At 44.5% G+C, this 133,020-nt stretch overlaps 1 protein-coding gene, 3 long non-coding RNA genes, 1 other non-coding gene and 1 pseudogene across 7 annotated transcripts in view; 3 read left to right on the top strand and 3 right to left on the bottom strand.

Moving 5' to 3' along the window:
- Positions 1-3,309: 3,309 nt before the first annotated feature.
- Positions 3,310-11,362, top strand: LOC118006595. The gene is made up of 2 exons (XR_004678130.1): positions 3,310-4,348; positions 10,928-11,362. It is a non-coding gene; the product is annotated as an uncharacterized LOC118006595 (long non-coding RNA).
- Positions 11,363-32,828: 21,466 nt separating this feature from the next.
- Positions 32,829-83,688, bottom strand: LOC118006593 (SH3 domain and tetratricopeptide repeat-containing protein 2-like). The gene is made up of 17 exons (XM_034999307.1): positions 83,547-83,688; positions 73,985-74,083; positions 70,442-70,569; positions 67,007-67,112; positions 65,213-65,356; positions 63,944-64,145; positions 62,852-62,925; positions 60,331-60,526; positions 53,198-53,331; positions 50,646-50,687; positions 48,824-50,521; positions 48,537-48,717; positions 41,021-41,171; positions 38,822-38,944; positions 37,502-37,652; positions 35,491-35,687; positions 32,829-33,654 (listed from the first exon to the last, which is right to left on the bottom strand). The coding sequence occupies exons 1-17, from the start codon at positions 83,596-83,598 to the stop codon at positions 33,463-33,465; spliced, it is 3,870 nt and encodes a 1,289-aa protein (XP_034855198.1). The 5' UTR covers positions 83,599-83,688; the 3' UTR covers positions 32,829-33,462.
- Positions 83,689-84,264: 576 nt separating this feature from the next.
- LOC118006594 lies at positions 84,265-114,110 on the top strand. The gene is made up of 4 exons (XR_004678129.1): positions 84,265-84,289; positions 84,525-84,630; positions 111,120-111,360; positions 113,480-114,110. It is a non-coding gene; the product is annotated as an uncharacterized LOC118006594 (long non-coding RNA).
- Positions 86,584-86,685, top strand: LOC118006704. Its single transcript, XR_004678162.1, has one exon. It is a non-coding gene; the product is annotated as a U6 spliceosomal RNA (small nuclear RNA).
- Positions 114,111-125,373: 11,263 nt separating the features above from the next.
- On the bottom strand, positions 125,374-126,527 carry LOC118006699 (annotated as a pseudogene). Its single transcript, XR_004678159.1, has one exon. The product of XR_004678159.1 is annotated as an RING-box protein 2-like (transcript).
- Positions 126,528-128,301: 1,774 nt separating this feature from the next.
- Positions 128,302-133,020, bottom strand: part of LOC118006628 — a 6,911-nt gene continuing 2,192 nt past the window's right edge. Inside the window, exons 2-3 of one of the 2 annotated variants that reach the window (XR_004678141.1) lie at positions 131,605-132,818; positions 128,302-130,526 (exon numbers count right to left, since the gene is read on the bottom strand). This is a non-coding gene — a long non-coding RNA (uncharacterized LOC118006628). Of the gene's footprint in view, positions 130,527-131,144; positions 132,819-133,020 lie in introns of those variants that run through there. The other variant, XR_004678140.1, reaches the window with a different exon arrangement.

Here is a 133,020-nt window from a genome sequence, read left to right on the forward strand (position 1 = left end):
TGAAAACAAAGAAAACTGAAAAGAAAAGGTAAATGCATGTAGTTATTTGTTTATTCATTCATTACTTAAACCTTGCCTTTTTCCGGAGAGGATCTAAAATGTCAAGAGACAAATTATATATATTTTTAACAGTATTACATGTGTTCTATAAATTTCAATGATATCACAAAAATTCAACTTGGGTTGACATTCAAAACGTAACGTGTTCTTGCACGTGCGTGCACGCATGCCCACCTGTGCCTGTCACTGCTCCACAGGATGTGAAATGCACGCGTTTCCTTCTCTTTTGTTCCCAAACATATTGAGATGTCACAACCCCGTATTTTGCACCTGAATCATGCATTCAGTCTTCAAAGTCACTTGTTGAAATCCAACCGTGTGCCACCTGCTGAACCAGGTGTTTCAGATACAGTGGCCAAAAAGCAGCATATGGTCTCTGCACACACAAAGCTTACATTTAAGGCAGCTGGAGCCCAACAGTGTGTGCTCCGTGCGGAAACTGGGGCGTTCACATCCACGGACCCTCAGAGCTGGAAAGGTTCCGGGAGGTCATCTCGACCAGAATTTTCCAAAGGGCAGCCTTTCATCCACCAACCACATGGGTTTTGCCATTATGCCAATACCACCTTGATATATTTCTCTAAATGTTCTCATCTACAAAAACCCTTTTATTTTAAGGGAAAACTCTACATCACTGCCGTAAATGGAAAACCAGGATCACTTGTCATTAACAAAAATAAATAAATAAATAAAAAGGTAACCCTAAAAATAAATAAAATGAAAACAAAGCAGTATGATTAAACTCTCATCCAGATAGTTACGTGCAGTCCAAGGAAGACTCTGAGCCCAAAGTCTGCTCTCACTTTGTAAAAAAGGAAAATCAGGAGGTGTTGAAAGGTGTTAAAGATACATGAACACTCCTGAGAGTTCTCCTTTCCCTAATCAGGAGGATTAAAGGAAGATTAAATTATGCACAGGTCTCTACTATGTGACTTAATGGTTTATAATGTTGTGATAATTAGTCACAGTGTTTAGGGAATCATGATCTAATTCAGGCTTCTCATTTTCCAAAGGAAGGTGGGTCCCAGAGACGGGTGGCAACTTGACCAAGGGCAAACAGCAACTGAGTGGTAGAGTGAATACCAAACCCCAAGTCCCTGTCTTCTGCCCAGACCAGTATGTTCCGCTATAGTGGGCCGCAGACCACCAAACTAACATCTAAACAAATTCCTATATTTGTAATTCACCATGATTGAAGACCAGGCTTGATCCACCTTACTTTTGGACTGGAAGAAACCAAAATTCATCTCAAACTGGCAGCCATGTTGATCCCTCTCATTAGCAAAAATGGAAAGTTTTCTTTTTTTCTTTTTTTCTGTTTTGCGAATCCACTCATTTTCCATGTGTTCTGGAGGTCCTTGTAGTAGAAATATCCACTAAGATCCCAAGTAAAACCTAGAAAGTGTGTAGAGAATTCTGAACCTCCCAGTGCTCAAACAGGGTGTTTAACCTGCTTTGAAAAAGAACTCAGTGGGGAGAGAATAGCCAGCCCCACCCCCTACGGACTCTTTGTCCTAAACAGCCCTCCGTGTGCACCTCCTGTACTCAGGCCCTCACCACGTATTGATTATAACATTTTAAATCAGGCATAGGAGATAAAAGGAGAAAAACTGCTCTCTGCCCCACTAAGAAGGTCACCTGCAAGTTGCCTGCCCTCAGTCCACCTCAAAGAGCAGCTTTCAGCAACAGTCCCTGGGAAATAATTGGATATCAAAGTACACAGAAGCCATCAGCCTATCAAGGAGGGGGCATTCCAGCATCCTTGCTCACGCTGCTTCTCTGGGAAGATGAAGCCAGGGTTTCAAAGCTCCTCTTGCAGGACAGGAGGGATGGAAAGGGAGACATGACGGTTCATGAAATCTGGCCACTTTTTCCTCTTTCCTTTGAAGCTGGTGCGGGAACACGTTAAGGCTCCTTGGGTGGGCTGAAATCCATGTTTTATGGTGACAACTCTTAAGTTCAGCTTTTCCCTGCCTTCCCTGAGGGAAGGATTCCTGCTTCACCCCCCAGTATAGACTGGACCTATCTATAGTGTTTGAGCAGCATAACCCTGTGGCCTCAGGGCTGGTGCCATGAGAGCTCCCAAAAGCGAAGAGAAGCGACTCTTGTTCCTAATGTGGAAAGAGCAGGACTTCCTATCATGCAGCTGGTGTTTCCTGAAATAGAACAGGATTTGAGCAAACGGTTTTCACTAGGCAGGCAGGAAAAGCTGAGTGTGGCTCCGTGTTTCATTAGCGATGACTCAGACTCTCACTCCTGGGCACTCACTCATCCTGCTTGGGCCTGACTTTTTTCCAGTTATCATGCTCAGCCGTTGGATTCCCTCTTTGCCAATGCTCAATGTCCTGCCAGCATATTTGATTTCCTGGGGAGGCCACGCCTCTGTCCTTACTCTTATGTCATTTACACTCCGTTCTAGTTTCTATTTTGAAATTGATTAGGTCTTGATCAGCCACCTGTGTTCATTTCCAGAACAGCAAAGACGGCCTCAGACTTGCTGCACCATCCAGAATCCATACCAGACACTCCGTCCCTGTCTCCAATTGCACCTCATTCGGTCAACGTGGAAGGGCCTGGTCCCCAGGGCCACATGATCCGTCACCCCCCGCCTCTCCAGCTCGGATCACAGTGCTCTTGTCCTCGCTCTGCATTGGCCTCCCTGTCCTTCCTTGCATGGCCTCTGTTGTCCTTCTCTTCCCTTGCCTGGAATGATCTTTCTCCAGCTCTTCACTTGGCCAGCTCCTTATCATCAATCAGCCTCGATTATACATCCTCCTCAAAGACCTATCCCATTACCTTTTACCCCGGATGCATTTTTCACTCTCTGACATTACCTTGTTTATTGATCTGTATATTGCCTATTGTCTGTTTCCCCCCGAATAAAATGCAACCTCCACCAGAGCAAGAACTTTGAATCTTGTGTTCATCACTATCATCCTCAATGTTTAGAACAGACTTGGCACAGATTAGATATGCCAACAATAAATGTTTGATCATTGAATGAATGAGTATTCTATGTGGAGAAATCAGGAAAGACTTCGGGACGATGTGACTCTGGGAGGTTGCCAGGTGAAGAGTTACGCAGGTGAGCAGTTCCCAAACCAAGACATGAAGCATGAGGAGAATGATGGGCAGACAGTGACATACTCGGGGAGGGATCCAAATGGAGGCTGAAGCAGGGGCCCTGTGGTGATCATCTTTGGATGCCAACCTCAGGAGTTTTTACTTTTTTTTTCTCTAGGGCGGTAATGAGGTCATGCTTCAGCTGCATCTGAAGGAGGCAGCCACTCCTATTTCACAGGAGGTCTCCCACCTGGACAAGTCAGAGAATCAGGGTTCACTCTATGAGCTCACTCAGGCTGTCTGCCAGCACCATTAAAACTATGGCTGCCACTTCTAAAGACTCGCTGTGTGCTAGGCCCCGAGTTAGGGCTTACAGCCGCCATCTTGTTCACTCCTCACAGCACCCTGAGGAGAGACCTTATCTTCCCCACTTGAAGAAATGGAGAACAAAAGAGAAGTGACCGACCCAGCACCTGCTAGGTGGCAGAGCTGGCATTTAAACCCAGGAATCTGCCACGCCCATGCCTGACTGCCTTCCACTCCCTGACTTTCCATGAAAGGATGGGCGAGACAGGGTGTTCCGGAGTCTTTGCTTTCCCCATTTTTGAGCATAGGCTCTGGAGCCGGAATATCATCCACTTTGCTGCCTGTTGACTTTTGCCACCTACATGCTGAGGCCTTCTCTGAGGATGCCGTGCATGGCCGTGGCCTTGACCGAGTCACCCTGCTCAAATGTAATCCCACTGGGTCTCATGCCACTGAAGACCGGCTCTCTATCTTCAGAGATGTCTCAGGGAAGCAGGAGAACACACCAAGGTTGAAAAAGGTGCGGTAAGATTGGTGCTAAGGAGATTCTATGAAAAACTCACGCCTGACCTATCACTCCTCCTCAGCCCCTCCGTGCCTGCACAACACTGTGGGGATAAAGTCAAAGGTCCTTGTCAGGGCCCTGTCTGGTCATCTTCAAACATCAGCTCCGTGGCCACATCAGCCTTCAGTTTTACGTCAGCTCTCCTCTGTTGGGTGCTCACAGGGACATGTGTCTCTCCTTCATAGCGCTCACCACAGTGGCGGTTTTCCTCGCTAGAATGTGAGCTCCAGGAGGACAAGGACCTGTCTCTTTTTCTCCATATCGAAATCTCATGTTCCAGCGCAGGACCTGCTTGCACTGGGACTGCTCAGCAAATATATTGGCCGAACTAATGAACTCCGCATCGGAAGGCAGGTACTGAACGAGTGGGAGTGGGTGAATCATTTCGCCTCTTTCATTTTCTTACTCGCAGAATGGATTATATCAGTTCTATGCCCTTTTCAAAGCAGTGAAATAACACTAAGCGCTTTATAAGTCATTGAGGGCTCTATAGATTATTTTTATTAAGGAACTACTGACAGAGTATATCCCCAGGATCTGGAGCACTTCCAGAAATGTCAATATCTAAAGCTGAAGCCGAGCCGCTTGTGAATGGAGCCGTGACCTGGTCTCAGAGGTGGCCTCCTTGTGGAAATGGAGGTGGCCACGGAGACGTGCTCGAAGCCAGCTAGGAATCAGGGCCTCTCTTCTAGATGCCATGCATCTAGAAATGTACCCGACCAACTCCATCCATCTTTATTCTTGCTAAATATTTTCAGCCTTAACTTCATCTTCTAGCTGAGCCAAACCCTGGTTTCTACTAACGTGGTGGCAAGAACCCCAGTTTTAGAGTCAGAAAACCTGGACTCAAGGGAAACAAGAAAGCTGCCAAATACTGAACTCTTGCTGTGTCCAAGCACTCTGCTAAACGCATGCCATGCTTTGCTTCATTTACTCTTGCAAGAGACCCTCTAAAGCACTAGTACCATCAGCCTCACTTTACAGATGAGGAAAGCAAGCCCAGCCCCCCGCCCAAGGTCACACAGCTTCGTCTAAGCTCTGTAAGTGTGTTTCCTGATCCACATCATGCGAACAAACATCTCACAACGGGGTGGTCTTGAAAATCAAGTGGGCTCACGCAGGGGTCATGCAAGACTCCGTGCTCCTTGGGCCAGGAGCAGCAACATCCCCTTCAAGCTGGTTGGAAATGCAGAAGTTGGGGTCCCCTTCCAAACCTATGGAGCTAGAATCTGCATCTTAACAAGATTCCCAGGTGATGTGCACATAGCTTAGAGTTTTGAGAAGCGCTAATATACGCGGTCACTAGCCACCGCCCCAAAGTGTTGAGCTGCTAGAAGACTCATTACTGTCCTCCCAGTGTGGTTAGTGAGAGTCTATTCCTCCATGCTGTGATGACTTCTAGGCCAGTCCTTCTCACACTTTAGTACTGAATACAAAACAAATGGGGATATAGATTCTGATTCCATCCGTCTGGGATGGGGCCCCAGAGTCTGCATTTCTCACATGCTCTCAGGTAATGCAGCAGGGCTCATGGACCACACTCCCAATAACAAGGAACCTGACAAATCAAACATCTGAATCAGCAAAGTAGAAAACCATACTTTGCTGGGATGATGCTATTTAGGGGAAGCATCCACTCCACACACATACCCAGAGAGCTGGCGGCATCTCTGCCTTCCTTGTGTGGCCAGCACCTTGTTCCATATCTGTCTCAAAGGAGGCATGTGTCATTACTGAATGAATGAATGGATACCAGTCAGTTCTCACCTGTCCCCTACTTAATCCTGTCCTGTGGTATCCCAGATTTACAAAATCCCATGAGACTCACCGTGGCCCACAAGGTCTGACCAGACCTGGATCCTCTCCACCTCTCTGAACCCTTCTTCCTTCTCCCCAACTCATTTCCACAATGTTAGCCTTTTCTTGTTTCTCAAACACACCAAACTTTTTCCTGCCTCAGGGTCTTGGCACCTGCTCCCCCCTTTACCTGGAATGCCCTTCCTCCAGCTCTTTCCATAGCTGGCTGCTTCTCATCATTCATACCTCACCTCAGATTTCACCTCCTCCACAAGGCCATCCCTGACTGACCTGTCTAACCTGGTATAAACTCCACCCCAAAACTGTCTATCATAATTTTTTTTCTTAGCCCTTATCAACCTGAAAATATTTTCTTTTTTTTCCTGATTCTCCTATCAAAAAGGAAACTTTATGAAAGCTGGGACATTGTTGACAACGCCCAGCCGATAGTAGGTACTCAATAAATAGCTCTGGAATGAAGAGATGGATGATCTAACACACCCCGAGGAACCCATAATTTGCCCCTGTGGCTGCAACAGGAAAAGGAGAGATTGAGCACTGTGTGAGGCCAGAAGAGGAACAATCCTTTCCTCCTGGATGAGGAAGTGCATGTAGTAATCAGGGCAGCCTTCCTGAAGGAGGTGGTGTTTAAATTTCACCTCGAAGAATGGGAAGAACTTTTTTGGGTGATGAGAAGAGGAGCGGCCACCCCAGGCAGAAAGAACAGCTTGGGCAGAGGCTGACCGAGTGGGAGGGCTTAGGGAACACAACATACAGCTGCTGGGTGGAGACTCAGTACCTGCCCTGTCCCTGCCCAGCCCGGGGCTTCAGGCAGAGGCAGCCCTCGCTGTAGGTGTGACAGCATCTGGCAGGGCTCCTGCAGCTGAATAGTTGAGGTCACTGCCTTCCCCCAAGCAGGCTTTGCCACACCCTTAGCCAAGATGACGCAGCCCAGCTCTCTGAAGCAAGACAAGGCATTAGTGGGGGACGGGTGGGCTTGAGGGTCTGACCCCCCCCCTTCCTCACCCAGCGGGCACCCAGCGGCCTGCCTGGCTCCTGTCCTCCCATCTGTCAAGAGTCAGAGAGTTGTGATTATTGCTCAAACCTCCGTGGTAATATTTCAGGTCCAAGTTCCAGTTTATCCCTAAGCTCAGTACAAGAAGGAGCCATGGTTCTATTGGTCAGCCTTGTCCATGGTTCTATTCCCAGAGCTAAGGGCGGGAAGCCTGGCACATGAAAGCTCTTCAACGAGACTCGTTCTTCGTTCACCATGATTGATCAAGCCCCTACAAGGTGCCAAGTGTTGCACCACACATGAAGCCCGCAGCCGTGACACATGGCAACGAAGGTCTCTACCCTCCCAGAGGCAGGATTTTATTTGAAAGTAACATATTCTAGAGACTGGATTTGGCCAGTCTCTCTGTGTGACCTGAGCAAGCCCCCTAAATTTCTCTGCTTCCTATAAAGTAGAAAGGAATAGACTAGGTCACCTAGTTCAGAGTTTCAAACTAAATTTTGAGGGTCCTAGGGGTCTGTGGTGACTCTTGGCTCAGCAAACCATGATGTGTTTCTCTTAAGGAAGATTTAATTAGCCCAAGTAACGTTTGTTGTTTTGTTTTGTTTTGTTTTTCCTTTTTTACTGTTTTCTGTTTGGGGTTCCATTTAAAAGCTTATGTGTAAAAGAAAAAGATGGTTGGAAGACGCTGCCCTTGGCCACGGTATGGGCCAGAATGGAAGAAAGTAGAAACTAGACATGCCTCTGAGTTGGGGACAGAAGAAGCAGGCCAGCTGTAGGTGGTGATAGGCCCCTCTGAGAAAGAGAAACAATGTCTGAGGAAGGGCAGTCATGGGGTGCTAGCCAGAGAGAGAGGGCAGCCTAATGGAGATCCAGCAAAATGGGGTAGAGACAGGCCCTCCCCGTGTCCTGGGCACACGGAACTGTCTGCCTGGGAGCTGGCGGTGGCCAGCGAATTTTCCAGCAGTTCTGAGAGACAAAACTTAGACTAGAACTGAAGTCCAAGGTGGAGATCCGGTTGGTTTCTGAAAAGAGAACCATGACCCACGCAAAAGCCAGAGTCACAACTGCAGCAAGCTGACTTCATCAAGCTACATGTCCAGCAGTCTTCGAGTCTCCCTCTGAGGCTTGTCCGCCGTCATGTGGGTAGCAAGGGCGGCATCAGAAACACAGCTCCCTTTACCAGATCTTCTGCCCATGCTCTTAGTACAACCTGATCCGTGGGCAGCCAACTGAATGAGATTCCAAATCCAGACAGGATTTTCTAAACCTGCAAGAGACAATGTATTGTTTCTTGAGTACTTGGTGAAAGGGAGGAAATAATTTTTTTCTTAACTGGTTTCTCCCTTGTGATCTCCGGAATTAGCACCAGCCCACTTGGGGGGACCGGAATGGCTTTTTCTGTCACTAGCTCAGCGCCCCCGGGCCGTCTTAATGGCAATCTGAAAGTTCTGTTTACATAACACCAAAGCAACAGGTCAGTTCAGGCCAAAACTAATAAATGAAATTACTATTATTAGCAGTAGGTTTGTGAGCGCTTTTTGCTCACTTTACATACTAACCTTTTCGCTCCTAATGATATGGGGGGTGGGCAGCTGGTTCTGCCCCCACCTCCGCTCCCTCTACCACATCACCCGGTGTTCTTCAGGGCACTTGACTTTCTCCAGAATGATAGTCTCGTTGTTCATCCATCTTGTAAGGTCTTCACTGCTAGAGTATAAGCTCCACAAGACGGGGAATGTGTATCTTGTTTGGAGCTTTATCTCCAGGGTCTAAAACCCAATGCATGCTCAGGAAACAGCTATCGTATGAATGAATGAGGCAGATCTGTATGTTCTGAATAATGACAATGATGTATTTTGAGAGAAAAAAAAAGCTGCAAGTACTCCTGGGACCCTTAACATCAGAGTGATAATAGAAATTTATCCTGGAAATGGGATTCAGAAGAAATGAGGAAGGGACATTCAGTGACTGTTTATTTTTCTATAGTTTGAATTGAAAAGCAGTGAGATAACATCTCACTACGATCAAATATACAAAGATATAAAATTTGGTAACAAGCTGTTACCTGAAGAAAGGGGCCACCTCAAATGTTAGAGGAGCCCACACTGACTGGACTATCATGGAGGGCAAGTTCAAAAACATCCATGAAAACAACAAATGCACATACCCTTAGGATTTTGCTCTTTCATTTTGGGAGACATTATGTTGCACGTACAACCACAGACACGTGAAATGATGTGTTTATCAAGTTATTTGTGGCAGCATTGTGGAGAATAGCAAAACATTGAATGTCATCAAAACTGCCACCATTACAGGACCAGCTACATAAACTATGACCCCATCTCACGACGGAAAACTAGGCAGCTGTAAAATTGATGAGGATGGTCTTTATATACTCATAGGGAAAGTTGTCCAAGATAAGCACCTGAGTGAAAAAAGCAAAATACAAAGCAGAGCATATAGTATGCTATAATGCATTTTTTTAAAATGGGGAGTATATCACTGAATGGTTTGTATATGCGCAAAGATACCTGGAAGATACACAAGAAATTAATAAAATGTGTTGCCCATGGGTAAGGGAAATGGAGGCAGGGAGGGAGAGAAGCTTTATATGCCTACCATTCCCTATTTAATTTTTGATTTGGGAACCATGAGAATGCATTATCTGTTCATAGATATTGCTAAAAGAGTATTGTTTAAATAAAAATGAGCTCTTTCCACATGGGTGGACGCTACAGAAGATCATTTCAGGTTGGAACAACAGAAGCACTGTGTCTGAAAACAGAACTGGGGCACATACTGAAAAGATGTTGGTCCTAGGTCAACTCTAACATGGACATTGACACCAACATTGATGCTGATGTGAACTTTGGAGAAATCACTCCCGTCCCCAGCCTCAGTGCCCCCATTTGTAGGATAATGAGGGTGGACTAGGGGACTTTTTTTTTTTTTAATTTAAAAAAATTTTTTTAAAGATTTTATTTATCCATTTGAGAGAGAGAGTGTGCGGGAGAGAGCACGAGTTGAGGGGGTTCTGGGGAGGGGCAGAGGGAGCCTATGTCCCAGGACCCTGAGATCATGACCTGAGCCGAAGGCAGATGCTTAACCAACTGAGCCCCCCAGGTACCCCTACTAGGGGACTTTTTTAAAGGTCCCTTACTGTTCTGACATTCTGGGATCTAATCTATGACTACACTTTACTTAATTTGAATTAAACCACATGTTCTGTAAAATAGGTCCTGAAAAGGCATCACGAACTCTGCATTTTGTTTTACTCTGCTTCATTTGTTTCCTTTATTAAAAATTGCCACTTACCTATTTAGTAAGGGTGTCTTTTGAGAAACACTCACCTTGTCTCTGCTGAAGGTTACCTAGGCCACGAAGGTTACTATGGCCCAGGCTGTGATGGAGAAGACAGGCCAGATCCCGAGTATAAGATGACCCGAAAAGAGACAGAGAGCAAAGAGCACCAAGAACCAAATTCACTAGGATGGAAGCAGCCTCTCAGATGCATGCTAAACGCCTGGCCTCAGTTTTCCTAGCCGGATGATCCAAGAAACCAAATGCAGCTCCCTTCTTCCTGCTTCCGCATACCTGGGAGCTGAGCCGCTCTGAGTAATCAAATTTGAGATGAGGTCAGACACATGGGTTTCATCTCACCGAAGTGAATGTTTCCACTTCCAGTAACAGCATTCTAGTCTTCTATGGGGGAGGTTTCTTGCCCACTCCCACTGTCCCCAGGCCATGTGTTCCACCCTTGGATCCGGGTGTCCCAGGCCGGCCCAACTCTGGAATCCTCCCTCCCTGCCACAACCAGCATCAGACCTGGAGCTTTTGTGCAAAGCATTGGGAACAAGATGCTCTCTTTGCTGTTACAACCAAACCTGGGGGAGGGGATGTGCAAAGTGGAGCTGCCGGTCACCACACTTACACGGCATGAAGCTAGGGAATGGAGGGAAGCAGAGACAAGAGATGGTGACACCATGGGTACCATTAACCCATTCCTGGAACTGGCTTGGTTTTTAAGTCACATGAACCAGCTCCTTCCTTCCTTCCTTCCTTTCTTCCGTCCTTCCTTCCTTCCTTCGTAATTAGGTTTCACCTAACATTTCTTGCAGTCAGAAGGACCAGCTCCAGCAGTCTGAGAGTGACGGCATGAGAACAAGATCGAGAAGAACCGGGAGGCCCTCTCAAGGCTCACAACTCATGCGGAAGGTATGCCAGGAGACAGAAAAGGAAAAGATATAAGGTGGTGCATCCCTTTGACTAAGATGAAACCCCTGACTCAGTCCTCTGCCTTACTCTGGACTGGGCAGTGTTTCATATTTTTCCAAGGCGTGGTCTTTCAGGTGGGGATACGGGAAGGAATTTGGCAGTATGTGTCTCGGAGTGATGTACATCCACGTTTGCTTCGAGGTTTAGCGGACATTCTTGCCCTCAAAGAACTGTGCTTGGTGCCATAAGCAAATTAGCGTCTAGTAGCTGTCCTCAAAGAACTTATACTATGAAGGGAAAAATCTACTTCTGCTGAATGCTTTGTGTTCCACTCACTTCCCTGACCTCAAAAATTTGCCAATTCTATATGGTTAGAATGAGTGAGGATGCTCAAAACATAATGGATTACAGAAGTCACATTTTACAAGTTTACAAAACAGAGGATAGGATGTGAGTCCTAGGGACCAAAGCAGTAAAGATTCCTGGCTGATTATTTCCAACCTGGTTTTCGTGGTTCCCCCAACTTAGGCAACCTGATCTGGTTAACCAAGATTCTTCCTGACAGGCCTTTCATTAGTTCTGACCCCATCTGACATCCTCAGAAAATGGACACTGCAAAAAAAAATGGGGTGCTTTGCTAACATTAACTATTGACTATTAACTCAAAACATTTAAAAATCAAAACACACACAAGTATATATTATTACTTTTTTATACTCACACGCTCTCTCTCTCCTTCTAAAAGGGAAAAAAATTAAAATTAAAAAAAAAAAAAAACAGTCCCATCACTTCAAACGATTCCCTGGGTCCCCTGATCATCAACCCGTCCCCCAACTCCCAATGCCTGGCAGCCACACATCATTTTCTAAACTGCCACATCAGTGGAATCATACATTATGTAGCCTTTTGCATCTGACTTCCTCCAATTAGCATAATGCACTGGAGATTCATCCAAGTTACTGCATGTGTTGGCAATCCATCCCTTTTCATTACTGAGCAGTATCCCATAGCCATGGGCACACCACACTTTGTTCATCCGTGCACTTGTTGAAGGACGTCAGGTGCTCCTGTTTGGGACAACTATGAATAAAGTCACTATAAACATTTGCGTACAGGTTTTTGTGGACACAAGTTTTCATTTCTTTCATATAAATGCCTAGGAGTGGAACTGCTGGGTCATTTGCTAAGTGTATGTTTATTTATAAGAAACTGGCAAAGCCGGGCGATGGGCATTAAGGAGGGCACATGATGTGGTGTTATATGCAACTAACAAATCCTTGAACACTATATCAAAAACTAACAATGTAATATATGTTGGCTAATTGAATTTAAATTAAAAAAAAAAAAAGAAATTGGCAAAGCATTTTCCAAAGCGACTATTCCATTTTACCTTCCCAGCAGCAATGTGCCCACCTTCATGTTTCAATGGGTGAATGTCATTTTATGTTTTGCTACATTGTTATGTCGCCTTCAAGGCTTAAGGAACTTCCTGTCTGTGGTAGGGGCAAAGTAGCCTATAGATATCACGCAATCACTCAATCATGTCTGTGGCATTCTAGCTCCAGAGTGGGGTTTTTGTTTTTTTTTTAAGGACACAAATGTAGAACTTTGATGTTGGAAGGATATCAAAGGTCACTGTTTCAACATCTTTGAGTAGACCTGAGTTGGGGAGGGCTCGTTTTTTTTCCCCTGCTTTATTGAGGTATAATTGACAAATTACAATTGTATATATTTAAGGTGTACAAGGTGATGTTTTGACATATGTATGCATTGTGAAATGTTTACCACAATCAAGCTAATTAACATACCATCACCTCTCATAATTAGCTTTTTTTTTTTTTTTGGTAACCACAATTAAAATCCACTCCTTAGCACATTTCAAATTACACAATACAGTACTGTCAACTGTAGTCACCAAGCTGTACATTAGCTCTCCTGAACTTACTCATCCTGAAAATCTGGAACTTTGTGCCGTTTGGCCAACATTTGCCCATTCCCCACACCCTCAGCCCTGCTAACCACCATTCTCTCTGCTCCTTAGAGTTCAAGTTCTTTTAGCTTCCACATGTAAGTTGCATCATGCAGTATTTGCTTTATTGTGTTTGGCTTATTTCATGTAGCATGATGTCTTCCAGGTTCATGCACACTGTCACAAATGGCAGGTTTCTTTATGTTCACTGCAGCGTTATTCACATCGGCTAAGGTATGGAAACAGCCTGAGTGTCTGCCAACACATGAGTGGATAAAGAAAATGTGACATATATATAATTGGATACACATATGTATTCAGCCTTAAAAAAAAGAAGGAAGTATTGTGATTGGAGTAGGGCTGTTTTGATCTGATAGTAATCAACTGTCACTCAGTAAGACTCTGCTCCACAGACCCTCTGTTTACTGCCCATGTGAAACTGGGTATGTTACTTAGCTGATTTAAACCTCAGGTTCTTCATCTCCACAGTGTTTTTGTGAGGATCAAGAGAAAAATGTATGGGAAAGAGGTCTGGAATCAGAAAGCAATTAAACATCAAGTGTTAGAAAAAGAGGCCTTGCTAGTGAGTCTAGCTCTCTCTGGGCAACCTTACCAAGCCCAAATGTTCTTAAAACCTAAAGTACAGATGACGTGATTTTTAAATGTTAGAACTAAAAGAACGTTTGAGATTGTCCACCAAGTGGTACCTCTTAATGGCAGCCTTAGTGAAGAAGCAGAGGCTGTGCAAGGCCAAAGTCACAGTTGCCAAGCTAAGGAGAGAATTTAAAACTTCTGATCCTATGCCCACTGTTCTCATTATTCTGCACGACCTTCTTCCAAAGGTTGGTTTAACCAGCAATCACTCACAAGAGTGAGGCCAGTCCCCACCAGGATGAATTTACCACCCAACTTAAAATAACGCCCCGCCATTCCCTGTCCCAGATCCCTGTCCAACTGCATAGCACTGATTCCCACCTTCACTCATTTGTTTCACTGTCTCTGACCCGCTGGATGGGAAGTTAAATCAGTTACACCCAAAAGGATTGAGATTATTTAACAATGCAGTAACAGGAGGTCATATCAAGGTCATATCTGCTAGGGTAGGCACCTCTAGCAGCTATGTTGCCTGGTGCATAATAGGTCCTCAGTAAACGTGTCTTGAATGATGATTAGGAATATCGACTTTAATCAAATTATTCATTTGATTAAATAAGTTTGGCTAAATAACACATATCTTCTTTGACAATCTTGAAGCCATTTGTTTGGGTGCCTGTGGGTGTCACTGACCAAATCAAAGCGTACGAACGGCTCAGACAACCAGATGCGAGAGGCCCAAATCCCATTCCCAGGCTGTAATCACCCAGTCCTGCTCCGTCTTGCTCCTTTGAGGAACACGTTGTCTAAACAGCATCAAGTGTTAACTTGTTAAATCAGTTACACCCAAAAGGATTGAGATTATTTAACAATGCAATAAGATGAGGTCATATCAAGAATTCTGAGGAGAGGCAGAGTTTTCAAAGACTCCCGTTCCATGCCAGGGAGCTATTGTTTAGGAAATGATTTTTGGAAAACGAAGAATTAACTCATTCAACTAATCTCTTTCATGGGAATTCATTGTTCTTAATTCTCTAACTTGAAATTCTTTATTTTAAATCCATTCCATAATCATTTTATAGTCTCACTTTTTTTTTTTTTTTTAAGTAGGCTCCAAGCTGGGCCTGGAGGGCCCAAACTCAACGACGCTGAGATCAAGATCTGAGCCAAGATCAAGAGTCAGGCACTTAACCGACTGAGCCACATAGGTGCTCCAGTCTCACTTTTCAGGAAAAAAAAAAAAAAGAAATGTATATATATATACATATATATATATGAAGGAGATGCTTCTATATTTAATTTAAACTTTAGCCATTGTAACCCATCTGTGTGGAGAAGAAACCCCAAATTGCCAACCATCTTTGTTCTGAACAAAGGTTGGTACCGTTTGCCATCACTGAGTCTATGTTCCAGGAGGTCAGGGGCTTGATAGACTTTGTTTACAGGTCTATTTCCCAGAGCCTGGGGCAGCGGTAGGCTCATGGGAGAAAGCTGTAACTATTGGCTGAGTGCATAAATAAAGTTGGGGTTATTTACTCACGTTGAAACCCTCGCATGGCTTCTTCAGGTAGAGATTAGACTGGGCCTCCAGATCCCAGGCCTGTCCCAGAGGAGACCTGTGTGGCCTTTCCATCAATGATCTCAGGCATATTCCATGTGAATGCCGTGTTTAGCTGGGGTTTCCACTCAAGCTAACTTATGGTCCTTTTCTGAAAGCCTCACTACATACAAGTCCTGAAATAACTAGGTGCCAGGAACCACTACAGAAATAAAGGGAGACCTTATAAGGAGGGAGGTAGAGTGACTAGGTGAGGATCATCAGGTTAAGACTCATAAGAACACAGGTCTGGTCACTCCCACGTCACTTAACTAGTGTCTGAAGCTTGCCAAGTCATGTACTCACTTGAGACCTCATTCAAAAGCTGAGGGGGTTCTTTAGATCTTAAATTTTTTCATCCAAAAATCTCCACTCTGTGGCCTAGAGTGAGTTTATATACCCTGCACCCAAAGCTGAATCCATCTACACTTCTGCTACTCCTTCAGAGATGCCCATAAGAAAGGTCTGAGAATGCTCTTGTACCTGCCCTTGGCTGGGGAGAGAGTCATGCTTGCCCTCTTGGGCACAGAGAAGGTGACTGGCCTAATATACCTCCTGCAGCTCTTAAGGACAAGGCTGGTTTCTTTTGGCCTCGCTAGGTAATAAAAACTTGTGCAAGTATGCTAGGAGTTGCATGATGGAAGGTTCAAGATAACCAGCTGAATTTTATGAAAAACAGGCAGCGAAGCATCTTTACTCCTTTTCCATGGAAACAAAAATAATTTTCAAAATTATTACCTAGCTAACAGTGCTATCTGATCTAAAAAAGCCCTTTGATATCTAGTCTTCAAAGGTGACCCCAAGGAAACATACCTCTCAGTTTTCATGCCCTCCCACATCAAATTGAGGCCACACCTATATAACCAACAGAATGCAGCAGGAGTGACACTGTATGACTTCTGAACCTAGATCATAAGAAGTCTTGCAGCTCCCCTTTTAGTCTCTTAGAATGTCAGTTCTTGGAATGCTCAGTCTTGGATCCCAGTCACATGCTGCAAGAAGCTCAAGCTCTGTGGAGAAGCCATGTCTCAGCACTCCAGTTGACCATGGGCCCAGTTGGGCTCCCAGCTAACAGCCAGCTTTGACCACCAGCCCTACAAGGGAGCCATCTTGGAGGTCTGGCACTTTCAAGTCTTTGGATTACTCAGCCCCGGCCACCCTCTGACTGCAACCACAATTCTGCATCCAATCTGCATCTTGCAAGCTGTCTCTCACACCAAAGAATTGTACAGAAATTCTAGGTCAGGTCAAGTATTTCCTTTTACAGTTCAAAGAACATAATCCCTATAACTCCAATTTCTCAGGGTTGTCACTTTGCTTTCTTCTTTGGATTTGGGATGCTGATTTATCTGGACTGGTTGGGCCCTACTGAGCCCAAGGAGGAGGGAAATAGAAACAACTCCCAATCACACATTCAAATAAACACACAAAACGTACATAAAACAATGTCTTGGGTCATGGAAGACCTTGGGAGTCAAGGTTGTTTTGTAACTTATTTTCTTTATGTTTCTCTGGGTTCCTTTTGGAGTTGTTGAATTCCCTTTACGAGTCGTTTTTTCTTCCCAGATAAATATATAGGCTTAAACAGAGTCATAAGGTCATATCTCCTATATTCCAGGCACCATGCTAAGTGCTTTAGATACATTTATTATCCCACTTACAGTTGGAAGAATCATGGCTGGGGACAGTGACATCATTTGTTAACACTTCACAGATAACTAGGTAGCCTGAGCTGGGATCTGAACTTAGGTCCACCTCTCAAGCAGAATGAAACGTATCTGAAATCCCACACATCCAGAAATCACCCCTGAGTTATGGAATCCCTGGGCAGGAGCCACAACTTGGCCAATAGAACTGTGTATCCTTGGGGATCACCCTGAGGGAAGCACTTAAATCTGAGTTTGGGAGATTGCAAAGTGTTGACATTTTCCGACTGCTTACTTGTATTAGAAGCGCAGTTGCCACAATTCTCTATTGTCCAGATTGTCCTGGTGGTTTCTCTGCCCAGTAAGAGTTTGTGTCATCTTTCAAGTGCACAGATGCTGGGGATTATTTGTTCAGGGGGCTTTGGACAGGGGCACGATAATCACAGAGACCCACAAGATTCAACACTCTGGAACTCAAAAGCAGTGGGAATGGGCTACAGCAGAAAAGCTAAGTAGCAACCAGAATATTCAGAACTGTCACAAGGAAGTGATCCATGGCCACTGGGGAAAGACCAGGTACAAAACAGAACAGAATTGGTTCTTGGAGTGGGTGTGTAGGTACACATGTGTGTACGTGTGTGTGTGTGTGTGTGTGTGTTGGATGGGGTGGGGGTTGCTTTCTTCCCTGAGTCATTGCAAGCTGTTTCCCCCTTAAGCCAGTTTGCTCTGCATTCTCTCATAGACAGACCATCCTGGGGAAACTGAGACAACCGGAGAGCCTTGAAATGAGACTTTATGCTAGAACTGAGGGTGGGGTGGGTTGCTCTGTTTGTTCTTTTTTTCCGACTTATTCCTGTGTCTAGTCACACCTGCAGTCCTTCTTTCCCTCTGGAACATTGGCCGTTTAAAATATACTTACATTAAGATGATCAACAGTTCTTTGGAAATGCAAGCATGTGACTCTCTGAGCCTCAGTTTCCTCGTCTGTAAATGTTCATACATCTTCTCACAAGTGGGGTGGCCTTTGTTAATGCACGCACACACACACACACACACACACACATGTCATTCTACTGGTTCTATAATCCACAGTTCCCTCAAAAGCAAAGTTAACCCCGTCTTTATGGGATCATCCTGTATGTCCCAGTGCCTGGTTGAATTCAGAAATTTCTCAAGCAAGTTTCTACCTTGGCTTTTGCCTGAGTCAGATAATAAGGTGATTATGTCAGAAGGGTTTCCCCCAGAGACTCTGGTCCTTCCAAGAGTGGTAACATTAAACAGCCCCTGATATTGCAGTTGGGTAGTTGAAATGCCTGCTCTGGGAGGGGCCGCCAGTCATGGAAGCCAAGGTCATAGAAGCCTTGTAATTAGACTTAGTGTGACTAATTTCCGATGGAATTAGAGGCTCCTACAAATTGCTTTTGTAGAAGTCATACCATGGGTGTTCAACCTGCCCTGAATCATTCTGTGCTCACATGCAGAAACAGCTGGTATTGGAAAACTCTACAAATACAGCAAATAATTACATGGGACTTGGTCTGAGGGCATAGGCCTCCTCTTGCGCTGAAAAATGGGATGCCGATGACATCATGTTAGTTGCCAAATTTTTCCACTGTCTAAGGGGAGTGTCAGAGAGCAACCCTGAATCGACATGGGTGAGTAGGGTGACCTCAGGTGAGGCTCCTCCCTTTACTGATTCTTCCTAAAATGAGAGGTGAATTCGATGGTCTCCAAAGCCCACCAGCTGAAATAGTTAACCACTTGTATGACATAAAATTCTCTGAGCATTTGTTTATATAAGAGGTGATAGGAGGTGACTTAATCAAATATCTAGCTGGTTCATACACGAGCCCTTTGAAGTTGATACTATAATATTCCTATTTTACAGATGCAGAAATTAAGGTCCAGAATGGTTAAGTGTCTTGCCTGAGATCATGCACAGAATGGGGATTTTAACCCGAACGATATAATCCCAAGGTCTAAGCTCTTCACCATTTATAGTATTAATGAAAATACTAATGAACCAGCCATGCATACAAAGGATTCCAGATCCTTCTTTTCTGGATTTCTCCATTTTTATCTATAAACAATGTGTGTGTCAGCTCTCAGGAATCAGCTGGCAGATGTATATATATCACCTACCTCAGTCCTGGCATGTCAACCCTGGACAGGTCCTAGCAGATCACCCAGGCTGGGTGTTCCTAACTCATCATCCTGGGGCATGCGTTAAAGGGTTCAGGGACTCTCTGAAGATGTGTACAAAATGTGAGTGTGTGTGCATATTTCCAAGGGCAGATCTCAAAGATTTCCTTAGATTTTCAAAAGGGCCTATGAACTTTTAGGACTAATTCATCCTTTGACAGTTGGTAAAACTGAGACCTAGAGAGGAAAATGGACTTGAGGACCACAGCAAGGAGTAACCAAAATGCCTGAGGACCACAGCAAGGAGTAACAGAGCTGGGTTCAGACCCCAGAGCACCTAACCTGGAGCCCAAGGCTATCAGCTGCATCACACTGACCTTACTCTGTTCCCTCTGAACACCCAAACCCTGACAGATTCAAGGTGCCTTAGTGAAGATCCCATGCGCAGCCCACGGGTGTTGGCGTATCATTTAGAAACATTGTGCTTCATGTGTATCTTTGAGTTTAGTCTTGGGCCTCTGCATCTCACTGTTTCTCTTAAGTTCTTATTGTTGATATTTACTCACTGATCCACCTGTCTGCTCTAGATGAGAACTTAGGTGATGGCACTTCACTCAGACCTGATCAGTTGGCCTGTACCTAGCCCCATTTCTCCATAGATGCTGAAGGTGGTTGGGCACTTGTGTCTCAGTGTTTTGCTTGAAATAAGAAGTCCAAAATAAAACTGGCAACAGCTAAACCACACAAAGCAAAATGTGTTAAAGACTAAACACTGGTGAAAGAATCAAATTGTTCTGACAAAGTTCAGATCAATCAAATGTGAACTGGGGAAACTGGACTTACTAGAAATAAAGCCACAATGCAAAATTCACTTGGGCAGAAGCCAAAATGTGATACAATTAAATTTGATACAGATAAATCACACTCAGTAAGTTAAGACTTTCTTATAAAAACTCACACACAGTAGAATTAATCTCTATAAAATTATTTTGATCAAATAAAAAGGAAAATGGCAAAAAGTAGAAATAGTTTCACTGCACTGTATTGAACATGGATCTTGAAATTAAAATGGTTTAATGAGAGTTAATTAAGAAAATTCTTGACAAAAATTCAGCCGTGTTTGTCCTTTAAATATCAGTAGTTACAAGCATGGAATCAAAGCATCCTCAGTGCCAAATCACAGAGGCTAGAATGTCTGCCACATTAGGGGCATGTGGGTGGTTCAGTCGGTTAAGCGTCCAAATCTTGATTTCAGCTCAAGACATGATCTCAGTGTTGTGAGATGGAGATCCGTGTCAGGCTCTGTAACCGGTGTGGAGCCTGCTTAAGATTCTCTCTCTCCCTCTGCCCCCACTCTTGTTCTCTCTCCCTCTCTAAAAAAGAAAAAAAAATTTTTTTTAATGTCTGCCACATTAAACAAAAGGCTCAGAAGAAAGCTCCTCCATAAGGAGGACAAAAGTTCTCGTAGCTGTGTTTGGTGAGTAAGGAGGCAGTCATTTGCGGGCGATGCTCTGATGAGGCAGGCAAACTGAACTAATCACTGCCTTTGCAAAGCTCGCTTGAAGAGCCAAGCATCTAGCATGGACTACATTCTTCTTATGCATGCTTTAACCCTACAAGGTCAATGATTAAGTGAAACACCAAAGAATATATGCTGTGAGTGAGTGAGTGAGTGAGTGAGTGAAGAACTTTCCAAGCCTGTTGGAGGGTTCCTGGGGAATTTCCTTTACTTCCTGAACAAGAGGAATCTCTTCCTTCTTCACCTTCCATTCCGGGTAACCCCATCAGTTTACTTGTCCCATGTCATCTTCAGTACTAGGTACTGGCTCATCCACTAGACCTCTGGCCCACTCACTCTTATGCCTTCATCTTCTTTGATGGAGCTGGGGTCAGTGGTGGGCTAGAGTTGGCTTGAACCTAGTTGTTAAATTTCAGGAATTTTGTAAGCTGGTTGTTAAACATAACCACTATTAACAGTTAAATTATACAAAGAATATAAACTCATGATTTCAGATATCCCATTAAAAAGAGGTCATAAATACTCAATATTCATCATTTCCTAGTTAGCTTAGTAGTCTTCACTGTTAGATGTGCTCTGGAGTTTGTTCACACTCATCATCTCCGTGTGGTACAAATACTATATGGTTATGTGCAAATCTTCCCCAGCCTATACTCAGCGACATCGCGTTAATAGCTTGAAATCAGCCAAGGTGGGAGTATTTATATCACAGAAATTTGCAAACGTTATGAATCAGGACTTAATTGGTGGCTTCACTGATTGTCTAGCTTTAGGAAAGTGATGCTAACAATGCAGATTATACTTAAAATTGTCAAGTCCGTGGCCATTCCATTTGATGAGCACAAAAAAATTAAGGTAATATCCTTTTGAATTCAAATGCAAAAAAGTCGCTCATGCTATTGACAAACAAGTGATTTCAAACCTCCTTTATCTTACTTGTAAATATCAATCAACATTCATATCAAAACTATGCTTGTCATCTAATTGCAACCATAGTTGACTCTAGATACAAGAGGTCCACATAAATCAGTGAATGCACTGTCTGAGAATCAATTGGCTATATGAAAATTTACAACGAAGGTATTCATATTTATTGCTTTTGTAAATTGTTGCTGTACATCCTTTACAAAAGGAAAATTTACAATTAACTTGATCAACTTGAGTGTGCATATACACACACACATTTTCAGAGAACCAGTTGTTAGACACTTACCTCTGATTTCCCTCATAAGCCCCTCCACTCTTCCTACAAGTCCACCAGAATGTGCTGCAGCCACCAGGCCGTTAGGCCAAGTGAGGTCATGGTGGGCCCAGGGAAGTACCTGGAAGCTTCAGGCCAAAGAAAAGGAAGGCCAATGTTTACAGTGAGGCCTGGCTTCAGAATGGCCTTTGTCTGCCCAGGGACTTTATTTATTTTCCAACCAGCCTAACGCCTTTGACCCCAGCTTAAAGTCAAAGGACAGGAAGAAAGGTCCTTTTCTTTCATGGGGATTGGCCACAGGGCTTGGCCGGGGGAGAAATTCGGGATGCTGTGAAGGCCTGGCCCAGGACCTCCCAGAGCCCCGGAATGACAGCTCATGTTAGAACTGGAAAGAGAATGACCTCGCTTCTTCCTGGAGGCCCCAAATCCTACAGAGTCTCTGCAGGAAGCCCATACTTATTCACTCACGTACCTCTCTAATTCAGGTCTGCTGATGTCCCACCGAGGGCATACGTCTTCATTTCATCATGTTATACTGTGAGTAATGTCTACAGTCCATTCATTTATTCGTTCATTCATTTGTCCAGTCAATCAATATTGAGAAGCTTCGATGGGTCAGGCGCTGTTCTTGTACTGCGGGTGCATCAGGGACCCAGATAATCTCTGACCTCAGGCATATGAGGCCAGGTGGACAATATGGACATTAAGCTGGTTTCACATCTGGTCAGATGCAAACTGTAAGTTCCAAGTTGAATTCCTGGTCTTCAACCAAACGAATACTTTTCTGAAACGTCTATCAGTAGGACAACAGTCATCATAGCCACCATGACCATGACATGGGCCCAGCACTGGTCCAAGCACTTCACATATATTAACTCATTTAACCCTCCCAAGAACCCCCTGAGATAAGTACTATTATCACCCTCACTTTACCAATGATGACAGTGAGGCAATAAGAGCTAAAAACTTGTCTGAGGTCACACATTTGATAAGCTGTGTGGAGTTGTTCATTGGTCCCACCATTCATCCTGGGCAGAATGTATAGGTGAACAAGATCAATCTGGCTGAAGTCCCATGAAATTTAGCAAAAGTCTAGCTCCAGTTCTGGTAATAGCAATATGGACAAGGCTTAGATTCCTTTGCTGACTTTGCCACTTTCTACCTTTAGGACTTTGAGGAAGAGTTCCTCTCTTACTTAACCTCTCTGAACTTGTTTCCTTTCATGTACTGTATGAACAACTATCACATGCAATTACTTCTTGGGTGGGGAGAGACTGTTAGGGGGAGTCAATGATATAATGGGAGCACACATTTAGCACAGTGTCTGGAGTGAGCGTTCACATCTCAGCTGTGAAGGCAAGAATGTTGGAGAAGTTCATAAGAGGACCTTGGTCACCCAGGAGCCATAGGTTCCATGGGGTCATGGACTGTGATTACCTTGCTTACTGGAGTATAAGCCTAGTACATGAGAGGTGCTGAACATTGGCTGGTTGGTTGGGTGGGTGGGTGGCTGGTTGGAGGAAGGGAGGGGGGGAAGGAGGGAGGGAGGGAAGGAGTAAAGCATGGTTCGCTGCTTCCTCTGTCCCACAGGAGCTATCCCCTGAATCTCCCTCCTAAAACTTTTCACATGTGTATCCAGTCTCCTCCAAGTCGACTAACAGATATTCAGAATCAGGGACTGGGTTTTTTGTCATGTATCTCACCACATCCCCAATTTCTAAGTTCCCAAGGAAGGAGCCTGGGGGTTCTGAAACAATACTCTGCGCACTTAGGCCAGAAAATACCCTAAAGGTGTCACCTGTCACTGGGTGTTCTTTATTCCATAGACCTTCAGCACTGAAGCACCTATGATGTTTGATGGCACGATGCTTATATAAACCAAAGGTCCTGCCCCCGGTTTCCTGGTCACTGCTCCTCCTTAAGGCAAAGGGGAACCAGCACATGCTCATAAGAGAAATACTTCTCTTGAAGATCCTAAGTTCTAAACAAGAAAATGTGAAGCCAAAATTACATAGTTATTAAAAGCGCTGATTTTCAGGTTCAGAAAATGTTGCGAGTGTCTTAATGACTTTGAGCCTTGATTCCTTCACCTAGAAAGTGGAGAGAATAACACCTTCTCTGTGGAGCCATTTGGGGGATGAGGTCATATACTGTGTGTGAATTACTTAGCACAGTGCCTACTACAGGGCAGGTGCTCAGTAACAAACCATGATTATCCCTGGTCATAACTGCTACCTCCTTCAAAATTAGGAAGACACCACCAAGACATATACTGCAACTCATCCTAAACAAATGAAAATTATGCTCATTATTCTCAATAAACTCTAACTAAGCATTTGCTCTGAGTGTAAACAGCCCTCCCACCCAAGTCCCGAGTCACTCATGAGCAATAAGCAGGTAGGTTATGGTTTTAATAATTTCTCCCTCTCATAAGTGATAAGAGGGGGTCACAATCTGAACCCAAAGTCTCAGTCATTCATTTTTTCATTAACCCATTCACCAAACCTTTATTGAGATGCTACAATGTGTCGGCACTGGGCACAACTCTGAAAACACAGAGCTGAATGACCCAGGCAAGGTCCCTGCTCTCATGGAGCTTCCAATCGAGGTGGGATTATTTGTTTAAAAGCCACACAGAGAGCATAATGATAAACTGTGATAAGTTCCCTGAAGGAAAAGTACAGGGATCCTTGAGGGCATGCAAAAGCGTGAACTTAATTTAAGGATACTAGAAGAAAGAAAGAGACACAGACTTTACCTAACTGGAAAGAAGAGAAAGGAATGTCACAGGACTTGAAAGAGCGGCAGAAGATCCATTTGTATAATCCCTTAAGACTTCAAAACCATCCAAAGTGCAAATTCTGCAGGCCATCTGTCCGTTTGGCCCTCTCTCCCTCAGCCCACCAGAGTCCCAAAGCTACGTGTTCTAGGGCAGACAAAAGTCCATTTTGTTTGTTTCATGAATAAGTAGCTGTGTGGTCACCAGAATGACCAGGCCACTGTTACTTAGCCTGTCCCACAGCAGGTCCCCAGGGAGGAAAGCAGATGTAGTGGGTGTCACTGCAATCTGGTACGTTGTGCAGAGAAGTCAGGGGCATTCCTGTGAGCATCTCTACGAAGCAAATGTCCAACCTATCTCCAGATGAACAAACAGCAAAAGCCCTCGATTTACAAGATAGTTCAAAAACAAAGAGTTCACCTTCACACACAAAAGTTGGCCCATGCAGGAATGGTAAAATAGTTGAGAGTCACAGGCATCATGTTTAATATCATACTCTAGATCTGAAAGGTTAGCATCAAAGGCAGAAGAGATCACCTATTTTAAAAATTCTTTCCATAGATAAATAATTCATAATCGATAAAATCTTGTAATCCTAAATAAAATAGAAGGTTAAGAGAATAGATAAGCATTTCTAAATACTGTGAGTCCATGAAAAACTGTTTCTAGCACTCTTTATCCATAAGAATTAAAGCATCTCCACACGAGCATGGCTTTCCCCAGCCTATCTGTTTCACAAGATGGGTCTGGAAGTTGATTCCCACCAGCTCTTTCATGATATCAAAAGTAGGTGATTCTCCATGGAACTAGAGGGTATCATGCTAAGTTAAATAAGCCAGTCAGAGAAAGAGAAATACCATATGGCTTCACTCATCTGTGGAATTTAGGAAACAGAACAGATGAACATAGGAGAAAGGAAGGAAAAATAAAATAAGATAAAAACAGAGAGGGAAACAAGCCGTAAGAGACTCTTAACTATAGGAAACAAATTGAGGGTTGCTGGAGGGGAGGTCGGTGGGGAAATGGGGTAATTGGGTGATGGCTATTAAGGAGGGCACTTGATGGAATGAGCACTGGGCGTCATATGCAACTGATGAATCACTAAATTCTACCCTTGAAACTAGTAATACACCATATGAACTAAATTGAAGTGAAATTAAAAAAAATTTTTTTCAAACTACAGTCTATGATCTCCTTTCTGCCATTCAAGCCACTGGCAGCATGATGAGCGAGACCCTCAAGGCTCCACCTGGCTCCTCCCTTGCTCAGGTGTCCATACATTTCCACTGTTGGCTCTGAGCTATCCTGCAAATTCCCTTCACTCACCCCACTCCTCACCTGGAATCTTCAAAATCTAATTTGTAATTTGTTTTGACCTATCACCACTATGCCATTGTACTGTTCCTTCTTTCATTTTCCTTTTGGGAAAGGTGGTTTATCCTCTCTTCTAGGCTGCTACTTGACTGGTCAATGATAACCTTCATATTTTTCTTAAGACCTCCTAGAAAATCAGTTCTCTCCAATCCTGTTCTGGAGCAAGTCATTTTTTGACCCACCAGACTCACCGTGTTGATTTCAGCCCAATATTCCAGGCTGATGAAACAAGTCTTAATCTTGTTCCTATTGGTGATCACATTAGTGATGGTGTCTGTCCCAGACATGTGTCACCTGACATGGACCCATAATATAATGTAAGAAGTTAATGCTCTTGTTTCAGTATCAGGGAGACATGAGTTCAAATCTCACCTCCACCACTTACTAACTATAGACTTAAGCCACTTCCACTCTTTCAATCTCGTTGGAGAATAAAAGCAATTGTATCTTCCTCCAAGTGTTGTTGGATTAAGTTTTAGATAGACCCTAGTGCATAATACTCACTCAAAAATATCAACCGCTATTTTTATTTTGATAAGTGCACATTCTCTGGTCTCAATAAAATTGTCCATCAAATGATATATAAGAAAAACAAAGGTCAGCCGTCTCTTGCGCTCTTTGTGATTTCCCCCCAGGTCAGTGCTTTTCAAACTGCAAGTTAGTGAGTCTGTGAGAAACCAGTTTAGCAGGTCATAAGCTAGATATTTTTAAATTAGAATAGAAGAGTTTTAAAGGGCTTAGAATAGGTCAGTGCTTCTCATGTTGTAAGGACTAAATAGTGTATCAAATGTGTATTATATGCATGTTTGTGCATATGCATACTGAGATCCAAAGTAAAATGCATTTCTCACTGTGTGTCGCAGTAAAAAAAAAAAAAAAAAAAAAAGTCTGAAAGCCACTGCTGGAGGCTAATCCAGAGCCATTATATACATTCTTTGGTAACGCTATACTATTTAAGAAGACATTACTGCCCCCTACTGGAACTCTTGATTTCTCACAAAGAGGGACAACCACTGATTAGCAAAAGCCTTGCTTCTCTTTGCCCATGTGACCTCGGTCATCCTCCCTGTACCCTGTCTGGAAGCTCACCCAGAGGGAACTCTTCCCTGGATCTATCCCGATGCCCTGAGCAATGAGTCAAAGGCAGCCCCAGAAGTGGGAGCTGGAGTTCTCACCTCTAAAATAGTTTGGAAAGCAGTGTCCTTCCCTCCCACCCACTTTCCCCCGTCTCTCTTGGAAAGCGAAGCTGAGCAGCCCCATGACTGAGTCTCAGCCCAGCCGCCCAAGTTCTCCTTGGCCCCGCCCCTACCCCATCACATCTCAGGGCTGCGCGGAGCCTCCCCAGCCCCTGAGCAGCCACCTGTCTCTGCTTCCCAGGGGGAGACTTCTAGGCTTACATCAAGAAACACAGGATTGAATTGCAAAGTGGCAAATAAGACCTATTAGGAAAGAAAGTTTAAATCTTGGCTTTAAAATAAAACTGATGGATGGGGTCAGGCATTTTTTTATAACGTAAGCCATTTGTATTAACCCCCTTTAAAAATAGCCTCGTTTGCTTTGAGTCTTGCATCAAACTTCTTTCTTCCTTGGGTAAAGGCCTGCCCCCAAAGACAGATGTGCTTCAGCCATTTCCTTGTCTATGAGGTAGAGAAGGTCAACAAATCTGTCAGGTCATCCAGCATTTATACCATGTGCTGGGCACTGTGTGCTCAGGACTTTTGTGTGTCATTTCATCTCATTCTGGCGTCGCTGGGCTCGGAGACCTTAATTAACGTGCTAAAGGTGGCAGAGTTAGTGAGAGCCATCTTCTGACTCAGTCTGCCTGCCGCCCTCGCCCCCTTGGGTCCTGCCTGGGTGAGGGCCAGTCCGCTCCCTGGGATTTCTCCTTCCTCTCCTCCCCTCTCCCATCTCAATGGGAGCAGTTATCAAAAAGGAAGGAGGTCACAATGGCCAGCCAAGGTCATGAAAAACACAAAAAGACAGAAACTGTCGAAGACCAGAGATGACTAGGGGAACATGACAGCAAAATGGAGCTTGGTACCCTGGGATTCTGGATCACAAAAAAAGGACTTTAGTGGGGGAAACGGATGAAATCCAAGTAAAAGCTGGAGTGTGGTGTTGTCATAGCTAGGTCCTAGTGGGCTTCCCAGCTGCCTTCCCAAGGCCCTGTCAGCCATCCCATACGGCTTCCAGAATCATCTTTGTAATGCACAAATCTGACCATCTCTCTCTCCTGCCTATAACCTTTCCATGGCTCCCCCTCACCCTCAGCTCCCTCTCTAGCAGCTTCTCCCACTTCCCCTTCCCTACCTCCCTGACTCTGCTCCACCTTTACTAAACTCACTGCTGTTTTCAGAAAACACCAAGTCCCCTCCACCTTCTGGAATTTTGCTTGACACATGCCCTGCCAATTCCATACCCAGCTTGCAATCAGAATTAAGTAGATCTCTCCCGCTCTCTCTCTCTCTCCCCCTGACACAGGTTAGATGTCACTTCTTCCAGGGAGTCCTCCCTGATGCCCTGGGTCCCATGCTGGGGTAAATGCCCTCCCCGGAGTTCCCATAACACCCTGTAATTAGCTCCTACCACAGAGCTTCCCATCCTGGATTACATTCATATTTTCCCCTTCTATCTTACGACACTGAGCACCCCCTTCCCTGAAGTGGGAAGTCCGGGTCAGGCATGGCACTGAATAGCACTGACTGTCATTGTGAGGATTTCAGTCCTTTGCACTGCTTTCTCCATTTCTTTGATTGCTCCAAGAGAACCGTGTTAGTCTGTCTGCAACGCTCCCGGCCACTTGTTCATTTTTTTATCATCAAATAATGCCAGATCAAGCCGAGGCCAGGCATCTGCCATGGACAACAGGACCTAGTTTGAATGTGGTGCATTGTTTTGTTTTCACTGTATTTGTTTTCATTTATGAAATTCTATTTCTGGAAAGCAAAACTTGTGTTTTCCTTCTACACAGACCAGTCATCCTTTATAAATTAATTTATATGAGTAAAGAAAACAACTCAATTTAGAAAACGTTTGAGAAATGGTTGCTCGGATGGCACATACAGTGAAAACTGCCTAAGTGCCGACACACATGCACACACGCACATGCGTGCTCACACATGCACACACGTGCATACACACATGCACGCACACATGCAAACACATGTGTACACATGTGCATACACGCATGCACACACATGCACGCACTCACATGCATATACACACATGCATCCCTGCAGGAAGGTCGCCCTGAGCGAGAGAAGCACTGTAGTACTGTGAAGTCCTTGGGTCGTGAGACCCTGAGTACTGCTGTCTTTGCCACTAACATCCTCTAACAGGGAAAAAATTACTTTTCTATTTCTGTTTATTCACCTATAAAAGAAGAGAATAAAATGGGGTCATAAAAATATATATCTCCTAGGTAAAAATCTCTTTTCCTGCTCTCATATGGTATGGAACAACACTGCTGAGAAGGAACCCAGAGGTGATTATCCTTTTTATATCACAGATCAGAGATCTGACAGGTATAGAGACTCAATGACTTGCCCAAGGTCACAGTGCAATTTAATGTCAAATTCAAGACCAAAATACAGGTCTCACCTAACCTGGTGATCTGTTTCTCCCCCTAATTCTCACACTTTCCACCCCTACATACTCCCTTCCCCCGGTGTTACTTACAAAGCACAAGCAAACACACACACACACACACGTATGCACACATGCACACAGAGACACAATTTGAAGACATCTTAAAATAACCAAGAAGCAGGGTGCCTGGGTGGCTCAGTTGGTTAAGCGACTGCCTTCGGCTCAGGTCATGATCCTGGAGTCCCAGGATCGAGTCCCACGTCGGGCTCCCTGCTCAGCAGGGAGTCTGCCTCTCTCTCTGACCCTCCCCCATCTCATTCTCTCTCTCAAATAAATAAATAAAATCTTAAAAAATAAATAAATAAATAAATAACCAAGAAGCAAATAAGCAAAGGATCACAGCAGTACTGGATTTCAGAGTGGTAACACTGTTGGGTAGGATAGAGATGCACCTGAAAGTTGAGAAAACACGTGACAGGGGTTTCCACAATGTGTAACCCCCTCCTTGTTCTTTATTCAGGTTAGATACAAGCGGCCGGGAGCTGGGTGGCTCTCACAACTTTTAGGGGAGGACAAGGATAAAAAGAGTAACTAAATCATTCACCTTTGGCTACGATATATATACAACAGAACCTGCTTAAATACAGACCAGATCCAATCACCACTCCACGCTCTGTAGATTGCGGGGGGAGGGGAACATCAACATGATTTCAAGGGGAATAGTTAACCATATTTTTTTAAAGACTTTTTTCATTTATTTATTTGAGAGAGAGAGAGAAAGAGAAATAGCATGAGAGGGGAGAGGGTCAGAGGGAGAAGTAGACTCCCTGCCAAGCTGGGAGCCCGATGTGGGACTCAGTCCCATGACTCCGGGATCATGACTTGAGCCAAAGGCAGTCGCCTAACCAACAGAGCCACCCAGGTGCCCCAGTTAACCATATTTTTTAAATGGGATTCTTAAACACTTTCATTTTTTTTCCCTAAGATTTTATTTATTTATTTGAGAGAGAGAGCACGAGCAGAGGGAGGAGCAAAGGAAGAAGGACAAGCAGACTTCCCACTGAGCAGGGAGCCTGATGCAGGGTTCAATCCCCTGAGATCACGACCTGAGCCGAAGGCAGACGCTTAACCGACTGAGCCACCCAGGAGTCCCTCTGAAACACTTTTAAAGACTATTAGCAGAGCAATTTCATATAGGCTGTAGTAATTGCAATGATACAGTGCAATGTTTTTCTCATTTAAAAATGAATCCTACCTTCGTCTTTGGAAACATGCTGAACATTTTTATAAATGATCTGGGTAGAGGCAAAGGTACCAGGTTAACAGATGAACCAAAGTGTATAGAATCAGAAAATTTTAGCTAAAATTCCCAATGAAATGTAAAATGGGTAGATATAATACCCTTCACTTAAAAATAAATAAATACATATAGGATATATGTATGTGTGTGTGTATATATATATATATATATATATTTTTTTTTTACATATATAGATTTGTAGCAGTTAAGAAAGATCTAGAGAAACAGAAGCTCACGTGGGAGGAGGTTTCAATTGATCATAAGCTAAATGTGAGCCAGAGGTAAGATGTGACTGCTGGAGAGAAGAAAAATCTTAATGCAATGGTAAACTACAACACTAAATTACATTAAGTACAGTAACCTCTCTCTGTACTCTCCCCACAAGCCAGTCCCGAAGCTGGTGCATTATGGGAAGCACACTTTCAGAGCTGAAACTAGCATCTGGCCAGAGGAGAGTAATAGGTCAGTGGGAAAAGGGAAAGGGGCTGCAACCTGAGACAGATGGGGAATGGTTCATGGCATGGGTTCCAGGGCCAAACAAGCTCTCTTCAAAATAAGATGCATAACTGTTCTGGAACGCATATGCCCTTGTCTGTCTCCCAGGAATGTTGTTGAAAGGACGCTGCCTGGGAGGTTAGACCCATCCACAACATCCCTCCCTGCTCAGGGATTTTACAGTTTGTGGTGGGAACAGAATCACATCTATTTTACATGGTTGTGGATTAGGTCACTTCGTTTCCTTCCTGGAGAAGAATATTCTAGAACAGAGACCGTTTTGGCAACCAACCAAGCTCCTAAAAGAAAATAAGATGTACTGATGTGTAGACAATCTTGATGACTAGAAGATGCCATGTTGACTCAGTTTAACACCCCAATCCCAACTCACCGCACTACCAACCATCTGGTGGGCCCAAGAAGCTAGAAATTAAGGGCAGAGGGTCCGATAAAATCTAAGCTGCTGGGCATCGGTGGCCAGCCCTATGGCTAGATCATCTTGTATGTTCCCACATTTCAGAACAAAGGTGAACCCCCTGCATCAGGATCACCTGAGTCACTCATTTAAAAATGCCTGTACCTGGGGCATCTCCCAGACCTACTGAATCAGAATTACTGGAGTAGGAATCAGAAAGTTCATTTTCAGCAAGTTCGGCAGGCGATTCTTTTGCACATTATCTGAGAACCTTGGCTCCAAAGCAGTGTTTCTAATGCTTTAGTCAATCATCTGGAGAGCAAGGCAAACGCGAGGGCTCCAGAGATTCTGATTCAGAGGTCTTAGGTGGGCCCCAGAATTTGCATTTCAAACAATCTCACAAGTGAGGCTGATGCTGCTGGTCCAGTCAGAGGACCATACTTGGGATTCACTGCCTTAGGGAATTCCTGATTCCATTATCAAAGTACTCAGATACTGAGGTAGGCAGCTTCTGAAAAGGCCCCCAGTGATTCCCTGCCTTCTGGTACTTACCTCTCCCTCTTCCTGTGGGCTGGACCTAGCGACTCCCTTATAATGAATAGAATAGGCAAAACTAATTGGATGTCACTTCTGAGATGAGGTTAAGCCGAGACTATTCTCTCACTCGGCTCTCTCTCACTTGCTCTCTGACGAAGCCGGCTGCCATGTTGTGAGCTGCCCTGTGGAGAGGCCCACATGGCGGGGATCTGGGGGCAGCCTCTGGCCAACAGCAAGCAAGGAACTGACTCCTGCCAACAGCCATGGGTGTGAATTTAGAAGCAGAGCCTTCCCCTAGCTAAGCTTGAGGAGACCGAAGCTGACAAGCCTTGACCGTAGCCTTGTGAGCTGCCCTGAGCCAGATGACCAGCTGAGCCATGCTTGGGTTCCTGCCTTCCTACAGAAATCATGAGATGAAGGGTGTTCCAAGCCACCCCATGTGCTATGCAGTGACAGATAACTGATAGAGATGCTTTGTTGAGGAGCCGCCCTGAAATCCATATGGCACCTCGGTGTTTAAACCAACCTTCAAGCCTCCCCCATCTCATCTCTCCCCATTATAAAGGAGACAAATGTGCATAAAAGTAGAAGAGCAATATTTAATAATATATACTATTTACATGTAATTTATGTCATAATTTTCTTAGTGTTCAATGTTTCAGCCTTGGCCCTTGAGGAGCCTCCCGGAGTTTCTGGAAGGTTATGGAGGAGCAGAGCCTCAGGCAGGATGGAGAAGGGAATCCGCATGAGACCCCAGGCCGTGTGTGCTGAGCTGGCCATTCTGAGGCCGTCTTTTGAGCTAAGAGCATGGTGAATTCCCACCCACCAGTCCCCATGAGCAGGAGGAGGAGCACCTCCTTTGGCTGAAGAAAGAGAAGCAAGAAACTACCAGTTTCTCTGCTGGCAAGGGGAGGGGGGCTTTCCCTGAGAGAAGTCAGTGTGCCTCCTTTCCTCACTGTGGGCAGGAGAGAGGCTCCCCCTAGGGGCAAGCTTTCCCATTTTCTCTAGGAGAGCGGCGTATTGACAGAGGCTGTACGTGTGGACTTGAGTCCACTGGAAACGCTCTGGACACGAAACCAGGACTTCCAATCCCTGCTCTATCATCCACTCCTTGTGCGGCCCACCTGGAATGAGGCCCTCTCCCTCTGGGCTGTGCTCGTCCCCTGGGAAGATGAGGGACTGGGCCGGGTGATGACACAGACCCTCCAGGTCGGGGTGGAGGAGCCCTGGGCGGGGAGGCAGCTCTGGCCATGGCCACCGGTCAGATCGGGGACAGCTGTCCTCAGAGGGCCAGCCCCCCACCGCTCAGCCACCGTGCCCTCTCTGAGGCGCGCCCAGAGGGGCTGCTGTACCACAGGGGGCTCTGGCAGATGTTGTCCAGCCTGCTTCTGATGGCGTCCTGCAGCTCCTCGTCACCCAGCAGGACCGCTGCTGCCAGGGCCAGCCGGAAGTACTCGGCGGCATCATGGGCATCCTAACCGCACGGCAACGGGGCAGAGAAGAGACAGCAGTAAGCAAACACTTCAGCAGGGCCGGGGACTCAGAACTCGAGCTGTTGTCTGCCCCACACACTTTCCCACCCCCTCCTCCTGGTTCCTAGGGGACCTCCTGCCCCCCTCTACGTGGACCAGACAGGTGACATTGCTCCCTCAGTGGCCCTCCATCCTCAGGCCCAGGGGTGGCACCTCACCCAGGCTCAGCTAATCATGAAGCGACATCGTCCTGGGCCCAGGGCCTCAGGGATTCCTAAATGACTCAGGCCGACCCAGCCCAGTCATTCCCTGGGACCTCGCAGCGTGACCTCACAGAGCAAACGGTCCCTCACCCTCTTAGCCATGGGCTTGAGGCTGCCAATAGCTGGACGCAAAGGACACCAAGAAACAGAAGTAGAAACATACAGAGGGAAGAGAAACAGGAAAAGGTGAGGAAATCTGTGATGACATTTGAGTGCCAGCATCCAGAACTACCTAAAACTCCTAAATTTATACTTGAACTTCCCAGTTACTTGAGCCAATAAATTGCCTTTTTTGTTTAAACTAACTTGAGTTGAATTCCTCTGCCTGGCCCCTAGATCCCCTGGTTGAGTCAATCCGGTCATACACTCCTTGTCCCTGAACCACTTCTGGGGAGCTATGGGATAGAGGTAAGATGGCTGGGGAGTCCTTCACTACCCCGTCGTCCCTCCCCACATGGTAGGAATGAGGCTTATTTGGGTGAGATTCAAAAAGGGTTGTCTGTTTCCCATTAACCCTCATAAGTCAATAGTTAATTCAGGCCAGAAACAATGTCTGGTAAATAAGAAAAGGACAGCAGAGTTGCCCTGAGGTTCCCCTGGGGGCCAAACACAGGCGTGACTCAGAAGGATATTAAGAGATTAAGGGCTGGGGGCGCCTGGGTGGCTCAGTCGTTAAGCGTCTGCCTTCGGCTCAGGTCGTGATCCCAGGGTCCTGGGATCGAGCCCCACATCAGGCTCCCTGCTCCGCGGGGAAGCCTGCTTCTCCCTTCCTTCTCCCCCTGCTTGTGTTCCCTCTCTCGCTATGTCTCTCTCTGTCAAATAAATAAATAAAATCTTTAAAAAAAAAAAAGAGAGAGAGAGATTAAGGGCTGTGCTGGTGCAGACAGGGGCCTCTGGTCAGGGGAAGCCAATACCGGGGAAAAAGTTCGAGGGCCAGAATTGTAACAGAGACTTTCAGACCACCAACACAGTTCTAGAAGTGCCTGGAAAAAGAAGCTCTGAATTCAACTCCTACTGAGCAAGCAGGAGAGTCAGGGCTAAGGCCTCATTAGGACAGAGACATGTCTGCCTTCCTAGACCCCACCTCACTATCTCAAACATGTTAGCATGTACCCAGGTTTCTCCTAGAGTCTTATATAACTTTATAAGAAATATGTCACGACTGACTAGTTAACCTATAATATTTTGAAGATGCACAATTAAGTATTAATTTTTATTTCAATGTTGGAGCTTATAGTTCCTTTGTTTTGCATCTCACATATTTCTATAGGCCCTCGAGGAACCCACAGGGACCGGGCAATGTCCCCATAGTACCTGACAGATAAAGTGGCTACGGAAGTCATAGCAGGGTAAGGAGAAAGAGGAGCTAGGATCCCTCTCCTCAGCAGACAGGAGCATCTTTGAGGTCTCCACTGGGGCTGAAAAGAACCATCATGTCCCCAGAGGAGTCACTCCCCACCCTATGAGATGTGATTCCCCATCTTGGGCCACTCGACTGTACCCTGAAGGCGAAGGGTCAGGGAAGAATAGGGTGGGACTGCAGCTCTCACACAGCCTCGTTAGCCCGGCTCTTACCTTCAGCTGGTAGAATGTGAGTCGGCCCAGGCGATAATACACCTTCGCGTAGTATAGGGCCTCCTTGGGACTCTGCAGCCAGGGTGGACAGAGGGACAGAGTCTTCAGGTAGCAGTCCTCAGCCATCTCATACATGCGCAGGGAATAGTAGACTGTAGCCAGACGGTGAAAGGCCACCAGCTCCTGCTTCTGATCTCCTAGGAATTGGAAGACTAAGGGAAAGATCTCGCAGCCAACACTTCACGGGCATCCGATCACTCACCCCGTTCTGTGCTATTTTTTGAAGGTCTTCTAGGGATCGGGGACTGTACTTGGGATACACGGAATAAAGCAGAAGAGGTCCCTGTCCTCGTGTGAGGTTCACTGTCTCCTAGGACACAGATGTTCCTTGAATAATCTCACACACGAAGGCAAAATTACACCTGTGGTAAGTGATGCAAAAGAAAACACTAGGCTCTGGGAGTGACAGCTTAGAGCACGTGTGCTCGTCAAGATTTTCTAGGACGATTTCCTGAAAAAAATTTTCTCTTTTTAATAGATGTTTCTGTAACTCAAGATTCTGGGAAATGATTATTCCCAAGTCCCTGTAATGAAACATGGTGACAAAACTAGCTTGATGGGGTAGCTAAGGATTCTTTGTAACAAATAACTCTGTAGTACAAACGTCTTCTCCACATGAAAGCCTCCCCCTTCAGAGAGCTCCCTGGGGCTGCCCCCAGGAGCAGTCACCCTCTGGCTCCTTCACCAGCTCGAAGTCTCAGATGACTACAGAGAACGCCCCCCACCACCCACTTCTAACTCATGCTTTAGAACCTTGGTTTCTAATGGGTCTATGATTTGTTGTTCTGGGTTTTGGTGGGTCTGTTGTTTTAATAACCAACTCCTTTAATACAAAGTGGCCTTTTAAAGAGAACAAAGGCTTCCCACTGTGGTTTTGGAATATTTGCAAGGTGGCTGTTTGATGCAATCTGAAAAACATCACTTTTAAGCTTCAAAGAGACAAAAGCCAAAAATAAAAGAAAAAAATCCAGGGGAGAGAAAATTCTCTGATATGGAAAAATCCGGTCACGGGGAAGTGCACAAAAGGGTGATACAGCCTCCTTTCAGCTTCTGTCCAGGGAAGGATAAAGGAGTGCTCAGAGCGGGAGCTGCCTGGGGCTCCCACCGCCTTTCCTGAGATAGCACACTGTCCCTCAGATAAGATTTTCTGCAGTAAAGAAAAAGGTAGGAAAAGGAGAGAGAGAGCTCTGAAGTGCAATTAGACACAATAAAGTCCAGTGCCATCCACATCTCAGGCCCTTGAGAATGCCCAGAAGTCCCTTCTAGAATCCTCCCAGAAGACTCCATTTGCCCCTCCATCAAATCAAGCCTTCTCTAATCAAACCTGCTTTTCCTCAAGACCAACATTCAAGAGGAGGGGTTTTTTTTTTTTCATCTTTTTTTTTTCCCCCTGCCTTTTTCCTGTTTCCCACTAGCTTCTGGGGTCATTGCAAGCGTTTTCAGCTACACAGTGAGTTAAGTTCATGGGAATTTGATCTTCATTTACTTTTCAATTCCGTGTGGAAAATGTGCTTTTGACTAACAATCAACCCATTAAAAATCTAGAGCAGAGGCCTCTGGTAACAGGGGCATTACCTGTGCACAGGATAAAATACCACCTACCCTGCCCTGGGGAACAATGCCGACGGTGGAATGGTAATCAGTATGGCGCAGGTAACACTCAGCAAGGACCTAGGGATCAAGCTCTGTGCTGCGGGTTTTACGCGGATAATCACTGGTCTTCATAACAACTGCATGAGGTGGGGGCTGTTTTTAATCCCCATTTGCCAATGACACACTTGTGGTGTATAGACATTAAGCAGCTTGCTTGCAACTAAGATCTCAGTTGGCACCTGGGATTTGAAGCCACACAGTCCGACTCCAGAGCCTCTGCTGTTATACTCCGTTATCCCCCCACTGGATAAGCGGGTAGCCCTCCCATTCAATATGGCCGACCATCAGGACCACCTACCTATGACCGTGCTGAGTCTGGCCGCCAAGGTGGCAAACTCCAAAGCCTTCTCATAGCCTTCCAGGCTGATCTGCAGCTCTGTCAGCTTGTTGAAAACCCGGAGCTCTGTTCTCAGGGCCTTCATCCTCCTCGCTAAAGGAACGGCCCCGGCCTGAGAACAGAAGCACGTGGAAACGTAGTCCAGCTAAGAATCCTTGGTACAGACCATACTCTAGGAGGCTTACATTTTGCTGGTAGGGGTTGGGGGGATGGCCATGGCTTTTCACAGCTCGCTCTCCTGGCCCTTGCTCTGGGTTGCTCTGCCCAGATTTTAGAGGTAGGAGAACTAAAGGTCATCAGACCTCCTAAGACCAGAAAAACGGAGATGAGGAAAAGGAAGGTGACATTTCTTGAGGTCACATGGGAACGTAGTCACCTCCCAGCCCCATGATCCATTAGCGACCACAGCACCATCTGTGGAGTATGCACATGGCGTCCGAGAGGGCCCAACAAATAGTCATTTCTATTACTTTCATTATGATAGAACTGTAGGCAGGTCACTTCATCCCTCTAGACTTAATTTTCTCATCTATAAAGTGCATAGGACAACGCGTAGCTCAATAGTCAGCGACATGCTTCTTGTTCTCCCCTCCCCTAGCTCAGTCCCTGGCACACTGATAAATGTTTGATGACTGAATAAAGAGCTGAATGAGCAAATGAATGAATAAATGAAATTTTAGGGTCAAATAAGATAATGAGGTTTCCGACTTTCAGTCAGTGATGAACAATTATGATTTTGACATATCTGCTTAACATCTGCACAATTATTTAATTACTATTATTTTTAAATCAATGCTCTTTTATTACTTTGCCTCATCCTTTGCAATAATATCTGTGAAGTCATGGGTTTGATGTGCTGGTGTTACACATTTTTAATTTTTAAAATATATTTGAATGTGCACACTTGATAAAAACATAGTAAAACGAAAGTGTTCATCCGGGGACCCATCATCTCCTACCATGCCGCCAGTGGTACACAGGAACCTTCTGGTAAACACAGAAGTATGCTAGAAATGGTAAAGTACCATGCACCCAAGAGGTGTAATTATTTTGGTGTGTTTTCCCAGAAAGGATAATTTATCAAGCCCAGGAATGACAGAGTTTATCAACCCCTTCTTTGAGAGCCCGTTGATTGAAAAAAGGGAGAGCAGGTGGGCACTGGATGAGGAAGGAAAGAAAAAGGAATCCCAACAGGAGAGGGGAAGGGGACCCTAGGCCACGTAGCCCTGCCCACGTTTGTGCCAGGGCCCAGCTTGGTGCACGACGCAGCCCGGGGCTCACTCGGTAATACTCCACCGCACGGTGCCTGTGGCGGGTCCCATTGAAGAACACGTCACCTGCTTCTTCATAGAGTTTGAGAGCCAGAGAGGGCTCCTCAGACTTCAGGGCTTTCTGGATGGCTGCCTGGATGGGACAGAGACAGGTGTCAAAGGCAGAGAGGCCTTCCAAATATCCACAGGAGCGACAGGAATGAGATCCTGGCCACCTGGGTTAACCCTCTGCTCACATCCTCCGAACCTGAACTGTCCTCCGCACTCACAGGGCCGGTAGGAAGCCTTTGCGACTCCCAAGTCTGACATTTCCCCACCACGGTATGAGAGACTACTGTGGTAGCCCGAGAGATGATTTTGAGCAGTACGTAGACAAACATCTTATGTTTTAATAGCTCAGTATTTATTTTAATGTGTTTTAGAGAAAAGATTAATAATACATCCACACCTGTGGTTTCAGATAGTGTTATTTAGTGTAAAAAACTAAGTTGATTTGAAGTTGAGTCAAAGAAAATAGTAATGGGACAGAAAATACATGAACATGGCAAAACCATGAACTTCACCCATAAATGGCTGCAGTTTGGAAAACAGTGATCTCATCCAACACCTGTACTTCGCAGATGGAAAACTGAGGCTCAGAAAGGAGACGGGAACTCTGTGTTTACATAGTAGTGAGTGGCAAAGAAATGCTAGTGCCTTCCAGCCCCCTACCCTTCTCCTGGCACCCAGGACCTCTTTAGCTCTCGCTTCCATACTGCATCTAAACAGAAGGCGGAGAGGAAGCCCAAGTGGCAGATGGACCCCACAGCATCTGCAGCACCACTAGGGGGCCTCAGAGAGCCTGAGGTTGAGAATGGCCCTGCAGAACAGCGGGAACCAGTCTGGGGTTGTGCGGGCCTGGGACCAGGCCTGGCCGTGGAGTCTCTGGCGCAAGACCCCGCCATACAGAGGAACAGGCAAGGAGATGGGATCCTGCCATCCGGAGGCTCTGCCGCCAGGCGATGCACAACCCCACGGCTCAGCTCCCTCTGGGCCTCACCTCCTGGAGAGCCAAAGGCAAGACCTAATTGTCTGCTCTCCGAAAGCCCTCCGAGCTCTAACATCCCACGGCAGAATAGCGTAGAGGCTGAGAGTGAAGGCGTTATGTCACACTGTCGGTGTGCAGTTTTCACCACTTACCAGCCGGGTCACCTTGAGTAGGTTACTCGGGCTCATTGAGCCACATCCGTAAAATGGGAGCTTGAGTAGAAACTCCTGCTGCATTTGGAATGAGGGTTCAACTACAGCAGGTATGTGACGTGCTTGCAAAATCTCCTGTGCATAGTGAGTGCGCGCTCAATGCTACACAGTCATAATTAAGCCTCAGTGGAAGTGGGTTTGTGTGCGTTTAAGTAATAAGGGGAATAATAGGGAGAAAATAAGAAATGGGAAGGAAGAAAAGATAACTGGCATATTTTCAATGGAACAAATAATATATGCCATCATAATGTCAGCCTTGTGCAGATAACAGAAATGATGATTACAAAGAAAAAAATCCAAGGGATTTTTAATAATAATAATAATAAAATACCATTCATTAAGGATTTACTAAGTCCCAAGCATTTAGTAAATGCTTGCTTTGCATATGTATTTACTATGCAAGTGACACACCTAACCCTTACCCTAAGAGATTGGGTTTACCCATGAGGACACTGAGGCCCCATGACATAGAAGTAGCTAATGTAGCAAGCCCAAGGTCACACAGTCCGTAATTGATGGCCCTGTGATTGGATTCCAGCCCTGTCTCTCTCCAAGGCTTTTAATCACTGCACTCTACCATAGCTCAGGTATTAAAGGGACACAAGAAAAAAGACTGGAAGAGGACAATAATGTTAACGCCCTGCACACAACCTTGCCTCACATTGCAGTGAAACCCCAAAGTAAAGGTGTGTGTTGAGCTTAGCAAAAATAGATCTACTTGACGTGACAGATGAGTGAGCCTCCTAGCACGTTCTTTGAGAGCTCATACATGTATCTGGGACTCAGGGATTGTTGGTCACCAGCCCTCCCTTGGTTCCATCTTGTGCCCAGGGAGCATCCCAGGGTCAACCCTCCCTCCAAGGGCTCAGCATGGATATCACCACTCTCTAGCTACAGCTGGTCACTTTGGAGGGTACAGCTGTCTCCTCTAATGGCCCAAGTGGGCAGATGAGCTCTGCGGGAGACCTACCTGCAGGTACAGCTCCACCAGCTCATCTTCCTGCATGAGGTAGTGGAGTCGCCCAGCCCCGAGCCAGGCCTCAGCAGCCTTGTCTTTCTCCCCTAGGTCGATGAAGATACGCAGGCTCTCTTTGATGCAGGTGAGAGACTTCCTGAGAGACCTGGGCAGACAGACACAGACCCATTAGGTGTGAGTCAAGGGACCCCTCCAAGGGGCCTTGGAGTCACTCAGCACCAGAGGAAACTGAGGCTCTGGGAGGGAGTGAGATTGACCCTGATCATACAGACAGGTTGGGGCCTGATTGGAATCTTGGCTCTGCTTCAAACATCTGTGCGACCTTGAGAACGTATAAAACCTTTCTGTGCCTTAGTTTCCCCATCTGTAGAGTGGGGCTATCATTGTACCTGCCTCAGAGGATTGTTGGAAGAATGAAATGAGATGGAGAAACTGCAGTGCCCAGAACAGTACCCCCCACAGAGTAAGTAACAGTGATGAATGCTCACGTTAGTTGTCACTTTCATTAGTATGGCCCATGGTCCATCCATCTTTCGACTGCACTATGACATTTTTTCCCATAAGCACCTATAACACACAGGGGATGCCAAATGCATATTTACTGAATAAACGCATGAATGAATGACCGTGGTGGTGACTTTAAATCATCAAAAAGATGTTGATGTTTTGTTTAAGAAGAAAAATCAAAGAAGGGCGAAAGTTTTAAGAGGTTGGTGCTTAATGGAGGACTCTAATTATCTGGAAAATTGTCTTACGTAGAAAACTCTTCCCCCCCGACAGGGATTAATGAAGAAATGAGGCATAGGTAATGTAGTGTGCACAGATTCAGAATTCTAGAACCAGAAGGAACACCGGGTATCATCTAGTAGTTCTCCGTTCCAGCAGCAATTAGAATCACCCAGAAGCTTTTTAAACATATATACACAGGCAAAGTGACCCCAATGCGTGGACACGCCATGGTAGACTGGGAGACTCTGGGAGCATTTTGTCAAAGCTCAGTAGCAACTTGACTGTGAACGTGGGTTGAGACTTGCAGATCCAACACAGCCCCTTACGTTATAGAGGAAACAGGTCCAAGGGTGGGAAGTAATTTGCACAAGGTTGCACAACACATCAGGGGAAGATCCGGGGCCACAACTCCCTTTTCCTGAGTCCCAGCCTGGAACGCATCCCACAGTGCCTACCTTCCTCTGAGACTCATGGTGCTCCTGCAGCAGCATTATCTGGGAGTTTATTAAAAACACAGACTCCTAGAGTTATCTCAGACTCACTAAGTCCAAATAATTACAGATGCAAGCCCTGAATCTGGATTTCTAATGCACCAAGGTTATTTTTCACACACACCAAAGTCTGAGAACCACTACTCCAAACCATACAGATCCTTCTAGAAACACTGATCATCATCAACCGAGTGTATGAACAGTTAGGAGGTCCTCATCAAACCTCATTATGGGCAACTCAGCCCCAAACCCTTGTGCACAGTGATGGAAACAAGCATCGCCTTCGACTAATGAGGCCCTGACTTATCTTGGCGATGAGGCAGCTATTGGCCTTCTAGAGAAAGTGCCAGGTGTTTGGCCCTTGGGAGTTTTGAGAAGAAAGAACTTAGGTTTTCCCCACTGCCCAGCTCCTGACATGACATCCAGGATGGTCACAGGCCACCCTCTCTCAAGTATTAGAATATCAGACTTGCTGCTGAGACCATGCTGTGAGCTGAGAAGCTGCACAGGATGCCGAGCTGGTCACCAGTCTCCCTGGTTGAGCTAGGATAAAAACTCTTTTATCACAGAAGCCCTGTCCTTCTCTCTCCTGCTTCATACCGCCCCCCTCCCAGACCTCCAGCACAGTTTCCAAGCACTGCTCTCCCCACTCCCACTGGAACAGTTGATGAAGACAGGACTCATACATCTCATCCTCCTATTTCCTGCTCTGTTTTTCTTTATCACCATTTGCTGTCCTGGGAGACCCTTAGGCTATGGTTGCTTTGTCCAGACCCCCAGGGAGCAAGATTTGGGTTATTACAAAGAAGCCAATTACAGAGGAGGAGAGGAACTTTGCTTCTTAGACCTTTTCTCTCCGAGCTCACCGTGACTGCGGATGAGAGATCAGTATTTCCAAGAAACACCCCATTGCAGGAGGCAGGACTTACAGAAGCCTAGCTACTCACACAGCACCATCAAGACTCCTTGTGCATGCAAGGTTTTCCAGAGACCACTGCCTCCCACCAGCATGTACACCTGAGCCATGATATCCAGTAAAAACACATGCATTAAGGTCTGAACTTGGGAGGTGGTTTCCAGCCTCCTTGGTCTTGTCATGTCAGCAATCACCACCCCATTCGTTCACATATGACAATGGCAGTGCTTTATCACCCACCGGATGAGCCACCGGCTTGGCCTGGAATGGCTCAACATCCCAGTTCCTTCAGCCTCACCAGCAGCAGGCTCTAGGTGTGGTTTGGCTCCCAAATCAAAAGAAGTAAGGAGCCTGCTGGGGGGGACAGCCTTCATCCCAAGTGTCATGCACTCCTGGGCCATGTATGCCCACGCCCTGTCAGGGTATCTCTCCTCTTCTTCAACCCTGAGTCCTCTGTTTCCCATTTTTCCTGCCCCAAAGGTTTGGTCTTTACAGCTGAGTCCTTATTTCTTCCTTCCCACCTGGCCCTCAGCCATGAACTTGTGGCCAAGGGACTCTGATGCACCTGCATTCCCAGACTTCCTCTTTCCCTCCCTTACCGGGGCTTTCCAGATCCCTGCCCAAATGAGCGTCTGACCTCTCACTCATTGGACCTGCCCCATTGCCATAATAAGAACTGCTACTCACCAAGGGCTGACCCCATGCCAGGTGTTGGGATATGAATTTTCATGATACGTTCTCCCATTTAAACCTCAGAAACACTAAGCCGCGAGGGATCTTAGCCCATTATACAAATAAAGAAACCCAATGGGGACCTTTTTATCTTGTCCAAGTTTGCACTGTTCATTTCTAAAACTTTATGTTGAGCCCTCTGCGGTTTTGTCTTGTGATACGTGACAGTAATGGTTCCCTGATATTTATTGAGCATTTGGCATGCATTATCCCATGTAATCATCATAACAGCACCAAGCGAGCAGTAACATTATTACATCCATTCTACGAATGGGAAAAATAAGGCTCAGAAAGGGTAAGTGACAGGGACCAGGTAATAAATGCTGGTTAAACCAGAGTGTAACCCTGAGAATCTGACTCCAGAACCCCACACACTCCCTCAAGCAGTGCTCAATCTCGGGCTCAGAAACCAGCATATGGGAAGGTTTCTGCTGCTTTTACCCCTCTAACAGCCTAGAAGTTTTGAAGAACATAAGCTACTTTTCAACCTTGAACAAAGTTTCCTCACCTGCAAAAGTGGGGTGGTGAAGTACATCTAGCCTAGCGATCAAATGACGACATGTCAGTTGAAAACAGTTCTTTCCTTGCTCGGGATTACAGAAATGTTAGTTATTGGTCACATTCGTTACATTGAAAACCAAATGTTGAGGCATTTCTTTTTTTGTTCCACAGGAATAAGAAGCATAAAAATAAGAATAAAAGCCAGGAGTAATGACTTCTAGGCTACTATTATATTCATACGTAAAGAACTGTTATTTTGTGAAGACCTATTGCATGCAAGGCATTTCTTCTTTCTAAAGATAATATGCACACCCTTCGTGGCACCTACCACAGTTTATAGTATACCTTTGGCGAATATGTATATAAATATTGTCAATTTCTTGAACTAGTCTATAAGCATTGTGAGCTCAGGGACCATATCTCTCTGTCAGGTGTTTGGGCTGTAGTAAATGCTCAGTAAATATTTGTTGCGTGGGTTCAATAGAGCCTCAAAATCCATGGATCCCACCTGGTTCAGCTTTAGAACAAGGTACAGTCTGTATTGTGTCATCTGAAGACAGAAAGCAAGATCCCCAAGGACTGTGCATTGAGAGATTGAAAACACCCAGTTGTTTTCCTATAGTTGTCACCCTGGAGGCAGAGAGAGCAAGACTTTAAAGGTCCTGGACAAAGGGACAGCGAAGTGTTCCAAGGCAAAACCCCAAAGGCTGGGCCACAGCTTTCATCATCTTCTTGCCCTCCCCTACCATCCTCCACCTCTAAACCCTAGAGAAAATCTTTCAAGGAGGAGGAATTAACATGAGCAGCAAGGTGGCACGGAGAAGTGAAGCCATCTTAAATGGAGGAGGCAGGGATCTGGGATGCTCCCAGTGTGACTAAGTGGGTCAGCAGTCTGGATGCTCTGGAGCAGTCAGGGGTCAGACCAGATGCAAAATGAGGCCCTTCTCATCCATACACCTCCCCGAGGTTTCACACTATCACCATCCACACTTGTGGTTTATTGAGGGTGAAAAGTATTGGCTGAACAGGCAGAAGACCTACAGAGTAGTTAAGAATATGGACTCTAGACCAGGGGTTGGCGAACTATGGTGAACTATGGCCCATGAACCATGCAGCCTTCCTCCTGCTTCTGTAAACAAAGTCTCAGCCGCACACAGCCACACGCATTCATCTATGTCATCGACGGCTGGCTGCACGCTGCACCTGCAGTGTACTTGAGACAGAGACCACATGGCCCCAGAGCCTAAAACATTGACTATCTGACCTTTTACCAAAGTTGGCTGACTCCTGTGCTAGACTTAGCCTGGCTATCGATCCCCACTGTGCAGCTTCACGCAAATTACTTGGCTTCTTTCGTTCTGTTTCTACAGCTCTTTGTGCCCCCACGCAGTTATCCTGAGATTACACATTGCTTGGGAAACGCCGCGTGCTCACTGAACGCCGTCAGTCACCATTACGACCACCATTTTCACTATGGCTGCTCGCTGTGCCAGTCCAGAGGCCCACTGCTCCCCACCCCGGCCCACCCCCACACCCCCTCCTAGGGCACGGGCTGGAGGCCTCTCTCTCCTCTACTACCCACATCCACTTGAACACCCACCTTCCTCAAACCTACAGAATGCCTTCCAAATGTGTCCTCACCTTTCCACAGCTACTTCCAGTCCCTCAGCCCAAAATGCTTGTTCTCTTATCCTCCTCCACTTTCCAAAATCTTACCCATCCCTCATAACCCTCCTCAAATGCTACTGCCTTCATGAAGCCTTCTGTGATAGTTCCCCAACCCTCAGCCGAAAGTGTCCTCTTCTTTCCCTCCACACTCGCCCCTGCAGCTGCCTGCCATCTTGCCCAGGAGTGTTTGCTGCTTTTGAGCTTCATGAGGATGGAAATTTCGTGGGGAGAGTTTAGTTGAAGAAATCTGTCTGTACATTAAGACCACTTAATAAATACCTCCTAGAAATCAGTGCCAGAAAAGCATTTGCTCCCACAGGTACATTTGTTTATGTTGTGTTTTGTTTTGTTTTTTTTATCACACAGTGAGAACCTCTTGTGGCTTTCCCCTTTTTACCTCAGCTACCAGGAAGCTTAGAGCGAAATTACAGTAACCACCTCCAGGTGCGTGCAAATACCTGTTTACCCGTGTCTGTCGGGCACTCTGTAGGAGGAGGTGATTTATACATGCTAAATAAATGTGGCATTATAGCACATTCTCCTTGTTGAACCAAGCATTCTGCAAAGGGACAATGCCCTTATGTTTGCATGGTTTCCTCTGACACCTGAGGCACTTCTCGATCGACTTCCTCGTATCACTCACATTGGTGGTATAGCAGGAGCAGGGGAGGTTTAAGTCCTCCCCCAGTTATGCAAGACAGAATCTCAGAGATTAGACTTATAGAAGATTAGGGTTAAAAGATCCCCATCTGGATCAACTTCCAGAACGATGGAATAAGGACCGCCAAAAACCCACTACCCCATAAAAGGACATTCGAAGGCTGTCCTAGAATGAAAGCAGTGTCGCTCTGGGGCCACAAGTCCTGTCCCCTCCCACGCTGCAAGGATCTGAAACTCCCTTCCTAGAATGGAAGGCAGAGATAGTGGGAGGTCTGGAGGACCCCTGATTCTTCCAAGAGAGGGAAAGGGTGAGGGAGAGGGAGACAGAGTAAGGGGGACAGAGAGAGAGAGAGAGAGAATTTGTTATCTGATTATTAGTGATCTGGTTGTCAGGGGGCCCAAGGTTGCCAGGTTGCCTAGAAAAGCAACACTTGGGGGTGCCTGGGTGGCTCAGTCATTAAGCGTCTGCCTTTGGCTCAGGTCATGATTCCGGAGTCCTGGGATCGAGCCCCGCATCGAGCCCCGCATCGAGCCCCGCATCGGGCTCCCTGCTCAGCAGGAAGCATGCTTCTCCCTCTCCCACTCCCCCTGCTTGTGTTCCCTCTCTCGCTGTGTCTCTCTCTGTCAAAAAATAAATAAAAAATCTTTAAAAAAAAAAAAAAGAAAAGCAACACTTGTCATTCAATTAGCTTCTCCTCAACTACCACTCTCTGCTCAACTATAGCAATGATCCCGGCTCTATTTTAGATGTCATTCATAATTATGAATACAATGCCATGATGCTAATCTGTTGCAAAATGTAATCGGACATCTTGCAAACCATGCAGAATGTAATGGAATCAGTTAAAGGCCCGTAGAGAAGCAGAACTGAATGAGGGGTAAGCAGATTCCACCCAGCAAGGAGATGAGAGAAGAGAAAGGCAGCAGGACATGGGGGGATACTTCACGCGGGAATCATTTAAAGATCAAGAGGTTAAAAGAAGCTTTGGGGTAAAACAGTTGCATTTTGGTGTATTTTTGCAAAAAGGAGCCTTTAGAAGAGAGGGCTGAAAAGTCGATCACAACATAAAGGATATTTCATGGTGCTCTTATGCAATTCTGTCGACACAATTAAGCTAAAAGTCAACACTTCTTTAGCGGTTGATCCTATGACTTATCGCAAGGCTGCAATTCTCACCTAAGTCTCTTCATTAAACTGTGGAAATAAACTCAGTTCTGTCATTTCCAGTTTCATTTTAAAGGGAAGGTTCCAAATCAAACTTCCTTACGATGAAATTTTACCTGCCTGCCAGTGGATCGATTCACTTTGTGCCATTTCTCTAATACCCCCCCACCCCCCCGACCCCCGCCCTGTCCTCAGGTAACCAAGGCCTCCTAAGGGGGCCAGCCTGGGTATAACTGCCACCTCTCTGAATTAGCTACCCGCAGCCAGGATCACGTGATGCTTATTACAGACATAAGGGAGTAACTGCAACCCAGCCAACATCACCGAGCCCCCTCCACGGATCGGGCACTGTTCCAAGAGTTCCATGGGTGTCGACTCATTTATTCCCCACATGAATACTATAGTGTAGATGCTACCATTATTGTCTTCGATGAGGAAGCTGAGGTAGGGTGAAATTAAGTAGCTTGCTCAAAGTCATGCAGCTAATAAGTGAGAGAGGACACTGTGGTGGCTGTAGGTCCCACGCTCTTTTCCATGATGCCATAAACACACCATGGGCCTGGGAACTTTACTTCCGGAGGAAAAGAACGCTGTTTCTCTTGAAGGAAAATAAGCTGTTTCTAGACCCGTCCCCAAGCCCCGACTCACCTGGCCGTGTTCAGGTTCCGATAGAGCTGCCCGAGGGACTCCAGCAGCCTCCCCTCCATCTCTCGGTCCCTGAGTTGCTGAGCCAGGGTCAGCCAGTGCTCGTGGTAGGTGATGCATGCCTTGGGGTCTGGGGATACAGAGCTGTAGAAATGGCAGAGGGATTTGGTGACCTGAAGCTGACCTGAACATAAAGCGGGGACATGAATGAGATCGCTTGAGATAGGACGAGGGCAAAATGTGTTCTCACACTTTTCTCTAAAGCTTCCAGTAGCGCAGGACATACTCACTCTTTAGGTGTCGATGCCTTAAGCCAAACAGCAATGCCATTTCATAACAAAGGCGGCCACTGGCTGGCTGGCGCCCATGCACCAGGACTTGGGCCAACCAGAGAAGGACCTGTACTAATTCCATGTCTGTCTCCATGCTGGTATGGAGTTCAGAATAGAGTCGGATGGCCTGCAGGAGATAGTCCTTGGCTGGCTGCTGAGCCCAGGACATAAGGGTCAGGTGGCCAAGATTGGCCAAAGTCACCGCCTGGTTACGCACATTCCCCATTTCCTGAGCTCTGTTCAAGGCCCGGAGATAGCTCTTGGCTGCCCTGTTCAGCCGGCCTTCACCTTGAAGTGCAAGTCCCAGGAGGTTATGGACCACCCCCTTTCGGGTGATACTCTCAGTCTCCTTCTGGGAGTATAGGAGTGGCTCGAGGATGTCCAAAGCCTTCTTGGCCTGGCTGGCTAAGAGATATGCCCACGCCAGGCAGAGGGAAGACTCAAAGGCTTCCTGCTCACTCAGCAGCTGCCCTAGCACCAAGGCCTGGCTCAGGTAGTGAATGGCACCATCGGGACACCTGTGTTGGAGGTACACTTTGGACAGGATGAGACACAGGGCCCTCTGGGTGCTCCGATTGGCCTGCTCCTCACAGGCAGCCAGTGCGTGGCTGAGTGCTGGGCAGGCCAGAGCAGAAACTTCACCCCAGCTTGAAGAGGGAACTCTAAGGAGTTTGGTGGTGTTCTGGAGAACCAGGTAGACCTGCCAAATTGGAAAGGACATCCCTTGGCCACTCTGGGTACCACGTTCCTGGACAGAGGCCACTGCGAGGTGTGGGAGATATTTCTTATCATACAGAAAACTCAAGATGGTTGCTGTAACTTCCAAGTCAGGAGGGTGTCCAGAGAGGAGCTGCAGGCGCTCGGCGAAGGGCAGGACCTCCTCATGCCGGCCTAGGCTTAGGAGCAGTCGGATGGCCAGGAAGCAGGCCCTGGCCTCCAAGGGACAACTGCCTGCTACAATGCCCTGGCGTAGTATGTAGGCCACCACGTCGAGCTCGTTCTTGGTACTAGACTCACGGTCCGGCAGGCAGGCCAGCAGGGCCCCTGCTTTTTCCAGCAGAGCCGAGCCTTTATGCCTTAGCCTCTGCCTCAGATAGATGGCGGCCAGATTGATATACAGAGCAGCCACCAAGGATAGATCTTTAAATGTCCCATCAAGGATGTACATAGCCTCCTCAAAGTAGACCCTGGCCTGGGAGAGTTTGACCTTCCTGACACTCAGCCGGCCCAGGAGGAAGCAGAGCCGGGCGTGGGCCCAGGTCCTGTGGCTCCACTTAGCCCACTTCCTTGAGGCCTCCAGGTAGGCCACAAGTTCGTCCTCCTCAGAGAAGCTGTAAAAGGAAGACGTGAGGAAAGAGAAGGAGAAATCATAGAGGCCCTTAAAGTGGTCAGCGTAACCCTCGTGATCCAGAAAAGCCAATATGGGGGTGAAGTTCTCAGCCTCCTCCTCTTCCTGACTAGCGTTCAGGTCCACGAGCAGTTCCGGGTCGTCGAGATCATCGGGCTCTGGCAAGTGATAGCTGTCCGAGGCTGCTGAGAGGAGCTCCTCCTCCAGGCTGGAGTCCTCAGAGCTGCTGGACTGTCTGGAGCCCACGGCCTGATGCTCCTCCCAGGCTCTGCCAGGCCGGGCCTCCTTGAAGCCTTCAGGCTGGGACACTGTAAGGGACAGGCAGAGTTGAGCGACCATGAGCACCTGCCACTGTGGTGGCCAGCTCCTGGCAAGAGGACAGGATGCTGTTCTGAAGGACTGGAGGTCAGGTTCAGCATGATCTCTACTCACCACTTAGATCGTTTGGAAGATTCTGGATGGATTCAAACCCACCTGGATAGAGAGGAAGGACAGACCCGGTGTTAGGTCAGAATGGGCCACCAAGCCTATGCCTGCAGGTGCACCCCAGACCCGTGGTCCCTGAGGACACTTTGTGTTTAAACTCCTCTGAGAACCTGGGTAGAATTCTCTCCTTCATCATCAGTTTAAGAGCTGCAGGGACCTGCAGAGTATCTTGGTTAAGCCACTCACTTTAGAGTTGGGAACTGAGGTAGAACTAAGACCCAGAGCCAAAAAGAAAAGCAGAGAAGCTAGAAACACAAGTCCTTTTCCAGGAGGTGTGGTTATGGAGAGGATGACGGAATCTAAAGGACCAAATCCCCCAGCTAGATGACAGCAGAGCCATGAACAAAACATGTGGCATCACCTCCCATTTCCATGTGTACATCCTTCCTTCTTCCTTCCCCCATTCACACAACATCCATCCTCTCAACTGTCATTGACTTAACTGTACAATGCGCCATAGGACTAGGTGACCAAAGGTGACTAATGAAGAAAAGAGAGTGAAGAGGCATCTGAGGTCTTAGTTTTGTTCCCTGAAGTGACTTCATGGGATGAGGTGGAAGAAGGAACAGTCTGGAGCAGAGCTTCAGACATTCTGCATCTGACGTACATACTCACAGGAGCTCTAGGCTGAGAAGGAAGTAGATCTGTAGCCAAAGAAAAAAAGTTGAGACTTGCAAATACAGATTTAGGACCCCCAGCGGGTCACAAGGAATGGGTCCAAGTCCTAGGAGAAGCATTCAGACAAGAAGGCAAAGCAGCTGGGGAAGGGAAGTTTGTGAAGGAGCCAAAGAAACGTCAGCATTTCCCAGCAGGTAGGAGGGAGCAAAGGGGACTGGAAAGGCACAGTCCGAGAGAAAAGAAGAGACACGGAGACCAAGGTACCTCTGGGACAGCCACCTAACGTCACAAAAGTGGAAGAAGGCTAGGTGAGAACCAAGAAGACACCTTGGGTTTGGCAGCAAAGAACGGAACCCTCTTGGGTCTAACTGTGGAGGTAAAGTGTAACTGTGGAGGTGAAGGCCAGATTCACTGCCCCCCAGGACAGGGGCTGCTGGAAATAAGATTCTACCTCCTCCCAGCAAAGAGGCACCAACTGCCTGTGCCCTCACCCTGGGCTCTCTGGTGGACATTGAGGACAGCGGGCCCCACACCAAGTCAAGCCGCTGCCTACGACTCTCTGTGAGAGTCGCTGTAGCTACATGAGATCTGTAACCTGCAATGGCAGAAGGCCCCACGCCTAACGTGGCAGAGCTAGGGAGCTGCCCTTGTGCCCTGGCCCTCGCTGACATTGGGAGCACATGCCATCCTCACTCCTGGCCAGGGCCGCCGAGAACGCAAATGGTGCATGAGTTACGAAACGATGCTCCCTCTGGGAAGAAGAATCACAGAGGGGACTGCTTCCCCATGTCAGAGGCCTTGGGGAACTGGAATTTACCAATAGGACGCCCCTCTGCTGGCCGCCGTGGTGTTGGGTAATGCCTGCATCATCATGAGGCTCTGGCCTGCATCCAGCAGAGCTGCACTCCTGGGCTTTACATAGGAGGCAGTGGGCTGCCTGGGACCTGCTCCTAGATCTCTCCCTACCATTGGATCCACCTGGGACCTGCTCCTAGATCTCTTCCTACCATTGGATCCCTTAGATCCAAGCCTGTGGCCCACCCCTGTCCAAGGCACACCTGAAGTCGTCCTGGATTTTCAGACCTCAGGTCCCCCCACCAGGTGGTGCCCATAGCTTCAGCTTCCTGGTTCACCCTGGTGGGTGGTGTGGGCTGTTTGTGGCAAGAAAGTTCGTGGCCAGGTGCTCCTCTCAAATGCCTCTTGTGCACGGTGAGAGACTCTGATGCCCACCTCTGCTCCGGGGAGCAGGCCTGAAGGCTCCTTCTGCAGAATTTCTCTTCTGTGCCCATGAAGTGTGCCCCATCCAATCTGGCCACACAGGGGTGGACACAATACCACCATCGCTGAAGAGATGGGGGAAACACGAATCCTTCCTCAAACCACTACCACAAGGTGAATGTACTTCCTGACACAGAGCAGTGGGTGCTTCCAAAGTAGGAGAAAGGCGTGGCATTCATTCGCTCCGTCATTCAGACACTGATGAGAACTGGCAGCATGGAGGCCCCTCTCCCATCCAAAGCCAACACTGCGCCCCCCGCCCCGCCGCTGCCGGGGCAGTCCAGCGTCAGTTTGTGTTGGGGGCAGTGTGGTGGAGTAGGGAATGTCCTGACTAGAAAATGGGGAAGGCACTAATTCACCAGGGCCTCAGTTTCCCAAGCTGTAAAATGGGAGGAGAAATCACCTCTTAGAAGCTGTAATATTCTATGGTCCTGCCTTTATCATCGGGGACCTAGACCTCCTTCAGCCCTAAAAGAAGCGACCTCAGCCACAAGTCAGGAGTTTTTCTTCTCCAAGATTTGAATGGAAGGCTCAGTAGGGCTGGGCCCCTCATGCTATCGCCGAGCTGAGCTTTCAAAGGGGTCCGAGGAGCAAACACTCACTAAGCCGGTAGACAGATGCTATGTCAGTATGAGCAAGCGTGTGGAGGAAGCTGGCACACTCAGCTTTCCTGTCACTTCCCAGGACCCACAGAGAGCATCTTTCCTCATCACTGAAAAAGGCGGAGCTCTTGTTCCTGCATTGAGACAAAAGACATGGACGCAGATCAGTGCAAGGCTCCAGACACAACCGTTCTCTCTCCATCCCAGGACACAGTGAAGGACAGAGAGAAGCCTCCAACGTGCTTGCCGCAGCCGCAACCAGACTCCTCATCCCACTGTTGTACAATCTATTTATCTCTGCTGCCCAGGGGGAAGAGCTCTGAGCACCCGTTCATGAAGAAACGAGCTACATGGCTGCTGAACGGGTCACAGTGGGGATGAAAACACCCCTCCTGTTAAAACTCTATCTCCCGAGAAAAACAAAGCCCCTCCTAACTTGACCCCTACCCTTTCTTTGAGACCACCTGGTGCCCATTTTTAATAGAGAAATACAAATTGGCTGCCCCAAAGGTTAAGGTTTGAAAAGGGACCATGAAAAGATGTTTCTTTGTCGGGTTATTTCAAGAAAACAGGAGGGACAGGTGACACAATCTAGAGAAGCAATGAAAAGAGTTTGACTATGGTCAGAAGAAACCTTCACAACTATTGACATCTGATTCCATGGCACAGAACAAGAGCATTATGTGGCATTCAGAGAGGGGAGGGGAAGTGGGCAGAAGGAAGTCAGGGGCTGGAAGAAATGACTGCAAATAATAGAGATCCTTATACTCACTGTACTGTATAAACTCATTGTTAAAACTAATTTGCTTACTATCAATTTGTCATATAATCAAAGAATGTGAAAACTAGAAGTGCCTCAGAAAACATTCAATCCAAAATCTACCTGAACAATTTTTAAGATCTCTCTCTTTCAGGTCTAAATAAAGTTGGGGGGTGGAGAGTAACCTCAGAAACCAATCTTTTAACAAAAATAATTTGGAAGCCCAAGAGGTTATAACAGCTAATACTTGGGGTGGGGGAATGTGTTATGAATCAGACACCCTTATCTCCTTAATCTACACAATTACCCAATGAGGCAGGTACTATTCTTACTCCTTTTTACAGAGAATGAAACTGAGGCACAGAAAAATAAAGTTGGTAACCAGGAAGTGGTTAAAAAAAAAAAAAAAGCTTCTCTAGTTCAAGCAGAATTAAGGGGGGGGGGGGGGCGGGGATGGGAGTCCCATGGTCTGCCACCTACATTTTGTCCTCATAACTCAGGTAAAGCCAGTGATGAGGAAACCAGGAACTAATATGAACTACTCAAGGTCACACCACTAATTAGTGACAGACCGGCACAAGAGCTATGTCCTGACATCTGGCCCAGGACTCTTTCCAGGACAGTTATTGAGCCCACATGTCTCTGGCCTGACTTCCAGATTCTCTCAGCACCAGCCATCCTCAAAAGAGCATCTAGTTGAAATCTACAACTAAGCTCATCTGAGAGAAGAAATCATTATAGTCATCATATGATTATATAAAATCATTATATGATTTCAAATTTCCGGAGAACGCTTAAACTGTACAAAGCATTCCTGAATTTACTATTTCATTTAGTGACATGCTCAGAATGACACAGCCAGCAAGTGGTAAAGCTGAGACAGAAACTGATCTTCCACCTCTGTAGCCCATTTCCTCACAGCTGATCTGCTATTGTCCTGAGTCCCAGGTATTTAGAAAGAATCCAAGAAGCTTGACAAATTACAATAGGGTGTTCCTAGCATGGAAATGGGGTTAGAATGGTAAGACTTCTAGAAATATGGCAGGCTGAGATGCTCCACAGGAGCCACAAAGACAGACAAATCCTAGATAAAATGTGACAAGGATAAATATTTTAATACATTCTTTGACTTGAAAGAAAGAAAGGGAAACGCCTGAGAGCCAGAAACAAAAGGAGAAACCAAAGCCGAGTTGATAAACAACAGCAGATGGCTGGGGGGGGGGGTTGCTGTTCTCAGCTGGGACCCTGGCCCTCAGAGCTGGGGCTCACCCTGTAATGCCACCCAGGGACAGGACATGGGACTTTGGGTCTATGTGAAGCAGGGAAGCTGAACTGAGCTCCCTACAGCCTGACGTCAGCAAGAACTGCAGCTTCTGTGAAGAGGAGATCGAAAACTCACCTACCAATGACACATTTTCTATCTGTCTGCGTCCCCGGAAAAAAAAATCAAACACCTGGACTTACACCATTAGAAGGTGTGAGCTCTAAATTACACTGTACAGTATAAGTACAATCAAAGAACTTTACATTAAAAAACCAGCCCTGGACCACTAAGTTCCTAAATTTCCAGGGAAAACAAAGGCCAGAACTGCTCTACTGGGATGTTTTCTTCAGTCGAGGCTTCATGCAAATACTGTCTTTGAAAGTTAGGGCAGGGCGTCTTTGTTGAAAATTCGGGGCAGCCAGGTGGCTCAGTCGGTTAAGCATCCAACTCATGATTTCGGGTAGGTCATGATCTCATGGGTCATGGAATTGAGCCCTGAATCAGGCTCACGCCCAGTGGGGAATCTGCTTGAGTTTCTCTCCCTCTGCCCCTCCTCACACGTGCACACACACACTTGCACATACGCACACTCTCTCTCTCAATAAATAAATCTTCAAAAATTTAAATAAGAAAAAGTAAAATGTTGAAAATTCGTTCACATAACCAAAACTACAAACACAAGAAAGGCAACCACTGACAATGAATACCAGCAGGTGCACAAATAGGTAAATCAACACTACAAGAACTAGAAATAACAACAATCTAAAGATTAACTTATAATAATCATGGTTAAAATGATGACATGAAAGACTAACTAGAAGCCACAGGGAAAATATGGAACCTGGTGAGCAAAAATAAGTATATGTGGAAAATAGCAAAATAGAAATTCTAGAAATGAAGATAAAGGCATGGACACTTAGAACTACATGAGTGAGTTCAGCAGCAGGTTGAGTCACAGCAGAGGAGAGAATTAGTGAAACTCAGACTGTTTGGAGGAAATCACCCAGAATGCACCTAGAGGGACAAAAAGATGAAAAATATAAAAGAACTGATTAGGCAAGACTGAAGCTAGAATGGCAAGTCCAACATACCTCTATTAGGAATTCCAGAAGAGAGACTAAAAAGAATGAGAGAGAGGCAAATATTCAAAGGGAGAATGACTGAGAATTTTCCAGAACTGAAGAAAGACATGAGTCTTCAAACTGAAGAAGTACACCACATCCTAAGCAAAATAAATAAAAATAATATCATTTTCAACATGACTTCCATTTCTTTAGGCTTATCCTTCTCTTTGTGTTTTCTATTTCTCCTGATCCTTCTTTTGGGGTTCAATAATCTATCACTTGATAGTTCAATTTACAGGATGAAAGAGTTAAACAGAAAGGATAAGGGCATAACTCAACAAAATAAAAACAAAGTAGAAGAAAATAATAAAGATAAATATGAAATTAGTGAAATAGAAAACAATGAAACAATAAAGATGGTCAACATAAGAAAAATTGTTTTTCTCTAAGGATTAATGAAATGGACAAAATTCTGGCAAAACAGATTTGAAATTTTATACTAATAGTTATTTTCCCCTCCACTTTGAAGGTTATTCTACACTTAGCTAAATTATCATTCACAAGTATCTTTTAAGTACATTTAAGACAAACAAGGAGTAAAGACTGAGAGTAGTTAAAACTCACAGATCTCCACTAAAATAACTACTAAAAGATACACAGTGGACACCTTGAAATAAATATGTAACAGAATATATCACATCTAGATATATCATCAGTAAGAAAAACTTAAAAAAAAATGAGAAAAAAAGCTGCCTACCTGCAAAGAAATGTCTATGAGACTAACAGCAAACTTCTTATCAGCAAAAATAGATGCCACAAGAAATGGAATTATCAAGAGGACAGAGATAAACAACATGAAGAATAAAAAAAGGGATATAGGAAACAGAATTTTTCAAATTTCTAATACTAAGAAATGCTGGCTTATCTCCGGTGTTCTTTTTCCTGGTATTGAGTGCATTAATTTTTCAACCTTGCTTATTTTTTAATTTACACATTTAAATATATAAATTTCCTTTAAATAACACTTTACTAAAATGAACCATATCTAACACAATGTGAATAAATCCTAAATTTACCATATCAACTGAAAAAAAGGGGCCAGTTACAGAAAAAAAAAATGTATATACATTTTTAAATACGTAAAACTCTTGTGTGTTTTTTCACAAATACCCATTTCTAAAATGTATCAATCAGAATGATGACTGGGAAGATACATATCAGCTTCAACTAGAGTCTGCCCCTGGAGTAAGAATCAGGATCACAGGATCAAAGAAGGAAGGAGTAATGGGGGTCTTCAGTTATATCTAAAGACATTTTTCCCCTCAACACACACACAAATACACACATATCAAATACTTTTTAAAAGCATAAAACCCAAGGAAAGGAAAGGTGTGGCATTCTGTCACCATCAGCAACTCTTAAATCTCTAAAGGCACTCTGGCCAAAACAAATACCATGTCTATCAGACAGAATGCCTGCCCCAAGTTTTAGCTGGTGTTGAAATATGAGCTGTAAATAAAAGGAAACCCACAACTTTGCTGCCATGGAAAAACGGGATCCCTTTCCCATGTGTCAGAGGCACAGACTAAATCTGACTCACAAAACAACTTCTGAGAAATTTCACTCTCAATATACTGCCGATTTGGTTAAATAAATACAGATGGATGGATGGATAGATAGATGGATGGATGGATGGATGAGTAAATGAATGAATGATTAGTGAATGAATCAATCAATCAATGAATACACTTTAAGGAGAAATATACTAACTAGCACATGGAAGGAGCCTGTGGGAAGAGGATGGAGACCAGCAAATGCAGGACCTTCTTCAGAAGCCTTATACCAAGTGAACACGGACTAAGAGTGACACCCAGTGGCCAGACCGCCTGCATAGCACACAGGATGATTCCCAGGACTCCACACCCTGGCTATGCTTGTGGCCAGGTGGCTTGTGGGCTTTTTCTCTCATTGCTGTATTTGGGGAGGTCCGTGATCTAGAGAGTGCTGGGTGGAGGCAATGAGCCAGTTCCTCTCTCCCCTCCTTCTTCCACCTCTCCCCGTCTCCTGGCTCACTCTCCCCTTCCCTATGCAATGTGCAGTCTCTGGTGATGGGGTCCCACAGAAGACACTGTAGAAATAAGGAGAAGTTCTCATGCCCCCACTTCAATACAAGGGGTGGTGTTCTTCATGGCGAGAGTGTATCCCCTACAACTAAGCCGGCTAAAATATGATAATCAAATTAATTTAGCGGTATAAGTTGTTGAGATTTGGGGCACGGTATGAGGTACAGAAGTCCGAATATAGTTTATGAAATCTGACACCTGCACCCGATGTCCAATTAAAACTGCCTCACAAAGATTACCACCCACGGCAGGAACAGCCATAGGAAGAGTTAATGCAAATTGATCATACACACACACATGGTGCCAGACACCATTCTGAGTGCTTTACATGTGTTAGCTCATGTCAACTCCTGACAATCCTATGGGCAAATACTAATACCGTATGCATTTTACAGATGAGAAACCTGAGGCATAGAGAGACCAGTTAACATGCCCAAAATCGTTAAGCTGGTCAGCTAATGGAGACACACAACGTGCTTCCATGGCCGTAAATGCCTTTCAGGCAGTCTGACTCTGGAAGTCTGATTACTAATCTACTCTGCCTCCTGATGACCAGGTACCTCCCAATTGCCACTGACCTCTCACTGACCAGTGACCTCCCAGTGGCCAATCCCAAAGGCCTTTCAGCAGGCAGCCCTGCTTTACCTCTCTGCAGTCTGCAACAGTGTTAACTGTCCCCCCCCCCAACTCCTTTCCTTCCTCTCATGCAGCTCCTTTGTTCCTTTATCTCCTTTGCTACATTCTTTCTTCCTCTGCTCTGTAAATTGCTCTTCCTCACCAAATCTCTGTCTCTTTATTCTTTCCCCCTCTTACCAGACATCAGCAGCAGAACTGTATGGCGGAAAAAGAACCCTAGATTTAACGTCAGGATTCTGGAGTTCCAGATCCAAGGCCTTGGGTTCAGCCCTTTCACTCCTGGGATCCTCACTTGCCCCTGCGGTAAATGAGGGGGTGCTTTGAGCAGTGGTTCCCACCTTGGCTGCCCATTAGCCCCACCTGGGGAGCTTTCTTAACCATGGCCGCCAGGCCCCACCCACACCAATGAGATAGAACCTCTGGAGGCAGAACATGGGCATCCATATTTGTGAAGCTCCTGGAATCTCTAAATTCCTGTTGATTGGTCCTCAGCTGTGTCCTCTTCTCCCCATTCCCCCACCCCTTCCCAAGTGTCAGCCTTGGTCTTCTCACTGGTCTCCTGCCTCCAGGTTCTCCCCTGTCCTTGCATGCCTCACTTAAAGCCAGGGTTCCAGTCTCATCGTTCGTCACTCTTGCTCAGAGATACTCAGTGGCTGAGTTGGCATTCTCTGCCACGTCACGGTCCCACTGACCTTTGCCGCACCAATGCCTTCCTGGTAACCTGCCTCTCAACCAACACTAGTTATTCCTCACACAGCCCCTCACTTTCCTACCTGTGATCGCTTTTCCCCATTTCCATCTGTTGAAATATCTTGCATCCTACAAAGTTGAACTCAAATATTGCCTATTTCATGAAAGTTCTCCTGACATCATTTTCCTGCTTATAAACTCCCGTTCACTTCATAATCTTCTAGGGGCTCGGCGATCGCTCTTCCTCCTTTAGAGTCACTTGAGTTCCCACATTTCTGTGTAGGGAAAATGACCTTCTGTCTCTTCCGCCTACAAAGGGCAGGGCTTAAAGGGAGCTTCTGACCGTGATCCACTCTCCTCGGTGGCTCTTTTGCACAAGGGTAGACATTCTAGTCTGCATGTGCAGGGCCTTGGACAATCGTGGGGCCACATTTTCCCAGTGTCTCTGTGCTAGCAGCCAACTCTGTGTTCCCTCTGGTACTTTCTGGGCCCAGGGTTCATCCTGTTTCCTATCCCCATGCAGGATGCCTACCCCAGAGAGATGGGGAAGGTGGCCCACTCCAGGACATCCCAGAGGGCCCTTCTGCCATACTCACATTGGGGAATACGACTCAGGATCTATGCTCCTGGTGGGAACAAAGCCCACTTCTCCTGAGCGCGTTGACTTCCCAATGAACCACTGAAGCCCAGGTATGACAAAGCCGATGATCTCGATGCTTTCTCCCCGGTGAAAATTCAGCTCATCCTTTTCTTCTCTCTCATATTCCTTCCAGGCCTTACATTTTCCTCGACCTGTGGAGAAATAACATCCACGTCAACCAAATAAGGTAGAAACTGCTCTTGGTGTAATACGAAATGAAGGGTCCCCAGAATTTAGAATTTCGAGGACCAATAACATCATCCCCCCCCCCCAAAAAAGAAATTGGCAGGAATGACACAGGGTAACTGACTTTTAATTTTGCCAAACTAGGACATTCAAAGAAAGGAACTACCATCCACTTTCACCATCACTTTACAAAAGAAAGGATGTTTTAACAAATGGAGGAAAGATCATCTCAGAATACCTAAAACTGAATAAAGTTCACTCATGGAAAACTGGAAAGCTTACTATATTGCCTTACTGTGTCTGATTTGCCATTATCATGTAAATACTTCATCATGGTTAGCACAAATCCACAGACCCAGGTGAGAAACATTGTGGGATCTCTCCATTTCCTTCCAGATCCTTTGGCTATGACCCTCAGTCTCCCCAACTGTAAAATGGGAATAGTAAGAATACTTGTCTCATAGATATTAGGAAAAGTCAAAGAGATTAAGTGCACCATGCCTCGTACCTAATCAACCTTCAGAAAATGTTAGCCTCCCATTACTGGCAAACAGAAAACTTCTCCGGCCTCAGAGGGATTTGGAAGACTCCCCTTCTGACTATGGTCATTGCTCAGCTTGATGAGTCACCCAGCTAAAATCTAGTAATGACATATTTATGAGCTCTGTGCTGTCCAGTTTACAAAGTCCATGTAAGCCTGTTTTCTCAGATCTTTCCAAGAGTCCTAAGGTAAGGTAGAGCAACCAATAGACTCCCCTTTTTATAGGTTAAAAGGTGGAAGTACAGAGAAGGTCTGTGATTTGTCCAAGGAGCTCGGTTAACCAACTGCTGGTTAACCCTTCTTTCCACTAATGCTGCTTTGCTAGAGAGAGCGGCTTTTATGTGTCTTGGTTTCCATGTTTGCTTTAGCTTCTCTGCTACAGCTACTGGCTTGCTTTTTCCCCCTGACGTTTTCGATCAAGTTTCTATTGATTGTGTCCTCAAGAGCAGAAATTCCCACCACTTTGTAGGCTAATAAGATCTTTAGTGTGTTAAATACTTGCAGTGTGAAAAAACTGTATTGAGTGATTTTCAGACATCATTTAATTGATTTTTCATGGCATCCGAAGTCAGTTTTACGGTAACATTTTACTCATGAGAAACTTGTAGCATAGTGAGAGCTCATGAATTGGCCGAGGGCACATTGGTTTTAAGGTGTGGAGCCAGTATTTGAACCGAGAACTTCACAGCCCTGTGTTCATAATTCCAAGGAATGCTTATACTGCCTCAGATAGCCAAAAATCTTGTTTATGGTCAGTTAACTGATTAGCTTTAATGTCTGCATTCCATAATTCCCTCCATTTCTTTTTTTTTTAATTAATCTATTTATTTTAGAGAGATAAAGAGTGAGTGAGCAGGGGGAGGGACAGAGGGAGAGAGAGGATCTCAGGCAGGCTCCCAGCTGAGCACAGAGCCCAACACAGGCCTCAGTCTCAGGACCCTGAGATCATGACCAGAGCCAAAACTAAGAGTCGGACGCTCAACAGACTGAGCCACCCAGGGGCCCCTACGTCTATTTCTTTTTTAAAAAGTGTTATTTGGGCTCACAGCTTACAAAATTGCACTTGGGCTAGGCTTGTTGGTGGTGGGAGGGGCTCTAAGGATGAAGATGAAAGGAATATATGTTCTAGATACTAGAAAACATTAAAGTTCATTTCCAGTAGATACATGTGTATATGTATGTATGTGCACGGGTACACACAAACATACACATTCACACAGAGATTCCCTAAAATATATGCATGTTTACATAGTACATACTATTATATACATATTTCATTTATTTATTCCACAAATATTTACTGAGTATTTCCATCATGTGCCAGGCATTCTTACTCTTCCTAAATTCAAGAACAATTTCACAGAAGTTTAAGGGAAATTGAAAACGTTTTGACCTGAGATTGAAAACAGGCAAACTGCAGGCCCCATGTGGCCCACACTGGGCTTTTTAGTCACCTGATATATCATTAAATCCCCATGGTCCCCACCATTCGTTAACCTCTTCCCCCCAGGCTCTCGTGAATCTGTGTGTTCTGTCTGCCACAGTGAGCATTTGTACCAACAGCCCTGGATTGAGACCTCTCCTCTCAAAGGAAGAAACCCATGTTATAGACAGCAACTGGCTTCCCCACGTCCAGCCAGCCGCAGAGGCTAAGCAGGAATTCATATCAACTGACTCCAAACTTGCAGATAAAATTAGGAGGCAGGGCAGTATTATCTTCCTGACAACACTGTCTTCAACTCAGCCATACCAATCTGATAGGAGCCTGTCCAATCCCTCTTCCTGGAAAGGCCACAGCTTCCTGGATAATTCTTTAGGAACCATCTGCCAATGGAAACATGGGGTTTGCAAACACGATTTCAAAAAATGACAGCAGCGAGCAGAATAGTTCATTAAAATAACAACAATGGCAATGATCATAAGTATCATGGTTAGTACTCCTATTATAACAATGGCAAACATTTATTGAGAACTTACTTTGTATCAGGCGCTGTGAAAAGGAGAGGAGTTCAGCAGGCCTAGGATGTTTTCTGGCTCTGAATTAGTTTGCCGGTTAAATAACTAACAAAGGCTCTCTTTCCAATTCTCACTGTCAGATTCTCTGCCAGAGCCAACCACAGGGTCCACAGCATGGGATCATGTGTATTAGCACTCTGGATGTTTGAGTTTACAAAACCTTCAGGCCCAGATTCTCAAACTTAAGTATGGAATACATCCCCTTATATTCAAGGGGAGCTTATATAAAATGCAAATTCCTGAATCTAATCCCAAAAGAGTCTGAGGATGGCCAGGCGAGCTGAACTTGCAATAAATCCCAGGTGATTCTGATACAAATGGTCCCCAGTCCCCATATTGAGAAACACTGCATTTGAAGACCAGGCAGTAGGTTTCCTCTTAGGTACAATGTCCATCTGAAATTTTGAGGTGTCTCCGATTTCACCACATTGTGCAAATTTTGACTGTTAAAAAAATAAATAAATAGGGGCACCTGGGTGGCTCAGTCGTTAAGCATCTGCCTTCGGCTCAGGTCATGATCCCAGTGTCCTGGGATCGAGCCCCACATCGGGCTCCCTGCTCCGCAGGAAGCCTGCTTCTCCCTCTCCCACCCCCCCTGCTTGTGTTCCCTCTCTCGCTGTGTCTCTCTCTGTCAAAAAAATGGATGAAATCTTTTAAAATAAATAAATAAATAACAAAAGACAAAACACACACACACACGCACACACCCAGATTTTGTTCCCTCCCTAGCACTGTAGATGTCCATATTTGCAAGCCTATCTACTCTGTTCTGTTCAGACCTCAGTCTGCTCTGGGACCCACGCCCAAGACGCAGTTGGCTACTCACTGGTGGAAAGGGAGCGGCAGAGGTTCCAGAGCTGACAGGGGCACCAGTCCCCGCTGACCCGTCACCAAGGACACGCCCTCCCACTCGGATTCGCCTTCAACTATCTTCACGGAGATTAACTCCTTCTTGCAAAGCGTCAAATACTCCCCTTCCTTCTCAGCTGGCTGAGCCACGGAGCTCATGGCTCTGCAGAAGAAGTGGCCTGTAGATAATAAGAAAAGCCCCTCCAAGGAGTAGCAGTAGGTGGAAAGGGATTATCACACAGTGTAACGTTTCTAACCAGAAGCCCAACTACTTTTCGTCCTGGGAGTAAAGGACGCGGCCAAGGGAGAGGCACCACAGAAAGTCTTTGTGATCCCAGAAAAACTAGACCAGGGGAAAAAAACCCACAAGGCGGGAATTCACTTAAATTAGACACCATAAACTCAGAGTAGTTTGTGAGAACAAGGTTTAATTGGGACTTCACCTTGAAAAAAAAAAATGAAACAAAACTTAGCAAAAATGTATTTAACAGAACTTGGGTTATAACTGCAACCTTCTGCTTAATCTTAGGGCCAAAACAAAGAATAAATTTAGTTGATATGGGTGAATATAATTTCTCCAACTAGATTTTAGAGTAGCACAGTATGAAATTCTTTCCTTCAATTGTGATTTGTGCAACGTGACCATAAACAGAATCCTTTTGCAAAATATTCTATGCAAATCTGGCTCTTTCAATGTGCCGGTGATGTCATCGGTCATTAGCTGGTTGGTTGTAGCCCAGATCGGATCCTTCCTTGTAAATAGATTGGCCTATGCTCCAAGAAGTTCCCCAAAACTGTTTGCCTCCATCTCAGGAAATCTTGCAGGTTTTGCAAGATTTGCAATTTTATTTCACAATCAAATGATATCATATATTTTAAAAAGCGATTCTTACTCTTGAATGCACATTAGCATTGCCTGGGCAACTTTCAAAAAATACCAAAGCCTGGCCCCTATCGCTGGAGATTCAATTGGCCCCGATGGAGCCCTAGCATGGGCATCTTCTAAAAGCTCCCCAAGGGGTTCTCACATCAGACAATCAGTGAGACTGACAAACATAGCTGTTCATGTGATATCAGTGTGGAACTGAGAGAGATGTTTGGAGTAATATTGTAACAGATGGGGTCATTTATGAATATTCTCACCTTTGAAATTTTTTTTTTGCCTCCCTTTGTATCCTAATTACTTCAGGGGCTCTGATAATAAATATCCAGATAAAAACCCATCCCACCACTCCTCCATGCTCACCTTCCTGTATCAGGAGTCCCAGGTATATTGTTTCCAGGTGTTTCTCATCCACTGACACTTGGATCTCTGTATCTTCCACCAATCTGCAGTTGAGCCAGTACTTATGGTCAAAGAGGAGATGTTCCAGACATGCAGACACATAGCCTAAGAGGTCAAGCCAACATGATTCCTTAACAACCGATTTCTGCCATTAGCTGAGCAGAGAAAATGGTGAGAAAGCTCCTTTCTGAAGTTCCGTCCCAGACCTTCGTCCCCAACCTGATCCCATTTAACTGGAATTAGAAGAGCATAGAGAGGTAGCTAGAAAATTTCTAGAGTGAACTGATTCTTCTCAGCATCTGTTGGGAAACACAAGTCATTTTTAAATGACATTTACTCCTTTCAGCACAATATGGGTCTCCATAAATGCATAATGAGATGACCAAATCTAATTACCTTTTTCTAATACGTCCATAGAGAAATTTCCAAGATTCTAATTTGGACTCTGGGGGTCCTGGTCCCCCCCGCCTTAAAGTTTTCCTGACTTGAGGTTCAAATTCCTGTACCCTTGACGAAGCAGTGGCTGGGGCGGAGGGTGGTGTCCACGACCCACAAAGGAGTCGGGATTCACTTTACCATCCCTTCTCTGATTCTCTCCATCATTCATGCCCAGCATGTTCTCCCTTGTTAAAACCAGACTAGACACTAAGCAAATTGCAATTATGGATAGTATTTCAAACATGCCTACAAATGTGAATTATTCGTGTTAACATTTTGCTTCTTTTGACTTCCTCTTTCTTAAGATGCAAAAACCTGTTTCTTTCCACTCTGACTCTGTTCTATCTACTTAGGCCTCATGTGCTTCTTGTACTTTAAGGTGTACACAAATCACCTGGGGATCTTATTAAAATACAGATACTGGTTCAGTAGATCTGGGATGGGGCCTGGGTTTCTATTTTTTTTTTTTTTAAGATTTTATTTATTTATTTGACCGAGACAGCGAGAGCAGGAACACAAGCAGGGGGAGTGGGAGAGGGAGAAGCAGGCTTCCCGCTGAGCAGGGACCCCGACGTGGGACTCGATCCTGGGACCATGACCCAAGCCAAAGGCAGACGCTTAACGACTGAGCCACCCAGGCGCCCTGGGTTTCTACTTTTCTAACAAGATCCGCGTGATGCCGATGCTGCTGGTCCATGGAGCACGCTTTGAATTGAAGACGGGTCTCTAAATGATTGTTGAAAGAGATGCACAGTGTGGTGAGCAGAAAATCAACATAACCATGAGAGAAGTTCTACCCTCTAACCAAGAGCTATCTTGATCCTCCACCCCTACACAAGGTCACTTCCTAGGAAACCCTGCAATCCGAGTCCCCTTTAGCAGATAACTCCCCCATCTCTTTCTTTGACTCTTTTCCAAAAACATGGGCTAAAGTATCCACAACTGTACTATTTTGAGCAGCTACTTTGATCTGACTCAAGACTGGTTCCTTTTTTTTTTTTAACCATCATTCTGCATCTCTCCCAGTCCTTCAAATTTAGTGATCACCAAGAACAGTTTACCAATGGATTGATTATTGAAGAAAGTAGTCTCTCCCTGAAAACAAAGTAATGTTGCACATAGCATTTGAGAGTAATAGTTAATATTTGCTTTAGCTTTAGTTCCAGGCAGTTTGTGATATTTCAAAAGTTAACCATCTGTGTCAGGGCTCTACCTCTTTTAATTATCAGAGCCAGACCAATTCCCTAATGTCAAGCCCTTACAAATTGGCTGAACCAAGATGTAGGTTCTCCTCCACCCACCTGCTCCATGTCATACCTAAGTTCAAGTAGGTGGAAAACTTCCAGATTTCCTCCATGGTCTTGAAGGTGATAAGGAACTGAGCCTTCTGGGACTGGATGCCCACCAACCTGGCTGAGAGGTCCTGGGTAAAGAGAACAGTGAGTCAGCCTGGGATGACCGCATCCTGTTAATAATCTCAGAGAAGTGCAAAATGCTTCATGTGATTTTCTTGATTGTAGCGCCGGGTTTTTTTACACCACAAAAAAAAAAAAAAAAAAGAAAAGAAAAAGAAAAAAAAAGGAAATAACCTAAATGTCCACCAATAGGAGACTGGTTAAAATGAATTCCGATTCATCCATGCAATAGAATATTATGATATTATGCAGCCATAAAAAAGAATGAGGAAATTCTTTGTGCACTCATGCAGCCTTCAAACATACACTGCCAGATGGAACAATAGCAGTAACAGAAAGGAACCAGGATGCAGAACTGTGTGCAAAGAACTCTACCTTTTGTGTTCAAAAAAAAAAAAAAAAAGGTGTATGGGAGAAGGTGAAGGATAAATAAGAGAAGGCACGTTGGAAGTAAGTTTGATTGTGAATCTATGTCCAATGATTACTTTTATAAAGATGACAAACAGAAAAAGCAAATTACACAAAAACAAAAATCATCCATAGTCCCTCCTCCTAGAGCTCATCAGTGTTAACACTTTAGTGTATTAACTTTGAATCCTTTTTCCTATGCAGGAGTTTCAGTGTAACTGTTTTTATATAAATAGAATCACATTACATAAATTGTTCTATAATCTTTTGAAACTAAACAATATTTTGGGAACCATCTCCCACATCATTAAACAATTTACATTATTTTCAATGGTTATATATGTCATCATTACATTAACATAATCCTTAGTTAGTATTTCCTATGGTTAGACGATTGAGTTATTTTCATTTACCATCCTAAACACTACTGTGATAAACATCCTCAATCTTTGTACACATCTTTGATGTTTTGACACAAGTCATTCTGAGAAGTGCAGTTGGGAATGCAGATATCCACATTTTCAATCCTAAAATGCAGGAGCCATACTGCCCTCCGGAAAGGCTGGGTGGTGCCAATTTGCATGCTCCCCCGCTCCCTTTTTTTTTAATACCTGAGAAAATAGGCCTGACCTACTGTACAGACTTGGTTTTCCCCTAAAATCTTTCTCTGTTGCTTGTCCAAGCTTCTAGAGTTGACTACAATGAGTGATGGTCAGAACATCCTTCGTCCCCCAGGCCAGGTCCTGCGATCAAAGATCAACCCCTGGAACGCTGCTCTGGGGGAACCCTGTGGAAAGAAGAAGAGGATAGAAAGAGAGGAAGGAAGAGAGGAAGAGCCCCTAGGTCAGCAAAGCCAGAACTCTGGGGTTCTCCCATACCAGGCTCCAGGAGTCCCCAGAGCCTATTATCAGGGAAGGGGTTCTAGATAAAAACTGATTTCCGGAGATTCATCAATTGACAGGCACTTCATCAACCTCTGAACAATGCTTCATTTAACTCACAATAACCCTATGCAGAGAGTACAATTACACTATTTAATCCATTCTAAGATGCACTTTTACCACATTTAATTATTTCTGAAATAAAAGATAAGGAAGCATGGCATCCTACCTAATTGCCCGCATTTATTTCCCTTTCTTTGAGGTATATAAAATATTGCTGCATTTTATAATCAAACGGCATCTCAGCTTTAATAGAAAATGGCATTATCCATGTGTTATAGTCAAGGAGGACCAGGCACAGACAGGTTAAGCAATTTGCCCCAGGTGACCTGAGCGTAGGCGATGGCCCCCCTGACTGGAGTCTAGATCCAGCTGACTCCAGGTCTCTGCTCCCGCACGCAAGCTGGCCCGGCTCCACCCTCAGCCCAGCAGACCACCTGGCTCAATCAAACCCAGCTCTTGCCCACGCCAAAATTTGGCCACGCCAAATTTTAAAAAACGATGGTGCTAGTTAGCAGCTCATGCCTCCAAGTTTCTGAATTCTGGAAACTAAAAATAAAAGAACCCTACTATTTATAATTTATCTGCTATTTAGGAAGCACATACCACCACCCAAGCAAAGTGCCAAGCTCTCTACAGATACCTACTCACAGGCTCCTCCCGACAAACTAGGCTTTTCTTTTTTTTTACATGACATGTTAATAGAACACATTTCCCTTTTTAACTTGTATCAAATTAATTCAGAGACTGTAAAAATAACTAGAACATAATAGTTTATTACATGAAGTAATATCCTTTTTCTCCCCTCTAGTTGCAACAACTTTTAACCATTTCTGACTTTGGTTCTCTTCAGAAGTCCCTCCCAGGGGACACCTGGGTGGCTCAGTTGGTTATGCATCTGCCTTCAGCTGGGGTTGTGATCCCAGGGTCCTGGGATAGAGCCCTGCGTCAGGCTCCCCGCTCAGCAGGGGGCCTGTTTTTCCCTCTCCCTCTACCTGCCACTCCTCCTGCTTGTGCTCTCTCTGTCAGATAAATGGATAAGTTCTTAAAAAAAAAAAAAAAAGAATCTCTCCTAAACTGTAAATAATTTGGTCTTACCCTTCTTCCTTGGTTTAACAACTGAAGATACTAGCTACCCACTATGAAAGCAGGAACTGGTTTATTTACTTGATAGCCTTTTTCTCCTCTCATTCTAAAATTTATAGTTATTAATTTTTTTTTATTTGAGAGAGAGAGAATGAGAGACAGAGAGCATGAGAGGGAGGAGGGTCAGAGGGAGAAGCAGACTCCCTGCTGAGCAGGGAGCCCGATGCGGGACTCGATCCCGGGACTCCAGGATCACGACCTGAGCCGAAGGCAGTCGCTTAACCAACTGAGCCACCCAGGCGCCCTATAGTTATTAATTTTTGATTGGCAATTTGGGTACATAAAAAAAAGTATACTAGTGGTGAAGGAAGGGGATGGGAGGGGCTTATTGTATAATAGATACAGAGTTTCAGTTTGGGATGATGAAAAAGTTCTGGAATGGATAGTGGTGATGGGTGAATAACAATGTGAGTGCATTGATGCCACAGAATTGTACACTGAAAATAATTAACGTTGAAAATTTATGTTACATCTATTTTATCGCAATGAAAAAACAACAAAATTCCAATTTACCACATTTTTTTTTAAGCTCTACTTCATGAGGTAAATAATCAACAATTCTCATCCTACACAGGTGAGTCACTTGTAGAAGGTCAAACAGCTGTGAGTGGCAGATTTGACACTGTTTTTTCTCTGACTCTGCAACTCCAGAGTTTGCCCCCTTCTGAGTTGTGCCTGTTCTTGCTGAGCAGCAAATGTGTACGTTTTCATTCATTCTTTCCTTCCTTCAGCTGTTTTCCTGAGGGCCTACTTTGTTCCTGGAGCTGTCCTAGGTGCTGGCGAGCCATGCGGCGGCCGGACACAAGGCAGGCTCAGAATTGCACCCGGCCACCCCAGCTCACCTGAAACAGGGCACGCACCTCCTGGTCGTCATTCTCCAGGGCCCAGAGCCGCCTCCTGGCCGCTTCCTGCAGGAGGCCGTTTACACACCTCCGGGAGCGGCTCTTCACACTGAAGGACAGCGTCAGATCTTAAAGAGAACACAGAGAGAAATGCAATCAGGTCAGGCTGGAAATGCAACAAAAGAGAAAAAAGAATTAGGTGAACCCCAATGTTTCCCACACCTAAATCTTAAATTGGTGTCCTCATTAATTAGAGATTATAAGGAATCTTAAAGATCTCCTAGGTACCTCCTTTAAAATGTCCCCCAAAAGAAAAAAAAGAAAGAAAGAAAAGGCTGCAACCTGGGAGTGTTCCGGAATCCCAGGAGTTGCTGTTGTTATTTCTGCTTTGAACAAGGTATGTTCCTAGGCTTCCTGGCACTGAGGTGACAGTACCAACAAGAAGAACTAGACATGTATATCTTCCTGTGGATGATTTGTGAAAGTTTTGAACAAATACTAATTTATCCATATATATGGAAATTATTTATATGTCAAATTTATGATATGTAATAGTCTATACTTTATGCATTATGTATACATCATACATTTTCTCTAAACTGTTTCTAATAATGAATTTTTTAATGTTTGCCGGGGTAGTTGCTTAATGTATTAAAGCTTATCTTTAATTTCTTCAAAATGCACGTTTATTTAACCAATACTATGAGCAAAAGCTGTTTCAGGTGCTGGGATACAGCAGGAAACAAAATAGAGGTGGTCCCTGTTCTCATGGAGCTTGTATTCTCTGCAAGTAATCAATTCTATGAACATAATAATTTCGGATGGAGAAAAGTGCTAAGAAAGCAATGTAATTGGGTTAACAGACAGCGTGATGGAGCAGTGCAAGGGGCAGGGGTATGCCTTTGGACAGTATTGTTGGAAAAGGCCACCCTGAGGAGGTTCATCTTACAATTGCACTTTGCCACGTCTTCTTTAGACAATAAGTAGCTATCGCGTTAATAATTATCAAATACAATGAACCAAACAGGCATTGGACTGGATAATCATGGAGGTCTCTCTTCTAGCCCTAACTTGCCAGGGACTTTGCCAATCCCTGAGCCCATTAAAGACAGCCCCTCTCCTGCTGGGCCGTGGTAACACAAGGCAGCCTGGGCTCCCACATTTAAAAGGCCCCTTTTTAACCTCGAAGTCCTGAAAATGCTGTGGCTTCTGGCCAGCTGCAATAGGACATACCCCACCGACCTGACATGGGTGTGAACTGCGGGCAGATGTTTGTTCCACTCTCTTCCTCCCTGGCCTGTGTTCTAACCTCGGCCAAGCCCTCCATCTTCAGCTGTCCGACCCAGCCCTCTGTCTGGTAGCCTCAGCGATCAGCACACTGACCTCTAGGAGGAGGTGAAGCCCAGGGACCTGGGCTCAAGGCTTGGCTCTGCCCTCGCTCACTGTACCATGCTGAGCAGTTAATGACCTCTCTACACTTGACTTTTCTCATTAGCAAAATGAGAATAGTACCTAATTCACAGGGCTTTTAAGAGGCTTACAAATGAGATTATGCATTTAAAGCTTTTTGTTCGGTGCCTCCTACACAATAAATATTCAATTAACACATGAAGCATTAGCTGTTAACTCTACTGCTCCCTCTGCCCTCATCTTGTCACACCTGTAATCAGCCTTGACTCTGACTGGTTCTATGACTCCTTTTCACCAAACCCATCTCTCCTGTCCTTCCAAAGCCTGATCCAAACTCCCTTCTAGAATCTCTCACAATAGCCCCCAGTGAATGACAGCCCCTTCGGTGTGGCTCTCCTTGTCCGCATGTGAATCCACGGATCTGTCACTCAAAAGACCTGGATTTAAATAAGCAAACTGCCTTTGAGAACTCAACAGTTAAGAGCTGCCACTCAGAGCCTCCTGTATGGGCCCCCTGTGGGATCCTACAGTGCCCTCAGCAGACCAGACGAGGGAATAAATCAAGTTCACTCCAGTGTTAGTATGAAATACACTCTGACATTTTTTCTAAGTCCTTCTGAAAACCAGTCATTTAATCATGCTAATGTATCTGATTGATTTTGTTGGTGACTCTTCCACATAAAGGAGAGATTGGAGCCTGGGGTGGAATGTTCCCTTCTCACTCAGTGACTTTCCTGGAAACAGTTCATCATGGTGGAAAACGCTAAAAGACAGACAAGTTCAGCCCCTCCTTTGTTCATTGGCTTTCATGCACTGATAAGGCAAAATGCTGACTGCACTGCATTCAAGAAACAACAGGTGGTGAGTCACCTTTTGTCTAGGACAGCCCAAGCTAACAGACAAAGAAGCAGACTGATATAAGAACAAGAAAGGGCAAGGTTTTTCTCATGGCCAGCCCAGCAGTTTGACCGAATCTGAAAATGGGAAAAGAAAGAACCTGGTATGACATGTAAACACCATCCATTTACCTGGTCTATGTCCTTTGAACCATTCTTAATGTAAATCTTTTTCACAAATCTATCATTTGTCTGCCCGAGAGAAGTACATGTTTGGAGGGGCAATGAAGCATCGTGGCTATGAACAAGGACGGGGTTTTGAACCCCTGTCTCATCACAGACTAGCCGTGTGGCAGTGGGCAGGCTGCCTTCCTCTCTGAGACTCTGCCACCTTTGAAATGGGGAGTTTGGTGGCACCTCCTAGAGGTGCACACGTGAGAATGAGAGGTGATCATTTAGCACCTGCTTGGCACACGATTTGGCCCCCAAAATGGTCCCTGTTACTATAGGACAGATGCTGGGTCTTCTTCGGGTTAATCCCCAGAGCTTCTGGCACAAAGTTCAGCCCAGGTATACCACCCTCTGCTGCCAACGTCTCGCCAGCTCCGTTGAGGTCTCTTACCGGGAACCTTGTGAAAGTTGTGTCTTGAGAATAGGATTTCTTTCATGTTAATTTCAAAATCTTGTTCTGCTTCTGAAAGATTCATACAGGTGCTCTTCTGCTCGGCCCATCTCACCCCACATATTCAACCGTTTATTCACTTATGCATTTACTTAACAAGTGATTATTGAGACCCTGCTATGTATAAGGTACTGTATATAGAATACGAACGTGACCTCCACATATTTATTCAACAATTTGTGTATTTATTTACCAAACATTTTCTGAAAAACCAGCCATGTACACATAACTCTTTAGGATATCATGTAGAATAAATACATAAGTCTTCCAAAAAATTACCTCTGCCCTCCAGCACCTTAAAATTTAATTAATGATATACTTTCTTCAGTAGAGCAAATATATATGGAGCTCCTAATATGTGCCAGATTGTGAAGGGCTTTGAGTGTTCACCTGAGAAGCTTTAACTTAATCTTGCAGGCAATGGAGAGCATTGGAAGATTTGTAAGCAAGTGAATACCACAGTCAAGGTCATGCCTACAAAGATGCATTTGGTGGTGGTGCCTAGAAAGGATAAAATGAAGGGAGCCTGCAGATGGGAGAGATAGGGAGGATACTGTGGTATTCTACATGAAAAATACTTTAAAAAAATAGGGCTTCTCTTTGGGGTTTAGATACCTGGAGTCATGTTCTGTGGCAGGAAACATCTTTCCTTGTCTTCAGATGAGACTATAAACTCACTTGATATGGTTGGATCCTTGGAAGGAGTTTCTTTACCTGGAGGAGATCAAATGAAAGATCATTTGTATGAGTGTAAGCAGGATATAAGCATGGACTGCAAATTGCTGTCAATTGACAATTTTTTCTCCAGGGCAGGTGGCACGGAAGAATTCTCCCTGCTATCACCAATTGCCTAATAATTATTTTGTACTCAACTGTTATCAAAGACCTGTCATACCTGCTATCTCAATTCTGCAGTAGGCTGAGTATCCCTGTTTTATTTAAAATAAATAAATAAGACAGAGTCCCACCCACAGGGCAGACTGAGTCCCACAGCTGAGGACACTGAAAATGCTCAATATACGTTGAACCTAAAATGTCATTATAGATCTGACTGCAGCAAGGTTTAAGGTCAATGGGTAGATAACAGAAGTGTTGGAGTAGAGCAAGGGAGCGTGGCATCATTAGGGAGATGGCTGGTCATGCTTGTAATGGACTTGAAATATACTGATGGTCACCAGACTGTTTGCCTCTAAGAGTCCTCTATGGGACTTCTCCTCAGATCTCCAGAACGTTCCTGTCTTTGCCACTATCAAATTGGAGGGAAAAGGAGAAGAAAGAAGATCATGGCACAGGCTAGGCTTAGGGAGGAGGCTATTTTGATGGCAGAGAGTTGAAAAGAGAAGAGAAGAAGCTGTAAAGCACGAGGCAGTAGATATAAAAGAATAGAAGGAAATTTCACAAGCATCGCTATGAAATGTGGGCCTCCCTCGTGGTATCCCCAAAATACAACAAGAGAACTCAAGTCTGTAACACATTACTTTTGGTTACTCTGTTCCTTTGACCATGGAACTGTTCAAGAACTATACCATGGGGTCAGAATACTATAAGCACTGCATGGGCCTGGAAAGAAGGGTTAAGAACCTTGGCTCAATCACTGTTTGCAAGTCCCTCACTTAATTCTCCCAGGTTCTTCGATTGTAAAATTAGGCTAGATCAGAGTTAAACAGACCAACCCATTTTGCATTGTGGACCTGTTCTTCTACTAAGGAAGCCCAAGAGGGATAAGGGACCAGCCATCACACTCCTCCACTCACTGTTGATGAATGCTGACCCCAAATCCTCACATGGCTGCCAGATGTCTGTGCCTCCCCTCCCTGCTCCATGCCTACGCAGTGAGATTGTGAGACCCAAATGGAGAACCTTCCATTTCTTCATAGCAGGAGTGGTTAACACTTTTTGGGGTGATGCATAGGGAGAATGAAGTGGATTTGGGTTTGAATAGGCAGAAGGAGGGGCCCGTCAGCTCACAGCTCGTCATCTAGTCTTGTTAAAGGTTCAGTGTTGAAAGCAGCTTAGCTGAAGCTGGCAGTAATGAGCTATTGATGAACTGGATCATTTTGTACTTCTGCCCCCAGGAACCAAAGGCAACTATAGCAAAAGGGCACTGGCTTGGGAATCATGAGATAAGAGGTTGAGCACACATCAGATTCTCCCAACTTTAGTTAATGACCTTGGGCAAGGCATTCCATCCTTCCGTTTTCTGAAGTTTCACTTTTCCCACTCACAAATGACAGACAGATCTAAGTTAGTGGTTCTCAACTCTGACTGCCTATTTGAATCAATCAGATTGCTTTTTAAAAATAGCAGCGCCTAGGCCCCATCTCCAGAAACGTTGATTTATGTGGTTCGTAGGGAAGCCCAGCCATAGAAATTCTTTTAAGTTCCCCAAACGATTCTAATTTGAGCCAGTGCTGGGAACCATACATCTAGACTGGTGCTTCTCAAACTTTCATGTGTGTATGAATGGCCTGAGGACATTGATAAAATTTAGATTCTGCCTTGGTAGGTTGAAGGCCTAAGGCTCTGCATGTCTAATGTGCTCCAGGGTTGGTGGGGGGGGTGCCCCTGCTGGTCCCATGATCTCACCTGGAGTGGCTGCCTCCTTCCCTACTCTACGACAGTTTGAAAACTGATAGGCTAGAGGCCAGAGGCCATCACAAACCCACAAACATCATTTTTCTTTTTCTTTTTTTTTTTTTTGTTCTTTTTTGTTATTCTTTTTTTCTTTTCCCCAGCAGTGAATTTTTAAAGTTCGAATTTGAGTTGCTTGACATCACTCAGAAAGTGGGATATTTTACATAACCCAGATGCTTGGCTTTGCTTTGAAAACGGGAAGATCTGTAGTTCGGGGCCCTCATTCTCATGTGGCCATAGTCGGCTAGGGCCAAACGTTTGCTGCCCCTCTGCGGCATTCCTTCTCTGTCCACCATAGTCTGCACACCGTCAAATTTACTCATTCACATCCGGCCCCCGCAAGCTTCGAGAGTGCGTCCCTATTGCAACACTGCATGGAAAGAAACAACAGCCTAAGGATGGTGAATGCCCACCAGGTAAGCCCACCTTGAAGGAGGACGTTCATGGCCACCCTGCTTTGAGGGAGAGGGCAGGGCACAAAGCTCTGAAAAGATGTGTGACGTTCAGAGCAGAAGATTACAATGTTTCACGGGACATAATTTGTAGACTGCATCAGAGTTACCTAGGTGCTGGTTTTTAAAAAGTTGTCTGTCCTAGCCAACTTGTAGAAAAATAGAGAAGAGGGGCACCTGGGTGGCTCAGTCAGTGAAGTGTCTGCCTTCGGCTCAGGTCGTGATCCCAGGGTCCTGGGATCGAGCCCCGCATCGGGCTCCCTGCTCGGTGGGAAGCCTGCTTCTCCCTCTCCCACTCCCCCTGCTTGTGTTCTCTCTCTCTCACACATACAAATAAATAAATGAAATCTCTAAAGTAAAAAAAAAGGAAAGAAAAATAGAGAGGAATATCTGCATGACTTGAGGTAGCCAGTTATTTCCTAAACTGGATGGGAAAGTGCTACCCACACAAAAAAATAATAGATAAAAGTAGGAACTTTTGTTAATCAAAAGATGCAATTAAGAGAGTGAAAGGTAAGCGACGGAGTAGAAGAAAATATAAAGAATGTATAGAATGTAAAGAATTCAAATCCAGAATATATAAAGAATGCTATGTATCTTTCAGAAACAAGTAGGCAACCCACTAGAAAAATGGATAAAAGCCGTGAATAAGCACTTATCAAAGGCAATATCCAAATGGCCAATAAATTTATGAAAATTTTCTCAAACTCATCAGGTACATGAAAATTAAAACCACAGTGGAACACCTCCACACAGACTGGCTAAAATAAAAAAGACAGATAAAGCCAAGTGTTCATAAGGATACAAAGCAACTGGAACTCCCATCCCATATACTGAAAGTGTGAGAATAAGCCTTGAAAATTTTTACTTTGGAAAAACTGTTTGACATATCAGTTCAAGCTGAATATATGCCTGCAGTAAGATTCAGCAATTCCATTCTTAGGCATATACTCAAAAGAATACATATACGTGTTCACCAAAATACAACACCCAAAACCTGGCACCAACCCAAATGTCCATCTACACAAGAATGGACAAGTAAGTGGTAGTATATACAATCAAGTACAATAAAGCAATAAGAATAAATGAATGACGACCCCAGGAAGCACTATAGATGGATATATTCACCTTGTGAAAATTCACTAAGCTGTACACATGTAATTTTGTGTGTCATTCTGTATAAATGGTAAATTTTGATAGAAGAAAAATTCAGAAATATTCCTTGAGCCATTCTCTACCTACTTCACATCCAAATATCTAGGAGTAGAGTCTGGAGATGTGCATTTTCAATTAACATCTTGAGGATTTCTCTTGTACTTTAAAGTGTGAGAATCTCTGGAGCAGAAAGAACCTATTCACCAGCTGCCTGGGGACCCATGAGCTAGAAGACAACCATTTGAGACACAATAAGGGATCTGGAAAATTTGGGTGAGCCACATAATAGGAAGAACAGTTAATAGCTGCACAGGGATTCATAGTTTACAGAACTCTTTTGCACATGGATTGTATTTCAACATGAAAGAATGAAGACTTAGCTGGGCCTTAAAAAAAGAACTAGAGACAAATCAAGGGAACAAAAAGCTATCATATGGAATGAAGTATGTTTAAAAAAAAAGTATGATTTCTTTAATGACTGAAAGGAAATAGACCAGAAGGTTCATAGTGGTTACTGCTGAATCACTTTTCATCATCTTTTTGTCTACTTTTGTCCGCTTTCCAAATATCCTGTAATAGACACACATTTGTTTTCTAACACTGAAGGCAGGTAGAGAAGTGGCTAAGAACAAAGACTGCAATTAGACAGTCCCAGACTCAACCCTGAGCTTCTTCATTAGTCAGATGAGCCACGTAAACCCAGTCCATGTAGTTCAGGTGGGGCTGACTCCATCCCTAGCTCCAAAAGTGGGCACCGGACTCAAGCATAAGCCAATCATGTTATGTTATGCCATGGCCACATAACCAAGGTGAAGCCAATGAGAACTAGTCCTAGGACCCTCATCAGCACTCTGCAGGAAGAGATTTCTTTCCATTGCACTAGGAGTTGTGACTATGACAACCTGCAATGGGGGGCACCTATCACAGGGTGAGGGCCTGCCTAAGGTTGAGGCCAACCCAATAAAAGTTTAGGAGTTTAGGAAAGATAACTTTCTGATAACATCATTTGAATATCTTGATCCAGCCATACCTAAAGCAAACAACCCCTGGACTTTTCATTTATGAATCAATAAATTACTTTTGGTATAAGCTAGTATCGTTTTTGTTATTATTATTATTATGAGTGAGAAAAAGTTACGAATTAAAAAAAATTGAGATTTCTTTAAAAACTGCCAAACTGCTTTCCAAAGCAGCTATAACATTCTGCATTCCCATCAGCAATGTAGGAGAGTTCTGGTTTCCAGTTGCTCCATATCCCCACCAACCTCTGATATTATCAGGTTTTTTAATTTTAGCCATTCCATAGGTGTGTAGTTTTATCTCACTGTTTCAATTGACATTTCCTTAGTAACTAATGATGTTGAGTATTTTTTTCATGTGCTTATTTGCCACACATACATTTTCTGAATGAAAGTGTCTTTATAAACCTTTTGTTCCATTTAATTAGGTTATTTACCTTCTCATTACTGAGTTATAAGGGTGAGCTTTTTTTAAGATTTTATTTATTTATTTGTCAGAGAGAGAGCGAGTGGCAGGCAGAGCAGGTAGAGGGAGAAGCAGACTTTTGTCTGAGCAAGGAGCCCGATGCGGGAGCCCGATGCGGGACTCGATCCAGGGACCCTGGGATCATGACTTGAGCCGAAGGAAGATGCCTCACTAACTGAGCCACCCAGGTGTCCCAGGGTGTTTTTTTGTTTTTTTTAATGTTCTGGATACAAGTATCAGATATGTGGTTTTCATGTATTATCCCTGAGTCTGTGGCTTCTTTTTCACTTTCTTGGTAGATTTATATGGGGGGAGGGAGGGAGGGGAGCAAAATTACTGGCAAAGAGATCGGCAAGATAAGGGGGAATGAACTTTGCATACACAGAGACAGCAGAAGCCAGGCTGTACGTACCAGAGAGGTCAGTGATCACGGGGCTAAAATTGATAAATACGGTAGAGTCAGGAGAGGGACGGCATTTCAAGGCAAGCAGAGGAATTTAGAAGAGATACAGCAAGCAGCAGGGAGCCATGAAGCATTCTCGAGCATGGGAATGGCCTAATAACAATGGAAATTCTACCTGGGGTGGCACAAGAAGGACAGGGGAGAAGAAAGACGAGAGGCAGGGAGGCCAGCCAAAAAGCCGTCTGGCAATCCAGGAGTATAAGTGTGAGACTGTGCGCTGTGATTTTGGCAAATGAGAAGTGAGGGAATATCGTGAATGACGTGGTATTTTAAAGTTAGAAGAGAGAAAGCATCTTGACATATTGAGTATGAGGGATAAAAATAAGGAAAAGGCAATAATTACAGAAAATGAATAGATAGAAGGGATTTAAGAGATCATTTCGTTCTACTCCTCATTTTACTGCGAAGAAACAAAGGAGTAGTGATTCTACAAGGTCACATAGCACATTCGCGACAGAGTCAGAGGCCATCCAGATCCCTGGGGGCAGACCGTGCTGCCACCACAACGTTAACCTGACCTCAGATCTCTGAAGTCTGCAGTCTCTAATCTGGAAACATCTCACTCTCAGCAACTTGTTGGACGTGAGCTCTCCTTGTTCCTACCTTCCACCCCAACTTTAAGAAGAAAACTTGAAGAACTGTTTCCCTGCGTGCTTTTTTTCTCTACCTACATATTTTTTTTCCTTCTTTGACCTGACGGTCACACCACCAGCAGGTTTTAAGATGTAAACCTACACTGTCTTTGTTAGGACAGATGTTAAATCATAGCCACGGCTCCATCTACCTACACGGATGTATCTCCAATCATCATGTGGAGGGAGAGGAAAAAAGCAAGTTGCATAATGCTACTGTTTTGTTTTAGTATCAAAATCTTCAGAAAAAAATTCTTTGCAATGATTAGGAGCACAGGAACATGTAATAAAAGCACAAAATCACTGAATCCATGAAAGTGATTAACGCTGGGAAGGAAGGGAGGGAGGGAAATGAGACTGAGGAGAACTACCGGGGGACCCTCCTTGCACCTGCAATGTTTTGTTTTTCTTTAAGAAAATGAAATAAAGATATTCTGAAGCAGATGTGGTAGAATGTAGAAATGTGCTAGAGCTAGATGGTGGGTTTATTGTTCTGAAATTCTCTATTATCAGTAAGTTCAAAATGCCTCGCAAGCTTTCTAAAGTTCAAATATGAGGCATCATTCACTATTGCCAGCATTCTCCCTCAATTTCCTATTATTATACTCATGATTCACATTTACCAAAAATGTTGAAAGTTAAAAACACCAGTGATCAATATAGGCAAATGTTCTCTCTCACAGCCCCTGTTCAAGAGTGTCAGTCTGCCAAATTTCTTCAAGAACATGTTGATGATAACGGGGCAGTGCTAGAAGTTTTTAGGTCAATGAACTTTGACATGACTTACTCTGCAATCCTCAGTGAGCAACTATAATTTATTAAACAGTGGCAAGAATCTCCAAGGGTCCAGGAAGACAGACATGAGGGCAATTGACCAGAACCAGCACCTCTCACCATGCGCAGTGGGGAGACTTAAGTGAGCAAATGAGAAATATTATGGAACAGATGCTCAGGCAGGGCCCATGTGTGAAAATGCAGGTCACCTGGGGTGGCCAGAGCCAACATTCATCATTGTGTGACACTGTGGCAAACCAGCTAGGCATCCGTCCAGGGCTCAGTGCTACCGAGAGCCTTCTCCTTTCCTGCCTCTCTTACCCCTGAGGACTGCTGGTCCTCCCTGTTGACTCCCCCTTAAACAGTTGTAATGGCAGAAGCAGCCAGAAACAGGAGGACAGTGGGGCCAGGAATTAGGGAGAAGGGTTATGGGAATAGTCTTTACTAGGGAACAATAAAACAACCCACAATTACTGAGGGATTATCAGAAGCCAGACCCTGTGCTAAATCCATGAGATGAATTATCTGATGTAATCCTCACCCAAAACTCCATGGGATAGAGAGTACCATTAGATCCAGTTTACAGACAGGAAAACTGAGGTTTGAAGAATATAAGAGGTTTGCCCAAAGTCACAGAACGATGGAGTCACTCCAGGATATGTCTCATACTTTGTTCCATTTCTCTAGGATAAATAGGGTTGCCTAACAAGGGATGTTTGTATCAACGGTCCTCAAACCTACAACACCCATATCGTCCTCCCTAGGCAAAGGCGCTGACAAGCACAGAAAACAGTTTGGGGAAATGGCATGAAAAGCCCTGGTAAGGGAAATGGCAAGTTGATTCAGAGAAATAGTGGATTCAGGATGCCAACCGCTTATCGATGCCCCAAATCAGGTGAAACGGTAAAATCACTGGACGATAATGTCATAAGAACTCTGAGGATGCTTTCTTCAGTGCTGCTTGGTTGGCTGGTTGGTTTGCAGCCACAGAACTCTTGTACATGAAACCTTGGGCTGAGGACAGGATGTCAGACAGAAGCAGAGCTGCTCCAGCTGTGGCTGGGGGGTCAGAAAGCAGGAGCAGAGCTCCCTAGGGCACCTCTGCTGGCCAAGCTTACAATCCCTCATCTTACAGATGAGCAAACAAAGGCCTAAAGAGAGAGCTTGATAAGCTAGGGTCATAGAAATATAATTAATATGGCTGACATTTCTTGTGCTTAATTAACTGTGTGCCGGGTCGTTTTAAGTGTGAAACTTGATCCCTACCACAACTCCATGAGCAATGCATAATTATATCACAAATCTACAGATGGAGGAACTGAAACAGAGAGGGTAAGTAAATTGTTCAAGTCAAATCAAAGAACCAAGATCAAGCCAGACCCTTTGGCCTCAAAGACCAGGTGATTCACCATGATGATGCCTGCCCAAGTGAGGGTAGACGGAGTTGGATCTAGAACGCAGGTCCCTGGCTGGTAGACCAGTGGTCCTTCATGTTCCCCCACCCTCCATTCAGCATCTGCTCCTGTGGGGTACAATGGCAACATGATTTAGGGAAAGGGTCTGAAAAGTTTCTAAATCTTAGAATCTTAGAAATCTGGAGACACAAAATGTTTTCATAGCTAAAGGTTGTGCCAAGGACATCATTTGCAAATCCGTTTGCCTTCGTTAGGGGTTCTCCTGAGTTCCCCTTCCAAGGAAACACATGGAACTCCAGGAAGACATGGAATCCTAACAAGGGTTGGGAATGATTCCTTGGCATGGTGCTCTCCTATCTCCCAAGCAAGTCCTCCCTGACTCTGCCACCTTCCCCCAAAGCTGTCACACATCCTGATGAATGCCCTGCTCCTGTCAGGGCCCCACCTCGGTCCTGCTCTGAAAAGAAGCAAGGAGCTTGCATTAGGGTGACTAACCACCCCGGTTTCCCGGGACTCTTCTGGTTTTAGCACTGACTGCATCCTGAGAAAGTCTTGAGGCCCAGACAAACTGGGATGGTGGGTCACCTGATGTCAAGTCTCAGATGACTTGACAATTTCTTGGGCAACAAGTCTCCATGGCCTCAAGTTGACATAAAAAAAGAAAAGAAAAGAAAAGAAAAATCACACTGTAATAGGTAGGAGGCAGGAAATTGCCTGTTTTTCTCTAGTGACAGCAATACTGATGAAAATAGGGTTGAGTGACGAAGGCCAAGTTTATGACCACCCGAAGGCCCCAGAGGCATTCACTGCCTGAGGTTCCTCCCTGACCTAGGGAATCCTGGGAAGAAAAGACGGAAGGGGTTAGTCACACCCTGCGAGTAGCAGCCAAGAGCAGCACCGCCTCCTCACAGAGTGAGCTCAAAGTCTCTCTCATAGGGAAAAGTAGAAGTTTCCCAGGGTCTACTCCCTTTTCACAAAGGCAGAATGACAAATACTGAATGAGGGAAGAGGAGAGGGGGCCAGAAAGCAGAGCCATCTCCCCGTCTTTGGAAAAGTAACTTTCCCAACCCAGCAGATCGCTGAGTCTTCACTGGACTCCAGGAGCAACTCCACTGGACCAACCACCTCAGCGACTCCACATGCCAAGGCCCCCCCCAGGAAACTCACCTGTGCCCCAGGACAGACTCGGCTCCCCCGGAATGCAGAAGCAGCCACCCATGTGTGCATCATTCTCCCCAGGCCAAAGGCCCCTGGGAACACCAGCCAGAAAAGCACTGGGAGGGGACAGCCTCCCGACGGTGTCCCTCCTCCCGCCTCCTCCCTGGCACACTAGGGACCAAAACCCAGCTCAATGCACAATGCCGCCTTTGAGATCTGGCTGCCGCAGGAGGCCCAGGGAGGAGGGGAGGGGCAGCCCAGCCCTCAGGACCCAGAGTCCTTACACTGTCAGGCCTCTGACTGGGGAGCAGCGCTCCTCCCTGCCTCTCTGCAGATTGCTTCAGGCCTATCAGGCTCTGGCGCATTCCTCACATTCTAGGACTGAGATACACAGTTAGGTTCCTGTGGGGGAGGTCAGGGTGGGGGAGGAGGGCAGAGAGCATCCCAGGAATCAAAGCTGCTGTTCTTGTTTTCCCCTGACTGCCTTGGCCCACACTGCCTTGCCTGCCAGTGAGAAAGCCATCCCCACCCAGCCTCTCTCTGCAAGCACCTCCCGCGGCTCTCTGGGTGAAGCTGGAGCTGTGGGCGCAGCATCTCGCCTGGGTCCCAGCAGCACCGGTGAGCCAAGTCCTCACTGGTGAGTGTGCAGGGCCCCAGCCCCTGCTCCTAAAGCTTTGGTCAGAAGGAATGTGGGAAATCGCCTGATGGAGCCCAGCACCTTACAGATGGGAGAGGATGGAGGACCAAGTCTGGTAAGGGTCCGAGTGTGCACAAAAACCCGGTCACCCCAGACCACACTCTTTTCCATTTTGGACAAGGAGCAGAGCCAGAGAATGCAGTGGACACAGTGCAGAAAACCTCCCGTGACATCGTCCACACGAGGCAGAGAAAATATGGTTGAATGTCCACAAGACTGGGCAGAGACACGACTGATCTACCAACCAAGCTCACGGATCACTAATTACGTATTATTTTCTTAACGCCTAGAGCAAAGTTCAGTGGTGAGTGGACCAAAGCGGGAGGCGGGGCGGCCGAGAGGAGGCGGCAGAGTCCTAACCGCGGCCGTGCAGGCTACGTGCAGGCTGGACTGGAGGTCAGTCTCGCGTGCGTTTCAAGGAGGGAGGTGGCCTGGCCAAGTTTATAGTCTGGGAGGAGCACTGGGGTGACAGTATGAAGGATAGCCACAGGTCGGTCTCCCTGCAGTGGTCACGAGTGTCCACTGCACACAGCAGCTCAGCCTCAGGTGACAAGAGTCTGGCTTCAGTTTCCATGCTGACTCATCTTGACTCCCAGTCCCTGAATGTTGGCCACGGGAAGGCACTCACTATACATGACTTCCTTTAAATCCCGTAACAGCCCCATAATGGAGGCCCTATCAGCTCTATTCCACAAGTGAGGAAACTCGTGAAGAGGGGCGTATAACTTGTCCAAAGCCCCGCTATCTACGAACGTCAGATTCAGGACTGGAGCCAGGTCTAATTGACTCCGCAGCTCGGGAGCTTCACTTTTCTAATATACAAGCTCTTGCCGTGACCACAGTGAAAAACAATTCGATGATCTGATAGTGAACCCTCAGAGCTTGCTGATCACTATGGAAAGCCCAGGAGAGGAGGACTAGGGCAGGGGCAGGGGGGGCCGGGGGACAGGGTCTCTCCAATTACATGGGGGATCACATAGGGGATCACAAGGGGGATGTTTCCTCTGTGCACATCTGTTTAAAGTATCCACTTCCCATAATGTCCCATGCCTTTTCCCTCACCAAAGCAGTGTTTTAGGATGTTTTCATGGACTTAAGATAAAAGAGCAAGAGTTTCTTTAGAAAGTAGTCACTCAAAATTTTGGGAGGTACATGAGAATCAGACAGTGAAGAGAAACCACGGTTTAACGTGCACATGATGACAAATGCTTAGACTTATCATTTCTCCTTGACTAGCCTGCACACCATTCTTACACAGGTGCAGCAACAGATATCCAAAATTGCAAATGACCAAGACCAACCAAAGGAAACCCATCTGTCCCAGATGACACCCTGAGGCAGTTGGCTGAGACACACATTTTGGCAAGTCCATTCTGGATAAAGTCATTGCTTCTCTTGAGATGCAAGAAACTAGTGCTATCTTGCATATGGGTAACTCAGATGAATTAGCCTGAACAAAGGGCTTTCCAGGCAGAGAGAGCAGCAGGTGCAAAGGCCCTGAGGCTGGACCAGGGGTGGCAAGTGGAAGGAAAAGCATGTGTGGTTGAGTCCATGAGGCAGGGCAGGGTATAGAGATGAGGTTGGAGAAAGCAGTTGGAGGCCAGATTGCATAGGACCTTGAAGGCCTCTAAGGACTTCAGCTTCTACTGTGAGTGGGATGGAAGACAATGGAGGATACTAAATAGAGGAGTCTCATGATGGACTTATGGCTTTAAAGAGTCACCCTGGTTGCTCCTTGAAAAATAGGCTGGAGGCGCCTGGGTGGCTCAGTTGGTTGAGTGGCCGACTCTTGATTTCAGCTCAGGTCATGATCTCAGGGTCCTGGGATCGAGCCCTGCATTGGGCTTCACGCTCAGTGGGGAGTCTGCTGGAGATTCTCTCTCTCCCTCTCCTTCTGCCCCTTCCCCGTGCTCACTCGCACATGCTCTCTTTCTCTAAAATAAATAAATCATATTAAAAAAAAAGAAGAAGAAGAAAACAAAAGAAAAATAGGCTATAGCTGGGATTCCAGGTATGCTGCAATTGTAACATCCAGAAGAGAGATAATGATGGCCTGCGCCAGAGTGACAACAATGGAGGTCTCAAGAGGGGCTTAGGTGTTAGACATATTTCTGAATGAAGAATATATTAATCGAGGTTCTCCAGAGAAGCAGAATCAATAGGGTATAAATATATCTGTGGTACAAGGAGGGCACTGCCCCACCTAAGAACCCCCTGCTAGGCTTCAGGCAATGAGAACTATGGTGCCGTGTTCCTCTGGTAAATAACCAGACATTCTGGTTTGTCATAGAAATCAGACATCAAGATTTTAACTTGAAGTTCCCAAACTTTTTAATGGTCACAAACTAGGCTCACTTCAGCAGCACATATACTAAAACTGGAATGGTACAGAGATTAGCATGGTCTCTGTGCAAGGATGACATGCAAATTCGTGAAGCATCCACCGTTTTGAGCATTGTATAGAACTGTTGAATCAGTATATCGTTCACTGGAAACTAATATATCACTGTATGATAATTATACTTCAATAAGAAAAATAATCAAAAAATGAATACTCACAGACTAATTCAGAAAACCTCCCAAAGCACTGTGTAGGCTAATACTTCAGAGCAGACAAAAATGCCTGTAGGCCAAATCCAGCCCAAAAGCAGCCAGTTGGACCCTTCAGATGTAAAACTGAATTTTTTTTCCTTGCGAAATTCACAATCTAGTTGGGATAATAAGATATGCACTGGGGAACTATAATTCAAGGGGAAAAATGCAAGACTATGTCATGGGTGGAATTCTGTCCCCTCCAAAAATGATATATTGAAGACTTAACCCCCAGTACCTCAGAATGTGACTCTATTTGAAAATAGGATTGTTGCAGATATAATTATTTAAGTTAGGTTCCTAGTGGAGTAGGGAGGGCCCCAATCCAATATGACTGGTGTCCTTATAAAAAGAACACCCTGTGCGGACAGACACACAAGCAAAAACCCCAGCAACAATGAGGGGAGTAGAGTTACAAATCCACAAGCCAAGGAGTGCCTGGGATTGCCAGCAAACCACCAGAAGTCAGGAAGAGGCAAGGGATGCTTCTCCTTGCAGGTTTTTCAGAGGGAGCAGAGCTATGCAGACACCTTGATTTGGGACTTCCAACCCCCAGAACTATGAGACAATGTATTTCTGTTGTTTGGGCAGTTTATTAGGACAGCCCCAAGAAACTCCACAATGCTGTGTTTTTACCTCTTGGAGTTCTGTTTGGGCATTAGATTTGTGGTCAGAAGACCGAAGTTCAATTCCTGGCTCTGCCATTTCCAAGTTGGATGCTATTTGGCGTAGTCTCTCCTTTGCAAATAACAATGATGGTAATAGTCACATCGAGATCACAAAAAAAGTTCTACCTCACAAAATGATTGTCAGGATTTAAAAGGAGTTTATAGGGGTTGGTTTTTTGCTTGTGCAATTCTTGCACATGCGTGCCCATGCGCACGCGCATGTGTGATCACTGTTATGCTAGTTTTTGGCATATTGTCCATGCGTCCGGACTCTGAAGAAGAAGAGACATCCTTAGTGAGTAGAATGTGCCTATCAGCCACAGAGACAAAAATCTCAGTTCCAATCAGAAAGCTTACAAGGAAATGCATCCAAGTAAAATCAGGTCTGCCTGTCCTCAGATAATCAGGAAGATACCTTTCACTACCTCAGACAAAGGCATCCAGCTCAGCCACCCTAGCTGCATTTCTCTCCTTAACTCTCGACTGGTCAGTGTTTTTGATAGACATGAGTTTTGCAAACAGTTTACTTAAGAAAGAAAAATGAAACTTCATGCTCAACTGTTTTCATCGCTATGGTATTTGGCTTTTGTAATTTTGTAAATCGGTTTCAAGCAGAAGGAAATGTATGTCTCTTTTCTAGGTGTTTTCATTGATAAATTTCATTGGGTGGCCTTCAGAAAGTCAACCATTTCCTCTTTGGTGCTTTCCTTATGAAAAGTCACTTTGTGTCCCCATCCATTCAGGTCTTGTTCACGTGATGACCTTGTTCAAGTTCCTCTGGTAGTGGGGTCCCCAGATCTCCAACCAACTGCCCAACAGAGCTGTGTGTTCTGTACACAGCTCTGAGGCATGTCCCCTCCTTCGTTTCACATATTGTTCTTCTGCTAATGGATCCCAAGCTTACATCAGCCTACAGGAGTCAGAAGATAGCTCACATTCTATCCACTTGGAGAGATTTATCAAGGTTCAGATGCCTAGATCTTACCCAGCCCCAGTGAAACAGAATCTCTGATTAGACCCATCCCATGTAATTCTGATGTGCATCCAGATTTCAGCAAATAATGCCCCAGGGGTTTCTTTTGCAGGGATGAGGGACAGGCCCAGGTGTAGATTTCAGGGGTCTAGATGTCCATCTAGTTCTCCTTTTCTTCTGATCTATGCCAAAGTTTTTTGTTTTTTTAAGATTTTATTTATTTATTTATTTATTTGTGAGAGAGAGAGAGAGAGAATGCACAAGCAGGGAGAGTGGCAGGCAGAGGGAGACGCAGGCTGCCCGCTGAGCAAGGAGCCCAATGTGGGACTAGATCCCTGGACCCTAGGATCATGACCTGAGCCAAAGGCAGAGGCTTAACCAGCTGAGCCACCCAGGCGTCCCTGATCTATGCCAAAGTCAATTAAAAGCCTTAACCTCAAGGGGGGACCACATGCAGGGACTCTGCCTCTCTCAATGAAAAGAATGTGAGGGGGCAACTGGGTGGTCCAGTCGGTTGGGTCATGGACTCTTGGTTTCAGCTCAAGTTGTGATCTCAGGGTCGTGGGATCAAGCCCCAAGTTGGGTTCCATGCTCAGCATGGAGTCTGCTTGAGATTCTCTCTCTCCCTCTCCCTCTGCCCCTCCCCACTGTGTTCTCTCTCGCTCTCTCAGATAAATAAGTAGATCTTTAAAAAACAGAAAAAAGAAAAGAATGTGAGAGGGTCCCTCTCATCCTCAAGGTTTAGCATCCACAGATAACAAAAAAATGACGTAATTATTTAAGAGTTCCCTGTTGATGAAATCCTCCATCTTACTATATCCTCACACCTATATTAGTAACATAGGAATTGGACCTGCCATTTTGTAAGCAATGAAAGTGTTCTGTGAGAGTGATCACGTGACTTCTCCAAGGTCTTACGGCTAGTAATTGACAGAAATAGCTTTCTCAAACATTCCAGCACCAGCACATACAGTAGGCTTCACCACTTAAGAGAGCCAGGAGGATATAAACCAGACACATATACACAGGATCCCAACCCCCAAACCCTCCCTCAAGCAACACCTGTCTAGTAATAAAAATCAGAATTATCTTAACCTCCACAGAACCACATATGTATAGAGGTCAAGCAAACGAGTAAAACAAGTTTATCATCCATGCACTTAATTTAAAAGGTTTCAACAATATGTGAACATCCTGGGAAAGTAGGAAAGGAAAACCATCTAAACACAATGGGCCAATGCTTCTCAAACTTTAATATGGATATTAATTATCTGGCATGATGGGCAGAATAACGCCGCCCAGAGATGTCCATATCCCCAGAGCCTGGGAATATGTTACCTTACCTGGCTAAAGGGATTTTGTTGATAGGATTAAGTGAAGGAATTTGAGAAAGGGACATTATTTGGATCATCTCATGTAACCACAAGGGAGGTGGGAAGGTCAGAGTCAGAAGAAGACACGACAAGGAGACTAGATGCCAGCGGTCAGAATCCGAGAAAGTGATCTGAAGATGCTGTCTCAATGCTGGTTTCAGATGGAAGATGGGGCCACAAGGCAAGGAATGGGGGAAGCCTCCAAAAGCTGGAAAAGGCGCAGAATGGATTCTCCTCTAGAACTTCCGAGGGGAACACGGCCCCGCCCACACCTTGATTTTAGCCCAGTGAGAACCACCTGGGACTTCTGACACCTGGAACTCCGAGATGATGAAGCTGTGTTGTCTGAAGCCACTAAGTCTGCATTTGTTGCAGCAGCCATAGGAAATGAGAGACCTGGGAACGGGGAAAATGCAGATCCTAATCCCAGGTCTCCTCAGGGGTGAGAAGTCCTAGTGGGAGCTTGCAGGTGCCTCCCATGCGCTGGTGCTTAGACCACGCAGAGTCGAGGCCATCAGAGCTGCCCCACTGCTGCTCCTTCAGTGTCTGGAGGCTTCAGTGAGCATGCCCTGCAGACCCCTCAGTCCCTCACCTCTGACTGCCCCAGCGTCTGTCCCACTGCACACGGTGCGGACCTCGGGTCAGCCTTGTTTTCAGTATCACCTACTCTGAGAGGTACCTCCTTTTATTCTTATTTCTGCTCCCTGCTTATTTACTTGAGTGATTATAGTCCTAAGTCTGGGTGTTTATTTATCATCTCCCCCCTCACGTTTCTGCTGCCCCATTCCCACCATACAACACAGTGCCTGACATAGAATAGGCACTCTTATGGGAAGAAAGGAAGGAAGGAAGGGAGGGAGGGAGGAAGGAAGGAAGGAAGGAAGGAAGGAAGGAAGGAAGGAAGGAAGGAAGGGAGGGAGGAAGGAAGGAACTAAAAAATTAAGGAAGCTCTTAGTTCTTTTTTCAAATAGATGCCTGACCAAATCTCTCACAACTTGTGTTTGTACAACTGAATTTGTTTTAAGCTACCTAATCCAAAAGTTTATACTGACCCAAGAAGCTTAATTTTCTCAGACTGGCCTCTATGTTCCAAACAGATAAGATCAATCTGAACACTGATCTTTTCCATCCCTGTTCAAGATTCCTCCCCCAGTCTGAAAAGCCTGCTGCGGCAGGTCAGTTCCCAAGAAGCAGACTCTGAGAGGAACCCTGGCAGGCAGGAAGCTTATGGGGTTGTGCTCACAGGATCCCTAGGGGTGGGGGCGGGGAAGACAGGATGGAATGGCCTGCAACACAGACTCAAGAGAGTCCTCAGCTCGTTCCCAAAGGGAGCCCAGGGATCGGCGGGCCCTGCAGAGTCATCCTGGGCCAGGGGCACCTGATAACCACCAGTCACTGGACAGGCTACAACCTTGCAATGGCCAGTCATTGAGGGCAGCTGCCCCGGAAGGGAGCACGGACTGGAGAGGGCACTCTTCTGTTCCAGGCAAGCCCCAGAGAGGGATCAGCTGAGAGCTGTCGACCTTGAAAGCTTCCAGCTGGGGGAAGGAGTGGGCCAGTCGAGATAGCTTGGGTTCCAGGCAGACTCCACAACATTCACCACGCATGCCCTCTGTTTCCTCAGGCACTGGGGGAAAAGAAACTATTAAATCAAGCGAAGCCCAGAATAGAGCTTTGTGTCATACCAATGTGAACTAGAGAGGAATAGACTAAAGACGCAGCAAGAAGCACACTGATGTAGAAGAGTCCAGAAGGAGGGGAACTGGGATGGCCTGGAGGGTGGACACAGAGCCTGTCTTGCAGACAGGGATCCTCTGAGATGGGCCGTGTGAAGGCGTTGAGAGTATGGAGGAATGAGGTGTGCGTTTGGAACAGCTCATGGCTGAAGGCCACAATGTAACCAGGGAGGAGGAGAACAAGGGCGTCCATGGGGGTAGCATAATAAGAAGCTGATCTGAAAGGAATGGACGGGTCACTGGTCCCAGTGAAGGACAGAGGGTGCTGGCCGTTAAAAGTTTGCAGGGGCCCAGCCGTGGGGGTTTATGTCTCTCCTCCAGGAGCCTCAAAATGGAGCAGGGACAGCATACAGCAGTTCAGAGTTGGCAAAGCAGGGGTGTCAGGGGGCACTAGGGTGCGAGAATCTGGGGGGCTGGTGAGATTGTGACTGAAACGGGCCACCTCGGAGTCAAGCTCGATGAGGAGGCCCAGGGGGGATGGACATATAGGTGATCAGACAAACCATGTCACAAGATCCTAAGGAGACTGTCCAGCAGCTTGAGGAGATTTCAGGGAGTGGGTGAGCTGAAAGTTGGGGGCTGCCGAGGGGAATTTCAGAGACCACGTCTGTAGTGGTGGAGGGTGAAGAGGAGCCCATGCAGAGCGTGGTGGGGAGTACTGTCCTGCAGGAAGGCCAGGTACTCTGTTTAAAACGGTGTCATCACAGCGACGGTCACATATGTAAGCAAAAGTTCAGGCTGCATGTTGAATAAAAAGGCATGTCCACTTTCAAACCACCTGGCTCCTAACCAAAGCCCACTCCCCTCCCTGAAGGCAACCACAGGCAATCTGCAGTATCCTTCTGAACTTGGGCTCTGCATCCTAGACACACGCCTATGTGATCCCATTTCTGTAAGGAAGATTATATGTACATAGATTCTATATACATGGTTTATATATATAATATATTTATTCCTCTAGAGGATCATATTATATATATTATCATATATATGCCTCACTCTTGGCCCTGGACTTAGCCCACATTGTGAGAATGATGATTCTGACTTGGCCTGTTTCACTTGACTTGTGGCTGGAGCCTCAAGTTAAAAGACGGGAACTCTTGTGGGAAAGAGAGGCTTCAAGAGGGCAGCCCCAGCAACAGCCATGGGTGAAGCTGGCCCAGAAAGGGCTCCTCTTTCCCCTGGAGGAAGTCAGAACAAGTGAGTCCTGATGGGTTAGCCACTGGATGGCTAACATTTTCCTGTTTCTGGGTGAGACTCGTTAGCCTCGCTTCCTGGAATCTAAACAAAGTTCAAAACAAACTTCTAAACAAAGGGATCCTCTGCTTCCCCAGATCTTGATTCCATTCCCTGAGAGGAGTGAGCCAAGATACTCCTCCTCTGACCACTTTCCCAGCAGAGCCCCGTGCCTTCCTCCTGTACCTTCCTGGTGGCCAATTGTTGTGATCATCCTCGTGGGGGTATTTATTTCTATTAACCCCTTTCTTCACATCCTCATAATGATGCAGAGAGACTGTTTTCCCAATAGAAATTATTCAGGTCTTTTAGACGGTCCAGCGTTTGATGGTCTCTCCTAAAAGCCTAATCCACCAGTATCCAGCTGAGCAAGGTGAAAAAGAGTCTAGACCGAGGTGAGGGGCCCCACATTCAAGCCAGATGCTGCATCTGCCTCAGCGTGAGGCTGAGAGGTTGAGTGGCAGGTTCCAGGGTAGGGTTCATCAGCCATCAGATGGGAAGGGAACTCCTGACTTAAGGTCTTTACAAAGTGGCTGCGAAGAGAAAAGTAGAAAGATCCCTGAAAGCATTTTGTTAATTCGAAGCGCTGGGAAGCACTGCGTGTGTTTCTTTAAACTGAGTGCACACAACTGGGGGAAATATTTGGTCAAAGAGAGGGAAATTCATCTCAGCCTGGAATAAAGGGAAAGAATTCAAGACCAGGTCGCCTTCCTTTATGAAGTTATGCTGCTTTGAAAGCCCTTTCATTCAGATCCTCACAAGCCTGTGAAAGGAAGGGGCAGGGTGAAATGCTTATTGCATTTGCAAGAGAAGGGATGGGGACTGAGAAGGAGGCCGGCTCTCCTCTGCCAGGTCCCTACCTCAGTACTTCTCTGCAAGGAGATGGAAACCGGAGACACAGACCAGCTTCATTTAGCATCATTATAATTGGCCCAGAGGAAGGACCACACCCTGCAATCCCCATGGCAACAGAGGTTCCTGCACATTCCCAGGCAGGGAAAGGCTGACAGGAACAAACTGTGGGAAGGTCCAGCAGGCCTGCATGAGAAGAGAGATGATGGGCTTGTCACATGGGTAGGCGTAAGTGAATAATGATAATGCTAGTTAACTACACGGACAGCTTCATATGGATGCACCACACTAGTATTTTAATGGATTTACTCATTTAACACACACAACCACCTGGAGAGGCAGGTCATGTCATCTCCATCTAAAGATGAAGAATTTGGGGGTCTGGGAAGCTGAGTAAATTTCCAAAGGTCGCATAGCTAGCAAGTGGTAGAGTCGGGATTCAGAACCCAGCAGACTGAATCCGGAGCTGGGCTCTTGACTGGGGCACCACTGAGTCTGCCTAATTTTTGCATTTGGCAAAGAATAATGCAATCTACATTTATATAGTCCCGGAGTATGGAGAGTGGAAGAAATCCTGAAGATGACCTGAGGATTTCATTCAAAACATCTTGATTAAGCACCAGCTATGGGCAGGCACTAGGTTGGGATCTAGGTCGGGATGGAGAGAGTAGCACAGTGGTAGAGTCAACAGACACAGTATATTCTTTCATGGAGCTAACATTCCATTAGAGGAGAAAGATAACAAAAAAGCAACAAATTAATTAGCAATGGAAGTGGAAGGGGGATAGGTAAAGCGACAGAAAATGCCAGGACATAAGATAATAGGCTTGGGAAACTCCTAATGTCTCCATCCACTTGTCCAGCCACCACCTTTTACATTTGAGGAAGACAGAGACGCTGCTCAAGACTAGACCACATCAAGCCCCTCCCAATGATGGATTTATTTTCCTATTATTATCTAGCCCATTGACCTCAGCACTGAGGTAAGGGCAACAAGCGCTCAAGCACGCGCTTGTTGGCCCCAAGACACAAAGGATCCTTCCATCTCGGCATCACAGCCCAAGAACGAGGAAGAAGTCCAGGCACAGCGGAGCCTGGACACGCACCGGCGTGTCCAGCAGGTGGCAGCAGCGAGCGGCCACGCCTCCAGGCTCCCCCAGCCCACCTAACCACCCTGGGACCCCGCATCACCGATATCAGATTCTCCTATTTCATTTTGCTCATCTTGGAATTCAAGACTGTGGACCAGGACCAGGATTCATGAACCCGTCGCAAGGGCTCTGGCTGGGGTTTTGGGCTCCTAATGCTGGCCAAAACGTGGATCCTGGGACGTGGCAATGCTCCCTGAGACTGACCTGGCCAGGACACACTACCCTGCGGAGCCCCGCACCTTGCCTCTCTGTGGCAATCCTCTTTGGGTTCCCGAGCCGAGCCGTGGGCAGTCAGGAGAGTGCACCCGCAAGCAGGCCCTACCAGCCCTGCTTCTACCCGGCGTTTGGGGCGCCCATGTCCCGCCCTCCTCCCCACTACCTCCTTCTCCTTCCTGCTTTCACCTGCGCCTATTAGTCCACTCAGCTTCAAGGCCAGTGTTTACAGCCCAGAATGCGAGGGGACCGCAGAGGGAGAGAGAGCACCTGAGGATACGGAACTGGCACGGGACTGCCTTTTCACCTCCCAGGTGATGAATGAGGTTGGAAGATCAGAAGATTTAAAGGCAACTGGGGGGGAAAAAATGAAACGAAAAGCATTTCAGGTTGGAAAGGAAGAATTAAAACTATCTCTCCTCTCAGGTGATATGATTTTATATGTAGAAAATCATAAGGAATCCAATTTTTTAAAACCATTAGAACTAATAGAGGAGTTTAGCAAGATTGCAAGATATGAGAACAATATACAAAAATAAATAAATTTGGGGGGGCGCCTGGGTGGTTCAGTCAGCTAAGTGTCTGACTCTTGATCTTGGCACAGGTCTTGATCTCACCGTTGTGAGTACGATGGTGAGTGCAGTCATGAGTTTGATCCCCTATTGGGCATGGAGCCTACTAAAAAAAAAAAAAACAACAAATTTTTTTCTCTGCATTAGCAATGAACAATCCAAAAATGAAATTAAGAAAACAATTCAATTCACAATAGCATCAAAAATAATAAAGTACTTAGAAATCTATTTAACAAAAGAAGTGCAAAAGTTGGGGTTCCTGGGTGGCTCAGTCATTAAGCGTCTGCTTTCGGCTCAAGTCATGATCCTAGGGTCCTGGGATCGAGTCCTGCATCGGGCTCCCTGCTCAGCAGGAAGCCTGCTTCTCCCTCTCCCACTCCCCCTGCTTGTGTTCCCGCTCTCGTTGTCTCTCTCTCTGTCAAAAAATAAATAAAATCTTTAAAAAAAAAAGAAGTGGGAAACTTATACTCTGGGAACTACAAAACATCATTTAAAGAAGTTAAAGATCTCAATGAAAGAAAAACATCTCATGTTCACGAATTTGGAAGACTTAATTTTGTTAAGATGGCAAGACTCCCAAAATTAATTTACAGATTCAACATAATCTCTATCAAAATCCCAGCAGCTTCTTTTCTAGAAATTGACAAGCTGACACTAAAATTCATATGGAGACTTAGGAACCCAGAATAGCCAAAAGAGTCTTGAAAACAAAGGGTAAAGGTCTCAATTTTACACTTCTCGATTTCAGAAGTTACTGGTAAAACAATGGTAATCAAGATAGTGAGATACTAATATAAGGATAGATCATTGTAATAGAATTGAGAGTCCAGAAATAAGCCCATGTCAATTGATTTTCCACAAGGGTACCAAATCAATGGAGGAAAAAAATAGTCTTTCAACAAATGGTGCTGGGAGAATTGCATGGCCACATGCAAAAGAATGAAGTTGGATCCTTACCTCACACTATATATATGTGAATTAATTCACAGTAATGGAAACATAACATTGCCTTTAACTAATGAGACTGGTTCATTTTGATAATGAGGCAGCTTTTGGCCTTCTGAAGAAAGTGTCAAATTTTGGCCCTCAAAAGGACTGGGAAAAAAGATCCCACACTTTCCCTGCTACCCTGTCTTAAACATGATATATAGAACATCCCACAACCCTCTCTGACCACCCTCTCTCAAGTACTAGAACATCAACCTTGCTGCTGAGACTGTGCTGTGAGCTCCAGGGTAAGCTAAGGTGGTCACCAACCTCCCTGGCTGAGCCAAAGTAATCAAAGCCTTCTTTTACTGATGGACCCCTCAACCACATTACATCCTCAAACCACAGGAGAGTTCAGAGGTGGGACAGTCCTGGCTTACTATTCTCCTTGCTTCCACTAAGTGTAAGACAACATGCTCTATGTAACCCTGGATTTTTTACACCAATTGTTCCAATCAACTATTATCCACGTCATCAACTCAATTATGACCGTAACTCCAAATTCATGGATAGAACTGGAACAACCCTATTCACAGTTAAAAAGACCCTATTGATCTTGAGGAGCTTGGGCCTTCAGAAGATACTAGGAACATACAATCAGCTGGTAGACAGATGTTATATCAATATGAGCAACCCACAGAGAAGTAGGCCCACTCCAATCTTCTGTCACTTCCCTAAACCTAAAGAGAACATCTCACCTCATCACTGAAAATGGGAGCATTTCTGCACCTGAATGAAGGCCCAAGGAGGGTAGGGAGGAGAGGGGGAGTCAGTGCAAGGCCTCTGACCTGCCAATTTTTACATTCCACATTGGGAGGTGATAGGAGACCATCAACCCTCGCTCTTCATGGTTGAATCCTGACTCATCATCTCATCAATTCATAATATAATCATGCCTGCGAGTAAGCACTGCTATCACCAGTCCATCAGTGTGGACCTGCACTGAACATTTGCTGAGGAGGTCGAAGTGAGAATGAAAATGCCCCTCCCAATAGCACTTTCTCTTAGAAAACAGAGCAAAACCCTTTCCCTAACCCTATTCTTTTTGAGACTACATAGTCCCCCACTTTCATATGAAATGTAGAAGAGGTTACCATAAATGTAAAGCTTAGAAAGTGTCCATTAGATGCAATTTCTTTATAGTTAGGCAATTTCAGCAACAAATCTAGGGACTGGTGACACAACGTTGACAAACCATGAAGCAAGCAAGGCTGACTCAAGTCAGAAGGAAGCTTGTACAACGGTTACAACAAGTTCATTGTGAAGCATTAAGAAAAGAAAAGAATTGCTATGGGATGGAAAGTAGGGTTGAAGGAATGTCAGGGGGCTGGAAGAAAATTATCATAAACAATAGAGATCTTTATGTTTAGAGATCTAAAACTAACTTTGCTAGGCAAGCTTGGCTCAAATTAACTTTCCTGCTGGTAGAATTAGCATAGAAATGAAGAATTTTCAAACTAGAAATTCTTTTAGAAAAGACCCAGTCTAGAACATATCTATATAGCTTTTAAAGCCCCATTTACATCTGAAAAGACTTTTTTTTTTAGTTCAGAACCATTTTTTTAGAAGAAATATAACTTGGAGCTCAATAATTAACAATAAAGATCACTTACTGCATGCTTATTTTGAAGCAGGCTCTGAGTGCTTTGTGCATATCTCATTTGTCCTCACAACAGTCCAGGGAGGCAGAACTGTTATTGTTCCCTTTTTGCAGATGAAGAAACGGAGGTACACAAGGATGAAGTACTTGCCAGGGTCACACAGCTAGGCTGCTATAGAGCAGGACACAAGAAGAGCTTCCCTGCTGAAAACAGGGTAGAGGGCAGGGTTCAGAGTGAGGAAGCTGTCCGTATCCCTGCAGCTTATCCTTCTCCCCCCACAGCTCGCATGACCCTGTTTGAAGACCTCTCATAAGAAAACCAAGAGATGGAGGTCAAAAATGGCAGTGGCAGCTGGGTCCCGAGTTTTGGGCTGCTAGGTCGGTCCAGGGCACAGCTGAGGCCGCCCGTGTTGGGTGGTAGCCATGGCGAGGAGGGGTCAGCTGGCAGGTGGAAGGCCCTCAGCTATTCTATAGCACTTGCCAGCATGGGGGTGAGTCTGCTGAACATCTTCCTGAAGTCATATCACAGAGAGCACAAGAGACCCCAGTGTGTCACCTACCCTGTCTGCACATGAGGGCCAAGCGCTTTCCCTGGGGAGATGGTACTCAGACTGGCTATGAAGAGATGAATAAAGAGAACACAGACCACTACCCAGTGGGGACCACAACACTGGTTTGGACCATCACTCTGCACACAGACCAGAAAAGTATATGGGACCTTAAGTTCAACTTTCTTACTTGTATCAAATGATGACCAGTATACTGATCTTCCATCCCTTTGCTTATGGCAGGAGATGGCTTAAATAAACAACCTAGATTGTTCCATGGGGGGGGGAAATAAAAGAAGGAAAGAAAACCAGAAGATAAACTGAATCACTAAAGGTCAAAGTAGGATAAAAATGTGACAAAGATAAATATTTTAATACATGGTTTTTTTTAAGGAAAGAAAGGGAAATCCTTAGGATCCAGAAACAAGCACAGAAATCAAAGCCCTATGAATAAATAGGAGCAGATGCCATGGGGACCCTGGGGATTCTCAACCAGAAGATGAGTCAGAGCTGGGGCTGGCCTTCTAGTTTCCCTTCCTCCTTCTTAGAGATGACTTGGGGCTTAGATCAAGCAGGGGAGCTGGAAGGTTGCTCCCTGCATAAAGCTTGAAATCTAGAAGTGTTGCTATTCCATCAAAAAGGGATTCGAAAACTTCTTCCACCTTCCAAGGACACCCTGGAGAAGCTATGTGTCTGTCTGAGGACTTGTGTGGAAAAATTGAACACCCAGTCCTACTCCTTGAGAAGGTATAGGATCTGAATTTATTCTAAAGGCTGAAGGTATCCCAGTCAAGGGGCAAAAACTAGCCCCTGGGTGTTAATTCTCTACAGAGACAACAGAAACAATCACAAAAACTACTCTTCCACAATGTAGGGTTCATGAGAAACCCAAATTTTAATGTTAAGGAGTAACTCAGAGTATGGTTGACCCTTGAATAACATGGGTTTGAACTTCACGGGTCCACTTAACGTGCATTTTTTGATAAATACAGTACTGTAAATGTATTTTCTCTTCCTTATGATGTTCTTTTTTTTTTTTTTAACTCAAAACATTTAATTGGTTGATTTCCACAAACTATACATGAAGTTTCCAACCATCACAATTCGGTGAAGTACAAAATGTTACATTATGGGCTGCGGGAAAGGAAGGCACCTGGTCCACGGGTGGTGGGGGAGGTTTCGTTTTAAACCCAACTCCTCATTTCAATGTGCAAAGGACTTATTCTGATCGCCATTAAATTGTATTGAAAACAAAGTGGACTAAAAAGCAAATACTACTCTATGTTGAGGTGAAAATGGGAGGAAAGAATGAGTCCTTCAAAGCAAGAGTGGAGACAGTTGGGGGAAGGTTCTGTGGTTCACGCCATTCCATTATTACTTTTGATGGTGGAAGGAAGGTCCAGTTTTTCTTCTTTCTGCGCCTTTGGATTTGCCTGGAAGTTTCGCCAGCTGTCCATACGACCATCTCGACTTGCCTCAAAGTTTTTCTGCCACTCCCTTTCTCATTTGGCTTTTTCTCCAGCTTCTATCTCTTCTTCCTTTCATGCATCTCGTTGGCTTCTCCCTCTTTCCTTTTAATTTCCAGGTCAGCAAAGAGTTTTATGGTCTGTTCTTTTTTTTTTTTTTTTAAGATTTTATTCATTTATTTGAGACAGAGAGAGCGCATGAGCACAAGCTGGGGGAGGGGAGCGGGGGGGAACAGAGGGAGAGAGAGAAGCAGACTCCCAGCTGAGCAAGAAGCCTGATGGGGGTTCAATCCCAGGACCCTGGGATCATGACCTGAGCTGAAGGCAGGCAACCCTAGTCTGTTCTTACTTACTGCTTGTTTGAACAGCTCAGGATCATCCTTCCCCAAATTTGTAGGTTTTCCTTCCCCCTTAATTGCTTTTTTCACTCTCACAGTGTGTTCTATGTATTCTTTTCCTGCTTGAATGATATCCAGGGCCCTCTTCTTTTGTTCCTGATCCAGGAGCAACTTCTAAGCTTTGTCCACAGCTTCAAAAGCTTTTTGTGCTGTCAGCATCATCTTCATTTTGGTCAAAACTTTTTTATTCCTGCATCTGTCACTTCAGGATCCATCTGAAGAACCTCAAATGGGTTCAAAGTAAAGTCGGAGGAACCAGGACAGGTCAATCTTTCAGTCTGATTTTTGGATGTTAGAACTGAATCTCTCTTCTTTATTCGTTTCACCTTGTTGTAGAAGGTCATTAATGCTTCCTCGGTGCTCCCTCTGCCAGCCGGAGACCCACTCTTTCTCCTTCCTGATGATTTTCTTAATCACATTTTCTTTTCTCTAGCTTACTTTATTGTAAGAATACAGTATATAATACATAGAACATATAAAATACGTGTTAATTGACTGTTTTTGTTATCAGTAAAGGTTCCAGTCAACAGTAGGCATTAATAGTTAAGTTTGGGGGGAGTCAAAAGTTACACACAGATTTTCAACTGCACAGGAGGTCAGCATTCCTAACCCCTGCATTGTTCAAGGATCAACCATAGATCATAAAGAGATACAAATCACATAAGGAAATTAACTACTGAGAGAGAAAACCAGCAGATGCAGCCAGCCCATAAATCAGCATTGCAAGAATGGGAAATAATAGAGCTGGAAATGAAAGAACAAGCAGGTCAAAGTAATTTAAAAGATTTTTAAACTGGGACATCCAGGTGGCTCAGACGGTTAAATGTCTGACTCTTGATCTTGGCTCAGATCTCAATCTCAGGGTCATAAGTTCAAGCCCCACGTTGGGCTCCACGCTGGGCATGGCCTACTTAAAAAAAAAAAAAAATTTTAAACTTAGGAACCATAATGAAAGAATAGAGTATTATAGGAAGAGGGACAGACAGATTTGATAAATAACAAAATTCAACTCTTGGAAACAAAAAACAAAGTCACTGCAATTAAGGACTCACTGGATAAGTTAAACAAAAGATTCAGCACAGCAGAGAAAAAAAACTAATGGACCCGAGCATAGATTTGCAGAAATTACTCAGATAGCATGGAGAAACAAGAAAACGGAAGAATTAACCAAGAAAGTTGGAAGATAGAATGAGATGCCCAGCATAATCTACTAGAACTTCCACAGGAGAGACTCACGAGTCAGTATTCACAAGGAAAATGATGGAGAATATTCCAGAATTGAAGACGTGAATCTTCAATTGAAAATCCCACCAAGTTCTAAAGAGGGTAAGTAAAAATAATAGGTTTGTTAAATATGATTTCTATTTCTCTAAAGGTTTTTTGTGTTTAGGTCTTTCCTCCCAGTCCTTCTGCCTGGGTTTAATTTCCACTTAATCTACATGTTCAATTTGATAGAATGAAAGAACTAAATAAAAAGATAAGAATATAGATTAATAAAATAAAAATCAAATAATATATAAAGGAGGAAATAACAGCAATAAATGATAAAATTAATGAAATATTTCTATGTTTTAAGAGTTCACTTCCTGGGTGCTGTGGCTATAGAACTAGTTACTGCTTGTTTCTGTGACACACAGGCTACTTTCCCAGGTGCAGATCAGAAATCCGCTTCTGGGGTCGTTTCATTCTCAGTGCACTGTCTACGCAGTCAGTAAAGCCTGCCAAGGGAGATAGATCAGCACAGGGAGGGAGCCTGGGGGAAGAAGAAGGAGACCAGCAAATGCCAGAAACCTGATACCAAACCAAAGGAACACAGACTAAGAGTGACACCCAGTGGCCAGACCACCTGCATAGCACACAGGATGATTCCCAGGACTCCACACCCTGGCCGCGACTTTGTAGCCAGGTGGTTTGTGGGCTTTTTCCGTCATTGCTGTGTTTTGGGGAGGTCTGTGATCTAGAGTGTATTTGGGTGGGGGCAATGAGCCAGTTCCTCTCTCCCCTCATTCTTCCACCTCTCCCCGTCTCCTGGTTCACTCTCCCCTTCCCTACGCAATGTGCAGTCTCTGGTGATGGGGTCCCACAGGTGACCAGGTGGAGAGGCCACAGAAGACATTGCAGAAATAAGGAGAAGTTCTCATGCCACCACCGCGATACAAGGGGTGGTGTTCTTCATGGCGAGAGTGTATCCCCTACAACTAAGCCAGCTAAAATGTGATAAATTAATTTAGTGATACTGACTTACTGAAATTCAGGGAGGGGATAGAGGATATTGGAGGGCCAGGGTAGACAATCCATTTCATCACAAAAAGGCCCTGATGAAATTAGACCTGGTTAGATCCACCGCATTTCTGCAAAGGGAGCTGCGGGTATGCTTCTAATCTCTCTAGCAACAGCCAGTTTGGAGATTATGCTAAGGAAATGCTGGCTAAGATGCAGAAGCCCATAAGAAAATTACAAAATCTGACACCTGTCCCACCATCTAATTAAAATGGTCTCTCGGGGGCGCCTGGGTGGCTCAGTTGGTTAGGCGGCTGCCTTCAGCTCAGGTCATGGTCCCAGGGTCCTGGGATCGGGCCCTGCATCAGGCTCCCTGCTTGGCGGGAAGTCTGCTCCCTCTCCCACTCCCCCTGCTTGTGTTCCCTCTCTCGCTGTGTCTCTCTCTGTCAAATAAATAAATAAATCTTTAAAAAAATAAAATAAAATAAAATGGTCTCTCAAAAGTTACCACCAATAATAACCACAAAATAAGAATTAGCACATATTGATCATACACACTGTGCCAGGCACCATCCTAAGTGTCTCACATGCATTAGCTCATTAAAGTTCATGACAATCCTATTAGGCAAGTACTAATATTATACACATTTTACAGATGAGAAAACTGAGGCATAGGCAGAGAGATTAACGTGTCCTAAGTTATACAGCTGGCGAACTGATGGAAACACATGATGTTCTCACATGGCCCCCAAATACCTTTGAGGCAGTCTGAACCTCAGAGGATACAGATGATCCTAGGTGAAAATATGAGGGAGGGCATAAAAAGTAGTGGGAAAGAAATGGATGAAGACTTGGCAGTCAAATGTGCAATGTATGTTTGGCAGATAATACAGAGTCCACATGAACTATGGCCAAAAAAAAAATTACATGAGATGGCGCATTATGAGTCATGATGATAGGGGGTGGAAGATGGCAGGCAGATTGTGCTTCATTTTGTATGTCAGTCTGAAGAGATTTAAATTAACCTTGTAGGCAGTGGTGAGTGATGGAAGATTTATAAACAAGTAAATGTCATAGCCAAAATTAATGTCCTTACAACAATGTATTTGGTTGTGGTGTCTAGACCATATGCAGATGAAGTATGAGTTTGAGCATGGGTCATATTCTTCACAAATTGGGTCTGTCTCAATAAAGGTACTGTGTACATGAGAAAAAAAAAGATCTATTCTGTGGTGATAGGATATAGTGTTCTCTAAATATTGATTATGTCAAGATGATTGTTTTCAGATGACCTTTCCTTTTACCGACTTTTGTGTTCTTTCAATCATGTGTGATTTTTTTGTTCTTTTCATTACTGAGGGTGTTAAGACCCCCAACTGTTATTGTAGAATTTCTATTTCTCCCTTTAATTCTTTCAGTTGCTTCTTTGTATACTTTAAGGATCTATTATTGAGCCCACACATTAATGATTGCATCTTTTTGTGTACTATAGCCACTCCAGCCTTCCTGTGCTTACAGGTTACATGATATCTTTTCCAATCCATTTGCTTTTAATCTCTCCTTGTGTTTAAAGTGTATATATCATGAATAGCATTCATTAGGTCTCACCTTTTTTCAGTCAGCTCTGAGAATCACTCCTTATCAATTAGTGTTGTTTTATAGTCCTCTGGCCCCCATGGTTTGTAATGGGAAATCAGATGTCTTTGGAATTGATATTTTGTAAAGAAAAAATATTCATGACACTTGTTAAAGATGATAAGAGAGTCTGTTCAAGAAGGGACTATTACAATAGGGTTTTGCGGTAGGGGAGAGAGATTAGGCTCAACTCCAAATACAATGAAGAAAAGTGAAAATTTATAGCCAAGTAATAGGATAGGGGGAAGTAAATGGAAAATTACTGACACAAAACATCAGGAATAGGAGGATTCTTGCTGGGCTTGCTCAACAGAATTCTTGCTGAAGGCAAGCCAGGATGATAAGATATTGAGGGTAGATGAGGAATTTTATCAGACATCGAGGGTGATCAGATACTAAGTAAGGAATTTTCGCTAAACTGACTCAGCAGGATTCTTCCTAACCCTGAACTAGGTGGATCAAGGACAGAGCCTAAGGTTGGGACCTAATCAGAAAAAAGACTCAGAGGAACTTGATTCAAGTTTGGTCAAAGTAGAAAGTCTGTCATATTCCACTGTATGTCATGTGTCTTTTCCCCTAGCTCTTTCAGTATTTTCTCTTTACCTTTGGTTTTCAACACTTTGACTATGATGTGACTAGATATACTTTTCTTCTAATTTATCTTACGGAGCTTCTTGAATTTGTACCTTTGAGAAGATATCTGCCCCATTCTATCTCTCCTCTTATTTGAGGAGTCCAATTATGTGGCGAGTCTATAATGTTAGAACTTTTGATATTGTCTCCCATGTCCCTGAGGCTCTGTTGATTTTTTTTAACTTTTTTGGAACAGTTTTAGGTTTACAACAAAATTGAGAAGATGATACAGAGATTTCCTATATACCTACTACCCACCCCCACATGCACGGCCTCCCCCGTTAACTTGACTCACTAGAATGGTACAATATTTACCAAGGATGAACCCACATTGACACAGCATAATCACCCTAAGTCTATAGTTTTAGGATTCATTCTTGGTGTTGGATATGCTATGGCTTTAGACGATGTATAATGACATAGAGCCATCATTATAATATCATAGAGAATATTTTCACTGCTTTAAAAATCCTCTGTGCTCTGCTTATTCATCACAACTCCCCTCCCCTATAACCACAGATCTTGTCACTGTCTCCATAGTTTTGTCTTTTCCAGAGTGTCATATAGCTGGAATCGTACAGTACATAGCCTTTCCAGAGTGGCTTCTTTCATTTAGTAATATGCATTTAAGTTTCCTCCATGTCTTTCTATGGCTTGATAACTTGTTTCTTTTTAGCACTGAATGATATTCTCCCTGCTCTGCGGGAAGCCTGCTTCTCCCACTCCCCCTGCTTGTGTTCCCTCTCTCACTGTCTCTCTCTGTCAAATAAATAAATAAAATCTTTAAAAAAAGAAAGAAAGAAAGAAACCACCAAACTGTATTCCAAAGCATCTGTACCATTTGCATTTCCACTAACAATGAATGAGAATTTCTGTTGCTCCACATCCTTATCAGCATTTGGTGGTGTTAGTGTTCTAGATTTTGGTCATTCTAATAGGTATGTAGTGGTATTAATTTGCATTTCCCTTATGACAAAGGATGAGGAACATCTTTTCATATGCTTATTTCCTTCTGCGTATCTTCTTTGGTGAGGTGTTTGTTAAGGTCTTTGGCCTATTCTTTAATTGGGCTGTTTTCTTATTGTTGAGTTTTAATAGTTCTTTGCATATTTTAGACACCAGTCCTTTATCAGGTATATTCTTTGCAAATGTTTTCTCCCAGTCTGTGGCTTGTCTTCTCATTCTCTTGACATTGTCTTTCCCAGAAGCAGTTGTTTTGTTTTGTTTTATTTTTAATTTTAATGAAGTCCAGTTTATCAATTATTTCTTCCATGGATCATGTCTTTGGTGTCATATCTAAAAAGGCATCACTATACCCAAGGTCATCTAGGTTTTTTCCTATGTTATTGTCTAGGAGTTTTATAGTTTCATAGTTTACATTTAGGTCTGTGATCCATTTTGATTAATTATTGGGGAAGGGTGTAAGGTCTGTGTCTAGACCAGACACAGGTCTAGATGTCCAGTTATTCCAGCACCCCGTTTCTTGAGAAGACTATCTCTGCTCCATTCTTTTGCCTTTGCCCCTTTGTCAAAGATCAGTTGACTATACTTATAGGAGTCTATTTCCTGGGCTCTCTATTCTGTTCCATTAATCTATTTGTCTGTCTTTTGCCAAAACCACACTGTCTTGATTACTGCAGCTTTATAGTAAGTCTTGTAGTCAGGTGGCATCAGTCCTCCAATTTTGTTCTTCTCTTTCAATATGGTGTTGGCTATTCTGAGTCATTTGCCTTTCCATATAAATTTTAGAATCATTTTGTCAATATCCATAAAATAACTTGCTGGGATTTTGATGGAGATTGCATTGAATCTATAGATCAAGCTGGGAAGAACAGACGGCTTAACAATATTGAGTCTTCCTCTTATTCATGAACATGGAATATTATCTCCATTTATGTAGTTCTTCTTTGATCTCATTTATCAGAGTTTTATAGATTTCCTCCTAAAGAACTTGTACATATTTTGTTAAAAGTATTTCCTTTTGGTGGGTGCTAATGTAAATGGTATTGTGTTTTTAATTTCAAATTCTACTGGTTCATTGTTAGTATTTAGAAAAGCAATTGATTTTTATGTTAACTTTGTATCTTGAAATCTTGCTATAATCACATATATTATACAGATGATCAATGACAGTTTTAAGTCTTGCTTCCCAACCTGTATACCTTTGGTTTCCTTTTCTTGCCTTACTAATTAGCAAGGACTTCCAGTACAATGTTGAAACGGAATTGTGAGTAGGGACATGCTTGCCTTGTATCTGATCTTAGAGGCAAAGTCTTGAGTTTCTCACAATTAAGTATGATGCTAGCTGTAGGTTTTTTGTAGATCATTTTTATCAAGTTGAGACAGTTCCCCTCTATTCCTAGCTTACTAAGAGTTTTTATCATGAATGAGTGTTAAATTTTATTAAATGCTTTTTCTGCATCTATTCACATGATTATGTGATTTTTCTATGGGATAGATTACATTAATTGATTTTGAATGTTAAACCTACTTGCATATCTGGGATAAATCCCAGTTGTCATGGTATATAAGTCTTTTTATACTTTTTTGGATTCAATTTGCTAATATTTTGTTGAGGACTTTTGCATCTATGCTCGTGAAAGATATTGGTCTGTCGTTTTCTCTTCTTGTAATGTTTTTGTCTGGTTTGGGTATTAAGGTAAAGCTGGTCTCATAGGATGAATTAGGAAGTATTTCCTCTGCTTCTAACCTCTAAAAGAGATTTTTAGAGCTTTGGTATAATTTCTAACTTAAACATCTGGTAGAATTCACCCATGAACCCATCTGGGTCTGGTTCTTTCTGTTTTGGAAGATTCTTAATTATTGACTCAATTTCTTTAATAGATATGGGCCCATTCAAATCATCTATTTCTTCTTGTGTGACTTTGGTCAGATTGTTCATTTTAAGGAATTAGTCCATTTTGTCTACATTATCAGATTTGTGGGCATAGAGTTGTTCATAGTATTCCTTTATTATCCTTTAATTTCCATGGGATCTGTAATAATGACCCCTTTTCATTTCTGATATTAGTATTTGTGTCCTCCCTCTTTTTTTCATCTATTTTACTTTTTATCTTTTTATTGATCTTTTCAAAGACCCAGTTTTTGGTTTCATTAATTTTTCTCTATTGATTTCCTGTTTTCAATTTCATTGGTCTCTGTTCTAATTATTATCATTTCTATTCTTCTACTTACTTTGGATTTCATTTGCTCTTCTTTTTCTAGTTTCCTAAGGTGGAAATTTAGATTATCAATTTTAGGTCTTTCCTTTTTTTTAATATATTCAGTGTTATAAATTTCTCTCTAAGCACTGCTTTCACTGCATCCCACAAACTTTGATAAGTTATTATTTCAATTTCATTGAGTTCAAAATATTTTTTAAATTTCTCTTGAGATTTCTTCTAGAATCCATGTGTTATTTAAAAGTGTATTGTTTAATCTCCACATATTTTGGGATTTTCCAGTTATCTTTCTATTATTGATTTCTAGCTTAATTCCATGGTAGTGTGATAGCAAAAATTGTTTTATTCTATTCTTTTAAATTTGTTAAGGTGTGTTTTAAAATTTTAAAAAGTATACCTAATATTAAATGTAATCATTAAAAAATAGTCAAACCAAAAGAAGGCAGGAAAAGAGGAAAAAGGAACAAAGAACAAATGGAATAAAAAATAATAATAATTGGGGTCTCTGGGTGGCTCATTCAGTTAAGCATCAACTCTTGATTTCCGCTCAGGTCATGATCTCAGGGTCTTGAGATCAAACCCCAAGTTGGGCTCTGAGCTGAGTGTGGAGCCTGCTTAAGATTTTCTCTCTCCCTCTGCCCCTCCCTCAAATGCTTGCGGGTGTGTACATGTGCTCTCTCTCTCTCTCTAAATATTAATAATAATAATAACAAGATGGTAAATTTAGACCCAACCAAATAATAATTACATTAAATAAAAATGGCCTAAACTCTCCATTTAAAATTCAGAGATTGCCAGATTGGATAAAGGGAATGAAATATATAAATATAAAGACATAACTAGGTTAAAAGTAAAAGGATAAAAATAGAAATGCCATTCAAGGGTGCCTGGGTGGCTCAGTTGGTTAAGCGACTGCCTTCGGCTCAGGTCATGATCCTGGAGTCCAGGGATCGAGTCCCGCATCAGGCTCCCTGCTCAGCAGGGAGTCTGCTTCTCCCTCTGACCCTCCTCCCTCTCATGCTCTCTCTCTATCATTCTCTCTCTCTCTCTCAATAAATAAATAAAAATCTTTAAAAAAAAAAAGAGAAATGCCATTCAAGTACCGATCAAAGGAAATGCCTCATATCAATTAAAGTGAATTTCAAAACAAGGAACATGACCAAGGATAAATAGGGACATTAATAAAGGGGCTAATTTGTTAAAAAGATATAACAATCTTAAAAGTTGGGGCACTTGGGTGGCTCAGTCGATTAAGCATCTGACTCTTGATTGCAGCTCAGGTCTTGATCTCAGGGGCATGAGTGAGCTCAGGCCCCACATTGGGCTCCATGCTGGGTGTGAGGCCTGCTTTAAAAAAAAAAAAGTGTATGTACTGGGGCACCTGGCTGGCTCAATCAGTGGGGCATGCGATCTCCAGGTTGTGAGTTTGAGCCCCAGGTTGGATGTAGAGATTACTTAAAAATAAATTCTTAAAAAAAAAAAAAATGCATGTACCTAACAACACAGTTTAAAATGCATGAAGCAATAAGTAACAAAACTGAAATAACTAATAAAATCTACTATTTTTGCAGGATATTGCAACACTTCTCTCACAGGAATTAATAGAACATGTAGACCAAAAAAAAAAAAAAAAACCCCAACCACCACCACCACAAAAAATCAGTTAGGATACAGAAGACTTGAATACTTTCAATCAACTTGACCCAATTGACATTTATATAACAATGCTCCCCAAAAAACATCAGAATAGACAGTCTTTTCAAGCACATATGAAACATTCACCAAGAAGAACATATTCCGAGACAAAAAACAAATGTCAAGAAATTCAAAAAATTGAAATCATCCACGAATGTTCTCTGAACACAAAGGAATTGAATTAGAAATCAATAAAAGGGAAATATCTGGAAAATCCCCAGATATGTGCAAATTAAACAAAACACTCTTAAATAACTCAAGGGATGAGGGAGAAATCACAAGGGAAATTAAAAAATAGTTTGAATGCAATGAAATCAACCTATCAAGATTTGGGGGATGCAGCAAAAGCAGTGCTTAAAGGGAGCTTTAAAACATCACATGCTTATATGCGCAAAGAAGACAGTCTCAAATCAGTTGTCTAAGCAGAACCAACGAAACAAGCAAGGGGAAGGAGGAAAGAAAATAGTAAAGGAAGAGCAGAAATCAAGTAGAAACTGAACACATAGACATTTAATTTAAATTTATTGTGATTTGACAATAAGTCAAATCATTATGCTGTATGCCTTAATCTTCTACAGTGCTGTGTGTCAACTTCATCTCAATAAAACTGGAAAAAAATGAAGAATATGAAACTAAACAGCTGTTTCTTTGGGAAAAAAAAATAGTAAAAGCCAACAGACAGAGGACAGACTGCTTCCGGGGACTCAGAAACAACCCCCTGTGTCTGCACCATCCTTCCAAGGGACATGAGTCTTAACAGGCTGGTGGGGGCACCTTTCTAACAGTGCCCCTTCTCCAACCTCCTAGCAGACAAGGGAGGGACCTAGAGCGGACTCAATGCACAATGCCCCCTTTGAGATCCAGCTGCAGCAGGAAGCCCAGGGAGGAGGGGAGGGGCAGCCCAGCCCTCAGGACCCAGAGTCCTTACACTGTCAGGCCTCTGACTGGGGAGCAGCGCTCCTCCCTGCCTCTCTGCAGATTGCTTCAGGCCTATCAGGCTCTGGCGCATTCCTCACATTCTAGGACTGAGATACACAGTTAGGTTCCTGTGGGGGAGGTCAGGGTGGGGGAGGAGGGCAGAGAGCATCCCAGGAATCAAAGCTGCTGTTCTTGTTTTCCCCTGACTGCCTTGGCCCACACTGCCTTGCCTGCCAGTGAGAAAGCCATCCCCACCCAGCCTCTCTCTGCAAGCACCTCCCGCGGCTCTCTGGGTGAAGCTGGAGCTGTGGGCGCAGCATCTCGCCTGGGTCCCAGCAGCACCGGTGAGCCAAGTCCTCACTGGTGAGTGTGCAGGGCCCCAGCCCCTGCTCCTAAAGCTTTGGTCAGAAGGAATGTGGGAAATCGCCTGATGGAGCCCAGCACCTTACAGATGAGAGAGGATGGAGGACCAAGTCTGGTAAGAGTATGCACAAAATCTAGTTACACAAAACAAACCTCATTCGCCTTGTGGATAAGTCAGCAGAGCAGAGGAATGCAGTTCACATAGTGCGCTGAACTTCAAAAGCCTCCCCTGAGATCCCACAAATGAAGTGGAAAAACGATGGGGTGAATCCAAATATGGTTAGACAGGTTGATGACTAATTTAAAGACCACTAATAAATTACTTAATGCTTCCTTGGATGCTGTTTTCTTTCTTTTTTTATTGACGTGTAGTTGACATACAATGTTATGTTCGTTTCAAGTATACAACCGAAGGATTCAACAATTTTATACATTATGCAGTGCTCACCAGGGTAAGTAGTTACCATCTGTCACCATACAAGGTTATTACAATATTACTGACTATATTTCCTATGCTGTACTTTTCATCCCTGTGACTTCTCTATTTTACAACTGGAAGTTTATACCTCTAAATCCCTTCATCTATTTTGCCCATCCCCCACTCCCTCCCCTCTGGCAACCACCAGTTTGTTCTCTGTATTTATGAGACTGTTTCTATTGTGTGTGTATATATGTGTGTTCATTTGTTTTATTTTTTAGATTCCACATATCAGTGAAATCATATGGCATTTGTCTTTCTCTGTCTGACTTATTTCACTTAGCATGACACTAAGTTCATCCATGTTGTCAGGAATGACAAGATTTCATTCCTTCTATGGCTGAGTAATATTCCATTGTATATATACCACTTCTTTATCCGTTTATCTATCGGTGGACACAGGCTGCTTCCATATCTTGGCTATTGTAAATAATGCTGCAATAAACATAGGGCTGCATATCTTTTTAAATTAATGTTTTGTTTTCATTTTCTTTGGGTAAATACCCAGCAGTGGAATTTCTAGACCATATAGTATTTCTAGTTTTAATATTGTGAAGAACCTCCACAGTTTCCCACAGTGGCTGCACCAATTTACATTCCCACCAACCATGCATGAGGATTCCCTTTTCTCCACATCTTGGATGCTATTTTCTTAGCAGGTTCTTAGTCCAATTCTTATTCCATTCCAGGCCAAAATTTAATAAAGTTTTGGAGGAAGGCATAAATTCACTCTTTTAAACAATACTGAATGAGCACCTACTCTGTACTGGGTATTAGTGACACTGTTGAGTGAAAACAGAGCCCCTGCCTTCACAGAGCCCATAATCCATTGGAGACCTAGAGGTCAATCAAAGTGTCACATAAATAATTATACAATAAGGGCTATAACGAGAAGGAAAGTAAGCACAGTAAGAGCATATAAAAGAGGAGGGCATCTAGGCAGGGAAATCAAGGAAGACTTCCCTACAGAAGTGACTCTTCAGCTAACATCTGAAAAATAAGTAAGAGTTACAAAGATGGGAGAGACAGGTGCCTGGGTGGCTCTGTTGGTTAAGCAACTGCCTTTGGCTCAGGTCATGCTCCCAGGGTCCTGGGATAGAGTCGCACGTCCATTGGGCTCTCTGCTCAGTGGAGAGCCTGCTAGGCTGCTTCTCCCTCTCCCTCTGCCCTTCCCCCTCACTTGTGCATGTGCGCTGTCTCTTTCTCTATTAAAATAAATAAAATCTTTAAAAAAAATGAGAAGGAAAAGAATTCCAGAGGGACCAGCATGTCCCTCAGAGGTCCTGTGCCAGGAGGGAAATGACGAGTGTGAGGGAATGAAAGGCCACTGAGCAGAGTGTGCAGGGAGCCATGAGGAGCTGCATTAACCTGCTAGAATGTAAGCTCCATGAAGGCAGAGAATTTTTATTATTTTGCTCACAGCTCTGTCCCCCAGCACCCACAACTGTGTGCCTTCCACACAGTAGATACTGATAGATATTGAATGAATGAGTGAAGAGAAAGCTGGCAGAGTACTAGAGTTAGAGGGGACAGGAACAATAGAAATGGTATAGGATTTTAGGCAAAGGGACATTGTGAACAGATTTCTCAGTTTCATAGCTTCTCGTTTCTTTAGAGATTTTATTATGAATGGATGTTGAATTTTGCTAAAATACATTATCTGCATCATTGAAATAGTTATTTTTCTTTTCTTATCTGCTGATACGGTAAATTACATTGATCGATTTTCAGATGTTGAACCAACCTTGTGTTACAGAACCTGGACTGGATCGCCCAATGGAAGAATCAAGCGGCACCTGGAGATCTTGGAGGGCAGGAGGTTTATTTAATACCAGTGCGCTCAGAGGAGAGTGGTGTCCAAAGGTCTGAGCCCCGAGCACAAAGGGGGCAATTTATACACTTCTACTTCCGCATACTTGGTACTTTTGGCGCGTGCGCAAAGCGGGGCAGGGAGAAGGACCCGGACTGGTGCTCGCGGGAAGCAGAGCAGGGAGAAGAACCTGGAAGAGCCCCGAGCAAGGACTGGGACTCTCTCGCTGGCTTGGTTGGCCATCTTAGGACACAGATTTTCCTTATCACTTGCATCCCCCACTTGTTCATTATGTGTTACCTTTTAATATGTTGCTGGATTTGACTTGCTAACATGTTGCCAAGGACTTTTGCATCTCTGTCCATGAGGTATATTTGGGCTTTAGATTTCTTTTCATGTAATGTCTTTGTCTGATTTTGGTATCAGTTAATATTGGCCTCATAAAATAAATTGGAAAATGTTCTACCCTGTTCCGTTTTTTGGAAAAATTTCTCTAGAACTGGTATTATTTCTTCCTTTAATGTTTGGCAAAATTCACCACCAAACTTATATGGGCTAGGAGTTTTCTTTTTCAGAAAGTTTGTAGCTACAAATTTAGGTTTTTTTTAATACGTATAGCACTACTCAGCCTATATTTCTTCTTTTTTTTTAGGATAAATTTATTTATTTACTTATTTGAGAGAGAAAAAGAGAGTGTGTATGTGCACGCAAGTTGGGGAGGGACTGGGGGAGAGAGAGAATCCTCAAGCAGACTCCCCGCTGAACACGGAGCCTGATGCAGGGCTGGATCCCAGGACCCTGAGACCATGACCTGAGCTGAAATCAAAAGTCAGCCAATTAACTGACTGTACCACTCATGCACCCCGATTTATTTCCTCTTGAGTAGGCTTTGGAAATTTCAGTCTTTCGGGCAATTTTTCCACTTCATGTCAGTTCTCAAGTTTATTAATATGAAGTTGTTCATAATATTCCATCACTAACCTTTTAATTGCTGTAGATCTATAAAATCTTTTCTTTCATTTCTGATATTGATAATTGGTATCTTTTCTCTTCTTTTTCCTTGATTAGACTGACTAGAAATTTATAAATTATGGTTCCACTGACTTTTCTCTATTGTTTTTCTGTTTTCTACTTCATTGATTTCTGGTCTCTATTTCCTTACTTTGGCTTCCTTTGTGTTTAACCTGCTTTCCTTTTATAATTTCTTTAGGTAGTAGCTAAGATCATTGTCATGAGACTTTTCTTCTTCATAAGTAATTAATTCTATACATTTTCCCCTGAACATTTCTTTAGCTACATCACATTTTTTTTATATGTTGCGTTTCCATTTGTTTCACTTAAAAGACGTTAGAATTTCCTTCATGATTCCTTCTTTGACCCATGGGTTATTTAGAAGTGAACTTTTTTATTTATAATTATTTAGAGCTTTTTGCTATAACTCTCTCTTATTCACATCTAGTTTAATCCTCAAAGAACATGTTTTATATTATTTAAATTCTTATAAATTTGTAGAGATTAGTTTTGTGGCCCAGAATATGAATTACCTTGGTGAATGTTCCCATGCATATCTGAAAAGAATGCTTATTTTGCTATTTTTTTATTTTGCCATCAGGTTCTATGCATGTTAATTAAGTCATGTTGGCAGATAGTGTCTTTCAGGTCATCAACCACAAGTTGGTTGATCGTGTCCTCAGTGTCCTTCAGTTCCTCTGGTATCTTTCAGGTCTTCTTCAGGAGTCACATAATCACAAATATGTATGAACTTAATAATAGAATTGGAGAATACATGAAGCAAAATGATGTAACTAAAAAAGGAAAAAGACTTATCCATAATTATATTTGGAGGCATCAACACTATTGTAAATGAAGAGAAGTTGCCAGAGAAAAGAGTAGAAGAAATGGAAATTTGACTCCTATTTCTACACCATCATTAGCACATCATCATTATCAAACATTTATTGCCTCCCTAGTATATACTTGACCACAAGGGGTTGCAGACTTCTTTGTTTATAAGGGCCAAGCAGGTGAGTAAGTAAGTGGAGTTGGCTGGCAGACACCCAGCTTTAGAGGGGGGTCAGGGAAAAAATAGGAAGAGGTACAGACTTGATGCACAGGAGAAGACATGCCCAGTCTAAGGGGAAGGCCCTGTTCAGCTGTTAAAGAATGAGAAACATGATGTAAAATATGACCAGAACTTGTTTTTGCAATGAAACCAGAAATCCACATCTTCAAGTGAAATATCCCCCATTTCTTAATGTTGGAAAGATAAATCAAAATAGTATTTGAAACATTGTGTGGGCCAATACTTTAAACAAACTTGTCTGTAGGCTAAATCCAGCCTAAAGCCTTCTACCTTGCAACCTCAGGTATAAATGCTAATTATTCCTCTTGGAGAGCTCACTATTTAGTTGGAGTAATGAGATAAGCACTTGTGTTATACATTTCCTGGTGGGACCCATTGAAAACAACGTGGGATATATTCAAACATTTTCTCATTCAACAAACACTCACTTATCACCTATCATATGCCAGGCATTATTCTAATAGTGGAGATTTATCAGTGAAAACAGATGAAATTCTTGCCCTCAAGGATCTTATAATCTAGTGAGAGGATAAAGATAGTGAAAATCACAAATAAATAAATAACATCATGAGTTATATGCTAAGCACTATTTTTTAAAAAAAGACTAATTGCCAAGGTAGAAGGGACACAATTTTATTAGGACGAAGAAACATGATCACTGAGAAGGTGACAACTGAGCAAAGATTTAAAGACAGGAGGGAGGGATCCATAGACATCCAGGAGAAGAGTATGCCAAGAAAAGGGAAGAGCCAGTGCAAAGACCCTGGGACAGGAGTGTGCCTAGCATGGTAGAGGAAGACCAGGGTGGAAAGTAAAATTGGTTGTGGTACCAATTCCAATGTGGGGGGAGTGGTGCTTCCCACACCTCCAATGAGCAATTCTCAGACACAATCAGGGTGTCCAAGAATTCAACTCAATTCAGATACTGTTTACTCAGACACAGCATCAGATTCTATAGGTTAAGGTTTCAGTTCTGCAAGACTGCACCCCACACACACCAACTTCAGATGCCAGTTGCAAACCCAGGTTATAATCTATGCTCTGACGAGCTGGTTATAAATCAGAGGCTCCCAAAACTTCCTCTTTGCGTTTGACTAATTTGCTAGAATGGCTCATAGATCTCAGAAAAACATTTTACTTACTAGATTGCTAGTTTATTCTAAAAGGATATAACTCAGGGACATCCAGATTGAAGAGATGCATAGGGCAAGGAATGGGGAAGGCACAGAGCTTCCATGACCTCTCCAGGTGCACCATTCTCCCAAATCTCCAGGCGTCCACCAAACTGGAAGCTCTCCGAACCCTGTTCTCTTGCATTTTTATGAAAGCTTCATTACATAGTCATGATTGGTTAAATCATTGGTCATTGGCAATTGATTCAACCTCCAGGCTCTCTCCCCTCCCCAGAGGTCAGAGGTGGGACTGAAAGTTCCAATCATCCAGGGGCACCTGGGTGGCTCAGTGGGTTAAATGTCTGCCTAGGGCTCAGGTCATGATTCCGGAGTCCTGGGATGGAGTCCTGCATCAGGCTCCCTGCTCAGCAGGGAGCCTACTTCTCACTCTGCCACTCCCCCTGCTTATACTCTCTCTCTCTCTGTCTGTCAAATAAATAAATAAAATCTTAAAAAAAAAAAATTCTAATTGTCTAATCACATAGTTGGTTCTCCTGGCAACCCATCCTTAGGTTAGTTTCAAAAGTCACCTCATTAACATAAAAGAGACACCTTTATCACTTTCATCACTTCGGAAGTTCCAAGGATTTGGAGAGTTGTGAACCCTGGATGAAGACCAAATATATATGAGAAATATATTTTGATCATCTGAATGACATATATTTTTCTTATAAACCACAGTGTCACAAAATTGTTGCTTGAACAGCATGAGGCCAGATAAGGGATCGATCGAGACTAGGCAAGAAGCACAGAGCCCCTTAAAAGGAGTAACCGAAGAGTGTTAAGTATAAAGACTATTTATGAAGCTGTGGACAGGGGTAGGGTGAACCTACAAGGTCAGGCCCTGGAGAGTTAGCAGTAGCACTCCTTGGCCAGAAGGGGCCAGCAGAGAGCAGGATTCCTGGAGCCTGGAGAAGGCCAAGTGTAGGAGAGGGCTGACAGATGGGGTCCTTGGTAAAGGAACAGAGTCATGGCCACCACCAGGCTTGGCAGGGAATGAAACAGAGAGATAAATACCCCAACCTCTCTCACCTCCCATGTCCCCATTGCAAACCAGCACCTTCCATCGACTGACCAGACTACAGGCCAGACTGTGGAGAAAGTTTGAAGATTCCTGGGACCAGTGTCCTGGAGAAGAAGGCAGGATGGAAAAGGCTGGAGAGTGAATCTGGGGGGACAAGAGGAGACCGTCCAGGACAGAGAGAGCAGTGGGAGATGAGGTCAGAGCGATGTGTGGTTTTGTAAAGCCTGATAGGCTGTTCCAAGAATGTTGGCTTTTGCTCTAAGTGAAACGTGGAACCACTGTGGGATCTTTAGCAGGACACTGATGGTTTGACTTATATTTTACAAAGAATCACTCTGGCTGCTCTGTAGAAATGGATTGTGCATGAGGGAAGGGCAGGGGTGGAGTCCATTGGCCCTGACTTGGATCATGGTGGTAACAGTGGAGATGGTGTTCTAATTCTGGATATTTCTAAGAAAATCTAAAAAGATTTCCAGATGGACTAAGAGAAAGGCACGCATCAGGATGACTAATGTTTTGGCCTGGGTACCTAGAAAGATCGAGTTGCCTTTAACTGAGATGGGAGAGCCTGCAAGTGGAGCTAACATAGCTGTGTGGGTGGTTGGGTGGGTGGTGGACATATTAAATTTGAGTCTATTAGACATCCAAAGGAAGATACTGAGTAGACACTTGAACACACTAGTTTGGAGCTCATAAGAAAGATTTGGACTGAAAATATAAATTTGGGAATCATCAACGGCAAAATATATTGGAAATATGAGAAGGAAGAAGCACTATCAAATGGAGAAACAGAGAAAGTTTCACAGAGGAGGTAGCATGTCATTTGCCTCTTGAAGGATGGAATTTTGACAGCAGAAATAAGTGAGAAGAACATTCCAGAAAGAGGAAAAAAACCTAGGAAAAATGCTAGGATAGGAAATTGGAGGCAGGTTTGGGGAAGGCCGGTAGAGTCGGGAGGTGCTTGCTGTAAGCTTGGTGGTAAAAGAAGTAAAAGGCAGAAATGGAGCTAGAACATGGCTCCTCATTTCCAGCTCATTCATGCAGTTTTCATATACTCATTAAACATTTCTGGACCACCTACTTGGTCTAGGTGCTATGCTCTGTTCTAAATATTAATAATAAAAATACGTATTGAGCAGTAATTATGCACTCAAGGGAAAAAAAGTCACCATCAATAAAATGAAAAGACAACCAATGGAATGGAAGAAAATGTTTGCAAATTATATATCTGATAAGGAGTTATCATCCAAAATATATTTTTTAAAAACCTCATACAACTCAATAGCAAAAAACAAACATTCTAGGGCACAACCTCATACAACTCAATAGCAAAAAACTAACATTCTAGGGCGCCAGGGTGGCTCAGTCGTTAAGCGTCTGCTTTCGGCTCAGGTCATGATTCCGGGATCCTGGGATCGATCCCCGCATCAGGCTCCCCACTCAGTGGAAAGCCTGCTTCTCCCTCTCCCACTCCCCCTGCTTGTGTTCCCTCTCTCACTCTCTCTCTCTCTGTGTGTCAAGTAAATGAATGGAATCTTTAAAAAAAAAAAAAAAGAGAGGCACGGTAGGCTTTAAAAAACAAACAAACAAATATTCCAATTAAAAAATCAGTGAAGAATGGAATAGACATTTTTCCAAAGACACATTTGGCCAACAGGTACATGAAAAGGTGCTCAGCATCACTAATCATCAGATTATTGCAAATCAAAACCACAATGAGATATCACCTCAACCTGTTAAAATGGCTGTTAGCAAAAAGACAAGAGATAACAAGTGTTAGTAAGTATGAATAGACAAGGAAGCTCTTATACACGGTTGGTGGGAATGTAATTGGTACAGCCACTATGGAAAACAGTATGAAAGTTTCTCAACAAATTAAAAATAGAACTACCAGCAATATGATCCAGCAATTCTGCTTCTGGGTATTTACCTGAAGTGAATGAAATCACTCCTTAGAGAGATATCTGCACCCCATGTTCATTGCAGCATTATTTACAAGAGCAAAGAAATGGAAACAACTTCAGTGTCCATGGACAGATGAATGGATAAAGAAAATGTGAGACATAAATATATATAAAGAAAATGTAAGATATAAATATATATGTGAGATATATATAATTATATATATTAGCAAATGTATATATTTAAATATCTATTTTTAATGGAATAATATTCAGCCGCTAAAAAAGAAGGACATCCTGTCATTTGCAATAACATGGGTGGACCTTGAGGGCATTATGCTGAGTGAAATAAGTCACTCAAAGAAAGACAAATACTGTATGATGTCAGCTATATGTGGAATCTAAAAAAACAAACTCATAGAAACAGAGAACAAATTGGTTGTTGCCAGAGGCAGGAGGTGGGGTGTAGGCGAAACAGGTGAAGGTGGGCAAATAGTACAAACTTCCAGTTACAAGATAAATAAGTCCTAGGGATATGACACACAGCATGATGACTATAATTAACAACACTGTATTGTACATTCAAAAGCTGCCTAGAGAGTAGATCTTAAAACTTCTCAACGTAAGAAAAAAAATATTTAACTACCTGAGGTGATGGATGTTAACTAAGCTTATTATGGTAATCATTTTGCAATTTATACATATAACAAATCATTATGTTGTGCACCTAGAACTAATACAATGTTATATGTCAATTATATCTCAATAAAGCTGGAAACAAAAGTAATAAAAGATAAAAGAATATAAGAACCGTGAAATTTAAAAATAGATATATATTTATAAACACCTACTCTGTGCTATGGACACTCTTGAAGACATTAGGAATAGAGCAATGAATGAAATAGACCAAGATCCACGCTCCTGGGGACCTTTCAGAGTAAAGTTTGTCCAGCTTTAGCAAAGACCCCCCCTGGCAAGTAGGTCCCTCCTGAAGATTCACCTACAGCCCTCCTCCAAGAGCTTCTCACCTCCCACCCACTTTCTACTCCACCCTCTGCATCAAGTCTCCCAGATGCCAGTTCTTTGGGTTCTATAACTAATGCTTTACTTCAAATTTTATATTTTCATGATGAGAACTCTTTTTATGTTATATGGATGGCTGGAATAAATGTCCTGTCAACAAAGTAAAAAGCAAAGGGGGAAAAAAGAAAAAGAACTTCCATTGAATCCTTACAACACTCCATCAAAGCTCTATGAATATTATCCCCAGTTTAAAGACAAGGAAACGGGAGTCTGAGTCACTGGCCCCAGCTCACTCAGCTGACTGGGCACAGCAGGGTCGGGATTCGAGCCCAGGCAGTGGGACTCTGGGGGCCCCATCCTTACCGCTCTGGTTAGTGCCTGTCACTCTGGCAGGATCTGTGGCCGGGTAGCCCTCAGAAGGTAGCCGATCACCAAGCCACAAGTGGGGGAGGTGCTCCCCAGGCTTTCCTCTGCCCGGATGCCAATCGTGCCCGGGCCAAGGGGCAGGGGAGGCACTAGTGGCCGCAGCTCCGGGGGAGGTGGGGCTGCTGACCTGCTGACCCGGCAGAGGTCACCAGGGGCCGGCTCTGACCTCACCCGGGAACAGCTGATGTTCTTTCAACATGTCAGTTTCCTATTTCTTGGCTCCCGCCGCCAACCTGGGGTCAAGGGCGGGCCACCGAAGCCTCACCCTGGAAGGCTGGCAGCACAAGCGTCCACCCCTACTCGTTCTCCTCCCAACCCACCTTAAAGAGAAAAAAACTGAGGCCCAGAAAGACAGAATCATTTCTTCAACACTTTAAGGCAATTTTGTGGCAAAGCCTATGTTAGAATTCAGACCTCAGGACTCTCAGTTCGGTGTGAGAACTGCTAACACTAATCAGCTCGGGTTTTAAAATTAGGTTCCCTAGCGAGCAGGCTGGGATAGGATGGTGCGTGGGTGCATGTGTGTGTGCGTGCATGTGAGCGTGTTGGCCGATCGTGGGACACGAGCCCAGGACTGACACTCCGCACCACCCCCAGGGAAAGGAATTTCCCTCAGTCCAGCTTGTCTTTCAGGGACATTCAGGTTTTCAGTCATCGGACCCAGTGAAGGGCATGGGAAGGAGGAGTCCTGCCACCAGCGAGTCCCTATCAGGTGTCTTTCCTGGGAACACCTGCATCTGGGCAGCAAGAGGCTTGTGCAAGCAGCATGGCTGGAAATAGTGAGAAATAGAAGGAACTTCAACACCATCCATATGGGAGCCGTCACACAATGGCGGTATATTTAGTCAGTGGTGAAAAAGAATGAAGTAGGTCCAGATATCAGTCAAGGAAAGATCCCCAACGTATATTATGAAGCAAAAACTAAAGAAACGTGCCTACAGTATGAACCCAATTATGTACAAAAGCAGACTATCTATATGATTTTGAATGTGTAGGAAAAGGACCACATCGGCCTGACAATGGCAGTCCCTTTATTCACTCCACAGGTGCATGCGAGTGCCCTCCCTGTGCAGCGGGCCCTGTGCTGGCTGAGGGCGTCAGCAGGGAGCAGAGCAGACCCCAGCCTGCCCTCCTTAGCCCAGTGATGAGGGGGTGGGGGAGGGAAAGCGCACTATCTCTTTGTTTAATTACTCTGTTATCTGAAGTTTTTAACAATAATTCACTTGTGAATTTGTGCTTATAAATGGGTAAATACATAAATAAACAAAAGAAGGCGTGGGGAGAAGAGAAATGCATGGCTAAGTGCGCTGTGTGCCAGGTGCCTTAACCAGCAGGGGGCAGCACAGACAGAGCATCTGAGCTCCAGAGACCATCTTTTTTTTTCTTTGCAGGTACAGTGATCACAAGTAACAACCTGTGATCGTACAGGAGGTCCCTGTTTATAAAGCTCATCCAAAGTCATCGACTCCTTACATCCTCGCACCGTGCCTGTGAAGCAGGACTTTGTGTGAGTGAGGAGAATGTCAGCTGACTTCTCTGAGGTCTTATTTCTAATAGTTGGCAGAGATGTGTTTTCTCACATACGGGGGTGGGCACGTGTGTGACAGGGAATACACATACAGTAGCTTCATCACTTAAAACTTATAAGGGAGCATAAACCGGAAACACACACACACCCCCCACCGCACAAACCTCGCATCCATCTTCAACAATTCTGCCAAATAATAAAGTCTGGATGCTTCTAACCTACACAGAACCACTTGCCTATAGCAGTTAAGCAAATAAGCAGAGCAAACGTATCATCCACACACTTTCATGCACAGTCAGCAAAAGTGAGAGAGGGATATATAGATATATATAGATATATATATATATATATATATATATATATATATATATAAAGGCTAGTTCTTCTCAGTTCTTAAAGTGTGTCTTAATACCATAGACTACTATTTCTCAAACATGAAAGTGCAAACAGGCCACTTGGGAATCTTAATAAAATGTAGATTCTGATTCTGTAGGACTGAAGGAGGGCCCAAGTGTCCGCATTTTCTAGCCAGCTCCCAGGTGCTCAACGGCTGCTGGTCTACGGGCCGCACTTGAAGTAGTAAGGCTGTTGCCCATGTCACCCACTGCCATTCCTTTCCCTCTAGTTTGCATGAGATGCGAGCAACAGAGCTGCCGACCCCTCAGTTCCTTACCTTTCACTGTGTGAGCATCTCTCCCCACTGAGAGTAATTCCAGTGTTTTTTGTTTTGTTTTGCTTAATTCTAGTGTTTAAAGGCACATTTTGCTCATACGTGACTCTTAAGCCAAGCCCATCAATTAACCTCAACTTCACCTGAAGAAACTATGATCATATCATAGCTCTAGACTTCCACATCATCCCAAGGATGATTTTAACTATTATGAGATGTTGAGGTCCAATCTTCTGATATGATGTGAGTCCCATGAGTGCAACCCTGTCAATGACTTAAAGCAAAGAAAGGCTCAAAGTGTGGGGCCCTTTTACTTAATGCCCAGATGCTTCAGTTTGCTCATTTAGAAGACGAGGGATTGGACTACATGCTTCTTTCCGGCTCCTTTGTTTTGTTGTCACTCAGTTCCCATGGTTCTCAGCCAGTGGCAATTTTCTTCCTGGGAACGTTTGATAATATCAGGAGACATTTTTGGTAGCAACTGGTTACTACATTCCAGTAGGCAGTGGGCAGAGATGCTGCTAAACCCCCTCCAGTGCACAACCAAGAATTATCCAGCCTAAAATGGCAATGGCACCAGGGTCAAGAAGCCTGGCCCCGTTCAATCCACTCATACTGATCCCTATCTTTGGCAACTTATTGAATGATTATCTGAATACTGCCACAGATTTGGGGAAAGAAAAAGATCACAGGCAGCCTTTCATATTGGACCTTCGAGGTCTTGCATTCCATTACACAGGGAAGTTGAGTGCCTGAGGGGTCCAGTGGTTGGCTTGCATTATGATTCTGCCACAGACGAGCTGGATGGAATGGACAAGTGATACAAAATCTCTCAGCTTTAACTCCCTCAGATGTCAAGTAACTATAGGACCCATGAGGGCAGGGGTCTCTATAGAGGGGTCTCTATTTGGGACAGCAAAGTATATACATTCTCCTTGCTTATAGTAAGCACTTGTGCATTTCTTGAAACAATGAATGATGCCTGACTTGCTTATAACATAATCTTTTCTTAGAACTCTGATGTTGACTGCTAGTTTTTAAATCTCAATGAGAGACTTGACAGTTAGGGATTACTATTATTAACAGCACCATGTCCTGGCAGAGCCAGAACGGCACTCCAGGATCCCGTACCATGCACGTACAGTACTGGCAGTAGGAAAGACGGAGGGCTCTAACATCAGATGGCCTGGGTGCAAATCTTAGCTCCCCTACATGAGCTTAGACATTTGATTTACCCTCTCTAAGCCTCAGTTTCTTCATTTGAAAAATGGAGGTAATAATAATTCCTATGTCACAGGGCACTTGGAAAAATTAAAGTGAAATGAACGCAGCCCCTGGCACACAGCAAGCTCTCTGTAAAAGGAGGCTTTATCATGCTTTTGGCCTCCTGCCTCCAAATCAAGGGCACCCGCTCAGTTACCTCTCCAAACAGAAGTAGAGACACAGTGCTAAAATCAGAGCCCAGCCCCAGAGACCAAGCTGACCCAGCTCCTTTCTGCTGCAAGGAAAGTTAGGAGTTCACCCTCCTCGCTTCCCACTCTGCGTGCCTGAATGAGGGGTTCTGGAACAAATATTCCATACTTTCCTGCATGCCCACTTGGCCATATTCAGAATACAGTCCCAATGACTAGATACACCGCATTTTCATTCTGCTTAAAGGCCAAAGGACACTAATAAAGATGTCAGAGCTCAAAATTGTTTGGAGAGCGAAGAAACAAATGAGAAGAGAAAACTGCAGCCTTTGATTCAAGAATGAATTTTGCATCGAGGGCTCGGGATTACAGGGCACCAGAGACCACACTGGCACTCACGCTGCATTCCATTTTCTATGAGAAAGAAGAAAACGGGGGGTGGGGGGGACACAAACTGATATTAAAGAAAGTGCATTCAAGCATATATCTTGATTTGAGCATGTGAACCCAAACCATTTATATTTTATAGCATAGTAAAACTTGGAGCCAGAAAGAAGCATGTAGTCCAATCCCTCGTCTTCTTTTTTTTTTTTTTTTGAAGTAAACAGAATAAACCATTTATTAAAACATCGTGTAATAAAATAAACTTTTTGATCCAATGCTACAGTGGTAAACATTTTCCCCTCATTAACATTCCACCTAAAACACAGTTTAATTAATACAGAATCTGACCAGAACTTAAAAATACTTCTGTTCTTTACCGCTCAATGATTGAACAGTGAGGTGAGTGGAGATTTAGGTATTCTTGATGAGGCAAAGACAGAGGATGATAGCCTAAAAGACAATCGAAATTCCATATGCCCAAAGGTTAAATTTTATTTACCCTGTTCACTGGTCCAAACTTAAAATTTTCATTATATCAAGTAAAGATTTCATGAATCACCCCCTCCCAGCCAAAAATAAATATCAGAAACAAAATAAGGATAAGAGTTGGGTTTTAAACTGCACTTTATTTGTTACTATAACAGTCTTTTTTTTTTTTTTTTTACTGATCAACTATAAGCATGCAACAAGTTCTCTTCTGAATAGAACTGCTTCCACAGCCCTTTGGATATCAATAAGTAAATTATAAAGTCATTCAATTTGTAGCTCTCTCCTCCTTTAAAGCACTTCTAAGCAGTGAGGTAGGAAAGACCATCTTTAATAAATTATCTTCTTAATTGTAGAGAATTTCTGAAAATAAAACTAACAAAATGCTAAACCATGCCTCTGATGAGTACCAAAAGACCACAGAGCCATCTCCTCTTATTTGAAGAATTAGTTCCCTGGAGAGTTCTGGCCTTTGTAGGGCACTTGATAACAAGATCCACCAGGACTCCAAACAAATGCACTAAGAAAGCCTTCCACCACTCTCACTTGCCGATTCTTTGGACCACCCAATCTTGCTGGCAGAGAGGGCAGCGATTGTTCTGTTTCACCCACAGGGACATGTAGCAGTTGTGAAAGGAATGATTACATTCTCCCCAGACCACAACACAATCCTCTTGTTTGTTTTCAGCTTGACATCTAAGACAGGCATCCATCACCTGGACCCTGCAGATGGCGCACGTATCGCACTCCACGTCCCAGCTCCACATAGCCACGCATTCCACTTTTTGAGAGAGAACATTTTGTCGCCTCCCGACTTGGAGCCTGCGCTCCCGGAGTGAGCGGACAAGGCGCAGGGTTCCTCGCCGTCTTCCACGTCGGCCATGGCGGCGATGCGGAGTCGGGGGAGGCGGGTGGCTCTGGCGGCTCTGTGGGGTCCAATCCCTCGTCTTCTAAATGAGCAAACTGAAGCATCTGGGCATTAAGTAAAAGGGCCCCACACTTTGAGCCTTGCAGCAGCTGACTTGAGAAGAAGAGCCATGGGGCCTGTTCCTTCAGCCACTCCTGCCTCTCTCAAGGACTTGACTTTTGACCAGAAGGGACTGGAAGGGACTGGAAGGGACATTGGAATCCTGCTTCTCCCGGTGCACTGTTTTCACTGGGCTTGTGAAGGTTGTACATTCACTCACATACTCTTTACTGAGCACTTACTATGTGCCAGGCTCCATTCTCGGTTCTTGGGCTACAGAGAAGGACAGGGCAGGTGCCCGCTCCCAATGCACCTGCCTTCCAGGGAGCCACACAGTTCATAAAAGTGCATAAATCAGTTCTACAACATAATTCTGGTGGTGTTTCCTGCTCTCAGAGAAATAAAATAGCATGGGTTGGTGGAGAAGGACTGACAGGGAGGGGATAACTCAGAAGACCCCTCTAAGAGGCAGCTGGAGAGGAGATCTGACCCCTGAGACGTAGCCAGTCATGGGAAGTCAGAGGGAAGAGGGTTCTGGTGAAAAGGAACAGCAACCATAAACACCAAGGCATGTGAGGGAGGCAGAGTGAGCAGACAGGAAGCCAGTGCGGCTGGAACAGAGAGAACAAGGAGAAGGTGGTAGGAGAGGAGGTCAGAGCCTGCGGGGCCACTTGTCCGAGGACGCTGGGAGGTGGAAGCAGGACTGAGATTCGGCCTGGGTGCTCCAGGCTCACAGTTTTTACGGGTCTGTGTCGACTATGCGGTGCAGACCCTTCTGTCGTGTTGAGTCTCCAGGTCAGATACAGGAGGACCCTGGCCACGCTGTGCTTACACTCAGCACCTGGCATGGGACAGGGCTCCAAGGCCAAGGGAGCCCCCAGGACCAGCCAGCACGGAGATGGAAAGTGGGCCCCTCATTCCCTTTAGGCACCGTGACTCATACAAGGTTAGTCAGTCATGAACCAGCCCTGCCAGCCCAGAGAAAGGGCTCAAGAGAGCCTAAGGCTAATTTTTTAAATCATTATTATTAATTTTTAATCACACAAGAACTCACGAATACATTTCCCTTATTTTAAAAACATGAAATGAAACATGGTCCCTAAGTCCAGTGTCCCCCTAAGCCACCTCTCCCCCAATCCTGGCCATCTGTCGGTGCCCCACATCTTTCTCACCTGGAGCTAAATACTGTCATTATTCCAGACCACATCTTATGCCCTAACATGCACTCCTAGGGAAGAGAGTGGGCTTTCTACATGTTTGTCTTAATCATTTGTGGTGTACTGTAGGTATGGGTCTGCAGCTTGCCCTCGCCCCCAAGGGACACTAAGTCTTGAGCAGGTTATGACATCATCAGCACCCACCTCATTTGGCTAGTTGCTGTGTGCCATTCCTTAGGACGATATGCCACTGTTCAGCTCCCTCTGCAGTGTCATTTATATTGTTTCCAATTCTCTTTGTATCACAAATACAATCCCGCTGCAATGAAACTTCCTCTCTGCCCACCTTGTGAGGATTTCTCTATGGTGGAAGGAGGCCTCGACTCTTAGATGCAATTCCCAAATGGAAGCAGAATGGGTCCTGGGAATTTCTAAGCACCTAGTGATCCTCTAGATGCCAGAGGCCTTGCCTTATGGTTACTGCCCAAATCCCCCAACGCCCACTGGGGCTCTGTAGAAGGAAGGACTTCTTTTCGATGAGCTCTAATGTTAGCACAGCAAGGGCAACCCAAAACTCGCCGATGCTGGGGAGTCAACTGTGGGATTCTCTCATAAATAGAGGCTTGCTGCCCTTTCTGGGGTTATGCGGTGCTTACAGGAGGCCTGTGGATTGCAAAGTCAGGCCAAGCAGCGCAGTGCACGTTAATGGTGTTCCTGGGGAAATGACGAGCACACACATACCGCAGCCTTCTGCTTGCCCTTTGCCATGGCCTTCCTGGGCATCAGGGTATAGGATGTTACCTTCTGCAAATTCTGTGTAAATAACTGAGCTCGAATGGCTAATTTGTAATGAGATGAGGGAAAAATAATCATCACCTACTTTGCATAGACTTTCACTCACAAAGCACGCAGTCTCTCATTGCATTCCTGGAACAACCCTGAGGTACACACAGGAAAGGGATAATTATAATATGTATTATAATAATGTTTAAAGGCAACTGTTATTCATTACAGCTGAGTAGATTCAGACAAGAATTAATTGGTTGCCCAAGGTCGCATAGCTAGGAAGTGAGGGCAAACCCGAAACTCAGGTCCTCCGATTGCCGATGCTTTTCTCTTGCACAGGACAGCGCTGTAAGGTCCAGCTGTGCCACCATGAAGACCCACTTGTAATTCTTAATACCTATGAGAGAGGGGCGCCCTCGGCAGATTCTAAAGGATATATTGGAAGACCATATTCTGAGATAGAAGTTAGGTCTTAAAGAGCCAAGTGAATAAAGAGGGAAGCCAGCCAATTCAGGGTAGGAGGGCATGGGAGTTAATTTAACTGAACTCTGAGATGAGTAAGTCCGTGTTGTCTGAGAGGTTTTCACTCCACCCATTAATTAAAGATTCTCAGGATACTTTAGCTAGCTGGTCATGCAAGGCCTCTCTAGGGAGGCAGCAATTAAGCGAAGACCTAAAGGAAGATGAGCTTCCAGCTTTGCAAAGAAACAGGGGAAGAGCAAAGCAGGTGTAGGGACCAGCATGTGCAAAGTTCCAAGATGGACAAACTCACCGCAAGGCCAGGGACTCCTTCCGTGTAGGGAGCCAAAAGGAGGGGTGGGTAGGAGATAATGACTGGCCTGGGCAGTCAGGGCTAGAGGAGCTCAGAGGATGGTTTCCAGGAGAAGACAGGACTTGAGGGCATCGTGAGGAAATGACTGGCATTATTAAAGGAAGGCAGAGCAGGGAGGTTGCTACAAAGCAGTACTGTAGGCAGAAGAGAGATGATTGGTGAATAATGAGTAAGGCAAAGTCCCTTAATCTGTAAAATGGAAGAGTAGGTTAGAAGGCTCACTGACATCCCTTTTAGATCCCAATAAGAAAACTGAGCCCAGGGAAGCTTGACCAAGGGAACAGCAGGGCTGAGTCCAGCTCCCAGATCTCCCAGATTCCCATCCGGAGCTGGCTCCACCCCAGCTCCTGGCTTCTGCTGGCAGGGCGACTATCAGGAAGGAGGCTCGGGCTGTGGTCGGATGTGAGTACGGGGCCACAGCAGAACCCTGTGGTGGGACCGTCTGCCCAGAGCTCCCCGCAGTCAGCACTGCAGCCCCCAGTGCTCTGATCTCAAAGCCAGTTCCTTTGTTCCCTGCCCCCCAGAAGCTTCCCAAAGACCTCAGGAACCCCTTTGATTTTTTTTTTTTTAAACATTTCTGCACAAAACAATGTAAGCAACAAGAAGAAAAGTATGGCTCTATCACCAAACTGTTTGGGCCAGAAAAACAGGCCTGTGTCCTGCCAATTCCACCCCAGTTTGGGAGCTCCCCCAGGGAGGAAAGAGGAACAGAACTGGAGTCAGGGAGCACCACGCAAAGCACCATTTCCTGGTGGGAAGTCTAGTCTTTGCTCAGGGCCTGGGGCTCAGCCACAAACTAGTGGTGCCCCTGGGGGATCAAAGGTCTCTGCATCAGCCTGGAACATGGTCAGATCTTCTGCCAAACTCCAACCACAACACACCCAGAAGCTGAGAACCAAGAACTCTAGTAGGGCATTCCCATCCCAGGTTCCTGCATCTTGAGAATGTGGTCTTGACCATCTGCACCCCACTCAACTCTTCCACAAAGAAGCCTTTAGACTTATCACCTGCATCTGGTTCTGCTTCCCACTGGACCTGTGATTTTCTCTTTTTTCACTTAGTTCTGTACCCTCTCCTTCCCCACGGCCCTACGGCAAATCAGGATGGCTGTTCCTTCTTCTTCAGCTGATCTCAAATGTCACCTGTTGAGAGAGACACCCATCTTTTAGTGTCTATTACGGCCCTCTCTCTTCACTTGCTTTATAGACTGTAATCATTAGTCTGTGTGTTTATTTATGTATTGTCTCCCCCCCCCCCCCCCGTGTTTCTGGCAGGCATAGCTCCTGGCATGGGTAGACACTCCATTAGAAGTTGTAGGATAAATGAACGAATGAATGAATGAACTAGAAAACAAAAGAATACCTTAGTTCTTCTTCAAATAAATGTCTGCCAAAAAGCTTACACTTGCCCAAGTGATTTTGTTAAAATTACATAATCCAAAACTTTACTTTGATCCAAAAGCCTGAAAATTAAGAGTGTGTCTTCCCAGGTCTTTTTTCTACGTGTTATAGATATATGTACATGTGGTACCTATATGGGATCCCACTTTGATTTAACTATTTTATATGATATATATATTCTATATGGTCTCTATATGATATTATACACATGTCCACTAATATACATTATCCCCCCAAAAATACTGAAATATTTTTCTGCAATTTTCTGATTTAACCACATACCGTGAAAGTCTTTCCCCACTACCACATGTAGATCTGTCTCATGTTGTTAACAACTACATATTATTTTTCAAAAATAAAAATAAAAGTACTCACTCTTAGTGAGATATTTAAGTGGTCTAGGAATGGCAAGCAGAAATCATTGGATCACAAGCACCTCTTCCCACCATTACCACACCTCATAGGCCAGAAGGATTTCATGTCCAGATGAGGGTGAGTGAGGGGGTATTCATGAATGGGCAGGAGAGCACAGGAGTGGGGTGGGGTGGGACAGGCTCATGTAGAGGCAAGAAAGGTGGGAGGCAGCAGGATGGGATGGAGAGAAAAGCAACTGGGAAGAAAAGTTGGGGAGCCTAGGGCTGGGTTAGTCAGGGAGAGCAAGAGAGGGTCAGAAAATGGGGACAAGAGGTAGAAAGCAGCCCCTTCAGGGACCGGAAGTTAGGAGACAAGGGGGCTCTTGGAGTAGAAGAGAAACATAATGGAGGCAGCCAATCCACCCCTTGAAGAAGGTGGAAAATCTGTCTCCCAATGGTTTTCCCACCTGGTTTTCCAACACCCAGGAGCATTTGCCTGTTTCCGAGTGAGACGTGTTTATCTCCATTCTGGAGTCTCAAAGTTCAAAACAAACTTCCAAACAAAGGGACCCTCCGCTCTGCGGTTTTCAGCTTCATTCTCTTGCAAGGACAGAGCCAAGATTCGGCTTTCCTGATGACTTTCACAGCCAATTCCACTGAACATCCCACCCCCAGCTTCCTTCTGCGTCTTTCCTGGCTGCCTCCAATTGTTGTGGACATCCTCACGGGCTTAGTTTTTTTAGCTCTTTTTAACTCTTTTCTTCCTATCTTTATAATTACGCGAGGAAAATAAGATTGTTTTCCCAACAGAAGCAATTTGGGGCTTTTAGAGTGGACCAAAGTTCTCTCCCAAGAGCTGAATTCATCAGCATCGAGTTATAGATATTATTAAAAAGAACCCTAGAGGAGAAGAACCTATCTGTTAAGCTCCCTGCAGTTGGAAAATTCTGAGACATATTTTCATGGCCATCACCCTATGGAAAAGCCCACCAGGTTTACATAAATAGAAAATGACAAGACTGTCTCTGAGGGTAGGTGTAAGTGGGGGATGATACTAACAATCTGCGCACATCATCTTCTTTTGCTAAGCATTACACTGAGTATTTTAATACACACAATAATCCATGAGGCAGGTACCATATCATACCCATTCTACAGATGAAGAATTTGAGGCTCATAGAGTATCTCACCTAAGGTCACACAGATACTAACTGATGGAGCTGGGACTGAAAATCAGCCAGGCTGGAAACAGCTTCTGGGCTCTTAACCAAGCCACCACTGGGTTTACCTAATTCATGCTTTGCTAACTTAATTATTGTCTACCAATCCTCCCCCAAGTAGGAGTTACACTCCAGGAGAGCATGTCCTTGTCTGTCCTGTTGTATCCCTAGCTGCCAGCACAGGGCCTAGCCCAAAGTAGACCCTCAATAAATGATTACTGAGTGAATGAATTAATGAATGAATACTATGTTTTTATTTGACTATGTCCTGTAATCTAAAAAATTCTGAACACTGAGGCTTTGGGTGATACTTAAATATGTTCATCCAATAGTCCTATTAATTTTAACCCATTTAACTTACCTGAGCTTTCTCCCAGAAAAAAAAAAAAAAAAAATCTTTTTCCAAGCATCAGAACCTGGCAAGTTACACGAAATGTAGGAATTGAATAAGGAATCCCAATCTGAAAATGTAAAGAGAAAATGTAAATTTAAAAGATCTTTTGGAATCATATAAATATGTATTCATCACTTACAAAGCTGTTCTAGGTCCCTGCCTTTTTCAGTAGCGAAGAGTGGGCTGTGAATCACCTGGGATACTTATTTAAAATGCAGAGCCAGGGCGCCTGGGTGGCTCAGTCGGTTGAGTGTCTGCCTTCGGCTCAG

Source organism: Mirounga leonina, unplaced genomic scaffold (genome assembly GCF_011800145.1).
Source record: "Mirounga leonina isolate KUSES-001 unplaced genomic scaffold, KU_Mleo_1.0 Mir_98, whole genome shotgun sequence".
Taxonomy (NCBI): Eukaryota; Metazoa; Chordata; class Mammalia; order Carnivora; family Phocidae; genus Mirounga; species Mirounga leonina.

What these genes read in the sequence shown, in the direction of transcription:
- LOC118006593 (XM_034999307.1), bottom strand. Translation starts at nt 83,598, where the DNA reads ATGGGTGGCTGCTTCTGCATTCCGGGGGAGCCGAGTCTGTCCTGGGGC. An exon ending in GCCACAGAACATGACTCCAG is followed by an intron (nt 70,570 to 73,984) that starts GTATCTAAACCC and finishes GTTCTCTTTAAG; the next exon opens with ATCTGACGCTGTCCTTCAGT. An exon ending in CCTGAGTCGTATTCCCCAAT is followed by an intron (nt 53,332 to 60,330) that starts GTGAGTATGGCA and finishes GTCTCAATGCAG; the next exon opens with GAACAAGAGCTCCGCCTTTT.